Source organism: Procambarus clarkii, chromosome 21 (assembly GCF_040958095.1).
Source record: "Procambarus clarkii isolate CNS0578487 chromosome 21, FALCON_Pclarkii_2.0, whole genome shotgun sequence".
In the NCBI taxonomy this organism is placed as follows: Eukaryota; Metazoa; Arthropoda; class Malacostraca; order Decapoda; family Cambaridae; genus Procambarus; species Procambarus clarkii.
In genome coordinates, this window is record NC_091170.1 from 13033599 (window position 1) to 13170294 (window position 136696).

The following is a 136696-nucleotide window of genomic DNA, read 5'->3' on the forward strand; positions in this document are numbered from 1 at the left end:
TTGATATCGTAAATCATATCCCTTTTTCTTAAAAAAAATATGATGTGAAAAAGAGTTCAGATCTGAGTATATATGTTTAAGGATATTTTAACTGTTCTAGAGACAAAATGCCCATTAGTATCACATTTTTCCATTAACCCCCATAGGTAATGGAGGTTAAAGTAGGATGGGGTTGGTTGTATTGACAAAAAAAAATAAAAAAACATGGCTTAGAATAAGAAGCAACACTGGACAAAGATCCTAGTATTAGAGGTTAGGTCCAGGGTGGTTTGGTTAATGCATAAACAACAAATTTCCTTCCATAAATGCAATACATTTGATGTTAGGTAAAGGGAGGTTAGGTGCAGGGTGGCTGAGTTGATGTGTATAAAAAAACACAAACCCAACAATATTGCTACAATATTGAACATAAATTTAAGATTGATCGGTGAGAGGCAGTTAGGTTCATATCCAAAAAACATCATTTTTCTACGAATATGAATATAATATTCAACAAAGATCCTAGCAGGTTAAGCACTTAGGTTCATATCCAAAAACATCACTTTTCTAAGAAAATAGATACAATATTCAACAAAGCTTCAAGGGCCCCGGCAGACTAGATATGGGCTTTTAGGTTTATAAACGAAATCAAGACTTCTCTGAGTATATGTCGTATCAGAGGTTAGGTCCAAGTTGGATGAGTTGTGTTAATATGAGGAAAACACCTAGTAACAACACACTTCTAATAATAATAATACTATATTAGCAAAATCAATTGTAATACATGGTGGAATGGAAGTTGGGAGTATACATTAACAGCTCTAACAGGTAACTCATGCTTTGGATGTGATGTGCTTAGTTACATTTAATATATATATATTTTTTGGTTTGATATAATTAGGATAAATTTTGTGGAATTGACACAAATTGGGATAATTTGGATAAATTGAGCTAATATTGTGTTAGGATAGGTTAGGTTAAGTCAAGTTTGGTAGAATTGATGATAGAAAACACATTTGGAAATTGTAAATAGCTAGATGACACAGCATTAACTCTATGAAATGGTCTTGGGAACTGGGTATGTTAAGCCAAGACTGGATGTTGGATATTGGAAATATACATTAAATTTAGGTGGAATAGGTGAAAACTTGGGTAAAAATGAGCTTTGGCTGTGCTATGATACAAAACATTTTGGGTACATTTGGTGTAAATTGTCTTAATTTAGGTTGAATTTTCGTAGGACAGCATAGATTTTGCCGACTTTAATCAAATCTAGCTTTGGATGGGCTAGGTCAGGTCAGTTAAGGTTGTGTAGGGTAGGATATATAATATCTCAGTGGTAATGAACTAGCTTGTTCAGAAAATAGAGTAGCAGTAATAGGCATTCGTCAGTCTCGGGAGACTATGGAGTTGCGCTCTTATTGTCAATCCTGGTGCAGCGTCTGGTGTGTCTGATGAGGCCAATCCGAGAATGGCAGTCCAACCCACACTTAGCACAAACGAAGTCCAATTCTGGACTGTCTTCCTGGCTACCGGCTATCCTTCTGTCTCTGCCTCCGATTTCTTGGCAAGTGACTCCTCGAACTTGGAGAGACCTCTTTGAACAGACTGCCACCAGGCTGAACGGTCTGCAGCCAGTGTTTCCCACATAGCAAGATCAACGTCCATGACTTTCAGGACCCTCCCTCAGGTACCGTAGCTGGGGTTTGCCTGTTGGACGCTTTCCCTGCGTCACCTCTCCATACAGGAAATCCTTGGGCATCCTGCCGTCGTCATTCGCACCACGTGTCCAAGCAAGCGCATTCGTCTCTGCTTCATCATTGTGTACATGCTGGTGATTTTAGCTCTCCCCAGGACGCTGTTGTTTGTCACCTTGTCCTGCCAGGTGATGTCCAAGATGTGTTGGAGGCAGCATATGAGGTAGGTGGTCAGCTGTCTTTCCTGACGAACGTGGATTGTCCAATATTCACTGCCATATAGGAGAGTGCTCGGACACAGGCTCTGTAAACCTGGATCTTTGTACACTCAGTCAGCTTATTGTTGGCCCCACACTCTCTTTGTCAGTCTGGACATGATAGTAGATGCGTTTGTTTAACTCCGTATCAAGAGAGAGCGAGTCAGAGATTGTGGAGCCCAGGTACAACGAAGTCGTGAACGACTTCCAGTTTGGAATCGGAGATGCCGATGTCAGGTGGGGAGTCCACTTCTTGTCCCATGACCTGTATTATCTTTAGACTGATGGTGAATCCGAAAGCCTGACAGGCCCCGCTGAAGCGGGTCATGAACCGTTGGAGCTCTTCGGCTTAGTGGGCGGTGACTGCTGCATCGTCAGCAAAAAGGAAGTTGCGCAGACACCTTAGCCGAACCTTTGTCTTGGCTCTCAGCCTGGCGAGGTTAAAGAGCTTTCTGTCCGACCTGGTCCAGAGGTAGATGCCTTCCGTCGCAGATCCGAAGGCGTGCTGCAACATAACTGCAAAAAAATCCCGAATAGGGTTGGAGCCAGAACGCATCCCTGCTTTACTCCACTTCGGATGCCAAAGGCATCTGATATTAGGCCATCAAAGACTACGGTGCCCTTCATGTTCTCGTGGAAGGATCTGATGATGCTAAGGAGCCTGGGTGGGCATCCGATCTTGGGGAGGATCTTGAACAGGACCTCCCTTTTGACGAGATTGAAGGCCTTCGTCAGATCTATGAAGACTACGAAGAGTGGCTACTTCTGTTCCTGCATTTCTCCTGCAGTTGTCTTAGGGAAAAGACCATGTCGATGGTGGACCTGTTAGCTCGGAATCAGCATTGCGATTCTGGATTGACTCTCTTTGCAAGAACTTGGAGCCTCTTCAATGTGACTCGAGCAAACTGTTTTCCTACAATACTGAAGAGGGAGATGCCACGGTAATTGTTGTAGTCGCCCCTGTCACTTTTATTCTTATACAGAGTGATGATGTTGGCGTCCCTCATGTCCTGTGGCACCTCTTCTTCTTCCCAGCAGAGGCAGAGAATTTCATGCAGTTCCATGAACAGATTACCTCTGCAGCTCTTCAAGGTCTCAGCAGGAATACCGTCTTTTCCAGGAGCTTTGCCAAGAGCAAGGGAGTCTAGGGCCTCGCTGAGTTCTTCGAGGGTCGGTTCGCTGTTGAGCTCCATTAACACAGGCATGCTGCTCATGGCCTCTTCGGTGACCACATTCTTCCCTGTCGTATTGCTCAGAGTAGTGCTCGACTCAGCGCTTCAGCTGCAGTGTCTGGTCCTGAATCACCTCGCCTGTGGCAGATTTCAGGTGAGCCGTCTTCTGGATTGGGCCGAAATCCTGCTTGATGCCGTCATACATTCCTTTTTACATTTCCTGTATCTGCTGCAGTCTGTATCTGGGAACAGAGCTGGAGCCAATAGTTGTTGGCACATTGCCTGGCGCTCTGCTGCACTTTACAGCGGACGGCCCGAAGGATCTGTAAGTTGCGCTGACTTGAGCAGGCTTTGTAGGCTGCCAAGGCGTTTCTCTTCTCTTCGATGACAGGTGTCATTTCTTCCGAATGAGCCTCGAACCAGTCTGCCGACCTGCTGGTCTTCTTGCCAAAGGTGGACATGGCAGCGTTGAACACAGCGTCTCTGAAATGCACCCATCTTTTACTGGCCGTGACCCCAGCAGGGCCAGGGAGAGCTTCTTCGAGCGCATGTGCAAAATCTTCCACCTTATCCTGATTGCGGGTCTTGGTGGTATCGATGCAAGGTCTGCCCTCCTTTTTTGAGTGGTGAATCCTCTTTGTTTGCATCTTGACTCTGCTTCATACCAGGGAGTGGTCAGTGTCACAGACAGCACTCTGGTAGTTACGTGTAATCTTGACGCTGGGTAGACTTGCACGCCTGGTGAGAATCAGGTCAAGCTGGTGCCAGTGCTTGGATCTGGGGTGTCTCTAAGAGACTTGGTGTTGAGGCTTTGTGCCGAAGAACGTGTTGGTGACACAGAGACCATGAAGGCAGCAGAGTTCTAGCAGACGTTGCCCGTTCTCATTCATCCTCCCTATGCCGAATTAACCCAGACAAGTGGGCCAAAAGTTGTGATCAGCACCCACTCTGGCGTTGAAGTCGCCAAGGATAAACAGTGGCTCCTTTACAGGGATTTTTGCTATGACTCTGTTGAGGTCATCGTAGAATGTTTTCCTTTGCCTCTGCTGGAGTAGTCAGGGTAGGTGCATATGCACTAATTATATTGACTGGTCCTGTTTGGGAGTGCAATTGCAGAGACATAATTCGTTCGGTTTCCCCGTCAGTGGCATAATGTGTCCCAATAGTGCATTCCTGACAGCAAATCCCACACCATGTTCTCTGGTCTCATCTGTAGATTTTCCTTGTCAGTAGCCTGATTATATACATATATATTTAAATATATATATATATATATATATATATATATATATATATATATATATATATATATATATATATATATATATATATATATATATATATATATTGTGACGATAATCTCCTTCAAGAGAGATTGAGCCTGCTCTTCCCTCTTAAGTACGTCCCTATACAACTAATATAGAAGATATATCCAACAAGTACAACACCAAGGTTTGCCAGAGAGCAAACGTATTCAGCACCAGGAACACCTGCTCCACCTCCACCACTCAAACCAGCAAACTACCTGTCCGTCGCCTGCACATCGCTGATTGGCTGGTGCCGTCACACCTGCTCCCTCCACCCGCCACACTACCTGATGTCTAGGCCACCACGACCTACAGCCCTCAGAATATCCCATGCTTTCCACAAGTTAACACGTCTCATTGGTAGACTAAGCCCTGGCTTACGTGTACTAAGAGAGGTGGCAGCTTAAAGCCAATATTCCTGCACTCATATATCTCCTTGTATATTATTCACTTTGATATTATTCACTTGTATTAACGTAACTTTTCATTTTGCCAGTGATTATTCTTATTATTTTGATTGATTGATTTTATGTTACAATTTTTATGTCCATTTTATTCATGTTTTGCTTTTCTAACGTAATTAAAATCTCATTCTTAAATTTACTTGTGTTTTCTGTCTTCCCATTACCTTACCACAGACGAAAGTTCCATATTTTCTCTTTTTGTTTCTTTATGTGACGAGGCCATACCCCTAGCTTTTGAAACAGCCGAACACCAACGCGTTACCATCACAATATATATATATATATATATATATATATATATATATATATATATATATATATATATATATATATATATATATATATATATATATATATATATATATATATATATATATATATATATATATATATATATGCGAACAAGCCTGAATGGTCCCCAGGACTATATGCGAATGAAAACTCACACCCCAGAAGTGACTCGAACCCATACTCCCAGAAGCAACGCAACTGGTAACTACAGGGCGCCTTAATCCGCTTGACCATCACGGCCGTCAAAAGGAAGTGATAGCCGAGGCTATTTGAGCCACTTCCCCGACGGCAACTCGGATGGTAATCTTGGGCATAGCATTTCACCAAATCACCTCATTCTTTGGGGCACACGTGAGGAACACAAATGCGAACAAGCCTGAATGGTCCCCAGGACTATATGCGAATGAAAACTCACACCCCAGAAGTGACTCGAACCCATACTCCCAGAAGCAACGCAACTGGTAACTACAGGGCGCCTTAATCCGCTTGACCATCACGGCCGTCAAAAGGAAGTGATAGCCGAGGCTATTTGAGCCACTTCCCCGACGGCAACTCGGGGAATATATATATATATATATATATATATATATATATATATATATATATATATATATATATATATATATATATATATATATATATATATATATATATATATATATATATATATATATATATATATATAATGCTACATGCCCAAGATTACCATCCGAGTTGCCGTCGGGGAAGTGGCTCAAATAGCCTCGGCTATCACTTCCTTTTGACGGCCGTGATGGTCAAGTGGATTAAGGCGCCCTGTAGTTACCAGTTGCGTTGCTCCTGGTAGTATGGGTTCGAGTCACTTCTGGGGTGTGAGTTTTCATTCGCATATAGTCCTGGAGACCATTCAGGCGTGTTCGCATTTGTGTTCCTCACGTGTGCCCCAAAGAATGAGGTGATTTGGTGAAATGCTATGGCCCAAGATTACCATCCGAGTTGCCGTCGGGGAAGTGGCTCAAATAGCCTCGGCTATCACTTCCTTTTGACGGCCGTGATGGTCAAGTGGATTAAGGCGCCCTGTAGTTACCAGTTGCGTTGCTCCTGGGAGTATGGGTTCGAGTCACTTCTGGGGTGTGAGTTTTCATTCGCATATAGTCCTGGGGACCATTCAGGCTTGTTCGCATATATATATATATATATATATATATATATATATATATATATATATATATATATATATATATATATATATATATATATATATATATATATATATATATATATATATATATATATATATATATATATATATATATATATATATATATATATATATCGTACCTAGTAGCCAGAACGCACTTCTCTGCCTACTATGCAGGGCCCAATTTGCCTAATAAGCCAAGTTTTCATGAATTAATTGTTTTTCGACTAACTTACCTACCTAACCTAACCTAACCTAACTTTTTCGGCTACCTAACCTAACCTAACCTATAAAGATAGGTTAGGTTAGGTTAGGTAGGGTTAGGTAACTTTTTCGGCTACCTAACCTAACCTAACCTAACTTTTTCGGCTACCTAACCTAACCTAACCTATAAAGATAGGTTAGGTTAGGTTAGGTAACTTTTTCGGCTACCTAACCTAACCTAACCTATAAAGATAGGTTAGGTTAGGTTAGGTAGGGTTGGTTAGGTTCGGTCATATATCTACGTTAATTTTAACTCAAATAAAACAAAATTGACCTGAAACATAATGAAATGGGTAGCTTTATCATTTCATAAGAAAAAAATTAGAGAAAATATATTAATTCATGAAAACTTGGCTTATTAGGCAAATCGGGCCTTGCATAGTAGGCTGAGAAGTGCGTTCTGGCTTAGGCAAATCGGGCCTTGCATAGTAGGCTGAGAAGTGCGTTCTGGCTTCTAGGTACGACATATATATATATATATATATATATATATATATATATATATATATATATATATATATATATATATATATATATATATATATATATATATATATATATATATATATATATATATATATATATATATATATATGTCGTACCTAGTAGCCAGAACGCACTTCTCGGCCTACTATGCAAGGCTTGATTTGCCTAATAAGTCAAGTTTTCCTGAATTAATATATTTTCTCTAATTTTTTTCTTATCAAATGATAAAGCTACCCATTTCATTATGTATGAGGTCATTTTTTTTTTATTGGAGTTAAAATAACCGTAGATATATGACCGAACCTAACCAACCCTACCTAACCTAACCTAACCTATCTTTATAGGTTAGGTTAGGATAGGTAGCAGAAAAAGTTAGGTTAGGTTAGGTTAGGTAGGTTAGGTAGTCGAAAAACAATTAATTCATGAAAACTTGGCTTATTAGGCAAATCAGGCCCTGCATAGTAGGCTGAGAAGTGCGTTCTGGCTACTAGGTACGACATATATATATATATATATATATAATATTATTAAATATGACCGAAAAAAGTAATATTAATAATTCTAACACGAATTTTCTCAATATTTCTTATGGTTCTTTTCACTGTCGATGGTAATTGAAAAATCAGTTTTCCAAAATTAATTTTTATTTCTACTCTTACGCGACACTTGAACGCATTTCGTAATAACTTATTTCATTTTCAAAGACTTTAGTTTACATACACAACACTATAACCTGCAAACACTAAAACAGATTTCTTACTATGCTATAATTCAAATTGTTGTTGTTTAAGATTCGCTACTCAGAACGATAAGTTCCAGTAGCACGGGCTATGGTGAGCCCGTAAGTGGAGGCTCTTTGGAGCCATTATCTGTATCAGTGGCTGATACTAGAGATGTGGCAATGGGCGTCTCCATGATGATTTTCATTATGAAGAAATACCTATACCACTTATGGAGCTGGTGGGATTAGTGTAGACCTCTAGGTTTTCCGTTTTTTCTTTGCCTGCGACTTTGGCTGAGCAGTGCTGTCGTTAGAGTTTGGTGACGTGGCCTCCATGAGGAAGTCTTGAACCGTGTAGGTGTCGTATTTGTGATGCGACGATGGAGCTCCTACTATGATTTCTTCGTCTGAGGAGTCCGTAACCTCCGTAGTGGGCGTTTTTGTCTTTCGCCTCGCAGCCTTAGGTAGGTTTAGGTGTCGTTGATTGGTGGTTGTAGCTATTTCAGGAGCGCTGGTGGTGCTGTTATCGTTTGTAGACAGCACGTCTGCTAGCCCGGCTTCTGTGATAGTGATGGTACGAGTGTTGGGAGCTGGAGAAGGAATTACGTTCAATGCATGATGCAAAAGGATCAATGCATGAATGTTCGTAATAAAACAAATAGGACACTCGGATTTATTAATCGAAGCGTTAGTAACAAGACACCTGGTGTGGTTCTTAAGGTATATCTTGCTCTGATTAGGCCCCATTTAGATTATGCAGTTCAGTTTTGGTCGCCGTACTATAGAATGGATATAAATTCACTTGAACGTGTCCAGCGTAGGACGACTAAGTTAATTCCCCATATTAGAAATCTTCCATATGAAGAAATATTAACAAAGCTTAAGATGCATTCACTGGAAAGGCGAAGAGTAAGGGGTGACATGATAGAGGTTTACAAGTGGATGAATGGACATAACAAAGGGGATATTATTAGGACATTAAAAGTATCAAGACAAGACAGAACACGAAACAATGGGTATATATTGGATAAGTTTAGATTTAAGAAAGACTTGGGTAAATACTGGTTCAGTAAAAGGGTTGTCGATTTGTGGAACCAATTGCCGCATAACGTGGTAGAGGTGGGGTCCCTCGATTGTTTCAAGCATGGGTTGGACATGTATATGAGTGGGATTGGGTGGTTATAGACAGCAGCTGCCTCATATGGGCCAATAGGTCTTCTGCAGTTGCCTTTGTTTTTATGTTCTTATGTGCTTATGTTCATTTCAAAACCCTATTTAGATCAACTTGAAGTGATAGTGAGTCTTCTTCCGCGTTAATTTCCCTACCGATTTTTGTATCATCTTCAAATTTTCAGATGTTGCTACTCAAAGCTGAATCTAAATCATTTATATGTTGTGACGATAATCTCTTTCAAGCGAGATTGAGCCTGCTCTTCTCTACATGAAGTTACGTATTTTGAACAAGATTAAGATTCTACTTTCAAGATACGTCTACCAGTAGCACAAAACGTTTTGACCAGGAGACAAAACGTACCCAAAACTCACCCCCTACTCCACTCCCTCCACGCCGGCTCGTCATCAACCAGCCAACTACCCTTCCCAGCCTACGTGCTCCTGATTGGTGACTCGCCGACTGCACACCTGCACACAGCACCTCTGCGCCCTCTACCTGAGTCGATGTCTGGGCTTGATTCAGCCATTGATGTCAGAATATCCTTGTGCTCTCAAGCAGTAAACAACTAACTGATATACGCTGTGTATCAGCTGGATGTTTCTCAGCTAGCGCTAATATTCTCAGCACCTAATTATTTTTCACCTTTAAACGTTATATTATTGTAGAGTAACTTCATTCCTATTATTCATTTATGTTATATTGTTTTTGACTTGTTCTTTTGCACTGTATATTGCCAAGGGATTGTCTTTGTTTATAATTTGTTTATTAATTAAAGTTTCATTGTTCATACTTTGTGTTTGCGTGTCTTCCCTTACTTTGCCACAGACAGACAGAAAACAGGCAAGCAGTCTATCTTTTTTTTGTAAGTGTGACTAGGCATTGACACCTGCCATTGGAGGACTGCCGAACATCTACACTCCAACACTTTCCCGTCACATTTAATGGGGGCCTGTCCGGGAGCTTCACTCAGGTACTAGTACCAGAACGTCAATTTGTGGTAAGCGTACTTGGCTTTGATACAGTTGCTTTTCAATATTTTCATTACTTTTAATATTTATATGGTGTTGTGTGTATTGTGCATTCCGAGAGTAGCATATGGTGAGTGTTGGATAACTTTGGATTACGTGATGACTGGAGGTCTCAGTCATTCTCTTAATTGGTCATCCCTCCCTCCGTGTTATTACTCGTGTTTTCCACCATTTGTCCCTAGGATATTTCTCAATCTCAGACAGATCATCATTTTGGGTACCCTGGTACTTTGGTTTGTCTTCGGGTCAGAGCACCCTATCTTCTGCAAATCGACCGAAGGAGGATAAAGAGGGGCCATAGATCCTCTAGCACGGACTACGTTGCTGAGTTGGGACCTCAACAGCACTTCTCGTCACCAGTTGACACTAGCACCCCTAGTTGACCCCTACACGTCGGTCAGAGATGATGATATTTACTTAGGTAGGGAATTAGCTTTCTTTTTTCAGAGTACAAAGTTCGCTAATTCTGTAAGTATCATATTTCATTTAGTGGGAAAACCCTTGCTTCTGTCCTATAGAGACTCGGCAAGGTATGCCTACATTCTTGGACTACCTTATTCACTTTTGGAACAATTAAATGTTTCATTTGTTTTAGAAACTCAGTTTCATTTATTTAGTAGGATTTTCTTGCCCTTATTCTCTTACATTGAGTACCGGGTACAAGATTTCCTGCGCTTTTGATTGACTAATCATTTACCATTCTAAATTAACATTAATTGTTAAATATTAAATTCCACAGGATAGTTATCAGTTGCCACGTTATCCTGTTACTGACACTTACCATATCACAAGTATTCGTTGTACATTTATTTGCTATTTTTCACCATGTTTCGTCTCCCAGCTTTTCGTAACGATCCAGCAGGTGAAATAGGAACCTTAAGTCGTGCCAATTGGACCGAATTACAAACTCTTCCACACGAGTATCAACTAGATGTTCCCCATGGAGCCAACAAAAATGAATTGCAGAATTTAATAATGGATCACTTCTTAGATGAAAGGAAAATTGACTCTGAAACCCACGAAACTTATTCTATTGCAGATAAACATGATCTGATAAACTTAGCTGGCCTGCAGATCAATGGTCTACCCTTCTCAGAGTGCATCTTACAGGTAGAGCTGCAGTTACTCTCAGTACCTTAGCGTCTGAGATTGACTACCAGACCCTGAAGTAAGCAGTTCTGGACGCCTACCTTCTCTCCACCGAAAGCTACAGACGAAAATTCCGTGACTATCTAAAGGCAAGTAACACCACCTTTCTAGAATTTGCCAATACCAAGAAAAGATATTTCATGAAATGGCTGGAAGCAGCACATGTGTCTACATTTCCAGAGCTCGTCAACCTCATGCTAGTTGAGGAATTCTTGAGACATGTTCCCCCTTCCGTCCGTTTATATTTAGCAGATAAAGAAGAAACCGACTATATCAAATGTGCGAAGTCAGCTGACACCTACAGCCTCATCCATCGGCCTACATCAGAACCACTTTTTTTTTTAGATATATACAAGAGTTGTTACATTCTTGTACAGCCACTAGTACGCGAAGCGTTTCGGGCAGGTCCCTGGAATACGATCCCCTGCCGCGAAGAATCGTTTTTTCATCCAAGTACACATTTTACTGTTGCGTTAAACAGAGGCTACAGTTAAGGAATTGTGCCCAGTAAATCCTTCTCGGCCAGGATACGAACCCATGATATTGCGCTCGCGGAACGCCAGGCGAGTGTCTTACCACTACACCACGGAGACTGTGGACCTTCTATTAAGAAGTCTTGGTATAGTTATGATAAAGTAGGTACGGATCAAGCAAGCTCTCAATTGTATTGTAAGTATTGCAAACTCTATGGACATACCATAGATAGATGTGGGAAAGCTCAATACAAAGGCAATGAAACAACTAAACCCAAACCGACTCCTCCTAAGTCCGGTAAGCCTGTGATGAATGTTGGTGTTCCTATTAATGATCTTTCTCTCTTCAGCAAACACCTGTAAGAACAAAGGCAACTGCAGAAGGCCTATTGGCCCATACGAGGCAGCTCCTATTTATAACCACCCAATCCCACTCATATACTTGTCCAACCCGTGCTTGAAACAATCAAGGGACCCCACCTCCAGCACGTTACGCGGTAATTGGTTCCACAAATCAACAATCCTGTTACTGAACCAGTATTTACCCAAGTCTTTCCTAAATCTAAACTTATCCAATTTATACCCATTGTTTCGTGTTCTGTCTTGTGTTGATACTTTTAATACCCTATTAATATCCCCTTTGTTATGTCCATTCACCCACTTGTAAACCTCTATCATGTCATCCCTAACTCTTCGCCTTTCCAGTGAATGCAACTTAAGCTTTGTTAATCTTTCTTCATATGAAAGATTTCTAATTTGGGGAATTAACTTAGTCATCCTACGCTGGACACGTTCAAGAGAATTTACATCCATTCCATAATATGGCGACCAAAACTGAACTGCATAATCTAAATGGGGCCTAACTAGAGCAAGATATAGTTTGAGAACCACACCAGGTGTCTTGTTACTAACGCTGCGATAAATAAATCCAAGTGTCCGATTTGCCTTATTACAAACATTTATGCATTGATCCTTTTGTTTTAAATTCTTACTAATCATAACTCCCAGATCCTTTTCGCAATCCGACTTTGCAATCTCAACACCATCTAGCTCGTATCTTGTAACTCTATCATCATTACCTAACCTCAGAACTTTACATTTATCAGCATTAAACTGCATCTGCCAATCCTTTGACTATTTCAAAGCCTATCTAGATCAACTTGAAGTGATAGTGAGTCCTCCTCCGAATTAATTTCCCTACCGATTTTCGTATCATCGGCAAATTTGCAAATGTTGCTACTCAAACCTGAATCTAAATCATTTATATATATATATATATTATAAACAACAGAGGTCCCAGGACAGAGTCTTGAGGCACTCCACTTACAACATTTTCCCACTCTGACTTGATTCCATTTATACTAACTTTCTGTTTCCTTTGGTATAGCCATGCCCTAATCCAGCTTAATATAGCACCCCCAATACCATGAGACTCTATCTTCTTAATGTCTTTCATGTGGCACTGTATCAAAAGCTTTGCTAAAGTCAAGGTACACAACATCACAATCCTTACCACTATCAACTGCCTCAACTATGCTAGAATAAAAGGATAACAAATTTGTTAAACATGAACGGCCATTTATAAAACCATGTTGCGACTCAATTATTAATTTATGTTTTTCAAGATGAAGATGAATTTTATTTGCTTTTATAGATTCGAGTAACTTTCCCACAATAGACGTTAGGCTAATTGGTCGATAGTTAGACGCAAGTGATCTATCTCCTTTCTTAAAAACTGGTATCACATTAGCAACTTTCCAAAACTCTGGCACTCTGCCTGACTCTATTGATTTATTAAATATGGTTGACAGTGGGTCACAAAGCTCCTCTTTGCATTCTTTAAGCACCCTGGCAAACACTTCATCCGGCCCTGGGGATTTGTTTGGTTTGAGTTTTACTATTTGTTTAAGAACATCCTCCCTGGTAACTGCTAAACTCGTCAACCTGTCCTCGTCCTCACCCACATAGACTTGTTCGGCTGAAGGCATATTGTTAAGTTCCTCTTTAGTAAATACAGATACAAAATATTTATTAAAAATACTACTCATCTCTTCATCACTATCTGTTATTTGACCTGTCTCAGTTTTTAATGGACCTATCCTTTCCCTAGTCTTAGTACGATATAACTGAAAAAACCTTTAGGATTTGTCTTTGCTTGCCCTTGCTATGCGAACTTCATAGTTTCTTTTTGCTTTCCTTATCTCTTTTTTAACATTTCTAACCAGTTGTACGAATTCCTGTTCTAAAGTGACCTCCCCATTTTTAATCCTTTTGTACCAAGCTCTCTTTTTACCTATAAGGTTCTTCAAATTCTTTGTTATCCACTTTGGGTCATTAGTATTCGATCTATTCAATTTGTATGGTTTACTACGTTCCTGTGCTTTGTTTAGAATATTCTTAAATAAGTTATATATTGAATCCACATCGAAATCCCCATTTAAGTCACCTATCGCTGGGTTCATGTCTCGCTCCAAGACCGGCCCACACCCCATACCCAAGACTTTCCAATCAATTTGACCCAAAAAATTTCTTAGGCTATTAAAATCAGCTTTTCGAATATCTGGCACTTTAACAGAATTTTCTCCTACTGGTCTATTCCATTCTATGCTAAATCTGATTTCTTTGTGATCACTGTTACCTAGCTCACTCCCTATTTCGATGTCATTAATTTGTGTTTCCCTGTTAGTTAACACTAAATCTAAAATATTATTTTCCCGTGTTGGTTCCTTAATGTGTTGCGTAAGAAAGCAATCGTCAATTAATTCTAGAAAATCTTCTGCTTCACTATTCCCTGTTTTGTTCAACCAGTTTATTCCGCTAAAATTAAAGTCACCCATGACATAAATACTGTTAGATCTAGATGCTCTAGATATTTCATCCCATAGGTGCTTTGCTTCCATTCTGTCTAAATTTGGTGGCCTATATATAACTCCTATTATAATATTATTAGCTTTTTCGTTTAATTCTATCCAAATAGTTTCTGTGCGTGGCTCAGTTTTGATTCCCTCTTTGAGACTACATTTCAAATTGTCCCTAACATATATGGCTACTCCACCTCCTCTTCTAATATATCTATCTGTGTGAAATAGTTTAAATCCATTTATTTGATATTCAGCTAATAGTTCTCTATTTTCTACATTCATCCACGTTTCGGTAAGTGTGTAACAAACTAGGCTGTTGTAAGAATTATTCCAGAAGGTTCCAGAAGTTCGAGTAGGGACCTGACCTCTCAACAACGCCCAGTCCCCTGGGAATTAGCAGGTCTGAGTCACAAATGGCGGGCATCTTTGTTCATAGCTGCGTATAATGAACCATCCTATAGTATTCAGTAATTTAGAGAAAATTAGCCTTTATTCATTTTGCATTAAAATTGTATTGTATAATAGTACTGGATACAATATCAAGAGTATTCTAATTATTGAGTTTAAGTCACCATCAGTGACGTCACGAATCAGATCTAACTTTTAAGGCGGAGTGAGGAGTGACCGGCGGTCATAGGTCAGCAGGGGTGACAGGTCTACTTTTTCTCAAAGTTTTAATAACCATTTTTGTGATCGGGAACAGCTCTGCCGTTAGAGGCTTGTGTAATTTATTTCAGTAAAATAATTCAACCAGTCTGGATCAATTAAGTACAACAGAGTTTAATTGTTATAACTTAAACCTTGCTAGTAACTTGGAAACTTTGACTAGGCGGAAGGTTACAATGTTCTTGTCTGGGGTAGACCAGACGAGGAAAAGATCAGTGTGGTCACGGAAGCAGCTGGGAGAGGTCAAACATCTTACCTCTCCCCGAGACCAGCCCAACATCTTAGCTGGAAAACATAGAGGTATAGTTGCTATGGTTATGTATAGAAATAGTCTCATTTGCCATTCAGGTCAAGTAGGGAGTGTTAAAGTGATAGGGAGTGAACATATTTAGATTTTGTTTTAGTTTTCTTTTAATAAATTAAGTTAATAATTTGCATTTTTATTGTCTCCATTTGGTTATGTGTATACTTGTCCTGGTCACGTGGTCCACACGAGGCAGAGTTGTATTGGGCGCCGATTCTAACATCGAATCGGAATTATCATTACCGTGTAATTTATTCCACACTCAAGGTCATCATATATAGTGGGGATCAAGCCCCTAGGTTGATTAATTAGCGTGATCGATCCAGACCTCGATCATTGCTCTTGTATTACTGGTCTGGTGGTGGCAGCGTAGAGGCGACTCTAGGGTTTTGCTCAGAGCTTAGGTCACGTCATACTGGGTGTAGAATCCTAAGTCGGTCAATCGTCTTAGGACCACGTGGCGTGGAGTTGGCTTTGGTAAAAGTTTTGGAGTCCCTTGGTAGAGAATAAAAAGTAAGAATACGGGTAGAGGGCAAAGAAAGAAGGAAGTAGAGAGAGGGAATCCCGACCCGTGTTACAATGGTGCACAGCGGTGGTTTCAACAATTTTGTTTGAAATTGTTGAAAGGCTCACGCGTCTAGCCGTTCGAACACGTGCGCGGATGCTAAGGAGACAGCCGCGGGCCAGGATTAGCAGTGCGCCCCACAACAGTGCGTTTGAGTGGGGATTGGCGAATCTTGGGTCATGCGGGCTGATATGATTAAGGTTTAGTTAGTAAGATTAGGCTGTTAAAATAGATTTATTGAAAAGGAGACCGCTCCGAGTTGATTGGACTGGGTACTATACTCGACCCAGTGCAATTAATTCAGAGGTGTTGGGAGCCACCATACTCTCAACAGCAGTTCCTTGAGGGCTGTCGGGGGCGGATATATCTGTGGGACGCCAGTAGATAGTCCGAGGGCGTTATTAGACGACCCAAAACGCTAGGAAAAACGTAATCCGTGAAGGGCGTTGCGGCCTCCGAGGGACGGACTAGTAACCTACCTAGCAGCGATTCAACAACTAAGTGATCGCACACTTAGTGGAGGTTGAGTCGTCCCTAGTCATAATTGTTGCTGAAAGCTGCGTGTCGCTCTGTTGGAACCTAGATGGTGTGGCCTCTAGGCTAGGTGTGGTACGGCGAGCCGGTAGGAACAATTATAAGATTAAGTCGAGTGCAGTTTTGAATTAAGTATACTTAAATTTATAAAGTAATTTCCGTTTATTTGCGTTGTTCTAGATTAATTTTTTCCCCTAAATTCAATCCCCGGTTAAAAATTTTCCAAAGTGTTTAGCGTTTTCTTGCATATTAGGCTAAGTGCGTACGTTAAGTTTTGTTATTCCCTGTTCTATTAGTCTAAGTCAGAGGCGTTGTTAATCCTCTGGACTTAGGGCTATTGGTCGGTCACTATAGTACGTGAAGGAGTTTAAGGGATAGTAAGTTGCGTGTAAATGCTTAATAGAGTCCGTGGAATATTTCTAAGTATTTTGGGATAAGTTTTCGGCTAAGTCAATGTCGGAAACTCGTTAACTGTAATTAATTTGTATTCGTGGGTCACGTGTATGATCTGGGTATCATTAGGATTCCCCAGTCGATGCGCGTGATATTTTCTAGTTTTTACCAGTAAGACGGTAGAATTGTGTTTTTAGACTTAGAATTCTGTTTTCAGTAGAAACGTAGGTGGAAAATTTTCTAAGTCCAGCTTGGGCTAGAATCTGACTTTTTGGCGGAAATTCTAATTTTCATGTTTCGTGTATATTCTAGAGTCAGTATTACTCTCTAGTGCGCGCAAGGGACGTAATTCTGTCCGTAAAGCATTAAACAGTGATAATTACATTTTTGCCGAATTTGGTTATTTTTCGAGAAAATCGTGTTGTAATTTTGTCAGAGTCCATTTGAGGTGAGAATCTCGGATTTTGACGAAAATTCGAATTAGTGAGTGTTGAGACCGCCCGAAGTGCCAGTATTGTTCTGCATACAACGTCAGTAGTAAATAATATCGTATTTATATCTGGGAATAAGAAACCCAAATTTTTGTGAATTAAAGGAGTTTTGTGATATTTGGGGTGATAGAATATTTTTCCCTCGGAGTCAGGAAAATTGGCAGAGTCCAGCAATTGAGTAAAAACGCAGTTTTTGATAAAAATTCAATTTTTGATAAGCATATATAGGTCCTGGGTGTCTATATTAATCGCTAGAGCGGTTTATTAACGTAAAACTAGTTATTTTCCTTCAGAACAAAAATTTTGATTTTTCAGCGTTTAAGCGAAAAAGCGCGGGACTTAGTTTTTTTCAGCGCAGCTGGTCCCGCTCCATCAGTCATCAGTAGCCAGGCTGCTCACTTAAGCGCGTTTAGTAGTCGAGTACAGTAAATATTCTTTATTAATCCATCACGAGTGCTGCGCGTTAGTTGCGTTATCATTTAAATTGTTTTATATAAATTAGATTCTTTAATTTTTTTTAACGTAAAGGACTTAGGTTTCAGCAATAGAACTGCGGGATATTTCACGGTCAGACACGAGTGCGGGGCAGACACTCATTCATTGGATTCACTTCAGCGATTCTCTCGATAAATCGGTGTATTTCCTATTTTGGGGATTTAGTAGTTGTTTCTTGGAAAAGAGTTGCGATTTTTTTTTATTATTATTTGTGTAAGATCACGGTTGTAGTGAGTCCGGGTCGAGGGTGTACTATAGGGTAGTTTAGAAGAGACGTGGCACACCAGGAATCACAGAAAATGTTTAACCCAGATAATGACCAGTCAGTAGGGACCAGTGGGAATGGGAGGGTAGAGGATAGCACCTCTTCCGACACCACTGGGGACCGCTCAGGTAGCTCAACTGGCACCACAGGTGGGGTCAGTGGGACTGAAGTGACGAGTTCACGGGTTCTGCATGGGACTGGGCAGTCGAGGGTATCTTTCCATCCCTGGAGAGATACTATTATTGACATGAGTGGGGAGTCTTGCGAGGAGTCGTCCCATGAGTGGGGAGAGCCGTCTTGGGTTCCCCCACAAATAACATCGACGCCATGCCAGCAGGGTAGACAGGGGGCCTCAGTTAGTATGGCAGGACGTCCCACTTCGCTCGGTAGAGAACAGCAACCCGTTCAACGGGAACATGAACAACCACACCAACAGCAGGAACTACCCAACATAACACCAATACCACAGCACCCACAACACCTAGGTACACCTCATCCGTCACTACAACAACCCCAACCCCACCTCCCATACCTACCCCATCCTCAATTCCCATACCAACCCCATCCTCAATTCCCATACCAACCCCATCCTCAGTTCCCATACCAACCCCATCCTCAGTTCCCATACCAACCCTTCCCCCAACCCCAGGCCACTCCATACCCATTCCAACCCCAGGCCACCCCATACCCATACCCATACCCATTCCAACCCCAGGCCACCCCATACCCATTCCAACCCCAGGCCACCCCATACCCATTCCAACCCCAGGCCACCCCATACCCACCCCAACCTCAATCCACACCCCAACCCGAGACCACCCACACCATACCTCAACCCCAACCCCAGGCCGCCACAGCCTTAGACAGGCAGATGCGCACGGAGACGCCGGGCACTCAGTTGTCGCCATACGTAGAGGCGTTAAGTAAAGACGAGGGAGCCAAGCCGAGGAACTGTGGCGCGGGTTCATCAGGCGGGAAGCAGCCCTCAGCTGCAAGTTCGAGCCACCCTGCGCGGGGTACCAACAGAGATCCGCGGAGGTGTTACTCCTGCTGGAAGCGCGGGCATATACAGAGGGATTGCGAAGTCACTCCTACGAAAGCATGAAAGCAGGCTCCGAGTGATGGTAGGCCTACTTTTGAGGTGAAAGTGGAAGGTGTGAGATTGACAGCTTTTGTTGATACAGGAAGCCAGGCGACGGTAATTAAAAAGTCAGCCTTCAGCAATTTTAAGTATGCACGTCTTCAACGTTGCGCAAAGACATTAACAGCAGTCAATGGGGAAAAGATTGAGATCGTAGGTCAAGGTACAGTTAATTTTGAGATTGATGGGGAATTGCAGCCTCACACATGTACGATCGTAGAGAACCTTGATTTTCCTGGTCACATCTTAATGGGAACTGATTTTCTGTCGCGATTTAATTATTCCTTGTCTGCTCAAAAAGGGGCTAGGAACTGCAGGTTGCAGTTGGGACAGACTTCCTACCCTGTGGAGATGATCGACCATCCCCCAGTTGTAGCTTCAATTAAGAGGAAGCTAAAATATATAATGCGCACTATCCAAAATTTATTTTTAAGTCTCTTCCAGACACAGTTAAGAGGTCATGCGCATTGCATGCATTGACCAAACAGAGTTGCCCACCACATTCTGTAAAATTTATTAAAGTAGCCGTGGGACGTCACATACAACCAGGTACCACCCTTCAGGTGGCTGGGAGATGTGATAGTTTATTAATTCCTCATCACTTAGTTGTAGTGCTCGATAAAGGTGCACTCATTCCAGTTGTCAATCTTTCACATAAGACTTTTCGCTTCAGGGCAGGTGATAGGGTATCTCAGGGAACCATGGTGGAGGACACAGAAATCTTTCACCATGAGTCAGCTGAGACGCCAGCCGTCACTGCACAATGTAGTGCATTGAATATGTTGAACACTAAAACACCATCCAAAGTACAATACGAAACGAGAAATGTTGCACAGAATGTAGAGGAAATGGAAAAATTAATTTCAGCACTTGATTTGCAACATGTTGCACAGGCGGATAGGAAGGCACTGAGAGGAGTTTTACGAAAATTCCCGAAATTGTTTGCGACAGAGGATGACCAGATTGGTCTCCTTGATAAGATCGAGCACACCATTCCAACTGGTGACCATTTGCCTGTGTACACAAGACAGTGGAGGTTGCCGGAACAGGCAAAGAACATTATCAGGGAGGAGTGCCAGAAAATGTTGAGACAGGGCGTGATAGAGCCTAGTACATCACCGTGGCTCTCTCCTGTTGTGCTAGTTCGGAAACCGGACGGTAGTTATCGTTTCTGTGTTGACTACCGGAAGGTGAACGAATTAACTAAGGGTGATGTGTATCCGTTGCCCCGAATACAGGAGATAATAGATCAATTTGGTGCTGCTAAGTATTTCTCAACTCTTGACGCAAAATCGGCGTATTGGGCGATTCCGGTGGCAGAACAGGATAGGGAAAAAACAGCATTCTCGGATGGTAGGCACACTTATCAATTCCGTAGGATGCCGTTTGGTTTGAAGACAGCGCCTTCGTCGTTTCAGAGGGCCATCAACTTTATCCTTAGTCCGGTACTGGGTAGGCATTCTTTAGCGTACCTGGATGATGTTGTCATATATTCCAGGACGTTTGAGGAACACCTACAGGACTTGACTGAGACTTTGAAGTTGTTAGATCAGGCAGGTTTCAGGCTGAATGTTCAGAAGTGCACCCTGGCGGCTCAGAAATTCAAATTTCTGGGGTTCCAGGTGTGCCCAGACGGTATCCGACCTGACCCAGATTCTTGCCGCGCCATTGCTGACATGCCTACTCCAAGGACAGCAAAGGACGTGCGTAGGTTTTTGGGGGCGGCCGGATATTTTCGTCGTCATATTGAAGGTTTCGCGGGCATTTCAGCACCCCTGACTGATCTGACAAAGAAAAATGCGAAGTTTGTGTGGAAATCAGAACATGACGAGGCCTATCGCAAACTGAAAGACCAACTAATCACGACACCGGTATTGGCTATTCCTGATTTTGAGAAAGAGTGGGAAGTGCACACTGACGCCAGCGGTATTGCTATTGGCGGGTGCTTAATTCAGCGAGATGCGGATAATTTACCCCATCCAGTAGCCTATTTCAGTAGGAAGGTCAAAGGACCTGAAGTTCGCTATTCAGCTACGGATCGGGAGGCACTGGCAGTAGTAGAATCAGTTAGGTATTTCGAGCCTTACCTATTTCAGCGGCATTTTGTAATCTACACAGACCATCGAGCGTTAACACACATATTTAAGAAGCGAACAAAATGCCCACGAATGTCACGCTGGTCTCACGAACTTTCGGCCCACTCATTCCAGATCTTGTACAAGCCTGGTCCAGCACATGTTGTGCCAGATACGCTAAGTAGAAATATAGCGGCAATGCAGATTAATGAAAATATTGAAACCATTCCATCAGATAAAATGAGAGAATACCAGATGAACGAGCCTAGATGGAAAGAGATTATTGAGTATTTAGAGGGAGGAAAATACCCGAAAAAGAAAAAGAATTTACCTATTCATGATTTTGAAATGAAACAGGGCGTCCTGTATTATGTTAATAGCCAGAATGATAGGGCAGTATTTCAGCTAGTTATTCCGGACGCGTTGCGGTCATCAGCGTTAAAGCTTGCACATGCTTCAAAAATTGCAGGGCATCCGGGGATCTTTAAAACGCACTTAAAAGCAAAGTCTCTATTTTATTTTCCGGGATTACTTTCTGAGGTAATCAATTTCGTGAAGTCGTGCCCTCGTTGCCAGAGGAGAAAAGGTACCCTTAAGGTACAAGCCCCACTTCAGGAATTTCCTGAAATTTGTGAACCGTTAGATCGTGTGGGGGCCGATCTGATTGATTTACACCACAGTCATTCAGGTAACAGATACGTGTTGGTGCTAGTTGACCATCTGTCTAGATACACTACACTAGTTGCATTACCTCAGAAGGATTCTCGTACGGTTGCAGATGCGTTCTTGCGTAGGTTCGTTACTGTATTCGGACCTCCTAAAGTCTTAGTCTCTGACCGGGGTCAAGAATTCAATGGGAATATATTTAGAGAAGTTTGTAAGATTTTAGAGACAACTTCGGCTTTTACAACAGCCTACCACCCACAAGCAAACGGAATGACGGAACGGACTAATCGTTCAGTCAAGGATATGCTTGCAATCCTTGCTGAACATGATGCAAACACCTGGGATGAACACCTACCCTATGTTCAGTTCGCCTTGAATACTGCCATCCACCAATCAATTAACACCCAACCACTTCATTTGTTTACTGGTAATTCATGCAATTTCCCCTCAGGTCTGCTTAACAGACATAATGTTGCATACGGGGAGGACTATCCTTCAGAGGTCCTTGGTAAAATGAGAAATGCATGGAATATTGCAGCTGAAGCGTCCAAGAAGGCACGGACTCGGTATGCTCATTTTTATGACAAGAAAGTGCGCCCTCTTGAGCTGAAGGAAGGAAGCCTCGTATTGAGAGTGAATGAGGCTGCACCCGCCAATCAGAGCAGGAAGCTAGCTCCGAGGTGGCGAAGACCCTATAGAGTAATTAAAAGGGCGGGTCCGGTTAATCTTGTTATAAAAGGAGTGTTCGAGGACCAGGTGGAAAGGACAATTCACGTAAATAAATTGAAACATTATCATGCTAGAGAAGAATTAGAACTGCCTTCAGCGGGTCTAGTTCCTGACTCAGCAGTGCTGACTCATGGCTTCACCGACGAGTCAGAAGATGAGGATGACCCTCTGTCATCGCTCATCAGTAGTCAGGTGCAGTCTCGCCACCCTATGGTGACGAGATCTCGCGCTGTACAGTAAAGTAACTTCCTTGGTTAGTATAATTTAGTATTCATTAGATTTTCCTGTAAAGGCAATGAGATGTACTATGTCTATACTTGACTCAGGTAGCAACTTTTACCGTGCTCTGGGGTTCCACCTCCACCAAACCCAGAGTATATCTATGCTTCCGCTGTGTTGTGTCTGTCTGTTCCCAGGTCTGATTGGTACACCGACCCAGTTGTTCCAGCCACACGTGAACCCTTGTCTGTAAAGACCGAGGGGGGAGGCACGTTACACAAAGCCCTCCCCCCACCAGACCCAGTAACCCATACATCAGTTACTTTGGGGATGAGTGACTGTCCAAGAGTCACCCGGCCGACGCCTCACGTCACTAACGAGGTTGTCAGGGCCAGCGAGCTGTCCACATTATAGCAGTCACCGGAGGTGCCATACAACGCCGGGGTAGCTGTCTCGAGATCACCACTACCCACCTGCTGCGTCATCAAGACTGCAGCCATTCCAGCAGTGTTGGAGGAGAGGTCAAGAAATGGAAAGCGCGTAGCAGTACTAAAGAGTTTCGCCGGAAGATTAATGATTACGTCATCTGAAGTAACAAGAAAGCGGAAGTAAGGCGGTCACAGGTGGAAGGCACGGTTTCCCTACAGAGTACCGGGACTCGCCAATAGAAGGTCGCAAAATTGTCTCCTTTGGCCTAAAGTCGGCGGTACGAGGGTATACACAGTTGGTGTTTACGGCCTAGTAACCTGGTGACATCAAGAAACGCCTGAGATGACGTGAGCAATGATGGAAGACGAGATTCACCTGTTCTGCAAACAAGCAACCCGCCTCTACGACCTTCTGACACCACTCCTGCTAAGAGACACAGTTGGTACATCCAGTCCTGCTCTGCTGTGGTCATCTGCGCCGTCAAGTTTAACATCAAGACTGCCGTGTAAACTGTGATTGATATGAAGGCGTGTGGACTGTCGAGAGCAAGATTAATGGCCGAAGTAACAGTATTCTACAGCTGTCACTTGGCACTCCGCTCTACTACACTCTGTCGTCATTCAGGAGTACCGGATGGGAGTACAAGAGGACCAGGTATTGATGTCTACACATGAGGAGAAGCAAGATCGACACCGTCATCGTCAGCGACTACATTCAGCATCCAGCAGCATCGATTTTTTTTTTCGATTACTCAATATGAACAATTGATACAAACAACAAAGTTGGCTCTGAACATCTGTGTAAAGAACATCTGGACACTTTTGTTTAAATGTTGAAAAACAGATTTAGAATCAATACTTTATAAATGTTGAAAAACAGCTTTAAAATAATAATTCTGGTATAATATATGAATTTTACTCTATGAATTGGTCAGTAATCAAAATCGAAGCCCCTGTGTAATTGTCTCAGCCCAGAACAAACGGTTATGGAAAAGTATGTTGTGCTATTTTTTTGCAGAATGTTTGAACACAGGAGAGGCGGACCAATATAAACATTGACACTTCTAGTGAGTGAGAACACTTGGCTGTGCAGTCAGCTGAAACCTGTGATATAGTATAGGAATTTTTTTTTTATATTTTTAGATACATGAAATAAACGTTAGGTGTGTTCCTTAACATGTCAAGGTTGACATTGATGGGGAGTGGGTAGTACACGGATGTGAACTTGATAGTTCCGTAGTACGCTCCCGGATGACTGAAAGTTCAGTCTGATGATATAACTTTAATGTTTGTTTGAGCACGGTGTGGCCGGCTCTAGAGGACACATGGACTTGGCTAGTGAAGAGCCAAGAGAGTTTAATAGCTAGTTTTTGATGGTAGAGTAGGGACATGTTATTTAGCTGGTTGATACCTGGTTGATACCTGGTTGATGGGGTTCTGGGAGTTCTTCTACTCCCCAAGCCCGGCCCGAGGCCAGGCTCGACTTGTGAGAGTTTGGTCCACCAGGCTGTTGCTTGGAGCGGCCCGCAGGCCCACATACCCACCACAGCCCGGTTGGTCCGGCACTCCTTGGAGGAATAAATCTAGTTTCCTCTTGAAAATGTCCACTGTTGTTCCGGCAATATTTCTTATGCTTGCTGGGAGGACGTTGAACAACCGCGGACCTCTGATGTTTATACAGTGTTCTCTGATTGTGCCTATGGCACCTCTGCTCTTCATTGGTTCTATTCTACATTTTCTTCCATGTCGTTCACTCCAGTACGTTGTTATTTTACTGTGTAGATTTGGTACTTGACCCTCCAGTATCTTCCAGGTGTATATTATTTGATATCTCTCTCGTCTTCTTTCTAGTGAGTACATTTGGAGGGCTTTGAGACGATCCCAATAATTTAGGTGCTTTATTGCGTCTATGCGTGCCGTATATGTTCTCTGTATTCCCTCTATTTCAGCAATCTCTCCTGCTTTGAAGGGGGAAGTGAGTACTGAGCAGTACTCAAGACGGGACAACACAAGTGCCTTGAAGAGTACAACCATTGTGATGGGATCCCTGGATTTGAAAGTTCTCGTAATCCATCCTATCATTTTTCTGGCTGTCGCAATATTTGCTTGGTTATGCTCCTTAAACGTTAGGTCGTCCGACATTATTATTCCCAAATCCTTTACATGCTGTTTTCCTACTATGGGTACATTTGATTGTGTTTTGTACTCTGTATTATGTTTAAGGTCTTAAATTAGCTATGTCAGTAAGGATAGGATGTATGTTTCCTGATGTTAGAGGATTGCTGTCAGTTGACAGCTGAGAAATTTATGAAATATGAACATGTTCATTATGATGTTGGACTATTATTTGTCAAATTTTATTAGTTAGGTTAGCTTTTGTTTGTGGCATGAGTTGAATTGTGGGTTTGGATACTAAACCTCGTGAATTTTAACAAATTAACAAGGTTTACTAAGTGCTTGTGCGGGGGGGTTGTAACAAACTAGGCTGTTGTAAGAATTATTCCAGAAGGTTCCAGAAGTTCGAGTAGGGACCTGACCTCTCAACAACGCCCAGTCCCCTGGGAATTAGCAGGTCTGAGTCACAAATGGCGGGCATCTTTGTTCATAGCTGCGTATAATGAACCATCCTATAGTATTCAGTAATTTAGAGAAAATTAGCCTTTATTCATTTTGCATTAAAATTGTATTGTATAATAGTACTGGATACAATATCAAGAGTATTCTAATTATTGAGTTTAAGTCACCATCAGTGACGTCACGAATCAGATCTAACTTTTAAGGCGGAGTGAGGAGTGACCGGCGGTCATAGGTCAGCAGGGGTGACAGGTCTACTATTTCTCAAAGTTTTAATAACCATTTTTGTGATCGGGAACAGCTCTGCCGTTAGAGGCTTGTGTAATTTATTTCAGTAAAATAATTCAACCAGTCTGGATCAATTAAGTACAACAGAGTTTAATTGTTATAACTTAAACCTTGCTAGTAACTTGGAAACTTTGACTAGGCGGAAGGTTACAATGTTCTTGTCTGGGGTAGACCAGACGAGGAAAAGATCAGTGTGGTCACGGAAGCAGCTGGGAGAGGTCAAACATCTTACCTCTCCCCGAGACCAGCCCAACATCTTAGCTGGAAAACATAGAGGTATAGTTGCTATGGTTATGTATAGAAATAGTCTCATTTGCCATTCAGGTCAAGTAGGGAGTGTTAAAGTGATAGGGAGTGAACATATTTAGATTTTGTTTTAGTTTTCTTTTAATAAATTAAGTTAATAATTTGCATTTTTATTGTCTCCATTTGGTTATGTGTATACTTGTCCTGGTCACGTGGTCCACACGAGGCAGAGTTGTATTGGGCGCCGATTCTAACATCGAATCGGAATTATCATTACCGTGTAATTTATTCCACACTCAAGGTCATCATATATAGTGGGGATCAAGCCCCTAGGTTGATTAATTAGCGTGATCGATCCAGACCTCGATCATTGCTCTTGTATTACTGGTCTGGTGGTGGCAGCGTAGAGGCGACTCTAGGGTTTTGCTCAGAGCTTAGGTCACGTCATACTGGGTGTAGAATCCTAAGTCGGTCAATCGTCTTAGGACCACGTGGCGTGGAGTTGGCTTTGGTAAAAGTTTTGGAGTCCCTTGGTAGAGAATAAAAAGTAAGAATACGGGTAGAGGGCAAAGAAAGAAGGAAGTAGAGAGAGGGAACCCCGACCCGTGTTACAAGTGCAATAATATCTATTTTTCTGTGCAGACAAGAGCATTCAATTCGTTAATTTTATTTCTTAGACTTCTACTGTTTGTGTAATATACCCTAAGTGAATTGTTGTTTTGAGGCCCTTCTCTTTCCCTGATCATTTTGCCAATTCCTTTCTTCCACAAACACATACTTTTATTACCTCCTTCCTCCAAATCAATTCCCATACCTCTATCTACTAACAGTTTAAACCCAAACAAGCACCTCTAACCACTTCATCCAACGAGTTCGCAACAGCAACAACCCCAGCTCTCGATAGATGCACCCCATCACGAGCATACATTTCATTTCTTCCATAGAAGTGTTCCCAGTTGTCTATGAAAGATATTGCATTTGATTTGCAATATCTTTCCAGCCGATAATTGACACCAAGTGCCCTTGACATCCTTCATGTCCCACTCCCTTTCTTGGAAGAATGCCACATATGATCGGGATTCCTCCCTTGCTCCTAACTAATTCTATGGCTGTTTTATACCTCTGAATCAGTTACTCACTCCTAACTCGACCAACATCATTACCCCCTGCACTAGTACAAATAATGGGTTTGTTCCCATTTCCTGTCATAATATCATTCATGTTTCCAACAATATCACCAATTCCAGTTCCCGGATAGCAAACCCTTAATCTGCTTCCCCTATCTCTGGCACAAAACGTTCTGTCTAAATACCTCACCTGGGAATCTCTCACAACCAAAATTCGCTTCGATTCTCCCGTTTCCTTTCGAGCAGTTTGAGAGACCTGCGCTTCAATGCTCCTCGTTACTTTGTCTTTGCCACCTCGTTGAACAACAGGTTCAACACAGCACTCGTCCTCTAATACGTCAAATGCGTTAAAAGTCCTTAGGTGTAGGCTATTAGTTGTCGGTTTTGCCAAGGTCTTCTTAAGACCCCTGTCTTTCACAACTTGCCAAGACGAGGACTTCTTAATACTGGTCACGTCAGTCCTTCTTAATGAGGTCCCGTCAACACTGGCCTCCTCCTTCCTTTCCTCCCGAAGTCTCAGCCGTCATACCTCCTCCCGCAGGGAATCCATCTCTGCTCTCAGAGCTCCAACCAGACTCAACAAATCTTTCACTAATCCTTCCATTATTGCAATATTAATGTTATTAGAATCAGAGCTCCAGCTAACACAACCTCTCACTGTGACTGCACCTGACTGACTGATTTGTGAAGAATTTTTTGTACGGTGGCGACACCTTTGATCACTTTAACCAGCCCAAAGCAACGGTATAATTGGACCATTCTGCAGACCATTGCTTTTGAACAACTTAAATTCCTGCTCTGTTCTAATCCTATTCTCGCCTCGCCAGATATCACGAATCCTTTCATCCTCCACGTCGACGCCAGTGGTGCCGGCATTGGGGGTGTCCTGATGCAACAACGAGGTGAGGATGTTTTACCTGTTAGCTACTACAGCTACAAGTTAAAAACACACCAGAAGAATTACAGCACGATCGAAAAGGAGCTACTCTCCATCGTCCTGAACTTGCAGCACTCTGAATTATACCTGCAAGGTACTCGGTCTACGACCATCTACTCGGACCACAATCCCCTACGCTTCCTGCAGCAAGCCCAATTCAACAATCAACGGCTTCTACGATAGGCTTTATATCTGCAGAATTTCAACCTGGAGATCTTCTACATCAAAGGTTCTGACAACATCATAGCAGACGCCCTCACCAGAATTTATGAAGTAGAGACAACTCAACCAACTACTCTACCACCTGAAGACGTAACTTGAACCGTAAGTGCAGGCTTCAGGGGAGAGTTGTGACGATAATCTCTTTCAAGAGAGATTGAGCCTACTCTTCTCTACATGAAGTTACGTATTTTACACAAGATTAAAATGCTACCTTCAAGATACGTCTACCAGTAGCACAAAATGTTTTGACCAGGAGGCAAAACGTACCCAAAACTCACCCCCCTACTCCACTCCCTCCACGCTGGCTCGTCATCAACCAGCCAACTACCCTTCCGAGCCTGCCTGCTTCTGATTGGTGACTCGCCGACTACACACTGCACCTCCGCGCCCTCTACCTGAGTCGATTTTTGGGCTTGATCCAGCCATTGAAGTCAGAATATCCTTGTGCTCTCAAGCAGTGAACAACTAACTGATATACGCTGTGTATCAGCTCGATGTTTCTCAGCTAGCGCTAATATTCTCAGCACCTAATTATTTTTCGCCTTTAAACGTTATATTATTGTAGAGTAACTTCATCCCTATTATTCATTTATGTTATATTGTTTTTAACTTGTTCTTTTGCACTGTACATTGCCAAGGGATTGTCTTTGTTTATAATTTGTTTATTAATTAAAGTTTCATTGTTAATACTTTGTGTTTTGCGTGTCTTCCCTTATTTTACCAAAGACAGACAGAAAACAGGCAAGCAGTCTATCTTTTTTTTGTAAATGTGACTTGGCATTGACACCTGCCATTGGAGGACTTCCGAACATCTACACTCCAACACTTTCCCATCACAATATATATATATATATATATATATATATATATATATATATATATATATATATATATATATATATATATATATATATATATATATATATATATTATAAACAACAGAGGGCCCAGGAAAGAATCTTGAGGCACTCCACTAACAACATTATCCCACTCTGACTTAACCCCCTTTAAACTAACTCTCTGTTTCCTTTGGAATAGCAATGCCCTAATCCAACTTAATATAGCACACCCAGTACCATGAGCCTCTATTTTTCTAATCAGTTTTTCAAGTGGGACTATATCAATAGCTTTGCTAAAGTCAAGGTACACAACATCACAATCCTTACCACTATCAACTGCCTCAACTATGCTGGAATAAAAAGATAGCAAATTTGTTAAACATGAACGGCCATTTGTAAAACCATGTTGCGACTCATTTATAAATTTATGTTTTTCAAGATGAAGACGAATTGTATTTGCAATTATCGATTCAAGTAACTTTCCCACAATAGACGTTAAGCTAATAGGCCGATAGTTTGACACAAGTGATCTATCTCCTTTCATAAAAATTGGTACCACATTAGCTACCTTCCATGACTCTGGCGCTCTACCTAACCTCATTCATTTATTAAATATAGTAGACTGTGGCTCACAAAGCTCCTCTTTGCATTCTTTAAGCACCCTGGCAAACACTTCATCCGGCCCTGGGGATTTGTTTGATTTTAGTTTTACTATTTGTTTAATTACATCCTCCCTGGTAACTGCTTAACTAGTCAACCTGTCTTCGACCCCACCCACATAGACTTGTTCGGCTGAAGGCATATTGTTAAGTTCCTCTTTACTAAATACAGATATAAAATATTTATTAAAAATACTACTCATCTCCTCGTCATTATCCGTTATTTGACCTGTCTCAGTTTTTAATGGACCTATCCTTTTCCTTCTTAGTTCGATATAACTGAAAAAACCTTTAGGATTTGTCTTTGCTTGCCCTGCTATGCGAACTTCATAGTTTCTTTTTGCTTTCCTTATCTCTTTTTTAACATTTCTAACCAGTTGTACGAATTCCTGTTCTAAAGTGACCTCCCCATTTTTAATCCTTTTGTACCAAGCTCTCTTTTTACCTATAAGGTTCTTCAAATTCTTTGTTATCCACTTTGGGTCATTAGTATTCGATCTATTCAATTTGTATGGTATACTACTTTCCTGTGCTTTGTTTAGAATATTCTTAAATAAGTTATATATTGAATCCACATCGAAATCCCCATTTACGTCACCTATCGCTGGGTTCATGTCTCGCTCCAAGACCGGCCTCCACCCTATACCCAAGACTTTCCAATCAATTTGACCCATAAAATTTCTTAGGCTATTAAAATCAGCTTTTCGAAAATCTGGCACTTTAACAGAATTTTCTCCTACAGGTCTATTCCATTCTATGCTAAATCTGATTTCTTTGTGATCACTGTTCCCTAGCTCACTCCCTATTTCGATGTCATTAATTTGTGTTTCCCTGTTAGTTAACACTAAATCTAAAATATTATTTTCCCGTGTTGGTTCCTTAATATGTTGCGTAAGAAAGCAATCGTCAATTAATTCTAGAAAATCTTCTGCTTCACTATTCCCTGTTTTGTTCAACCAGTTTATTCCACTAAAATTAAAGTCACCCATGACGTAAATACTGTTAGATCTAGATGCCCTAGATAATTCAACCCATAGATGCTTTGCTTCCATTCTGTCTAAATTTGGTGGCCTATATATAACTCCTATTATAATATTATTGTCTTTTTCGTTTAATTCTATCCAAATAGTTTCTGTGTGTGGCTCAGTTTTGATTCCCTCGTTGAGACTACATTTCAAATTGTCCTTAACATATATGCCTACTCCCCCTCCTCGTTTAATATATCTATCTGTGTGAAATAGTTTAAAATCATTTATTTGATATTCAGCTAATAGTTCTCTATTTTCTACATTCATCCACGTTTCGGTAGGTGCAATAATATCTATTTTTTCTGTACAGACAAGAGCATTTAATTCGTTTATTTTGTTTCTTAGACTTCTTCTGTTAGTGTGAATTGTTATTTTGAGGCCCTTCTCTTGCCCTGATCATTTTGCCAATTTGTTTCTCCAACGAACACATATTTTTATTACCTCCTTCCTCCCTATCAATTCCCATACCACTGTCTACTAACAGTTTAAACCCCAAAAAATGCCTCTAACCACTGATTCCAACGAGTTCGCAACAGCAACAACCCCAGCCCTCGATAGATGCTCCCCATCACGAGCATACATTTCATTTCTTCCATAGAAGTGTTCCCAGTTGTCTATGAAAGATATTGCATTTGATTTGCAATATCTTTCCAGCCGACTATAGACACCAAGTGCCCATTCATTCCCAATGCTCTTTCTCGGAAGAATAGTGAAGTGAGAAGGTTGTGTTAGCTGGAGCTCCGATTCTAATAACATTATTATTGCAATAATGGAGGGATTGGTGAAGGATTTGGTGAGTATGGGTGGAGCTCTGAGAGCAGAGACGGATTTCCTGCGGGAGGAGGTGCGACGGCTGGGACTACGGGAAGAAACGAAGGAGGAGGCCAGTGTTGACGGGACCTCATTAAGAAGGACTGACGGGACCAGTATTAAGAAGTCCTCGTCTTGGCAAGTTGTGAAAGACAGGGGTCTTAAGAAGACCTTGGCAAAACCGACAACTAATAGCCTACACCTAAGGACTTTTAATGCATTTGACGTATTAGAGGACGAGTGCTGTGTTGAACCTGTTGTTCAACGAGGTGGCAAAGACAAAGTAACGAGGAGCATTAAAGCGCAGGTCCCTCAAACTGCTCGAAAGGAAAAAGGAGAATCGAAGCGAATTTTGGTTGTGGGAGATTCCCAGGTGAGGTATTTAGACAGAACGTTTTGTGCCAGAGATAGGGGGAACAGATTAAGGGTTTGCTACCCGGGAGCTGGAATTGGTGATATTGTTGGAAACATGAATGATATTATGACAGGAAATGGGAACAAACCCATTATTTGTATTAGTGCAGGGGGTAATGATGTTGGACGAGATAGGAGTGAGGAACTAATACAGAGATTCACGACAGCCATTGAATTAGTTAGGAGCAAGGGAGGAATCCCGATCATATGTGGCATTCTTCCAAGAAAGGGAGTGGGAAATGAATGGATGTCAAGGGCACTTGGTGTCAATTGCCGGCTGGAAAGATATTGCAAATCAAATGCAATATCTTTCACAGACAACTGGGAACACTTCTATGGAAGAAATGAAATGTATGCTCGTGATGGGGTGCATCTATCGAGAGCTGGGGTTGTTGCTGTTGCGAACTCTTTGGAAGAAGTGGTTACAGGTGTTTGTTTGGATTTAAACTGTTAGTAGATAGAGGTATGGGAATTAATTTGGATGAAGGAGATAATAAAAGTATTTGTTTGTGGGAGAAAGGAATTGGCAAAATGATCAGGGAAAGAGAAGGGCCTCAAAATAACAATTCACTTAGGGTATATTACACTAACAGTAGAAGTCTAAGAAAAACAATTAACGAATTAAATGCTCTTGTCTGCACAGAAAAAATAGATATTATTGCACTTACCGAAACGTGGATGAATGTAGAAAATAGAGAACTATTAGCTGAATATCAAATAAATGGATTTAAACTATTTCACACAGATAGATATATTAGACGAGGAGGGGGAGTAGCCATATATGTTAGGGACAATTTGAAATGTAGTCTCAAAGAGGGAATCAAAACTGAGCCACACTCAGAAACTATTTGGATAGAATTATACGAAAAAGCAAATAATATTATAATAGGAGTTATATATAGGCCACCAAATTTAGACAGAATGGAAGCAATTCATCTATGGGATGAAATATCTAGGGCATCTAGATCTAACAGTATTTACGTCATGGGTGACTTTAATTTTAGTGGAATAAACTGGTTGAACAAAACAGGGAATAGTGAAGCAGAAGATTTTCTAGAATTAATTGACGATTGCTTTCTTACGCAACACATTAAGGAACCAACACGGGAAAATAATATTTTAGATTTAGTGTTAACTAACAGGGAAACACAAATTAATGACATCGAAATAGGGAGTGAGCTAGGGAACAGTGATCACAAAGAAATCAGATTTAGCATAGAATGGAATAGACCTGTAGGAGAAAATTCTGTTAAAGTGCCAGATTTTCGAAAAGCTGATTTTAATAGCCTAAGAAATTCTATGGGTCAAATTGATTGGAAAGTCTTGGGTATAGGGTGGAGGCCGGTCTTGGAGCGAGACATGAACCCAGCGATAGGTGACGTAAATGGGGATTTCGATGTGGATTCAATATATAACTTATTTAAGAATATTCTAAACAAAACACAGGAAAGTAGTATACCATACAAATTGAATAGATCGAATACTAATGACCCAAAGTGGATAACAAAGAATTTGAAGAACCTTATAGGTAAAAAGAGAGCTTGGTACAAAAGGATTAAAAATGGGGAGGTCACTTTAGAACAGGAATTCGTACAACTGGTTAGAAATGTTAAAAAAGAGATAAGGAAAGCAAAAAGAAACTATGAAGCTCGCATAGCAGGGCAAGCAAAGACAAATCCTAAAGGGTTTTTTCAGTTATATCCTACTAAGACTAGGGAAAGGGTCCATTAAAAACTGAGACAGGTCAAATAACAGATAGTGATGAAGAGATGAGTAGTATTTTTAATAAATATTTTGTATCTGTATTTACTAAAGAGGAACTTAACAATATGCCTTCAGCCGAACAAGTCAATGTGGTTGGGGACGAGGACAGGTTGACGAGTTTAGCAGTTACCAGGGAGGATGTTCTTAAACAAATAGTAAAACTCAAACCAAACAAATCCCCAGGGCCGGATGAAGTGTTTGCCAGGGTGCTTAAAGAATGCAAAGAGGAGCTTTGTGACCCACTGTCAATCATATTTAATAAATCAATAGAGTCAGGCAGAGTGCCAGAGTTTTGGAAAGTTGCTAATGTGATACCAGTTTTTAAGAAAGGAGATAGATCACTTGCGTCTAACTATCGACCAATTAGCCTAACGTCTATTGTGGGAAAGTTACTCGAATCTATAATAGAAAATAAAATTCGTCTTCATCTTGAAAAACATAAATTAATAATTGAGTCGCAACATGGTTTTATAAATGGCCGTTCATGTTTAACAAATTTGTTATCTTTTTATTCTAGCATAGTTGAGGCAGTTGATAGTGGTAAGGATTGTGATGTTGTGTACCTTGACTTTAGCAAAGCTTTTGATTCAGTGCCACATGAAAGACTGATTAAAAAGATAGAGGCTCATGGTGTTAGGGGGTGCTATATTAAGTCTGGATTAGGGCATGGCTATACCAAAGGAAACAGAGTTAGTATAAATGGAGTCAAACATCGGGAAGAAACGAAGGAGACCAATATTAACAAAACCTCGTCGTGGAAAGTCGTTAAGGACAGGGGTCTTGTTTTCTCACGATATGTGATTTGGCCTTCAAATCTCAGAATTTGTCAAATTTTGCATTTTTAAGCAAGTTTTCTTTAATAAGACCTTGACAAGGCCGCCTACAGACGCCCTAAGGACGACAAATTCATTTGTCGTGTTGGAAGACGAGTGCTGTGGTGAGCCTGCAGTTCACTCAAAACGGAAATCAACGAAGAGCAATGAAGCACAGGCCCCTCAAAGTGCTCAGAACGTTAGGGAGGTACCTAAACTAATTTTGGTTGTGGGAGATTCCCAGGTAAGGTATTTCGACTGGACGTTTTGTGCCAGAGATAGGGGGAACAGGTTAAGGGTCTGCTATCCGGGAGCTGCAATTGGAGATATTGTTGACAACATGAAAAGATATTATGACGGGAAATGGGAACAAACCCATTATTTGTATTAGTGCGGGAGGTAATGATGTTGGACGACTTAGGAGTGAGGAACTGATAGAGAAATTTAACAAAGCCAAAGAATTAGTTAGGAGCAAGGGAGCAATCCCGATCATATGTGGTATTAACATAAGAACAAAGGCAACTGCAGAAGGCCTATTGGCCCATACGAGGCAGCTCCTATTTATAACCACCCAATCCCACTCATATACATGTCCAACCCATGCTTGAAACAATCGAGGGACCCCACCTCCATAAGAACATAAGAACAAAGGCAACTGCAGAAGGCCTGTTGGCCAATATGAGGCAGCTCCTATTTATAACCACCCAATCCCACTCATATACATGTCCAACCCATGCTTGAAACAATCGAGGGACCCCACCTCCACAATGTTACGCGGCAATTGGTTCCACAAATCAACAACCGTGTTACTGAACCAGTATTTACCCAAGTCTTTCCTAAATCTAAACTTATCCAATTTATACCCATTGTTTCGTATTCTGTCTTGTGTTGATACTTATAATACCCTATTAATATCCCCTTTCTTATGTCCATTCACCCACTTGTAAACCACTATCATGTCACCTCTAACTCTTCGCCTTTCCAGTGAATGCAACTTAAGCTTTGTTAATCTTTCTTCATATGAAAGATTTATAATTTGGGGAATTAACTTAGTCATCCTACGCTGGACACGTTCAAGTGAATTTATATCCATTCTATAATATGGCGACCAAAACTGAACTGCAAAATCTAAATGGGGCCTAACTAGAGCAAGATATAGCTTGAGAACCACACCAGGTGTCTTGTTACTAACGCTGCGATTAATAAATCCAAGTGTCCGATTTGCCTTATTACGAACATTTATGCATTGATCCTTTTGTTTTAAATTCTTACTAATCATAACTCCCAGATCCTATTCGCAATCCGACTTCGCAATCTCAACACCATCTAGTTCGTATCTTGTAACTCTATCATCATTACCTAACCTCAGAACTTTACATTTATCAGCATTAAAGTGCATCTGCCAATCCTTTGACCATTTCAAAACCCTATCTAGATCAACTTGAAGTGATAGTGAGTCCTCCTCCGAATTAATTTCCCTACCGATTTTCGTATCATCGGCAAATTTGCAAATGTTGCTGCTCAAACGTGAATCTAAATCATTTATATATATTATAAACAACAGAGGTCCCAGGACAGAGCCTTGAGGCACTCCACTTACAACATTTTCCCACTCTGACTTGACTCCATTTATACTAACTCTCTGTTTCCTTTGGTATAGCCATGCTCTAATCCAGTTTAATATAGCACCCCCAATACCATGAGCCTCTATCTTTTTAATCAGTCTTTCATGTGGCACTGTATCAAAAGCTTTGCTAAAGTCAAGGTACACAACATCACAATCCTTACCACTATCAACTGCCTCAACTATGCTAGAATAAAAAGATAACAAATTTGTTAAACATGAACGGCCATTTATAAAACCATGTTGCGACTCAATTATTAATTTACGTTTTTCAAGATGAAGACGAATTTTATTTGCTTTTATAGATTCGAGTAACTTTCCCACAATAGACGTTAGGCTAATTGGTCGATAGTTAGACACAAGTGATCTATCTCCTTTCTTAAAAACTGGTATCACATTAGCAACTTTCCAAAATTCTGGCACTCTGCCTGACTTTATTGATTTATTAAATATGGTTGACAGTGGGTCACAAAGCTCTTCTTTGCATTCTTTAAGCACCCTGGCAAACACTTCATCCGGCCCTGGGGATTTGTTTGGTTTGAGTTTTACTATTTGTTTAAGAACATCCTCCCTGGTAACTGCTAAACTCGTCAACCTGTCCTCGTCCCCACCTACATAGACTTGTTTGGCTGAAGGCATATTGTTAAGTTCCTCTTTAGTAAATACAGATACAAAATATTTATTAAAAATACTACTCATCTCTTCATCACTATCTGTTATTTGACCTGTCTCAGTTTTTAATGGACCTATCCTTACCCTAGTCTTAGTATGATATGACTGAAAAAACCCTTAAGGATTTGTCTTTGCTTGCCCTGTTATGCGAACTTCATATTTTCTTTTTGCTTTCCTTATCTCCTTTTTTAACATTTCTAACCAGTTGTACGAATTTCTGTTCTAAAGTGACCTCCCCATTTTTAACCCTTTTGTACCAAGCTCTCTTTTTACCTATAAGGTTCTTCAAATTCTTTGTTATCCACTTTGGGTCATTAGTATTCGATCTATTCAATTTGTATGGTATACTACTTTCCTGTGCAGGCGATGAGTCACAATAACGTGGCTGAAGTATGATGACCAGACCACACACTATAAATTGAAGAGACGACGACGTTTCGGTCCGTCCTGGACCATTCTCAAGTCGATTGTGATGAGGACAGATTGATGAAGATTAAGCCACCCAAGAGGTGGCACGGGCATGAATAGCCCGTAAGTAATAGCCCGCAACTGCACCCTGCGTGACGGGAGATGTCTCCCGGACCAAGTGGTGACCAAATGGTGGAATTGATGATTGATTGATGAAGATTAAGCCACCCAAAAGGTGGCACGGGCATGAATAGCCCGTAAGTGGTGGCCCTTTTGAGCCATTCCCAGTATCAAAAGCTGATACTGGAGATCTGTGGAGGTGCGAATGCACCCTCCATGACGGGAGATGTCTCCTTTGTGAATGTGTTAAGATGAAGATGAAGCCACCCAAAAGGTGGCACAGGCTTGAATAGCTCGTAAGTGGTGGCCCTTTTGAGCCATCACCAGTATCAATAGAAGATACTGGAGATCTGTGGAGGCGCGATTGATTGATTGATTGATGAAGATTAAGCAACCCAAAAGGTGGCACGGGCATGAATAGCCCGTAAGTGGAGGCCTTTTTAAGCCATTACCAGTATCAAGAGCTGATACTGAAGATCTGTGGAGGTGCGAATGCACCCTGCATGACGGGAGATGTCTCCCTTGTGAATGTGTTAAGATGAAGATGAAGCTACCCAAAAGGTGGCACGGGCATGAATAGCTTGTAAGTGGTGGCCCTTTTGAGCCATCACCAGTATCAATAGATGATACTGGAGGTGCGACTGCACCCAGCGTGACGGGAGATGTCTCCCGGACCAGGGAGACATGTCTCCCATCTTCGGGATGTCTCCCGAAGATGGTGGCCGATGAGGACAGGTAGGGACAGGAATTAAATAGGCAAGAGAGAGCTGAGGAGGAAAGTCAGGTGTAGGGGATAGTAAGATAGTACTTAGTACTTAGTACTTAGTACTTTAGATAGATAGTACTTTCCTGTGCTTTGTTTAGAATATTCTTAAATAAGTTATATATTGAATCCACATCGAAATCCCCATTTAAGTCACCTATCGCTGGGTTCATGTCTCGCTCCAAGACCGTCCCACACCCCATACCTAAGACTTTCCAATCAATTTGACCCAAAAAATTTCTTAGGGTATTAAAATCAGCTTTTCGAAAATCTGGCACCTTAACAGAATTTTCTCCTCCTGGTCTATTCCATTCTATGCTAAATCTGATTTCTTTGTGATCACTGTTCCCTAGCTCACTCCCTATTTCGATGTCATTAATTTGTGTTTCCCTGTTAGTTAACACTAAATCTAAAATATTATTTTCCCGTGTTGGTTCCTTAATGTGTTGCAAAAAAAAGCTATCAAAAGCTTTGCTAAAGTCAAGGTACACAACATCACAATCCTTACCACTATCAACTGCCTCAACTATGCTAGAATAAAAAGATAACAAATTTATATAACCATGTTGCGACTCAATTATTAATTTACGGTTTTCAAGATGAAGACGAATTTTATTTGCGATTATAGATTCGAGTAACTTTCCCACAATAGACGTTAGGCTAATTGGTCGATAGTTAGACACAAGTGATCTATCTCCTTTCTTAAAAACTGGTATCACATTAGCAACTTTCCAAAACTCTGGCACTCTGCCTGACTTTATTGATTTATTAAATATGGTTGACAGTGGGTCACAAAGCTCTTCTTTGCATTCTTTAAGCACCCTGGCAAACACTTCATCCGGCCCTGGGGATTTGTTTGGTTTGAGTTTTACTATTTGTTTAAGAACATCCTCCCTGGTAACTGCTAAACTCGTCAACCTGTCCTCGTCCCCACCTACATAGACTTGTTTGGCTGAAGGCATATTGTTAAGTTCCTCTTTAGTAAATACAGATACAAAATATCTATTAAAAATACTTCTCATCTCTTCATCACTATCTGTTATTTGACCTGTCTCAGTTTTTAATGGACCTATCCTTACCCTAGTCTTAGTATGATATAACTGAAAAAACCCTTAAGGATTTGTCTTTGCTTGCCCTGTTATGCGAACTTCATAGTTTCTTTTTGCTTTCCTTATCTCCTTTTTTAACATTTCTAACCAGTTGTACGAATTTCTGTTCTAAAGTGACCTCCCCATTTTTAATCCTTTTGTACCAAGCTCTCTTTTTACCTATAAGGTTCTTCAAATTCTTTGTTATCCACTTTGGGTCATTAGTATTCGATCTATTCAATTTGTATGGTATACTACGTTCCTGTGCTTTGTTTAGAATATTCTTAAATAAGTTATATATTGAATCCACATCGAAATCTTCATTTAAGTCACCTATCGCTGGGTTCATGTCTCGCTCCAAGACCGTCCCACACCCCATACCAAAGACTTTCCAATCAATTTGACCCAAAAAATTTCTTAGGCTATTAAAATCAGCTTTTCGAAAATCTGGCACCTTAACAGAATTTTCTCCTGGTCTATTCCATTCTATGCTAAATCTGATTTCTTTGTGATCACTGTTCCCTAGCTCACTCCCTATTTCGATGTCATTAATTTGTGTTTCCCTGTTAGTTAACACTAAATCTAAAATATGATTTTCCCGTGTTGGTTCCTTAATATGTTGCTTAATGTGTTAATTAAGGGAGGAGGTTCAACGGCTGAGACTTAACATAAGAACATAGGCAACTGCAGAAGGCCTATTGGCCCATACGAGGCAGCTCTTATTTATAACAGTAGTGAAATATGCGACTACAACCGCGCACCAGCTGCTAGGTGGCACTCTGGTGAGTGCCACCCGACAGGTGGTGCGCAGGTGTGTAGTCGCAAGGGTTTTGGGGGAATTTCCCGGAAGTTTTGGCGTGTTTCGGACGCGTGTGAGCGTGTTGTGTTTGGGTAAGTGGTCATGAAAGAGAATAAGTTATGTTGATGAGTGCCAGGTGGTGCGCGCGGTCGTCGTCGCAGCGCGGGTGTCTAGTCACAGGGGTATGGGATGGGAATTTCCCGGAAGTTTGGCGCGTGGCGGTCTTGAGTGGCGGGTGAGCAGGTGCAGCCCCTCGCTCTAGACACAAAGGGAATTTCTGGGAAGACGTATGAAAATACAAGGATAAGAGTGGAATATGAGGAAGGAGATTGTCATAGACTTAATGATAATAGTTTGATGATCGTGAGTAGAGGATGAGAGGGGAACCAGCATAGTGGATATGTTGTTTGGGGAGGGGTGAGGGGGGGGAGGGAGAGGAGAACCCCCATACCTGAGAGGAAGGCCTGGACATCCATTAGCTCCCTTACAGGAAGTCGTAAGTGTTGAGGGGTAAGAGAGTGAGAGCTCACTCCCCTGCGGAACTGGGGGCCATTTGTCTAAAGGGTTTTCGTTGTCTTCAGAGTGGAGATGTTCTCCCCACGGCGACTCCCCATACACTGTGGATTTCCGGTAAGGAGGGGCGAGGTACTTACTCCTGCCGACAGACAGACCCACACCTGTCACCCATCAATCACTTCTCATTTGACCCGGGCATTTCACTCCCCTCACACACAAACGCCCCGCCAGTTCCCTGCGAGACTTCATCCGCTACACACGCGTCATACAGCTCCATGTCATGGAAAGGCGAAGCTTTACAGCCTGCATGAAATGCGGAGTGTTTTATATTCCATCACCGAATCAAGTGTGTCAGCTGCAATGCGCAAGCTGTGAAAAACCACCCCTAGGACATTACGACATCAAATGCAAGCGATGTCAGCAGATTTTCTGTGATAACCGTGAGTGTTATTCATATTTAATATTCCACAGTTCATTTTATGACATCCACAGGTGAAATATCGCGTGTAAACTACTATAGTGTGAGAATATTTTCTCATTCGGGCTATTACATTCCATGCAGTTAAATATGTTCTTTCCAATTTCAGTTTACAAAACCGTGAAGTGTCCTTATTGCTCACCTGCCCCGCGAGGAGGTCATTGTCGGAATGAAACTTCACATAAACGTAGGTAGCATATAAAAATATACTTCTCGTATCTGCATTTCATCGACTTGCAAGCGAACACACATGCATAATAATAAACATATTTTTCCCCATTCACCCGTGCTGAATATCATTTGTTCCATTTCAGGTTATAATCCCTACCTCAATCGACGGAGTGAACAGAACAACGTCATCGAGCCTATACCCCATTCCTCACACACTGAGCTAAGGAGAGCACATCTCACTCGCCAGGAGTCACAGCCCCTTCATCAAGGTCAGCCACCCCGACAGATGGGGGGCTACGAGACCGTATCGCCCCCTGTTAACACGATGTTACGAATTCGTACACACTCACCTGCTCAACCCCTTCACCAGGACATAAGTAAGTTATTACCTACTTATTTCAGTCTATTTCCTAAACATATTAATTCCCACTAGTCTGTTCCCTAGCCTCATAATATATATATATATATATATATATATATATATATATATATATATATATATATATATATATATATATATATATATATATATATATATATATATATATATATATATATATGCTTTCATTCTTTCTAGAGATATATATGCTTTCATTCATTCTAGAGATAATATGTTTTTTTTTTTTTTTTTTTACAGACGACACTCCGCTGTGCATAGATTTGGCATCCAGCGACAGCTGCAGCAGCAGTGGTTGTGAGAGTGACACAGCAGGGCAGACATTGCCCACATCCGGCTCTCACAGGGAGGGGAGGACTCGTTCACGCCCTCACTCAACACCCAGTTCCTCCCCCAGCCCCATACCCCAATCAATCAGCGACAGCTACAGCAGCAGCAGCAGCAGCAGCAGCAGCAGTGGTGAGAATCGTCCCATTTTCATCTCAGACAGTGACTCAGACGACAGCTCAGCAGACCGTGACCTTGACCCGCAAGCGTCTGTCAATTCTGACTTGTTAGCACCGTCTGGCGTAATAGCTGACCCAGCGGTCTCACCCATTCATCTCGGAGGGGGTGGGTTATCACCACCCCCCACCCCTCCCAGCCCCATCCCTTCACCCCCTCTCTCGCCCTCTCCTCCACCTGCCCTAGAAATTCAACCTCAGCTGCTGGATCGAATTGATAACTATAACGGCAGTTATGTCCGGCTTTCATTCTCCATACCAGAACATGTTAACACCTCCCCAGGACTCTATCTGCGAACATATAGGGATTTTTTCATTAATGAGATACGCGCCCTCTTCTCTCCACAACACCCATTCCTCCTAATTTACCCAGACGTCACTCTAATTGTGCGGAATTTAAATGTACAACAAGACGGTGAGGATAATCTATTGGATCCTATAAATAATGATGGCTTTCCCATACTAGGTGAGGGGCAAAGAATTACTCTAGAGGAAGTAGAAACTCTTATTGATTTTTGGGCTGATGAATTGACAGAGAAAATATCCCAGTATCTGGAAGCGAAGGAAGGGTCCAATGTCTTCGTTGAGCGGCTCTCCGGGTTTTACATTAACTGTGGTCAGATAGAACATCCGATAAGATTAGGCTCGCATGTAGACTATCCTGAAGGCTTGCGTGGAAAGCAGTTGGTTTTCAATCCAGAGGGAGAGGCAGATATTTGCCTTATGCAGTGTGTTGCAGCTTATAAATGTTTAGCTAAGGGAATGCACCTAGATAATATTCGCGCTAGATCTGTGAATGCTAGTTGGTGTCTCAGACACATGAAATGGCCAGCAGATGTCAATTCTGCAGTGACGTTTGAGGATATTCTCAAGGTAGAGAAAATGAATAAAGTCAGTATATTCATCTATTCACTAGAAAGAGATGAAAATGCCAGACGACAACGACACTACATTACACTAGCTAGGAAGGGAAGAGGGGGCTATACAGATGTCATACCATTGCTGATGTTGGAAGCTCAACACTTAGTATTAATTAAGGATTTTAACCAATATGTACGTAATATACGAGATCATGGTGATCGCATCCCGAGTCATCACAGCTTCTGTCATTGTTGTTTGATATCACTCCCAGCAGATAGCATGCAGAGTCATGAAAGTACATGCAAAGTACATCAGACTCTCAAATTCTACCCACCAGAGAGGAAGATTACTTTCCGTAACTATGGACGGGGATATGGTCCTAGTCACATGTGCTTTTATGACTTTGAGTGCATGTTAGACCGCTCGAACCCTAAGGGAATGATAGAAACACGTCACAATGCAGTGGCGTATGCGTACATCATCATTGACAGACAGAAGAATATTGTTGAGAAAGATACTTATTTGGGTAAAGATGCGGCCAATCACTTTGTAACCACGCTAGAAGCGTCATGGGCACGAATCAAGAAGGGGTTAGTATCCTATGAACTTCACATGTCTCAGCAACAGCAGGCGATATTTGAGACAAAAACAGCCTGTGAACTCTGTGATGAACCTTTTAACGGAGAAGATGTAATCAAAGTCCGTCATCACGACCACACAGTAAGATTCCATAATTATCAAGCAGCTTACTGTGATAGATGTAATTTGCAATGTATAAATTCATACAAGTTCCTATACACATTTTCACACAACGCTTCCTATGATTTAGGAGTAATCCTAAACGAGATGAGAGATAGACCAGGAAGTGAAATAGATATATTAGCCAAGGATGGATTTAAATTTATGAAAGTTGATGTGAACAACTTAAGATTTTTGGATAGTTTAGCCCTTCTCAACGGCTCGCTAGGAAGAATAGCCAAGGATCATATTGATAGTGGGAAACCTACCACATTCACTTTGACTATGTTAAAAGGGGTAAATAAAGCGGCCATCCCAAAACTGCTCACGGGTAAACAATCATTCTGCTATGATTATTTATCCTCTATGTCTGTGTTAGATGAACCACAACTCCCTTCTCGTGATAAGTTTTACAATACACTAAAAGACGAAGAGTTGTCAGAAACAGATTATAAACAAGCCTTAGAAATTTTTGATTTGGCTAAATGTCGTAACATAGGGGAGTATCTACTCCTTTACCTCAAAGTGGACACAGGATTGCTAGCCGATGTGTTCACAGTCTGGCGAGACACCATGCTTGCTCTCTACAAATTAGACATTTCACACTACATTTCTTTACCCTCATTTGCTTGGGATGCGTTCTTGCTTAAATCGAAAGTTCAACTTGATGTTGTGTCAGACCCAATGTTATATGATTTACTTCGTCGGAATCTCCGAGGTGGGTTCACCAGTGTAACGAGACAGTACACGAATGTGGAGAACAGGCACACAGGCTTAGATCTAGGGGAAGATAGTAGCTACATCATTTACTTAGATTTTAATAGTCTTTACGGGGCGTGTATGACTGAACTGCTCCCTCGTGGTGGGATTCGGAAACTGACACATGATGAGCGTGACGTACTGCTGGAGCAAGGTTTGGAGAATATCCCATGTGATGGGTCCAAGGGATATTGGGTGTTGTGTGATACACTGCAGGTCCGACCTGAGGTGGCTAGGTATACAGATGAACTGCCCCTAGTTCTTTCACATACATGCATTACTGAGGAACACATTTCACACTACAGTAAGAATATTCTTACAGAAGAAAGTCGTGGACTGCCTAAAAACAACACTAAATTAATCGCTTCTCATCTTCCTCAGAAAGACTACCTCGTTAGTCTGGACTTGTTACAGTTGTTCATGCGCATTGGATTAGAAGTAGCTAAAGTTCATGACATCTACGAATTCGAGCAGGAGAGTTACCTTAAAGACTTCATTGAAACCAATGTTCGTGAACGAGCCAGTACCAAATGCGCGATAAAAAAAAGGCTTTCAAACTCGTATCAAACTCTATATATGGAAAGAGTCTCACAGATGTATCTAAATATGGGAACAAACACTATTTGGTCACAGATCGTAGTCATTTCCTGAAACATGCTCGAAACCCATTCTTCAAGCGGAGTCTTTTGTTAAGTAAGGATCGTGTGATATGTACTATCAAACAGAAGTCTCTCCTAGTCAACACTCTTTCGTACCTGGGTTATCATATACTTCAAATTGCTAAGAGGCGACTCTATGAGTTCTGGTATGACGTTGTCAAACCTGCGTATGGGGATAAAGCGAGTCTGTTATATACAGACACAGACTCTTTCATAATTAAACTGGACTGTCGGGATGTGTTTGAAGAGTTGAATAAGTCTCCTCTCTTCGACTGTATGGATTTTAGCAATTTTAATGTCACACATCCATCCTACTCTAAAGCGCGAGAAGGTGAACTAGGATTGCTCAAGTCTGAAATAGGCTCTAAGATTATTAACCAGTTAATTGCTCTCAGACCTAAAACATATTCGTTCACCACACATGATGGGGAGCACACTTGTAAGTGTAAGGGCGTACCATACCATCTACAAGAGAAACTCTCACATGACTCATTTCAACACACTCTTGAAACAAACACTTCAATCAGGTATGTGTCGAGATCTATACGCAACGTGCAAGGAAAGATTTGTACATGTCACAGTACCTGTAGAGGATTGTCAGCATTTGACGATAAACGCTACATTTTAAGCCCCACACAGTCCCTAGCGTATGGTCATCCTGATATTCCCAATAACAATGATGATAAGATGGATGTAGAAGTGGGAGAGGAGGAGGAGCTGGAAGAAGTGATTATGGAGGAGGAGGAAGTAGAGCAAGCACAGAGACTCTACCCAATATTCCATCCCTGGAGCAAACGCGATGCTACAGCTCAGAAACTATTCAACCCTCGCTAGATTTTATGTTGTACAATTGTTAGCTAGTATTAAGATGGATGCCCCATATGACTAGAACTTTGTATACTAAATGAATAGGATGTTTAATATTATTGTTTGTGAACTGTAAGAACTATGATTAGTTTTAAAAATATGCTGTTTCATATTATTGTTTGTGAACTGTAAGAACTATGCTGTTTAATATCATTGTTTGTGAACTGTAAGAACTATGTTTAGTTTAAAAAATGTTGTTGCTGTACATAAAATATGTGAATAAACACCTGTAAATGACTATGTTTGTATAAATACCACCTCAGTTCCTTAGTTTTTAGCAGTCTTAACGAAGCATTAATCATGGACAGTTCCTATGATATAATCCATGCGGAACATCTAGATATTTTCAGAGAACCATCTCGTGTTATTATTGCTGGTTATTCAAACAGCGGAAAATCGTACTTGTGCAGTAAACTTGTAAGGAAGTATCAACACAAGTTCTCCTCAATAATCATATGCGGAGGAGGTTACTCTGAATTACGATCAAATCCACAAATTAAAGGGAAGCTGATCGAGCATTCAACCATTATTGATCCTGTGGAAGAGCTAGTAGATAATGACTCGCATATCTTAGTAATCTACGATGACCTTTTTACAGAGTCTGTGAATTAAAAAATCGTATCAGACATGTTTACTAGGGCAGACATTTCACGGTTTCCGTCATATTGATTACACAAAATATATTTTTTCCTGGTAAATATTCTAGGAATATTAGTTTAAATGCTTCTCATTTCATATTGGTTAAATCACGAGATCTGTCACAAATTGAAACACTCGGATGACAAATATTTGGGAAAGTGGATTCAAAGAAATTTGTAGAGTTATATAAGCAAGTTATTAGCCAGCCCTATGGCTATTTGCTAGTAGATCTGGGCTCGAACACTCCATCTACGATAACATTACGCGGTAATATTGTTCACGAACCGCCCTATGAGATAGTTTACCAATGGTGAGCAAGAAAGATGTACTGGAACGAGTATATAACGATCCCTCATCTAGCGGAGGGCTTGGAGGGGTACAGAGATTGTATAAGGCCGCCAAATTAATTAACTCTAGTATAACTCTAGCCGATGTAAAGGACTATCTGAAAAGCTCTGACTCCTATACGTTGCATTATTTACAACCACATAAATTCCCTCGGCGTCGGGTGTTAAGCCCTAAACCACGACTATTTCAAGCTATAGACTTGGCCGAGATGAGTTTATTGGACAAACATAATGATGGAGTGAAATATTTACTCGTATGCGTAGATATTTTCTCCAGGTACGCCCAAGTAGTACCCTTACGCGCTAAGGATGGGAAAGCACCACTAATGCTCTAGCTTTAATTCTAGATTCACCTCATTCTCAGGGAGTGCGCAAAATTAATTCTGATCGAGGTGGAGAATTTTATAACGCCGCTATGAAAAAAATGCTGGCAGCAAGGAAAGTACGGTTATATAGCGCATTTTCTCAGGAGACTAAAGCTTCAATCGCTGAGCGGTTCATACGTACTTTAAAAGGTAAACTTTACAAGTTTATGACGGCGCGCAACACTTTAAAATACACGCAGGCTCTACCAGATATTGTGAAAACATATAATTTAACCCCGCACAGAGGATTGAAGGGGAAGACACCTGCGGAGGTGCACGCTCTATCCTCGCCCAGCGAACACGCCAAACAATTTGATTTAATGTATAAAAGCCCGAGCAAATCAAAGAGAGCTGTCATTCCTCGATTGAGTGTTGGTGATACAGTACGCATCACGCTATCTGATCGCATTTCCAAGTTAAAGAAAGGGTTTAAGCAGCAGAACACCCGCGAGATATTTACAGTTACACGTATTGATCGGAGACAACCCATCCCTTTATACTTTCTAAAAGATCTGAATGGGGAAGAAATTGATGGTAGCTTCTATAAACAAGAATTAACACCAACACATTTGCCTCAAACCTTTAATATTGAGAAGGTATTGGGGCAACGCAGAGTCTCTGGCAAGCTTCAGTATAAAGTTAGGTATGCAGGTTATGATCGATTATTCGATCAATGGATTGATGCTGCTGAGATATTACATTTATAATGAAGAAGCCCTTAGTTTATAAATACAAGGAATTGATCCAACTATTATCAAAACTTCAGTATTCCTCGAGAAAGCAGTTGATTGAAAAATTGAAGAAACCACATATAAATTGTTTATCAGAAATTTTTAATAACTTTTAAAAAAAAAAATTGCCCGTGCCTGACAAGGTCGTTAAAAAGTTGAAAAAATATAAATTGCTTATTCGGTCACTAGCCTGTAAGAAACCTTCCGTGACAACTAAGAAACAGATATTAACCAGCAAACGAGGAGGCAGTATTTTATCCATTATTTTACCGATTGCGGCTAGTTTAATTACACGGTTGTTCAGTAAGTAAAATGAAAGCCTTTTATCTCGTACTGTGTAAAATAGGGGACAACAGGAAAGCTGCACACAGCCCTGCTTACCCCACTGTGAAAGCTGTTGCTCGTCATCTTACTGTCAAACCACCTCCTCCTCCTCCTCCTCAGCTGCATACCAACCCTTCCATAAAACATTTAATAGATTTGAAGTTGAAAGTGAGAGATCACGAATATGCGAGATCCTTGCTAAACCATTATGATGCTACCGGAATCGTTCGTTGGGATCTGAATGGAAATGTATTGGCTCCAGTATCTGGCATACATATAATTAATGACATTATACATAAAATGACTGTGCTTAAATCTGTTTTTTTACCGGATAAACTCCCCATTGCTCAACTGTTTTTCACACTAACATCTACATCGCGAGATTTATTCCGTAATACTACGGCAAGCAGTCAAGTGTATGAACCTCCATCTGTTAAGAGAAAGGCAACTGTCAAGATTGATCCTCACAGTAAAAGGAAAGCTTCCTGGATCGTATATTAACAGGTGAGTGTATATAAATGAGTGTGTAATGTGTAGATGGCTTTACTAGACAAAAAGCAGTCTAAGGAGATAGAGCGATGGACACTCACGTGATATACGCCACCAGCGTATCAGATACGCATTTATTCCCCAATAACATCCCCGCATCTTTCCAAAATCGATTGTTTAACCAGCTAGAATTAGATTCCAGGAGGAGTTATGAAATGTGTCTACAAAAATTACTCCTCCCCACTTCACATTACGTTATTAAGCGTGATAATCCTGAGGCATATATACATGTAGGCGTTACGTATGAGAAAGTGAACGAGGGGAAATACATGCATTCAAAGCATTTATTATCATCTGATGTTTTAGCCGGAACTATAAAAGAAATTAATACCACGATTAATACAGAAATAGAGGCCATATTTTCAAGTAATGCTAAACTGAGTTTTTTAGGAAAGTCATTAAAACAATTTTCAGCTATATATGGAACGCATTTTATTAAATATGATTCTTCCTCCAATCGAAACAAGTTCACTACTGTGATTAGTGATGAGAATATTAGCTCTGCAACGGGGCATAAAAACATCAGTAGAGTTACATTATCATTTGGAACCGCTTTTGGGAAAGTGTTGGGCGTAGTTCCAGAAATAGAATATGACATATTCGCAAAACGTCAGTACGCCTCGAGTGTAGTTAACACATGTCTATTCCCGCCAATGCCTAGAGGAGGAGTTGATATTCTGTGTGTTTATTGCGATAGAATCTCTTCTACTAGATATGGAAACCAGTCTGTAAATATTTTGGATGTAATCTCCCTAAATGGAAGTGATAACAGCAACAATAAAAAACTATATGTGCGTCTTAACACTAACATGATAGATAGCGTCAGTATCACTATTAGGGATCAAGATGGTAACCCAATACATTTTGATGAACGTGGGTGCACCATAGCAGTCTTGCATGTATGCCCCGTTGCAGGAGGTATATAACACCAATGCTTTCCCGACACTCCTCATTCGTCTGTAACAAGCGGAGAAATGCGTGTCCACTTTATTCCTCCCTCTGTTGAGGAATTATACATTTTGTTAACCCATCCTAGAGGTGGAGGGACTGATGATATACGGATTTTCAACAGTAGTAGACGTTATACGCGAGGAGGAGGAATATTTTCCTTTTTAAGCGGGATAGCGCGTCGAGCAGTGCCCTTTATCATGAGGACTCTGGCCCCGGCTGCGCTTAGCTTGGGGGCAGAACGTACTAGACGACATTAATAATGACAAACAAACTTTCAAATAATCTCTTAAGAAACGCGGAATTGAAACATTGAAAGGAGTAGGGAAGCAAATGATAGGTGGAAGAGTGCATAAAAAGAATAAAAAAAAAAAAATTAGTAAACATCAAACGTTTTACTAAAGCGAAATATAATGATGTGTTGTCATAACTTCTTCTCACTCGGTTGGTGTTGTCTAAAGCGCGAACATGGCCGGATATAACGCTCTGGGCCTCCAGGTGCCATTAGAACATTATACAGCCGCTGTTAGTGAAGCCTTTCCTAAAGTATTTTCCCCTCGATTGGTAGAATCAACAATCGCCAGCAGACAAACGGTGGATGTATTACCTGTGAATTCTGGGGTCAATAATAAGTTTACAGACACTTATCTGGAATTCATCATCAAGGGAGTGAATAGTCAACTGGTGGATTTATCATCTATAGCTTTGGAGTTGACTATTGATCTAACCGAAGAAGATGGAATAACGCCTTTAAGAGATGCTCTAAAACGCATCGTTGGTGAATGGATTATCGCAAACTCTATTCAAATCCGCTATTGTGTATTTAAACGAAACAGTAGTTGAAACCAGCTCATTATTCTCATTCTGGTCATACGTAAAGTTATTATCTACGATTTCTGGGTGTAAGGCTAACCGCTATGATGAACTGTCACAGTTTTTTAACCGAGTTGATCCTGGTAAAATTGAAGCTGGTTATTTCACTAACGCCTCGGCTGGTGAGAAGCAGCGGATGACTGATATGAAAACGAGTGGCGTGAATACTTGTTTTAAACTAATGCTGGATGTCACATCCGTTAGTGAATACGTTTTGGATAATGTAGACATCAGGGTGCGGCTCGAACATCAACCTGATAAGTGGCTTATACTCAGCGATAATGAACACGCTAATTTTAAATATAATATCAAGTCTACACGACTATGGGTGGATCGGGTATTGCCTTACCCTGAAGGATTAGTAGCCATTAATAAAGCCATGGTGCAGAACAACTCTCCTATTACGTATACTTTTAATAAAACTTTATACAAAACGTATATATTGGGCACAGGTCAGCGCTCTATAACAATGGACCAGCCGTGGGGGACTATTATACCAGAACATTTATATATGATCATCCTTGATATGGAGGCTGTGTCTGGTGCATATAATCGCAACCCGCTTTATTTGGAAAACTGCGAGCTTAGTAAAGTATTAATATCCCAGAATAGCACTAATATTGTCAATATTGGGTGTGACTTCCCTCATAACTGCGCCAAGTTGTATTACACAGCATTACAAGCCTTAGGCTTCGATAAAGACAATATATTATCTTATGACACATATGTGAATGGTGGAACCATACTGGCCTTTAATTTACAACCCGAGGATATCGATGACACCATCCCGATTGAAAAAAGTGGTAATCTGAGGATCGCTTTGGAATTTAAACGTGGAGTAGCTAGAAATAAAGTCATTCTAGTTTATGGGTCTACAACAGGTGTGATCAGCATTAACACGGATCGTCGCGTTATTTGCGATACGCGAGGATAAAATACTAATATGAATTGTTTGGAAATAAATGAGGCTATCAGAAGTAATTTAGGTGCTAAGGTAGACTATCTAGGATGTTTCCTAGCTGATGACGTCCGGAAAATATGGATAAAAATACATAAAAAAAGACCTGTGGTGTTCATAATGAACACTCTGGAGTCGGGTTCTCGTAATAAAATGGGTCATTGGATAACATTCTATGTAAATAAGGATGAAGGTAGAAGCGAGATAGTTATACTAGACAGCTATGCCAATCCTGCAATAGGATCTTATTCAAGATATTTCGAAGAGTTTATGTCTTACTTCCAAGACTATACCCTATATATTATGAAGAAAAGGATTCAATCCTTGAATAGTTACTTCTGTGGGAATTACGCCGTTTATTTTGCATATCATTTTTGCAGACTAGGCTTAGAGGCCGCCCTGCTTCACTTTGATGAAGCGTTTAAATATGGTCATTTTCGCAAGAATGATGAAAAAGTGTTGAAATTCAATTACGCTCAGATGAAAATGCCTGTGTGTAAGCAAACATTCTGCTTAAACGGTAGTGATGCTGAGTGTGAAACGCTGTGTGACGAAGTTGGTTAGGATGATACCACGGTGAGTAATACTTTATGTAGGATTGAATGATGAACATAATAATGTCTGTATTTATGTTTACATCATTGTCAACAACGAAACTTATAACCTTTTCCCCTTTCTACAGAGTGACTGATTGACTAGCGTGACGGGAAGGATCGTTGGAGTGGATGAATGACTCACAATTGGTCTGTCTACTACCTGATCCCGTTCTACAGATTGGTTGGTTGACTAGCGTGACGGGAAGGTTCGGTGGACTGAATGAAAGCCTTTCTCCATCTGTCTGCTAGCTAAACCACCAAGAAGAAGTCTTATTATTATTATTAATATTATTATTATTATTATCATTGTAAATCGCTTAAGTGTTTAATAAAGAAATAAATTTATATAATGTGTTTACTTTTCCCTCGTTATTGCTCTCACCATGTTGATCACGTTGCGATATAGCTTACACATACTAAAGAGAATGCACGGAACAATGGTTGATGGTATGGGAGCGGGTGGGGATGAGGGGTGGGAGTGATTGATTGATGGCTGACAGGTGTGGGTCTGTCTGTCGTATGTACCTCGCCCCTCCTTACCGGAATCTACAGTGTATGGGGAGTAGCCGTGGGGCGAACATCAACACTCTGAAGACAACGAAAACCCTTTAGACAAATGGCCCCCACTTCTGCAGGAGAGTGTGCTCTCGCTCTCGACACTTGCGACTTCCTGTAGGAGGAAGCTAATTGACCTCCTGGCGTTCCTCTCAGATACAGGGGTTCTCCTCTCCCTCCCCCCTCCGCAAACATCCTCTACTCATGATCATCAAACTATTATCATTAAGTCTATGACAATCTCCTTCCTCATATTCCACTCTTATCCTTGTATTTTCATACGTCTTCCCAGAAATTCCCTTTGTGTCTAGAGCGAGGGGCCGCACCTGTTCACCCGCCACTCAAGACCGCCACGCGCCAAACTTCCGGGAAATTCCCATCCCATACCCCTGTGACTAGACACCCGCGCTGCAACGACGACCGCGCGCACCACCTGGCACTCATCAACATAACTTACTCTCTTTCATGACCACTTACCCAAACACAACACGCTCACACGCGTCCGAAACACGCCAAAACTTCCGGGAAATTCCCCCAATACCCTTGCGACTACACACCTGCGCACCACCTGTCGGGTGGCACTCACCAGAGTGCCACCTGGCAGCTGGTGCGTGCGGTTGTAGTCGCACTTTACACTACTTATAACCACCCAATCCCACTCATATACATGTCCAACCCATGCTTGAAACAATCGAGGGACCCCACCTCCACAATGTTACGCGGCAATTGGTTCCACAAATCAACAACCGTGTTACTGAACCAGTATTTACCCAAGTCTTTCCTAAATCTAAACTTATCCAATTTATACCCATTGTTTTGTGTTCTGTCTTGAGTTGATACTTTTAATACCCTATTAATATCCCCTTTGTTATATCCATTCACCCACTTGTAAACCTGTATCATGTCACCCCTAACTTTTCGCCTTTCCAGTGAATGCAACTTAAGCTTTGTTAATCTTTCTTCATATGAAAGATTTCTAATTTGGGGAATTAACTTAGTCATCCTACGCTGGACACGTTCAAGTGAATTTATATCCATTCTATAATATGGCGACCAAAACTGAACTGCAAAATATAAATGGGGCCTAACTAGAGCAAGATATAGCTTGAGAACCACACCAGGTGTTTTGTTACTAACGCAGCGATTAATAAATCCAAGTGTCCGATTTGCCTTATTACGAACATTTATGCATTGATCCTTTTGTTTTAAATTCTTACTAATCATAACTCCCAGATCCTTTTCGCAATCCGACTTCACAATCACAACACCATCTAGCTCGTATCTTGTAACTCTATCATCATTACCTAACCTCAGAACTTTACATTTATCAGCATTAAACTGCATCTGCCAATCCTTTGACCATTTCAAAACCCTATTTAGATCTACTTGAAGTGATAGTGAGTCCTCCTCCGAATTAATTTCCCTACCGATTTTCGTATCATCGGCAAATTTGCAAATGTTGCTACTCAAACCTGAATCTAAATCATTTATATATATTATAAACAACAGAGGTCCCAGGACAGAGCCTTGAGGCACTCCACTTACAACATTTTCCCACTCTGACTTGACTCCATTTATACTAACTCTCTGTTTCCTTTGGTATAGCCATGCCCTAATCCAGTTTAATATAGCACCCCCAATACCATGAGCCTCTATCTTTTTAATCAGTCTTTCATGTGGCACTGTATCAAAAGCTTTGCTAAAGTCAAGGTACACAACATCACAATCCTTACCACTACCAACTGCCTCAACTATGCTAGAATAAAAAGATAACAAATTTGTTAAACATGAACGGCCATTTATAAAACCATGTTGCGACTCAATTATTAATTTACGTTTTTCAAGATGAAGACGAATTTTATTTGCTATTATAGATTCGAGTAACTTTCCCACAATAGACGTTAAGCTAATTGGTCGATAGTTAGACACAAGTGATCTATCTCCTTTCTTAAAAACTGGTATCACATTAGCAACTTTCCAAAACTCTGGCACTCTGCCTGACACTATTGATTTATTAAATATGGTTGACAGTGGGTCACAAAGCTCTTCTTTGCATTCTTTAAGCACCATGGCAAACACTTCATCCGGCCCTGGGGATTTGTTTGGTTTGAGTTTTACTATTTGTTTAAGAACATCCTCCCTGGTAACTGCTAAACTCAACCTGTCCTCGTCCCCACCTACATAGACTTGTTTTGCTGAAGGCATATTGTTAAGTTCCTCTTTAGTAAATACAGATACAAAATATTTATTAAAAATACTACTCATCTCTTCATCACTATCTGTTATTTGACCTGTCTCAGTTTTTAATGGACCAATCCTTTCCATAGTCTTAGTACGATATAACTGAAAAAAACCTTTAGGATTTGTCTTTGCTTGCTCTGCTATGCGAACTTCATAGTTTCTTTTTGCTTTCCTTATCTCTTTTTTAACATTTCTAACCAGTTGTACGAATTCCTGTTCTAAAGTGACCTCCCCATTTTTAATCCTTTTGTACCAAGTTCTCTTTTTACCTATAAGGTTCTTCAAATTCTTTGTTATCCACTTTGGGTCATTAGTATTCGATCTATTCAATTTGTATGGTATACTACTTTCATGTGCTTTGTTTAGAATATTCTTAAATAAGTTATATATTGAATCCACATCGAAATCCCCATTTACGTCACCTATCGCTGGGTTCATGTCTCGCTCCAAGACCGGCCCCCACCCCATACCCAAGACTTTCCAATCAATTTGACCCATAGAATTTCTTAGGCTATTAAAATCAGCTTTTCGAAAATCTGGCACTTTAACAGAATTTTCTCCTACAGGTCTATTCCATTCTATGCTAAATCTGATTTCTTTGTGATCACTGTTCCCTAGCTCACTCCCTATTTCGATGTCATTAATTTGTGTTTCCCTGTTAGTTAACACTAAATCTAAAATATTATTTTCCCGTGTTGGTTCCTTAATATGTTGCGTAAGAAAGCAATCGTCAATTAATTCTAGAAAATCTTCTGCTTCACTATTCCCTGTTTTGTTCAACCAGTTTATTCCACTAAAATTAAAGTCACCCATGACGTAAATACTGTTAGATCTAGATGCCCTAGATAATTCAACCCATAGATGCTTTGCTTCCATTCTGTCTAAATTTGGTGGCCTATATATAACTCCTATTAAAATATTATTTGCTTTTTCGTATAATTCTATCCAAATAGTTTCTGAGTGTGGCTCAGTTTTGATTCCCTCTTTGAGACTACATTTCAAATTGTCCCTAACATATATGGCTACTCCCCCTCCTCGTCTAATATATCTATCTGTGTGAAATAGTTTAAATCCATTTATTTGATATTCAGCTAATAGTTCTCTATTTTCTACATTCATCCACGTTTCGGTAAGTGCAATAATATCTATTTATTCTGTGCAGACAAGTGCATTTAATTCGTTAATTTTATTTCTTAAACTTCTACTGTTAGTGTAATATACCCTAAGTGAATTGTTATTTTGAGGCCCTTCTCTTTCCCTGATCATTTTGCCAATTCCTTTCTCCCACAAACAAATACTTTTATTATCTCCTTCCTCCAAATTAATTCCCATACCTCTATCTACTAACAGTTTAAATCCAAACAAACACCTGTAACCACTTCTTCCAACGAGTTCGCAACAGCAACAACCCCAGCTCTCGATAAATGCACCCCATCACGAGCATACATTTCATTTCTTCCATAGAAGTGTTCCCAGTTGTCTATGAAAGATATTGCATTTGATTTGCAATATCTTTCTAGCCGGCAATTGACACCAAGTGCCCTTGACATCCATTCATTTCCCACTCCCTTTCTTGGAAGAATGCCACATATGATCGGGATTCCTCCCTTGCTCCTAACTAATTCAATGGCTGTCCTGAATCTCTGTATTAGTTCCTCACTCCTAACTCGTCCAACATCATCACCCCCTGCACTAATACAAATAATGGGTTTGTTCCCATTTCCTGTCATAATATCATTCATGTTTCCAACAATATCACCAATTCCAGCTCCCGGGTAGCAAACCCTTAATCTGTTCCCCCTATCTCTGGCACAAAACGTTCTGTCTAAATACCTCACCTAGGAATCTCCCACAACCAAAATTCGCTTCGATTCTCCCTTTTCCTTTCGAGCAGTTTGAGGGACCTGCGCTGTAATGCTCTACATAGACTTGTTTGGCTGAAGGCATATTGTTAAGTTCCTCTTTAGTAAATACAGATACAAAATATTTATTAAAAATACTACTCATCTCTTCATCACTATCTGTTATTTGACCTGTCTCAGTTTTTAATGGACCTATCCTTCCCCTAGTCTTAGTATGATATAGCTGAAAAACCCTTTAGGATTTGTCTTTGCTTGCCCTGTTATGCGAACTTCATAGTTTCTTTTTGCTTTCCTTATCTCCTTTTTTAACATTTCTAACCAGTTGTACGAATTCCTGTTCTAAAGTGACCTCCCCATTTTTAATCCTTTTGTACCAAGCTCTCTTTTTACCTATAAGGTTCTTCAAATTCTTTGTTATCCACTTTGGGTCATTAGTATTCGATCTATTCAATTTGTATGGTATACTACGTTCCTGTGCTTTATTTAGAATATTCTTAAATAAGTTATATATTGAATCCACATCGAAATCCCCATTTACGTCACCTATCGCTGGGTTCATGTCTCGCTCCAAGACCGGCCCCCACCCCATACCCAAGACTTTCCAATCAATTTGACCCAAAGAATTTCTTAGGCTATTAAAATCAGCTTTTCGAAAATCTGGCACTTTAACAGAATTTTCTCCTACAGGTCTATTCCATTCTATGCTAAATCTGATTTCTTTGTGATCACTGTTCCCTAGCTCACTCCCTATTTCCATGTCATTAATTGATGTCTCGATGACTTCGAGAGGAAACGAAGGAGGAGACCAGTGTTGACGAGACCTCAAAATGGAGAGTAGTGAAAGAGAGGGGTCTTAAGAAGACCTTGACAAGGCCTCTTACAGACGCCCTAAGGACAGCAATTTCATTTGCCGTATTGGAGGACGAGTGCTGTAGTGCGCCTGCAGCGAGGAAATCAGCTAGGAACGGTGGAGCGCAGGCCCCTCAGGCTGCTCAGAAAGTTAGGGCGGTACCGAAGCGAATTTTGCTTGTGGGAGATTCCCAGGTGAGGTATTTAGACAGAACGTTTTGTGCCAGAGATAGGGGGGAACAGATTAAGGGTTTGCTATCCGGGAGCTGGAATTGGAGATGTTGTTGAAAACATGAATGATATTATGACGGGAAATGGGAACAAACCCATTATTTGTATTAGTGCAGGGGGGTAATGATGTTGGGCGAGTTAGGAGTGAGGAACTAATACAGAGATTTAGGACAGCAATTGAATTAGTTAGGAGCAAGGGAGGAATCCCGATCATATGTGGCATTCTTCCAAGAAAGGGAATGGGAAATGAATGGATGTCGAGGGCACTTGGTGTCAATTGCCGACTGGAAAGATATTGCAAATCAAATGCAATATCTCTCATAGACAACTGGGAACGCTTCTATGGAAGAAATGAAATGTATGCTCGTGATGGGGTGCATCTATCGAGGACTGGGGTTGTTGCTGTTGCGAACTCGTTGGAACCAGTGGTTAGAGGTGTTTGTTTGGGTTTAAACTGTTAGTAGATAGTGGTATGGGAATTGATTTGGAGAAAGGAGGTAATAAAAGTATGTGTTCGTGGGAGAAAAGAATTGGCAAAATGATCAGGGAAAGAAAAGGGCCTCAAAATAACAATTCACTTAGGATATATTACACTAACAGTAGAAGTCTAAGAAATAAAATTAATGAATTAAATGCTCTTGTCTGCACAGAAAAAATAGATATTATTGCACTTACCGAAACGTGGATGAATGTAGAAAATAGAGAACTATTAGCTGAATATCAGATAAATGGATTTAAACTATTTCACACAGATAGATATATTAGACGACGAGGGGGAGTAGCCATATATGTTAGGTACAATTTGAAATGTAGTCTCAAAGAGGCAATCAAAACTGAGCCACACACAGAAACTATTTGGATAGGATTAAACGAAAAAGCAAATAATATTATAATAGGAGCTATATATAGGCCACCAAATTTAGACAGAATTGAAGCAAAGCATCTATGGGATGAAATATCAGAGCATCTAGATCTAACAGTATTTATGTCATGAGTGACTTTAATTTTAGTGGAATAAACTGGGTGAACAAAACAGGGAATAATGAAGCAGAAGATTTTCTAGAATTAATTGACGATTGCTTTCTTACGCAACACATTAAGGAACCAACGCGGGAAAATAATATTTTAGATTTAGTGTTAACTAACAGGGAAACACAAATTAATGACATCGAAATAGGGAGTGAGCTAGGGAACAGTGATCACAAAGTAATCAGATATAGCATAGAATGGAATAGACCTGTAGGAGAAAATTCTGTTAAAGTGCCAGATTTTCGATAAGCTGATTTTAATAGCCTAAGTAATTTTGGGGGTCAAATAGATTGGAAACTCTTAGGTATGGGGTGTGGGCCGGTCTTAGAGCGAGACATGAACCCAGCGATAGGTGACGTAAAAGGGGATTTCGATGTGGATTTAATATACAACTTATTTAAGAATATTCTAAACAAAGCACAGGAACGTACTATACCATACAAATTGAATAGGTCGAATACTAATGACCCAAAGTGGATAACAAAGAATTTGAAGAACCTTATAGGTAAAAAGAGAGCTTGGTACAAAAGAATTAAGAATGGGGAAGTCAGGTTAGAACAGGAATTCATACAACTGGTTAGAAATGTTAAAAAAGAGATTAGAAAAGCAAAAAGAAACTATGAAGTTCGCAGAGCAAGCAAAGTCAAATCCTAAAGGGTTTTTTCAGTTATATCGAACTAAGACTAGGGAAAGGATAGGTCCATTAAAATCTGAGACAGGTCAAATAACGGATAATGACAAGGAGATGAGTAGTATTTTTAACAAATATTTTATATCTGTATTTACTAAAGAAGAACTTAACAATATGCCTTCAGCCGAACAAGTCTATGTGGGTTGGGATGAGGACAGGTTGACTAGTTTAGCAGTTACCAGGGAGGATGTAATTAAACAATTAGAAAAACTCAAACCAAACAAATCCCCAGGGCCGGATGAAGTGTTTGCTGAGTGCTTAAATAATGCAAAGAGGAGCTTTCCGAGCCACTGTCTACCATATTTAATAAATCAATAGTCAGGCAGAGTGCCAGAGTCATGGAAGGTAGCTAATGTGGTACCAATTTTTAAGAAAGGAGATAGATCACTTGCGTCAAACTATCGGCCAATTAGCCTAACGTCTATTGTGGGAAAGTTACTTGAATCTATAATTGCAAATACAATTCGTCTCCATCTTGAAAAACATAAATTAATAAATGAGTCGCTACATGGTTTTTCAAATGGCCCTTCATGTTTAACAAATTTGCTAACTTTTTATTCCAGCATAGTTGAGGCAGTTGATAGTGGTAAGGATTGTGATGTTGTGTACCTTGACTTTGGCAAAGCTTTTGATACAGTGCCACATGAAAGACTATTTAAAAAAATAGAAGCTCATGGTATTGGGGGTGCTATATTAACTTGGATTAGGGCATGGCTATACCAAAGGAAACAGAGAGTTAGTATAAATGGGGTTAAGTCAGAGTGGGATAATGTTGTTAGTGGAGTACCTCATGGCTCTGTCCTGGGACCTCTGTTGTTTATAATTTATATAAATGATTTAGATTCAGGTTTGAGTAGCAACATTTGCAAATTTGCCGATGATACGAAAATCGTTAGGGAAATTAATTCGGAGGAGGACTCACTATCACTTCAAGTTGATCTAGATAGGGTTTTGAAATGGTCAAAGGATTGGCAAATGCAGTTTAATGCTGATAAATGCAAAGTTCTGAGGCTAGTTAATGATGATAGAGTTACAAGATAGGAGCTAGATGGTGTTGAGATTGCGAAGTCGGATTGCGAAATGGATCTGGGAGTTATGATTAGTAAGAATTTAAAACAAAAGGATCAATGCATGAATATTCGTAGTAAGGCGAATAGGACACTGGTATTTATTAATCGAAGCCTTAGTAACAAGACACCTGGTGTGGTTCTTAAGCTATATCTTGCTCTGGTTAGGCCCCATTTAGATTATGCAGTTCAGTTTTGGTCGCCGTATTATAGAATGGATATAAATTCACTTGAACGTGTCCAACGTAGGATGACTAAGTTAATTCCCCAAATTAGAAATCTTTCATATGAAGAAAGATTAACAAAGCTTAAGTTGCATTCACTGGAAAGGCGAAGCGTTAGGGGTGACATGATAGAGGTTTACAAGTGGATGAAAGGACATAACAGGGGGGGATATTAATAGGTTATTAAAAATATCAACACAAGACAGAACACGAAACAATGGGTATAAATTGGATAAGTTTAGATTTAGGAAAGACTTGGGAAAATACTGGTTCAGTAACAGGGTTGTTGATTTGCGGAACCAATTGCCGCATAACGTGGTGGAGGTGGTGTCACTCGATTGTTTCAAGCGCGGGTTGGACAAGTATATGAGTGGGATTGGGTGGTTATAGAATAGGAGCTGCCTCGTATGGGCCAATAGGCCTTCTGCAGTTACCTTTGTTCTTATGTTCTTATGTTTAAGAACATCATCCCTGGTAACTGCTAAACTCGTCAACCTGTCCTCGTCCCCACCCACATAGACTTGTTCGGCTGAAGGCATATTGTTAAGTTAACATAAGAACATAAGAACAAAGGTAACTGCAGAAGGCCTATTGGCCCATACGAGGCAGCTCCTATTCTATAACCACCCAATCCCACTCATATACTTGTCCAACCCGTGCTTGAAACAATCGAGGGACCCCACCTCCACAATGTTACGCGGCAATTGGTTCCACAAATCAACAACCCTGTTACTGAACCAGTATTTACCCAAGTCTTTCCTAAATCTAAACTTATCCAATTTATATCCATTGTTTCGTGTTCTGTCCTGTGTTGATACTTTTAATACCCTATTAATATCCCCCCGGAAGTTCCTCTTTAGTAAATACAGATACAAAATATTTATTAAAAATACTACTCATCTCTTCATCACTATATTTGACCTGTCTCAGTTTTTAATGGACCTATCCTTTCCCTAGTCTTAGTACGATATAACTGAAAAAAAACTTTAGGATTTAAGAATATAAGAACAAAGGCAACTGCAGAAGGCCTATTGGCCCATACGAGGCAGCTCCTATTTATTACCACCCAATCCCACTCATATACTTGTCCAACCCGCGCTTGAAACAATCGAGGGACCCCACCTCCAGCACGTTACGCGGTAATTGGTTCAACAAATCAACAACCCTGTTACTGAACCAGTATTTACCCAAGTCTTTCCTAAATCTAAACTTATCCAATTTATACCCATTGTTTCGTGTTCTGTCTTGTGTTGATACTTTTAATACCCTACTAACATCCCCTTTGTTATGTCCATTCACCCACTTGTAAACCTCTATCATGTCACCCCTAACTCTTCGCTTGTCTTTGCTTGCCCTGCTCTGCGAACTTTGTAGTTACTTTTTGCTTTCCTTATCTCTTTTTTAACATTTCTAACCAGTTGTACGAATTCCTGTTCTAAAGTGACCTCCCCATTTTTAATCCTTTTGTACCAAGCTCTCTTTTTACCTATAAGGTTCTTCAAATTCTTTGTTATCCACTTTGGGTCATTAGTATTCGATCTATTCAATTTGTATGGTATACTACGTTCCTGTGCTTTGTTTAGAATATTCTTAAATAAGTTATATATTGAATCCACATCGAAATCCCCATTTACGTCAATTATTGCTGGGTTCATGTCTGGCTCCAAGACCGGCCCCCACACCATACCCAAGACTTTCCAATCAATTTGACCCAAAAAAATTTTTAGGCTATTAAAATCAGCTTTTCGAAAACCTGGCACTTTTACAGAATTTTCTCCTACAGGTCTATTCCATTCTATGCTAAATCTGATTTCTTTGTGATCACTGTTCCCTAGCTCACTCCCTATTTCGATGTCATTAATTTGTGTTTCCCTGTTAGTTAACACTAAATCTTAAATATTATTTTCCCGTGTTGGTTCCTTAATGTGTTGCGTAAGAAACCAATCGTCAATTAATTCTAGAAAATCTTCTGCTTCACTATTCCCTGTTTTGTTCAACCAGTTTATTCCACTAAAATTAAAGTCACCCATGACGTAAATACTGTTAGATCTAGGTGCCCTAGATATTTCATCCCATAGATGCTTTGCTTCCATTGTCTAAATTTGGGGGCCTATATTTAACTCCTATTATAATATTATTTGCTTTTTCGCATAATTCTATCCAAATAGTTTCTGTGTGTGGCTCAGTTTTGATTCCCTCTTTGAGACTACATTTCAAATTGTCCCTAACATATATGGCTACTCCCCCTCCTCGTCTAATATATCTATCTGTGTGAAATAGTTTAAATCCATTTATTTGATATTCAACTAATAGTTCTCTATTTTCTACATTCATCCACGTTTCGGTAAGTGCAATAATATCTATTTTTTCTGTGCAGACAAGAGCATTTAATTCGTTAATTGTTTTTCTTAGACTTCTACTGTTAGTGTAATATACCCTAAGTGAATTGTTATTTTGAGGCCCTTCTCTTTCCCTGATCATTTTGCCAATTCTTTTCTCCCACGAACACATACTTTTATTACCTCCTTCCTCCAAATCAATTCCCATACCTCTATCTACTAACAGTTTAAACCCAAACAAACACCTCTAACCACTTCTTCCAACGAGTTCGCAACAGCAACAACCCCAGCTCTCGATAGATGCACCCCATCACAAGCATACATTCATAGAAGTGTTCCCAGTTGTCTATGAAAGATATTGCATTTGATTTGCAATATCTTTCCAGCCGGCAATTGACACCAATTGCTCTCGACATCCATTCATTTCCCACTCCCTTTCTTGGGAGAATGCCACATATGATCGGGATTCCTCCCTTGCTCCTAACTAATTCAATGGCTGTCCTGAATCTCTGTATTAGTTCTTCACTCCTAACTCGTCCAACATCATTACCCCCTGCACTAATACAAATAACGGGTTTGTTCCCATTTCCTGTCATAATATCATTCATGTTTCCAACAATATCACCAATTCCAGCTCCCAGATAGCAAACCCTTAATCTGTTCCCCCTATCTCTGGCACAAAACGATCTGTCTAAATACCTCACCTGGGAATCTCCCACAACCAAAATTCGCTTCGATTCTCCCTTTTCCTTTCGCAATGCTCCTCGTTACTTTGTCTTTGCCACCTCGTTGAACAACAGGTTCAACACAGCACTCGTCCTCTAATACGTCAAATGCGTGAGAAGTCCTTAGGTGTAGGATATTAGTTGTCGGTTTTGCCAAGGTCTTCGTAAGACCCCTGTCTTTCACAACTTGCCAAGACGAGGACTTCTTAATACTGGCCCGTCAGTCCTTCTTAATGAGGTCCCGTCAACACTGGCCTCCTCCTTCGTTTCCTCCCGAAGTCCCAGCCGTCGTACCTCCTCCCGCAGGGAATCCATCTCTGCTCTCAGAGCCCCAACTCCAGAGATTTAACATAAGAACAAAGGCAACTGCAGAAGGCCTATTGGTCTTAGTATTCACTGGATAGGCGAAGAGTTAGGGGTGACATGATAGAGGTTTACAAGTGGATGAATGAACATAACAAAGGGGATATTAATAGGGTTTTAAAAGTATTAATACAAGGCAGAACACGAAACAATTGGTATAAATTGGATAAGTTTAAAATTAGGAAAGACTTGGGTAAATACTGGTTCGGTAACAGGGTTGGTAAAACCAATTACTAATCATGTTATGATTAGTCAGAATTTAAAACAAAAAGGATCAATGCATGAATGTTCGTAATAAGGCGAATAGGACACTGGGATTTATTAATCGAAGCGTTAGTAACAAGACACCTGGTGTGGTTCTTAAGCTGTATTTTGCTCTGGTTAAGCCCCATATAGATTGTCCGGTTCAGTTTTGGTCGCTGTATTGTAGAATGGATATAAATTCACTTCAACGTGTCCAACGTAGGATGACTAAGTTAATTCCCCAAATTAGAAATCTTTCATATGAAGAAAGATTAACAAAGCTTAAGTTGCATTCACTGGAAAGGCGAAGAGTTAGGGGTGTCATGATAGAGGTTTACAAGTGGATGAATGGACATAACAGGGGGGATATTAATAGGGTATTAAAAATATCAACACAAGACAGAACACGAAACAATTGGTATAAATTGGATAAGTTTAGATTTAGAAAAGACTTGGGTAAATACTGGTTCAGTAACAGGGTTGTTGATTTGTGGAACCAATTGCCGCGTAACGTGGTGGAGGTGGTGTCCCTCGATTGTTTCAAGCGCGGGTTGGACAAGTATATGAGTGGGAATGGGTGGTTATAAATAGGAGCTGCCTCGTATGGGCCATAAGAACATAAGAACAAAGGTAACTGCAGAAGGCCTATTGGCCCATACGAGGCAGCTCCTATCTATAACCACCCAATCCCACTCATTTACTTGTCCAACCCGCACTTGAAACAATCAAGGGACCCCACATCCACCACGTTACGCGGCAATTGGTTCCACAAATTAACAGCCCTGTTACTGAACCAGTATTTACCCAAGTCTTTTCTAAATCTAAACTTATCCAATTTATACCAATTGTTTCGTGTTCTGTCTTGTGTTGATATTTTTAATACCCTATTAATATCCCCCCTGTTATGTCCATTCATCCACTTGTAAACCTCTATCATGACACCCCTAACTCTTCGCCTTTCCAGTGAATGCAACTTAAGCTTTGTTAATCTTTCTTCATATGAAAGATTTCTAATTTGGGGAATTAACTTAGTCATCCTACGTTGGACACGTTCAAGTCCAACGCGGGAAAATAATATTTTAGATTTAGTGTTAACTAACAGGGAAACACAAATTAATGACATCGTAATAGGGAGTGAGCTAGGGAACAGTGATCACAAAGTAATCAGATTTAGCATAGAATGGAATAGACCTGTAGGAGAAAATTCTGTTGAAGTGCCAGATTTTCGAAAAGCTGATTTTAATAGCCTATGAAATTTTTTTGGTCAAATACATTGGAAAGTTTTGAGTATGGTGTGTTGGCTGGTCTTAGAGCGAGACATGAACCCAGCGATAGGTGACATAAGAACATAAGAACAAAGGTAACTGCAGAAGGCCTATTGGCCCATACGAGGCAGCTCCTATTCTATAACCACCCAATCCCACTCATATACTTGTCCAACCCGTGCTTGAAACAATCGAGGGACCCCACCTCCACAATGTTACGCGGCAATTGGTTCCACAAATCAACAACCCTGTTACTGAACCAGTATTTACCCAAGTCTTTCCTAAATCTAAACTTATCCAATTTATATCCATTGTTTCGTGTTCTGTCCTGTGTTGATACTTTTAATACCCTATTAATATCCCCCCGGTTATGTCCATTCATCCACTTGTAAACCTCTATCATGTCACCCCTAACTCTTCGCCTTTCCAGTGAATGCAACTTAAGCTTTGTTAATCTTTCTTCATATGAAAGATTTCTAATTTGGGGAATTAACTTAGTCATCCTACGCTGGACACGTTCAAGTGAATTTATATCCATTCTATAATATGGCGACCAAAACTGAACTGCATAATCTAAATGGGGCCTAACTAGAGCAAGATATAGCTTGAGAACCACACCAGGTGTCTTGTTACTAACGCTGCGATTAATAAATCCAAGTGTCCGATTTGCCTTATTACGAACATTTATGCATTGATCCTTTTGTTTTAAATTCTTACTAATCATAACTCCCAGATCCCTTTCGCAATCCGACTTCGCAATCACAACACCATCTAGCTCGTATCTTGTAACTCTATCATCATTACCTAACCTCAGAACTTTACATTTATCAGCATTAAACTGCATCTGCCAATCCTTTGACCATTTCAAAACCCTATCTAGATCAACTTGAAGTGATAGTGAGTCCTCCTCCGAATTAATTTCCCTACCGATTTTCGTATCATCGGCAAATTTGCAAATGTTGCTACTCAAACCTGAATCTAAATCATTTATATATATTATAAACAACAGAGGTCCCAGGACAGAGCCTTGAGGCACTCCACTTACAACATTTTCCCACTCTGACTTGATTCCATTTATACTAACTCTCTGTTTCCTTTGGTATAGCCATGCCCTAATCCAGCTTAATATAGCACCCCCAATACCATGAGACTCTATTTTTTTTAATCGACGTAATAGGGGATTTCGATGTGGATTTAATATATAACTTATATAAGAATATTATAAACAAAACACAGGAACGTAGTATACAATACAAATTGAATAGATCGAATACTAATGACCCAAAGTGGATAACAAATAATTTAAAGAACCATATAGGTAAAAAGAGAGCTTGGTACAAAAGGATTAAGAATTGGGAAGTTAACAAATTTGTTATCCTTTTATTCTAGCATTGTTGAGGCAGTTGATAGTGGTAAGGATTGCGATGTTGTATACCTTGACTTTAGCAAAGCTTTTGATACAGTGCCACATGAAAGACTGATTAAAAAGATAGAGTCTCATGGTATTGGGGGTGCTATATTAAGCTGGATTAGGGCATGGCTATACCAAAGGAAACAGAGAGTTAGTATAAATGGAATCAAGTCAGAGTGGGAAAATGTTGTAAGTGGAGTGCCTCAAGGCTCTGTCCTGGGACCTCTGTTGTTTATAATATATATAAATGATTTAGATTCAGGTTTGAGTAGCAACATTTGCAAATTTGCCGATGATACGAAAATCGGTAGGGAAATTAATTCGGAGGAGGACTCACTATCACTTCAAGTTGATCTAGATAGGGTTTTGAAATGGTCAAAGGATTGGCAGATGCAGTTTAATGCTGATAAATGTAAAGTTCTGAGGTTAGGTAATGATGATAGAGTTACAAGATACAAGCTAGATGGTGTTGTGATTGCGAAGTCGGATTGCGAAAGGGATCTGGGAGTTATGATTAGTAAGAATTTAAAACATAAGGATCAATGCATAAATGTTCGTAATAAGGCAAATCGGACACTTGGATTTATTAATCGCAGCGTTAGTAACAAGACACCTGGTGTGGTTCTCAAGCTATATCTTGCTCTAGTTAGGCCCCATTTAGATTATGCAGTTCAGTTTTGGTCGCCATATTATAGAATGGATATAAATTCACTTGAACGTGTCCAGCGTAGGATGACTAAGTTAATTCCCCAAATTAGAAATCTTTCATATGAAGAAAGATTAACAAAGCTTAAGTTGCATTCACTGGAAAGGCGAAGAGTTAGGGGCGACATGATAGAGGTTTACAAGTGGGTGAATGGACATAACAAGGGGGATATTAATAGGGTATTAAAAGTATCAACACAGGACAGAACACGAAACAATGGGTATAAATTGGATAAGTTTAGATTTAGGAAAGACTTGGGTAAATACTGGTTCAGTAACAGGGTTGTAGATTTGTGGAACCAATTGCCGCGTAACGTGGTGGAGGTGGGGTCCCTCGATTGTTTCAAGCGCGGGTTGGACAAGTATATGAGTGGGATTGGGTGGTTATAGAATAGGAGCTGCCTCGTATGGGCCAATAGGCCTTCTGCAGTTACCTTTGTTCTTATGTTATGTTCTTATAAATGGGGTTAATTCAGAATGGGATAATGTTGTTAGTGGAGTACCTCAGGGCTCTGTCCCGGGACCTCTGTTGTTTATAATATATATAAATGATTTAGATTCAGGTTTGAGTAGCAACATTTCCAAATTTGCCGATGATACGAAAATCGGTAGGGAAATTAATTCGGAGGAGGACTCACTATCACTTCAAGTTGATCTAGATAGGGTTTTGAAATGGTCAAAGGATTGGCAAATGAAGTTTAATGCTGATAAATGTAAAGTTCTGAGGCTAGGTAATGATGATAGAGTTACAAGATACAAGCTAGATGGTGTTGAGATTGCGAAGTCGGATTGCGAAAGAGATCTGGGAGTTATGATTAGTAAGAATTTAAAACAAAAGGATCAATGCATGAATGTTCGTAATAAGGCGAATAGGACACTGGGATTTATTAATCGAAGCATTAGTAACAAGACACCTGGTGTGGTTCTTAAGCTATATCTTGCTCTGGTTAGACCCCATTTAGATTATGCAGTTTAGTTTTGGTCGCCGTATTATAGAACGGATATAAATTCACTTGAACGTGTCCAATGTAGGATGACTAAGTTAATTCCCCAAATTAGAAATCTCTCATATGAAGAAAGATTAACAAAGCTTAAGTTGCATTCACTGGAAAGGCGAAGAGTTAGGGGTGACATGATAGAGGTTTACAAGTGAATGAATGGTCATAACAGGGGGGATATTAATAGGGTATTAAAAATATCAACAGAACACGAAACAATGGGTATAAATTGGATAAGTTTAGATTTAGGAAAGAAAATAAATACTGATATACTGGTAAATAAATATAAATAAATACTGGTTCAGTAACAGGGTTGTTGATTTGTGGAACCAATTGCCGCGTAACGTGGTGGAGGTGGGGTCCCTCGATTGTTTCAAGCGCGGGTTGGACAAGTATATGGGTGGGATTGGGTGGTTATAGATAGGAGCTGCCTCGTATGGGCCAATAGGCCTTCTGCAGTTACCTTTGTTCTTATTACTGCGTAACGTGTTGGAGGTGGGGTCCCTCGATTGTTTCAAGCGTGGGTTGGACATTTTTATGAATGGGTTTGGGTCGTTATAGAAAGGAGCGGCTTCGTATTTGACAATAAGCCTTCTGCAGTTAACTTGTTCTTATGTTCTTAAGTAGTTCCTTCACTACACCTTCCATTATTGCTATAATAATATTACAACAATCGGAGCTCCAGCTAACACCCTCTCATTACGAATGACGTGAGTATTTGTGATCAAGTGAGATAAAGAAATTTGATGATTTGCCAAAACAATTTCCAGTTGATTATGCTGACCTGAAAAGCTATTATCAAGCAGTTGCAGGTAAATTTGAACAAGTTAAACACCAAACAGCAACATATGTGGCTGAACTTGACTACATCAGTTTATCAGAAACAGAAATAGACACATTTATGGTTGATCTGGTGATTTACGAAGATCAAACTCAGGCCACGCTACAGCCTTTCGTCTTAATTATTGCTATGAACAAGGACTTGATTTCCTTCATTTAATTTACGCACTTTCTCAGGAAAAGATGAGGAAGATTGGGACGAAGGTTGGAACATATTCGTGAACCTTGTGTACTCAAAACCATCTTTATCTAAGAGTAGTAAATTCTTTTATCTACCAGGTCAATTATCAGGTGAAGCTAAATTAGAAGTATCCCATCTGACCAATCATTTAACCATGTCATTACTAAATCTAAATTTGTCTAATTTATATCCATTGTTTCGTGTTCTGTCTTGTGTTGATACTTTAATACCCTATTAATATCCCATCTGTTATGACCATTCATCGACTTATACATCTCTATCATGTCACCCGTAATTCTCGAATTAATAGGGTATTAAAAGTATCAACACAAGACAGAACACAAAACAATTGGGATAAATAGGATACGTTGTTATTTAGAAAGATCTGGAGTAAATACTAGTTCTTTAACAGGGTTGTGGAACTAATTACTGCTTAACTTAATAGAAGAAGAATCCCTTGATTGTTTCAAGCGTAGGTTAGACATATATATGAATGAGTTTGGGGGGTATATAAATAGGAGCTGCCTCAAATGAGCCAATACACCTTCTGCTGTTATCTGCATTTAGGTCTTATGTAATTTATATCCATTCTTTCATCAATACATCTGTTGATGTATTTAATACCTTAAAAAATACCCATTAATAATACTACCTTGCTATAGGCATTCATCCAACTGTACTCTTTAATAATATCACCCCAAACTCCTCATCGTTCTAGTGAACGTAAATTAAGCTTTTTCAACCTCACTTCACATGTAAGGTTTCTAACTGATGTGTGACTTTGTCATTCTATGCTCAATACTTTGAAATATATATATATGGGCATACTATTAAAGTTTTATATTATTTGAAGATAATAATTGAAACTACTATGAAAAGAGCATGCGGTAAACGAGACAACTTCCATATATATCTATTGGGTAAATAATATATAATTTATGAAATAAATGTCCAGGAAACATAATATATGTTGTGTCACACAAATCTTTAAAGCTTAGATAAGACATTGAATATGTTTTGGGGGTTCAAATTGGATCTATCTCTTAATGGTCAATAGACATTGTTATTGATTGATAGATGAAGATTAAGCCACTCAAGAGGTGGCACGAACATGAATAGCCTGTAAACATTTTGCAGTTTTGCTTTAGTCTTACATTCTTTTCAGTTTATAGAACATAAAGTAAAGTGAACCGCATTTCCTTACAATTTGAAAACATTGGTCATCATTAAATGCACCTCATCCAGTTTGCCCAACATACCTGTGATTAAGCATAGTCAGGTACCACGTCACCTACAATCTTACGACTACCATAAATACGAGAACAAACTCACCTAGGATCACGTAGTTTTGAGCGAGAAATAAGAGAACAGTTGTAATTTCTTTTCTGATATATTTTTCAGCTTTTACCTCCGGAAGGATTTCTTCCCCACGACAGAATTTGCCAACACTTCATTCTCTCTATTTAATATGAGTGATAAACTCCATGAGTGTCAAGAGTGTGGGAAAACATTTAGGCGTCTTGGAAATATGGAGAACCACAAAATGGTGCATACTGGTCTTAAACCTCACGTGTGTCCCGAATGTGGTGAAAGTTTCAGCCAACCTGGAACTCTGAATAGACACAGGATGGCACATTCTGGTGTTAAAACTCACGAATGTTTTGAGTGCGGAAAAACGTTCACCCGAATGGAATATTTAAATAAACACAAGATGATGCACACGGGTGAAAAGCCTCTCAGCTGTGATGTGTGTGGGAAGAGTTTCAATGACCGTAGTAATATGATTAAGCACATGTTAGTACACTCTGGTGAGAAACCCCACGAGTGTCCAGAGTGTGGGAAAAGATTCTCTCGATATGACCATTTGAAGAACCACAGGTTGGTGCATACTGGAGATAAACCTTACGAGTGCCCAGAGTGTGGGAAAAAATTCAGTACGCTTGGAACTATGAAGAAACACAGGATGGTGCACACAGGTCAAAAACCTCTTAGGTGTGATGTGTGTGGAAAATGTTTCAGCAGTCGTAGCAGTCTAATTAATCACATGTTACTGCATACTGGAGAATATCCTTTCAGGTGTGATGTGTGTGGGAAAAGTTTCAGGGATCGTAGCAACATAGGTAAACACTTGTTAGTGCATTCAGGTGAGAAACCTTACGAGTGTCCAGAGTGTTGCAAAAGATTCTTTCGAAATGAGCATTTGAAGAACCACAGAATGGTGCATACTGGAGAAAAACCTCACGAGTGTCCAGAGTGTGGGAAAAGATTCATTCAACTTGGAGCTATGAAAACACATAGGATTATACATACAAGTTTGGTCAGTTTATGATAAGATTTATATAGTTCAATTGATGTAGATAACATTTTAGTGCACAATATGTTTACAATTATGTATTTTATATTTATATGTATTTTATATATTATTTTGGTAGTAATAAAAATATAATTTTATTCAAATATCATAGGTTCTTTTTCTTCCTACTCTAGGTGATATTGTTTCCATAAAAACATAATAATTAAGACCTATTTCTTGAACAAATCAACAAGGGCTGTGACGAGGATTTCAACCTACGTCCGAGAGCATCCCACACGCTGCCTTAATCGACTGAAATATGACATCGCTAATCTCCGAAAGTTCTTCACCGATTGCTTTGAAATTTTGACACAACGTTGCATTCGAATGCGCGCATCTTTTTTATATCTACTATATACATGTTACACCTGTGACAGGAAAAAAACATACTTTTGTTTTGAAAAACAGCGCCATCTTTTGGACGTAAGAGCAACACACGCTGTAATCTCTGAAAGTTCTTCACCGATTGCTTTGAAATTTTGACACAAAGTTGCATTCAAATAGGCCCGTCTTTTTATATACCTACTATCGATGTCACCCCTTGTAACAGGTAAAAACATGCTTTTTTGAAAAAAACATCATTACCATACCAATGGTATGGTTTACCATACCAATGGTATGGTAAACACACCATACCATACCAATGGTATGGTAAACACACCATACCATTGGTATGGTTTACCATACCAATGGTATGGTAAACACACCATACCATTAAAAATGTGTATGGTAAACACATTGGTATGGTTTACCATACCAATGGTATGGTAAACCATACTGTGTTGTTTACCATATTGGTATAGTAAACAACACAGAAAGTAGCCATACATGTTAGGGAAATTTTGAAATTTCAAAGAGGGAATCACAACTGAGCCACACACAGAAACTATTTAGTTAGAATTAAACGAAAAACTAGAAATCCTATAATAGGAGTTTTATACAAGCCACCAAACTTAGATAGAATGGAAGCAAAACATCTATGGGATGAAATATCTAGAGCAGCTAGGTCAAATAGTATTTGGGTTAACTTTAATTTTAATGGAATAAACTGGATTATCAAAATATGGGATAATGAAGCAGGAAATTTTCTAGAATTAATTGAAGATTGCTTTCACATTTACATTGATTGCAACACATTAAGGAGCCAATGCGAGAAAATAATATTTTTGCCTTAGTGTTAACTAACAGGGAAACACAGTTACATGACATCGAAATAGGGAGTGAACTAGAGAACAGTGATTACAAAGAAATCAGATTTAGCAAAGAATGGAATAGATTTGTAGGAAAAATTTATGTTAAAGTACCAGATTTTCGAAAAACTTATTTTAAGGCCTAAGAAATTTCTTGTTTGAAATAGATTAGAAAGTCCTTGCATGGGTGGGGGGGGGGGGTGGCGGTTTTGTTGCGAGACGTGAACCCAACAATGGGTGATGTACAAAGGTATTTTGATGTTGACTCAAAATATAACATTTTTTGTTTATAACAAACTCAAAATATAACATTTTAAAATATTCTACACAAAACACAGGAACGTAGTATACAATAGAAATTGATAAATATAACCGAAAAGGTATGATTAAAAATTCCAACTGGGATTTTCTCAATATTTCTTATGTTTCTTTTCACTGAAAATAAAATAAAAAATACAATTGACGATTTACTATAAAGTATAAAACCAAAAACACAACCAACCTACTCATGAAAAACTCTTCAGACACAAAGAAGAATGACTTAAAGGAAACCTACGTCGTCTATGCCACCAAATGCCCACTTGGGGACTGTAAGCTTTAAAGGCAAGACAACAACGTCTCTTTCTAGGCGATTAACAAGGCTCCATCAAGGAACATATAATCTCTTCTCAAAACCAGACCATCACCAGAGAAATCTTAACGAACAACACAGAAATCATCGATATATACAGCGATAACAGGAGGCTCGGCATCTACGAGGCACTACACATCAAAAATCGCAAAATCGTAGAATCGCTGTTTACCAACGTACCTGGGGATGAGACAATCGGGATGATAGCCGACAGAGTGTGGAAAAGAGCGGAGGTTTCCACACTACAGTCTACACTAAGGAAACGAACATAGGAATGTGCCTAAATGCCAATAGCGACTGCCCAGACAGGTACAAGAGGAGTGTTGTTAACGCATATGTCGACCGTGCTCTAAGCCACAGCTCAGAATGAAAGCAAGTCGACGAAGAACTCTGTAGGGTAAGGCAGGTCCTAGTCAACAACGGCTTCTCCAATGGTTTCGTCGAAGACATCATAAGAAGGAAAGTGAAACGCCATGCAACCTCTGAAGAGACAACTAACACAACACCTATATCCCCTATTAAACTATTTTACGGGAACTTCTTTTCCACAGCTCATAAAACGGAGGAAAGGGTCCTGAAAGATATTGTTAATAGAAACGTTATCAGACAAAAATCAGAGGATACAACTGACGATTTACTATAAAACCAGAAAAACGGCCAGCCTACTCATGAGAAACTCTCCAGACACAAAGCAGAACGCTTTAAAAGAGACCAACGTCGTCTATGCCTTCAAATGCCCACTTGGGGACTGTAAGCTCCAAAAAAACCAGTATATAGGCAAGACAACAACATCTCTTTCTAGGCGTTTAACGATGCATAAACAACAGGGCTCCATTAAGGAACATATAATCTCTTCCCACAACCAAACCATCGTCAGAGAAATCCTAGTAAACAACACAGAAATCATCGATAGATACAGCGATAGCAGGCGGCTTGACGTTTGCGAGGCACTACACATTAAGACAACAACACATTAAGAAGTCAACACCAGCAATCAACAGCCAATTAATGCACAACTATATTCTACCCACCTCAAGACTCCGCTCCAATATAGAAGCATCAAGAAATATGGACCAATAGGCTTTCTACAATCACTTCCATTTCAATACCCATTGTTCCGTGTTCTGTCTTGTGTTGATGAAATTAATACCCTATTAATGCCACCTCTTGTTCTGTCTTGTGTTGATGAAATTAATACCCTATTAATGCCACCTCACTCAAATGTAGATATAAACAAAATCGGAGATGCGTAAGTTCAATTCAGTTGTGTATTTGTAAACTAAAGTCTTTGAAAATGTAATTTTCAATGTAATTTTTTCGAAATTTGAAAATTTCGTTTTACGTTTAGAAAAGTTTTACGAAACGCGCTCGCGTCAGACTAGAAATAAAAATTAATATTGGAGAATTGATTTTTGAATTGTACGAAATGTACGAAAGATTGAGAAAATTCGTGTTAGAATTATTAATATTACTTTTTCGGTCATATATATATATATATATATATATATATATATATATATATATATATATATATATATATATATATATATATATATATATATACATATATATATATATATATATATATATATATATATATATATATATATATATATATATATATATATATATATATATATGTCGTACCTAGTAGCCAGAACTCACTTTTTGGCCTACTATTCAAGGCCCGATTTGCCTAATAAGCCAAGTTTTCCTGAATTAATATATTTTTTCTAATTTTTTTCTTATGAAATGATAAAGCTACCCATTTCATTATGTATGAGGTCAATTTTTTTTTATTGTAGTTAAAATTAACGTAGATATATGACCGAACCTAACCAACCCTACCTAACCTAACCTAACCTATCTTCATAGGTTAGGTTGGGTTAGGTTGCCGAAAAAGGTAGGTTAGGTTAGGTTAGGTAGGTTAGGTAGTCGAAAAAACATTAATTCATGAAAACTTGGCTTATTAGGCAAATCGGGCCTTGCATAGTAGGCTGAGAAGTGCGTTCTGGCTATTAGGTACGACATATATATATATATATATATATATATATATATATATATATATATATATATATATATATATATATATATATATATATATATATATATATATATATATATATATATATATTCCAGCTACCCGGGAGCTGGAATTGGTGATATTGTTGGAAACATGAATGATATTATGACAGGAAATGGGAACAAACCCATTATTTGTATTAGTGCAGGGGGTGATGATGTTGGACGAGTTAGGAGTGAGGAACTAATACAGAGATTCAGGACAGCCATTGAATTAGTTAGGAGCAAGGGAGGAACATAAGAACATAAGAACATAAGAACAAAGGTAACTGCAGAAGGCCTATTGGCCCATACGAGGCAGCTCCTATTCTATAACCACCCAATCCCACTCATATACTTGTCCAACCCGTGCTTGAAACAATCGAGGGACCCCACCTCCACAATGTTACGCGGCAATTGGTTCCACAAATCAACAACCCTGATACTGAACCAGTATTTACCCAAGTCTTTCCTAAATCTAAACTTATCCAATTTATATCCATTGTTTCGTGTTCTGTCCTGTGTTGATACTTTTAATACCCTATTAATATCCCCCCGGTTATGTCCATTCATCCACTTGTAAACCTCTATCATGTCACCCCTAACTCTTCGCCTTTCCAGTGAATGCAACTTAAGCTTTGTTAATCTTTCTTCATATGAAAGATTTCTAATTTGGGGAATTAACTTAGTCATCCTACGCTGGACACGTTCAAGTGAATTTATATCCATTCTATAATATGGCGACCAAAACTGAACTGCATAATCTAAATGGGGCCTAACTAGAGCAAGATATAGCTTGAGAACCACACCAGGTGTCTTGTTACTAACGCTGCGATTAATAAATCCAAGTGTCCGATTTGCCTTATTACGAACATTTATGCATTGATCCTTTTGTTTTAAATTCTTACTAATCATAACTCCCAGATCCCTTTCGCAATCCGACTTCGCAATCACAACACCATCTAGCTCGTATCTTGTAACTCTATCATCATTACCTAACCTCAGAACTTTACATTTATCAGCATTAAACTGCATCTGCCAATCCTTTGACCATTTCAAAACCCTATCTAGATCAACTTGAAGTGATAGTGAGTCCTCCTCCGAATTAATTTCCCTACCGATTTTCGTATCATCGGCAAATTTGCAAATGTTGCTACTCAAACCTGAATCTAAATCATTTATATATATTATAAACAACAGAGGTCCCAGGACAGAGCCTTGAGGCACTCCACTTACAACATTTTCCCACTCTGACTTGATTCCATTTATACTAACTCTCTGTTTCCTTTGGTATAGCCATGCCCTAATCCAGCTTAATATAGCACCCCCAATACCATGAGACTCTATTTTTTTAATCAGTCTTTCATGTGGCACTGTATCAAAAGCTTTGCTAAAGTCAAGGTATACAACATCGCAATCCTTACCACTATCAACTGCCTCAACAATGCTAGAATAAAAAGATAACAAATTTGTTAAACATGAACGGCCATTTATAAAACCATGTTGCGACTCAATTATTAATTTATGTTTTTCAAGATGAAGACGAATTTTATTTGCTATTATAGATTCGAGTAACTTTCCCACAATAGACGTTAGGCTAATTGGTCGATAGTTTGACGCAAGTGATCTATCTCCTTTCTTAAAAACTGGTATCACATTAGCAACTTTCCAAAACTCTGGCACTCTGCCTGACTCTATTGATTTATTAAATATGGTTGACAGTGGGTCACAAAGCTCCTCTTTGCATTCTTTAAGCACCTTAGCAAACACTTCATCCGGCCCTGGGGATTTGTTTGGTTTGAGTTTTACTATTTGTTTAAGAACATCCTCCCTGGTAACTGCTAAACTCGTCAACCTGTCCTCGTCCCCACCCACATAGACTTGTTCGGCTGAAGGCATATTGTTAAGTTCCTCTTTAGTAAATACAGATACAAAATATTTATTAAAAATACTACTCATCTCTTCATCACTATCTGTTATTTGACCTGTCTCAGTTTTTAATGGACCTATCCTTTCCCTAGTCTTAGTACGATATAACTGAAAAAACCCTTTAGGATTTGTCTTTGCTTGCCCTGCTATGCGAACTTCATAGTTTCTTTTTGCTTTCCTTATCTCTTTTTTAACATTTCTAACCAGTTGTACGAATTCCTGTTCTAAAGTGACCTCCCCATTTTTAATCCTTTTGTACCAAGCTCTCTTTTTACCTATAAGGTTCTTCAAATTCTTTGTTATCCACTTTGGGTCATTAGTATACGATCTATTCAATTTGTATGGTATACTACGTTCCTGTGCTTTGTTTAGAATATTCTTAAATAAGTTATATATTGAATCCACATCGAAATCCCCATTTAAGTCACCTATCGCTGGGTTCATGTCTCGCTCCAAGACCGGCCCACACCCCATACCCAAGCCATTCCAATCAATTTGACCCAAAAAATTTCTTAGGCTATTAAAATCAGCTTTTCGAAAATCTGGCACTTTAACAGAATTTTCTCCTACTGGTCTATTCCATTCTATGCTAAATCTGATTTCTTTGTGATCACTGCTCCCTAGCTCACTCCCTATTTCGATGTCATTAATTTGCGTTTCCCTGTTAGTTAACACTAAATCTAAAATATTATTTTCCCGTGTTGGTTCCTTAATGTGTTGCGTAAGAAAGCAATCGTCAATTAATTCTAGAAAATCTTCTGCTTCACTATTCCCTGTTTTGTTCAACCAGTTTATTCCGCTAAAATTAAAGTCACCCATGACATAAATACTGTTAGATCTAGATGCTCTAGATATTTCATCCCATAGATGCTTTGCTTCCATTCTGTCTAAATTTGGTGGCCTATATATTACTCCTATTATAATATTATTAGCTTTTTCGTTTAATTCAATCCAAATAGTTTCTGTGTGTGGCTCTGTTTTGATTCCCTCTTTGAGACTACATTTCAAATTGTCCCTAACATATATGGCTACTCCACCTCCTCGTCTAATATATCTATCTGTGTGAAATAGTTTAAATCCATATATTTGATATTCAGCTAATAGTTCTCTATTTTCTACATTCATCCACGTTTCGGTAAGTGCAATAATATCTATTTTTTCTGTGCAGACAAGAGCATTTAATTCGTTAATTTTATTTCTTAGACTTCTACTGTTAGTGTAATATACCCTAAGTGAATTGTTATTTTGCGGACCTTCTCTTTCCCTGATCGTTTTGCCAATTCCTTTCTCCCACAAACACATACTTTTATTACCTCCTTCCTCCAAATCAATTCCCATACCTCTATCTACTAACAGTTTAAACCCAAACAAACACCTCTAACCACTTCTTCTAGCGAGTTCGCAACAGCAACAACCCCAGCTCTCGATAGATGCACCCCATCACGAGCATACATTTCATTTCTTCCATAGAAGTGTTCCCAGTTGTCTATGAAAGATATTGCATTTGATTTGCAATATCTTTCCAGCCGGCAATTGACACCAAGTGCCCTCGATATCCAGTCATTTCCCACTCCCTTTCTTGGAAGAATGCCACATATGATCGGGATTCCTCCCTTGCTCCTAACTAACTCTATGGCTGTTTTATACCTCTGAATCAGTTCCTCACTCCTGACTCGACCAACATCATTTCCTCCCACGCTAATGCAAATAATGGGATTGTTCCCATTACCAGCCATAATATCATTCATGTTGTTTATAATATCACCAATGCCAGCTCCGGGATAGCAAACCCTTAACCTGTTCCCCCTATCTCTAGCACAAAACGTTCTATCCAAATACCTTATCTGGGAATCTCCCACAACTAATGTTTGCTTAGGTACTTCCTTTACTTTCTGCTGAAATCCCGATCATATGTGGCATTCTTCCAAGAAAGGGAGTGGGAAATGAATGGATGTCAAGGGCACTTGGTGTCAATTGCCGGCTAGAAAGATATTGCAAATCAAATGCAATATCTTTCATAGACAACTGGGAACACTTCTATGGAAGAAATGAAATGTATGCTCGTGATGGGGTGCATTTATCGAGAGCTGGGGTTGTTGCTGTTGCGAACTCGTTGGAAGAAGTGGTTACAGGTGTTTGTTTGGATTTAAACTGTTAGTAGATAGAGGTATGGGAATTAATTTGGAGGAAGGAGATAATAAAAGTATTTGTTTGTGGGAGAAAGGAATTGGCAAAATGATCAGGGAAAGAGAAGGGCCTCAAAATAACAATTCACTTAGGGTATATTACACTAACAGTAGAAGTTTAAGAAATAAAATTAACGAATTAAATGCACTTGTCTGCACAGAATAAATAGATATTATTGCACTTACCGAAACGTGGATGAATGTAGAAAATAGAGAACTATTAGCTGAATATCAAATAAATGGATTTAAACTATTTCACACAGATAGATATATTAGACGAGGAGGGGGAGTAGCCATATATGTTAGGGACAATTTGAAATGTAGTCTCAAAGAGGGAATCAAAACTGAGCCACACTCAGAAACTATTTGGATAGAATTATACGAAAAAGCAAATAATATTATAATAGGAGTTATATATAGGCCACCAAATTTAGACAGAATGGAAGCAAAGCATCTATGGGTTGAATTATCTAGGGCATCTAGATCTAACAGTATTTACGTCATGGGTGACTTTAATTTTAGTGGAATAAACTGGTTGAACAAAACAGGGAATAGTGAAGCAGAAGATTTTCTAGAATTAATTGACGATTGCTTTCTTACGCAACATATTAAGGAACCAACACGGGAAAATAATATTTTAGATTTAGTGTTAACTAACAGGGAAACACAAATTAATGACATCGAAATAGGGAGTGAGCTAGGGAACAGTGATCACAAAGAAATCAGATTTAGCATAGAATGGAATAGACCTGTAGGAGAAAATTCTGTTGAAGTGCCAGATTTTCGAAAAGCTGATTTTAATAGCCTATGAAATTTTTTGGGTCAAATACATTGGAAAGTTTTGAGTATGGGGTGTTGGCCGGTCTTAGAGCGAGACATGAACCCAGCGATAGGTGACATAAGAACATAAGAACAAAGGTAACTGCAGAAGGCCTATTGGCCATACGAGGCAGCTCCTATTCTATAACCACCCAATCCCACTCATATACTTGTCCAACCCGTGCTTGAAACAATCGAGGGACCCCACCTCCACAATGTTACGCGGCAATTGGTTCCACAAATCAACAACCCTGTTACTGAACCAGTATTTACCCAAGTCTTTCCTAAATCTAAACTTATCCAATTTATATCCATTGTTTCGTGTTCTGTCCTGTGTTGATACTTTTAATACCCTATTAATATCCCCCCGGTTATGTCCATTCATCCACTTGTAAACCTCTATCATGTCACCCCTAACTCTTCGCCTTTCCAGTGAATGCAACTTAAGCTTTGTTAATCTTTCTTCATATGAAAGATTTCTAATTTGGGGAATTAACTTAGTCATCCTACGCTGGACACGTTCAAGTGAATTTATATCCATTCTATAATATGGCGACCAAAACTGAACTGCATAATCTAAATGGGGCCTAACTAGAGCAAGATATAGCTTGAGAACCACACCAGGTGTCTTGTTACTAACGCTGCGATTAATAAATCCAAGTGTCCGATTTGCCTTATTACGAACATTTATGCATTGATCCTTTTGTTTTAAATTCTTACTAATCATAACTCCCAGATCCCTTTCGCAATCCGACTTCGCAATCACAACACCATCTAGCTCGTATCTTGTAACTCTATCATCATTACCTAACCTCAGAACTTTACATTTATCAGCATTAAACTGCATCTGCCAATCCTTTGACCATTTCAAAACCCTATCTAGATCAACTTGAAGTGATAGTGAGTCCTCCTCCGAATTAATTTCCCTACCGATTTTCGTATCATCGGCAAATTTGCAAATGTTGCTACTCAAACCTGAATCTAAATCATTTATATATATTATAAACAACAGAGGTCCCAGGACAGAGCCTTGAGGCACTCCACTTACAACATTTTCCCACTCTGACTTGATTCCATTTATACTAACTCTCTGTTTCCTTTGGTATAGCCATGCCCTAATCCAGCTTAATATAGCACCCCCAATACCATGAGACTCTAATTTTTTTAATCGACGTAATAGGGGATTTCGATGTGGATTTAATATATAACTTATATAAGAATATTATAAACAAAACACAGGAACGTAGTATACAATACAAATTGAATAGATCGAATACTAATGACCCAAAGTGGATAACAAATAATTTAAAGAACCATATAGGTAAAAAGAGAGCTTGGTACAAAAGGATTAAGAATTGGGAAGTCAGTTTAGAACAGGAATTCATACAACTGGTTAGAAATGTTAAAAAAGAGATTAGAAGAGCAAAAAGAAACTATGAAGTTCGCATAGCAGAGCAAGCAAAGTCAAATCCTAAAGGGTTTTTTCAGTTATATCGAACTAAGACGAGGGAAAGGATAGGTCCATCAAAATCTGAGACAGGTCAAATAACGGATAATGACAAGGAGATGAGTAGCATTTTTAGCAAATATTTATATCTGTATTTACTAAAGAGGAACTTAACAATATGCCTTCAGCCGAACAAGTCTATGTGGGTGGGGATGAGGACAGGTTGACTAGTTTAGCAGTTACCAGGGAGGATGTAATTAAACAATTAGAAAAACTCAAACCAAACAAATCCCCAGGGCCGCATGAAGTGTTTGCCAGGGTGCTTAAAGAATGCAAAGAGGAGCTTTGTGACCCCACTGTCAACCATATTTAATAAATCAATAGAGTCAGGCAGAGTGCCAGAGTTTTGGAAAGTTGCTAATGTGATACCAGTTTTTAAGAAAGGAGATAGATCACTTGCGTCTAACTATCGACCAATTAGCCTAACGTCTATTGTGGGAAAGTTACTCGAATCCATAATAGCAAATCAAATTCGTCTTCATCTTGAAAAACATAAATTAATAATTGAGTCGCAACATGGTTTTATAAATGGCCGCTCATGTTTAACAAATTTGTTATCCGTTTATTCTAGCATTGTTGAGGCAGTTGATAGTGGTAAGGATTGCGATGTTGTATACCTTGACTTTAGCAAAGCTTTTGATACAGTGCCACATGAAAGACTGATTAAAAAGATAGTCTCATGGTATTGGGGGTGCTATATTAAGCTGGATTAGGGCATGGCTATACCAAAGGAAACAGAGAGTTAGTATAAATGGAATCAAGTCAGAGTGGGAAAATGTTGTAAGTGGAGTGCCTCAAGGCTCTGTCCTGGGACCTCTGTTGTTTATAATATATATAAATGATTTAGATTCAGGTTTGAGTAGCAACATTTGCAAATTTGCCGATGATACGAAAATCGGTAGGAAATTAATTCGGAGGAGGACTCACTATCACTTCAAGTTGATCTAGATAGGGTTTTGAAATGGTCAAAGGATTGGCAGATGCAGTTTAATGCTGATAAATGTAAAGTTCTGAGGTTAGGTAATGATGATAGAGTTACAAGATACGAGCTAGATGGTGTTGTGATTGCGAAGTCGGATTGCGAAAGGGATCTGGGAGTTATGATTAGTAAGAATTTAAAACATAAGGATCAATGCATAAATGTTCGTAATAAGGCAAATCGGACACTTGGATTTATTAATCGCAGCGTTAGTAACAAGACACCTGGTGTGGTTCTCAAGCTATATCTTGCTCTAGTTAGGCCCCATTTAGATTATGCAGTTCAGTTTTGGTCGCATATTATAGAATGGATATAAATTCACTTGAACGTGTCCAGCGTAGGATGACTAAGTTAATTCCCCAAATTAGAAATCTTTCATATGAAGAAAGATTAACAAAGCTTAAGTTGCATTCACTGGAAAGGCGAAGAGTTAGGGGCGACATGATAGAGGTTTACAAGTGGGTGAATGGACATAACAAGGGGGATATTAATAGGGTATTAAAAGTATCAACACAGGACAGAACACGAAACAATGGGTATAAATTGGGATAAGTTTAGATTTAGGAAAGACTTGGGTAAATACTGGTTCAGTAACAGGGTTGTAGATTTGTGGAACCAATTGCCGCGTAACGTTGTGGAGGTGGGGTCCCTCGATTGTTTCAAGCGCGGGTTGGACAAGTATATGAGTGGGATTGGGTGGTTATAGAATAGGAGCTGCCTCGTATGGGCCAATAGGCCTTCTGCAGTTACCTTTGTTCTTATGTTATGTTCTTATAAATGGGGTTAATTCAGAATGGGATAATGTTGTTAGTGGAGTACCTCAGGGCTCTGTCCCGGGACCTCTGTTGTTTATAATATATATAAATGATTTAGATTCAGGTTTGAGTAGCAACATTTCCAAATTTGCCGATGATACGAAAATCGGTAGGGAAATTAATTCGGAGGAGGACTCACTATCACTTCAAGTTGATCTAGATAGGGTTTTGAAATGGTCAAAGGATTGGCAAATGAAGTTTAATGCTGATAAATGTAAAGTTCTGAGGCTAGGTAATGATGATAGAGTTACAAGATACAAGCTAGATGGTGTTGAGATTGCGAAGTCGGATTGCGAAAGAGATCTGGGAGTTATGATTAGTAAGAATTTAAAACAAAAGGATCAATGCATGAATGTTCGTAATAAGGCGAATAGGACACTGGGATTTATTAATCGAAGCATTAGTAACAAGACACCTGGTGTGGTTCTTAAGCTATATCTTGCTCTGGTTAGACCCCATTTAGATTATGCAGTTTAGTTTTGGTCGCCGTATTATAGAACGGATATAAATTCACTTGAACGTGTCCAATGTAGGATGACTAAGTTAATTCCCCAAATTAGAAATCTCTCATATGAAGAAAGATTAACAAAGCTTAAGTTGCATTCACTGGAAAGGCGAAGAGTTAGGGGTGACATGATAGAGGTTTACAAGTGAATGAATGGTCATAACAGGGGGGATATTAATAGGGTATTAAAAATATCAACAGAACACGAAACAATGGGTATAAATTGGATAAGTTTAGATTTAGGAAAGAAAATAAATACTGATATACTGGTAAATAAATATAAATAAATACTGGTTCAGTAACAGGGTTGTTGATTTGTGGAACCAATTGCCGCGTAACGTGGTGGAGGTGGGGTCCCTCGATTGTTTCAAGCGCGGGTTGGACAAGTATATGGGTGGGATTGGGTGGTTATAGATAGGAGCTGCCTCGTATGGGCCAATAGGCCTTCTGCAGTTACCTTTGTTCTTATTACTGCGTAACGTGTTGGAGGTGGGGTCCCTCGATTGTTTCAAGCGTGGGTTGGACATTTTTATGAATGGGTTTGGGTCGTTATAGAAAGGAGCGGCTTCGTATTTGACAATAAGCCTTCTGCAGTTAACTTGTTCTTATGTTCTTAAGTAGTTCCTTCACTACACCTTCCATTATTGCTATAATAATATTACAACAATCGGAGCTCCAGCTAACACCCTCTCATTACGAATGACGTGAGTATTTGTGATCAAGTGAGATAAAGAAATTTGATGATTTGCCAAAACAATTTCCAGTTGATTATGCTGACCTGAAAAGCTATTATCAAGCAGTTGCAGGTAAATTTGAACAAGTTAAACACCAAACAGCAACATATGTGGCTGAACTTGACTACATCAGTTTATCAGAAACAGAAATAGACACATTTATGGTTGATCTGGTGATTTACGAAGATCAAACTCAGGCCACGCTACAGCCTTTCGTCTTAATTATTGCTATGAACAAGGACTTGATTTCCTTCATTTAATTTACGCACTTTCTCAGGAAAAGATGAGGAAGATTGGGACGAAGGTTGGAACATATTCGTGAACCTTGTGTACTCAAAACCATCTTTATCTAAGAGTAGTAAATTCTTTTATCTACCAGGTCAATTATCAGGTGAAGCTAAATTAGAAGTATCCCATCTGACCAATCATTTAACCATGTCATTACTAAATCTAAATTTGTCTAATTTATATCCATTGTTTCGTGTTCTGTCTTGTGTTGATACTTTAATACCCTATTAATATCCCATCTGTTATGACCATTCATCGACTTATACATCTCTATCATGTCACCCGTAATTCTCGAATTAATAGGGTATTAAAAGTATCAACACAAGACAGAACACAAAACAATTGGGATAAATAGGATACGTTGTTATTTAGAAAGATCTGGAGTAAATACTAGTTCTTTAACAGGGTTGTGGAACTAATTACTGCTTAACTTAATAGAAGAAGAATCCCTTGATTGTTTCAAGCGTAGGTTAGACATATATATGAATGAGTTTGGGGGGTATATAAATAGGAGCTGCCTCAAATGAGCCAATACACCTTCTGCTGTTATCTGCATTTAGGTCTTATGTAATTTATATCCATTCTTTCATCAATACATCTGTTGATGTATTTAATACCTTAAAAAATACCCATTAATAATACTACCTTGCTATAGGCATTCATCCAACTGTACTCTTTAATAATATCACCCCAAACTCCTCATCGTTCTAGTGAACGTAAATTAAGCTTTTTCAACCTCACTTCACATGTAAGGTTTCTAACTGATGTGTGACTTTGTCATTCTATGCTCAATACTTTGAAATATATATATATGGGCATACTATTAAAGTTTTATATTATTTGAAGATAATAATTGAAACTACTATGAAAAGAGCATGCGGTAAACGAGACAACTTCCATATATATCTATTGGGTAAATAATATATAATTTATGAAATAAATGTCCAGGAAACATAATATATGTTGTGTCACACAAATCTTTAAAGCTTAGATAAGACATTGAATATGTTTTGGGGGTTCAAATTGGATCTATCTCTTAATGGTCAATAGACATTGTTATTGATTGATAGATGAAGATTAAGCCACTCAAGAGGTGGCACGAACATGAATAGCCTGTAAACATTTTGCAGTTTTGCTTTAGTCTTACATTCTTTTCAGTTTATAGAACATAAAGTAAAGTGAACCGCATTTCCTTACAATTTGAAAACATTGGTCATCATTAAATGCACCTCATCCAGTTTGCCCAACATACCTGTGATTAAGCATAGTCAGGTACCACGTCACCTACAATCTTACGACTACCATAAATACGAGAACAAACTCACCTAGGATCACGTAGTTTTGAGCGAGAAATAAGAGAACAGTTGTAATTTCTTTTCTGATATATTTTTCAGCTTTTACCTCCGGAAGGATTTCTTCCCCACGACAGAATTTGCCAACACTTCATTCTCTCTATTTAATATGAGTGATAAACTCCATGAGTGTCAAGAGTGTGGGAAAACATTTAGGCGTCTTGGAAATATGGAGAACCACAAAATGGTGCATACTGGTCTTAAACCTCACGTGTGTCCCGAATGTGGTGAAAGTTTCAGCCAACCTGGAACTCTGAATAGACACAGGATGGCACATTCTGGTGTTAAAACTCACGAATGTTTTGAGTGCGGAAAAACGTTCACCCGAATGGAATATTTAAATAAACACAAGATGATGCACACGGGTGAAAAGCCTCTCAGCTGTGATGTGTGTGGGAAGAGTTTCAATGACCGTAGTAATATGATTAAGCACATGTTAGTACACTCTGGTGAGAAACCCCACGAGTGTCCAGAGTGTGGGAAAAGATTCTCTCGATATGACCATTTGAAGAACCACAGGTTGGTGCATACTGGAGATAAACCTTACGAGTGCCCAGAGTGTGGGAAAAAATTCAGTACGCTTGGAACTATGAAGAAACACAGGATGGTGCACACAGGTCAAAAACCTCTTAGGTGTGATGTGTGTGGAAAATGTTTCAGCAGTCGTAGCAGTCTAATTAATCACATGTTACTGCATACTGGAGAATATCCTTTCAGGTGTGATGTGTGTGGGAAAAGTTTCAGGGATCGTAGCAACATAGGTAAACACTTGTTAGTGCATTCAGGTGAGAAACCTTACGAGTGTCCAGAGTGTTGCAAAAGATTCTTTCGAAATGAGCATTTGAAGAACCACAGAATGGTGCATACTGGAGAAAAACCTCACGAGTGTCCAGAGTGTGGGAAAAGATTCATTCAACTTGGAGCTATGAAAACACATAGGATTATACATACAAGTTTGGTCAGTTTATGATAAGATTTATATAGTTCAATTGATGTAGATAACATTTTAGTGCACAATATGTTTACAATTATGTATTTTATATTTATATGTATTTTATATATTATTTTGGTAGTAATAAAAATATAATTTTATTCAAATATCATAGGTTCTTTTTCTTCCTACTCTAGGTGATATTGTTTCCATAAAAACATAATAATTAAGACCTATTTCTTGAACAAATCAACAAGGGCTGTGACGAGGATTTCAACCTACGTCCGAGAGCATCCCACACGCTGCCTTAATCGACTGAAATATGACATCGCTAATCTCCGAAAGTTCTTCACCGATTGCTTTGAAATTTTGACACAACGTTGCATTCGAATGCGCGCATCTTTTTTATATCTACTATATACATGTTACACCTGTGACAGGAAAAAAACATACTTTTGTTTTGAAAAACAGCGCCATCTTTTGGACGTAAGAGCAACACACGCTGTAATCTCTGAAAGTTCTTCACCGATTGCTTTGAAATTTTGACACAAAGTTGCATTCAAATAGGCCCGTCTTTTTATATACCTACTATCGATGTCACCCCTTGTAACAGGTAAAAACATGCTTTTTTGAAAAAAACATCATTACCATACCAATGGTATGGTTTACCATACCAATGGTATGGTAAACACACCATACCATACCAATGGTATGGTAAACACACCATACCATTGGTATGGTTTACCATACCAATGGTATGGTAAACACACCATACCATTAAAAATGTGTATGGTAAACACATTGGTATGGTTTACCATACCAATGGTATGGTAAACCATACTGTGTTGTTTACCATATTGGTATAGTAAACAACACAGAAAGTAGCCATACATGTTAGGGAAATTTTGAAATTTCAAAGAGGGAATCACAACTGAGCCACACACAGAAACTATTTAGTTAGAATTAAACGAAAAACTAGAAATCCTATAATAGGAGTTTTATACAAGCCACCAAACTTAGATAGAATGGAAGCAAAACATCTATGGGATGAAATATCTAGAGCAGCTAGGTCAAATAGTATTTGGGTTAACTTTAATTTTAATGGAATAAACTGGATTATCAAAATATGGGATAATGAAGCAGGAAATTTTCTAGAATTAATTGAAGATTGCTTTCACATTTACATTGATTGCAACACATTAAGGAGCCAATGCGAGAAAATAATATTTTTGCCTTAGTGTTAACTAACAGGGAAACACAGTTACATGACATCGAAATAGGGAGTGAACTAGAGAACAGTGATTACAAAGAAATCAGATTTAGCAAAGAATGGAATAGATTTGTAGGAAAAATTTATGTTAAAGTACCAGATTTTCGAAAAACTTATTTTAAGGCCTAAGAAATTTCTTGTTTGAAATAGATTAGAAAGTCCTTGCATGGGTGGGGGGGGGGGGTGGCGGTTTTGTTGCGAGACGTGAACCCAACAATGGGTGATGTACAAAGGTATTTTGATGTTGACTCAAAATATAACATTTTTTGTTTATAACAAACTCAAAATATAACATTTTAAAATATTCTACACAAAACACAGGAACGTAGTATACAATAGAAATTGATAAATATAACCGAAAAGGTATGATTAAAAATTCCAACTGGGATTTTCTCAATATTTCTTATGTTTCTTTTCACTGAAAATAAAATAAAAAATACAATTGACGATTTACTATAAAGTATAAAACCAAAAACACAACCAACCTACTCATGAAAAACTCTTCAGACACAAAGAAGAATGACTTAAAGGAAACCTACGTCGTCTATGCCACCAAATGCCCACTTGGGGACTGTAAGCTTTAAAGGCAAGACAACAACGTCTCTTTCTAGGCGATTAACAAGGCTCCATCAAGGAACATATAATCTCTTCTCAAAACCAGACCATCACCAGAGAAATCTTAACGAACAACACAGAAATCATCGATATATACAGCGATAACAGGAGGCTCGGCATCTACGAGGCACTACACATCAAAAATCGCAAAATCGTAGAATCGCTGTTTACCAACGTACCTGGGGATGAGACAATCGGGATGATAGCCGACAGAGTGTGGAAAAGAGCGGAGGTTTCCACACTACAGTCTACACTAAGGAAACGAACATAGGAATGTGCCTAAATGCCAATAGCGACTGCCCAGACAGGTACAAGAGGAGTGTTGTTAACGCATATGTCGACCGTGCTCTAAGCCACAGCTCAGAATGAAAGCAAGTCGACGAAGAACTCTGTAGGGTAAGGCAGGTCCTAGTCAACAACGGCTTCTCCAATGGTTTCGTCGAAGACATCATAAGAAGGAAAGTGAAACGCCATGCAACCTCTGAAGAGACAACTAACACAACACCTATATCCCCTATTAAACTATTTTACGGGAACTTCTTTTCCACAGCTCATAAAACGGAGGAAAGGGTCCTGAAAGATATTGTTAATAGAAACGTTATCAGACAAAAATCAGAGGATACAACTGACGATTTACTATAAAACCAGAAAAACGGCCAGCCTACTCATGAGAAACTCTCCAGACACAAAGCAGAACGCTTTAAAAGAGACCAACGTCGTCTATGCCTTCAAATGCCCACTTGGGGACTGTAAGCTCCAAAAAAACCAGTATATAGGCAAGACAACAACATCTCTTTCTAGGCGTTTAACGATGCATAAACAACAGGGCTCCATTAAGGAACATATAATCTCTTCCCACAACCAAACCATCGTCAGAGAAATCCTAGTAAACAACACAGAAATCATCGATAGATACAGCGATAGCAGGCGGCTTGACGTTTGCGAGGCACTACACATTAAGACAACAACACATTAAGAAGTCAACACCAGCAATCAACAGCCAATTAATGCACAACTATATTCTACCCACCTCAAGACTCCGCTCCAATATAGAAGCATCAAGAAATATGGACCAATAGGCTTTCTACAATCACTTCCATTTCAATACCCATTGTTCCGTGTTCTGTCTTGTGTTGATGAAATTAATACCCTATTAATGCCACCTCTTGTTCTGTCTTGTGTTGATGAAATTAATACCCTATTAATGCCACCTCACTCAAATGTAGATATAAACAAAATCGGAGATGCGTAAGTTCAATTCAGTTGTGTATTTGTAAACTAAAGTCTTTGAAAATGTAATTTTCAATGTAATTTTTTCGAAATTTGAAAATTTCGTTTTACGTTTAGAAAAGTTTTACGAAACGCGCTCGCGTCAGACTAGAAATAAAAATTAATATTGGAGAATTGATTTTTGAATTGTACGAAATGTACGAAAGATTGAGAAAATTCGTGTTAGAATTATTAATATTACTTTTTCGGTCATATATATATATATATATTATATATATATATATATATATATATATATATATATATATATATATATATATATATACATATATATATATATATATATATATATATATATATATATATATATATATATATTATATATATATATATGTCGTACCTAGTAGCCAGAACTCACTTTTTGGCCTACTATTCAAGGCCCGATTTGCCTAATAAGCCAAGTTTTCCTGAATTAATATATTTTTTCTAATTTTTTTCTTATGAAATGATAAAGCTACCCATTTCATTATGTATGAGGTCAATTTTTTTTTATTGTAGTTAAAATTAACGTAGATATATGACCGAACCTAACCAACCCTACCTAACCTAACCTAACCTATCTTCATAGGTTAGGTTGGGTTAGGTTGCCGAAAAAGGTAGGTTAGGTTAGGTTAGGTAGGTTAGGTAGTCGAAAAAACATTAATTCATGAAAACTTGGCTTATTAGGCAAATCGGGCCTTGCATAGTAGGCTGAGAAGTGCGTTCTGGCTATTAGGTACGACATATATATATATATATATATATATATATATATATATATATATATATATATATATATATATATATATATATATATATATATATATATATATATTCCAGCTACCCGGGAGCTGGAATTGGTGATATTGTTGGAAACATGAATGATATTATGACAGGAAATGGGAACAAACCCATTATTTGTATTAGTGCAGGGGGTGATGATGTTGGACGAGTTAGGAGTGAGGAACTAATACAGAGATTCAGGACAGCCATTGAATTAGTTAGGAGCAAGGGAGGAACATAAGAACATAAGAACATAAGAACAAAGGTAACTGCAGAAGGCCTATTGGCCCATACGAGGCAGCTCCTATTCTATAACCACCCAATCCCACTCATATACTTGTCCAACCCGTGCTTGAAACAATCGAGGGACCCCACCTCCACAATGTTACGCGGCAATTGGTTCCACAAATCAACAACCCTGATACTGAACCAGTATTTACCCAAGTCTTTCCTAAATCTAAACTTATCCAATTTATATCCATTGTTTCGTGTTCTGTCCTGTGTTGATACTTTTAATACCCTATTAATATCCCCCCGGTTATGTCCATTCATCCACTTGTAAACCTCTATCATGTCACCCCTAACTCTTCGCCTTTCCAGTGAATGCAACTTAAGCTTTGTTAATCTTTCTTCATATGAAAGATTTCTAATTTGGGGAATTAACTTAGTCATCCTACGCTGGACACGTTCAAGTGAATTTATATCCATTCTATAATATGGCGACCAAAACTGAACTGCATAATCTAAATGGGGCCTAACTAGAGCAAGATATAGCTTGAGAACCACACCAGGTGTCTTGTTACTAACGCTGCGATTAATAAATCCAAGTGTCCGATTTGCCTTATTACGAACATTTATGCATTGATCCTTTTGTTTTAAATTCTTACTAATCATAACTCCCAGATCCCTTTCGCAATCCGACTTCGCAATCACAACACCATCTAGCTCGTATCTTGTAACTCTATCATCATTACCTAACCTCAGAACTTTACATTTATCAGCATTAAACTGCATCTGCCAATCCTTTGACCATTTCAAAACCCTATCTAGATCAACTTGAAGTGATAGTGAGTCCTCCTCCGAATTAATTTCCCTACCGATTTTCGTATCATCGGCAAATTTGCAAATGTTGCTACTCAAACCTGAATCTAAATCATTTATATATATTATAAACAACAGAGGTCCCAGGACAGAGCCTTGAGGCACTCCACTTACAACATTTTCCCACTCTGACTTGATTCCATTTATACTAACTCTCTGTTTCCTTTGGTATAGCCATGCCCTAATCCAGCTTAATATAGCACCCCCAATACCATGAGACTCTATTTTTTTAATCAGTCTTTCATGTGGCACTGTATCAAAAGCTTTGCTAAAGTCAAGGTATACAACATCGCAATCCTTACCACTATCAACTGCCTCAACAATGCTAGAATAAAAAGATAACAAATTTGTTAAACATGAACGGCCATTTATAAAACCATGTTGCGACTCAATTATTAATTTATGTTTTTCAAGATGAAGACGAATTTTATTTGCTATTATAGATTCGAGTAACTTTCCCACAATAGACGTTAGGCTAATTGGTCGATAGTTTGACGCAAGTGATCTATCTCCTTTCTTAAAAACTGGTATCACATTAGCAACTTTCCAAAACTCTGGCACTCTGCCTGACTCTATTGATTTATTAAATATGGTTGACAGTGGGTCACAAAGCTCCTCTTTGCATTCTTTAAGCACCTTAGCAAACACTTCATCCGGCCCTGGGGATTTGTTTGGTTTGAGTTTTACTATTTGTTTAAGAACATCCTCCCTGGTAACTGCTAAACTCGTCAACCTGTCCTCGTCCCCACCCACATAGACTTGTTCGGCTGAAGGCATATTGTTAAGTTCCTCTTTAGTAAATACAGATACAAAATATTTATTAAAAATACTACTCATCTCTTCATCACTATCTGTTATTTGACCTGTCTCAGTTTTTAATGGACCTATCCTTTCCCTAGTCTTAGTACGATATAACTGAAAAAACCCTTTAGGATTTGTCTTTGCTTGCCCTGCTATGCGAACTTCATAGTTTCTTTTTGCTTTCCTTATCTCTTTTTTAACATTTCTAACCAGTTGTACGAATTCCTGTTCTAAAGTGACCTCCCCATTTTTAATCCTTTTGTACCAAGCTCTCTTTTTACCTATAAGGTTCTTCAAATTCTTTGTTATCCACTTTGGGTCATTAGTATACGATCTATTCAATTTGTATGGTATACTACGTTCCTGTGCTTTGTTTAGAATATTCTTAAATAAGTTATATATTGAATCCACATCGAAATCCCCATTTAAGTCACCTATCGCTGGGTTCATGTCTCGCTCCAAGACCGGCCCACACCCCATACCCAAGCCATTCCAATCAATTTGACCCAAAAAATTTCTTAGGCTATTAAAATCAGCTTTTCGAAAATCTGGCACTTTAACAGAATTTTCTCCTACTGGTCTATTCCATTCTATGCTAAATCTGATTTCTTTGTGATCACTGCTCCCTAGCTCACTCCCTATTTCGATGTCATTAATTTGCGTTTCCCTGTTAGTTAACACTAAATCTAAAATATTATTTTCCCGTGTTGGTTCCTTAATGTGTTGCGTAAGAAAGCAATCGTCAATTAATTCTAGAAAATCTTCTGCTTCACTATTCCCTGTTTTGTTCAACCAGTTTATTCCGCTAAAATTAAAGTCACCCATGACATAAATACTGTTAGATCTAGATGCTCTAGATATTTCATCCCATAGATGCTTTGCTTCCATTCTGTCTAAATTTGGTGGCCTATATATTACTCCTATTATAATATTATTAGCTTTTTCGTTTAATTCAATCCAAATAGTTTCTGTGTGTGGCTCTGTTTTGATTCCCTCTTTGAGACTACATTTCAAATTGTCCCTAACATATATGGCTACTCCACCTCCTCGTCTAATATATCTATCTGTGTGAAATAGTTTAAATCCATATATTTGATATTCAGCTAATAGTTCTCTATTTTCTACATTCATCCACGTTTCGGTAAGTGCAATAATATCTATTTTTTCTGTGCAGACAAGAGCATTTAATTCGTTAATTTTATTTCTTAGACTTCTACTGTTAGTGTAATATACCCTAAGTGAATTGTTATTTTGCGGACCTTCTCTTTCCCTGATCGTTTTGCCAATTCCTTTCTCCCACAAACACATACTTTTATTACCTCCTTCCTCCAAATCAATTCCCATACCTCTATCTACTAACAGTTTAAACCCAAACAAACACCTCTAACCACTTCTTCTAGCGAGTTCGCAACAGCAACAACCCCAGCTCTCGATAGATGCACCCCATCACGAGCATACATTTCATTTCTTCCATAGAAGTGTTCCCAGTTGTCTATGAAAGATATTGCATTTGATTTGCAATATCTTTCCAGCCGGCAATTGACACCAAGTGCCCTCGATATCCAGTCATTTCCCACTCCCTTTCTTGGAAGAATGCCACATATGATCGGGATTCCTCCCTTGCTCCTAACTAACTCTATGGCTGTTTTATACCTCTGAATCAGTTCCTCACTCCTGACTCGACCAACATCATTTCCTCCCACGCTAATGCAAATAATGGGATTGTTCCCATTACCAGCCATAATATCATTCATGTTGTTTATAATATCACCAATGCCAGCTCCGGGATAGCAAACCCTTAACCTGTTCCCCCTATCTCTAGCACAAAACGTTCTATCCAAATACCTTATCTGGGAATCTCCCACAACTAATGTTTGCTTAGGTACTTCCTTTACTTTCTGCTGAAATCCCGATCATATGTGGCATTCTTCCAAGAAAGGGAGTGGGAAATGAATGGATGTCAAGGGCACTTGGTGTCAATTGCCGGCTAGAAAGATATTGCAAATCAAATGCAATATCTTTCATAGACAACTGGGAACACTTCTATGGAAGAAATGAAATGTATGCTCGTGATGGGGTGCATTTATCGAGAGCTGGGGTTGTTGCTGTTGCGAACTCGTTGGAAGAAGTGGTTACAGGTGTTTGTTTGGATTTAAACTGTTAGTAGATAGAGGTATGGGAATTAATTTGGAGGAAGGAGATAATAAAAGTATTTGTTTGTGGGAGAAAGGAATTGGCAAAATGATCAGGGAAAGAGAAGGGCCTCAAAATAACAATTCACTTAGGGTATATTACACTAACAGTAGAAGTTTAAGAAATAAAATTAACGAATTAAATGCACTTGTCTGCACAGAATAAATAGATATTATTGCACTTACCGAAACGTGGATGAATGTAGAAAATAGAGAACTATTAGCTGAATATCAAATAAATGGATTTAAACTATTTCACACAGATAGATATATTAGACGAGGAGGGGGAGTAGCCATATATGTTAGGGACAATTTGAAATGTAGTCTCAAAGAGGGAATCAAAACTGAGCCACACTCAGAAACTATTTGGATAGAATTATACGAAAAAGCAAATAATATTATAATAGGAGTTATATATAGGCCACCAAATTTAGACAGAATGGAAGCAAAGCATCTATGGGTTGAATTATCTAGGGCATCTAGATCTAACAGTATTTACGTCATGGGTGACTTTAATTTTAGTGGAATAAACTGGTTGAACAAAACAGGGAATAGTGAAGCAGAAGATTTTCTAGAATTAATTGACGATTGCTTTCTTACGCAACATATTAAGGAACCAACACGGGAAAATAATATTTTAGATTTAGTGTTAACTAACAGGGAAACACAAATTAATGACATCGAAATAGGGAGTGAGCTAGGGAACAGTGATCACAAAGAAATCAGATTTAGCATAGAATGGAATAGACCTGTAGGAGAAAATTCTGTTGAAGTGCCAGATTTTCGAAAAGCTGATTTTAATAGCCTATGAAATTTTTTGGGTCAAATACATTGGAAAGTTTTGAGTATGGGGTGTTGGCCGGTCTTAGAGCGAGACATGAACCCAGCGATAGGTGACATAAGAACATAAGAACAAAGGTAACTGCAGAAGGCCTATTGGCCCATACGAGGCAGCTCCTATTCTATAACCACCCAATCCCACTCATATACTTGTCCAACCCGTGCTTGAAACAATCGAGGGACCCCACCTCCACAATGTTACGCGGCAATTGGTTCCACAAATCAACAACCCTGTTACTGAACCAGTATTTACCCAAGTCTTTCCTAAATCTAAACTTATCCAATTTATATCCATTGTTTCGTGTTCTGTCCTGTGTTGATACTTTTAATACCCTATTAATATCCCCCCGGTTATGTCCATTCATCCACTTGTAAACCTCTATCATGTCACCCCTAACTCTTCGCCTTTCCAGTGAATGCAACTTAAGCTTTGTTAATCTTTCTTCATATGAAAGATTTCTAATTTGGGGAATTAACTTAGTCATCCTACGCTGGACACGTTCAAGTGAATTTATATCCATTCTATAATATGGCGACCAAAACTGAACTGCATAATCTAAATGGGGCCTAACTAGAGCAAGATATAGCTTGAGAACCACACCAGGTGTCTTGTTACTAACGCTGCGATTAATAAATCCAAGTGTCCGATTTGCCTTATTACGAACATTTATGCATTGATCCTTTTGTTTTAAATTCTTACTAATCATAACTCCCAGATCCCTTTCGCAATCCGACTTCGCAATCACAACACCATCTAGCTCGTATCTTGTAACTCTATCATCATTACCTAACCTCAGAACTTTACATTTATCAGCATTAAACTGCATCTGCCAATCCTTTGACCATTTCAAAACCCTATCTAGATCAACTTGAAGTGATAGTGAGTCCTCCTCCGAATTAATTTCCCTACCGATTTTCGTATCATCGGCAAATTTGCAAATGTTGCTACTCAAACCTGAATCTAAATCATTTATATATTATAAACAACAGAGGTCCCAGGACAGAGCCTTGAGGCACTCCACTTACAACATTTTCCCACTCTGACTTGATTCCATTTATACTAACTCTCTGTTTCCTTTGGTATAGCCATGCCCTAATCCAGCTTAATATAGCACCCCCAATACCATGAGACTCTAATTTTTTTAATCGACGTAATAGGGGATTTCGATGTGGATTTAATATATAACTTATATAAGAATATTATAAACAAAACACAGGAACGTAGTATACAATACAAATTGAATAGATCGAATACTAATGACCCAAAGTGGATAACAAATAATTTAAAGAACCATATAGGTAAAAAGAGAGCTTGGTACAAAAGGATTAAGAATTGGGAAGTCAGTTTAGAACAGGAATTCATACAACTGGTTAGAAATGTTAAAAAAGAGATTAGAAGAGCAAAAAGAAACTATGAAGTTCGCATAGCAGAGCAAGCAAAGTCAAATCCTAAAGGGTTTTTTCAGTTATATCGAACTAAGACGAGGGAAAGGATAGGTCCATCAAAATCTGAGACAGGTCAAATAACGGATAATGACAAGGAGATGAGTAGCATTTTTAGCAAATATTTTATATCTGTATTTACTAAAGAGGAACTTAACAATATGCCTTCAGCCGAACAAGTCTATGTGGGTGGGGATGAGGACAGGTTGACTAGTTTAGCAGTTACCAGGGAGGATGTAATTAAACAATTAGAAAAACTCAAACCAAACAAATCCCCAGGGCCGCATGAAGTGTTTGCCAGGGTGCTTAAAGAATGCAAAGAGGAGCTTTGTGACCCACTGTCAACCATATTTAATAAATCAATAGAGTCAGGCAGAGTGCCAGAGTTTTGGAAAGTTGCTAATGTGATACCAGTTTTTAAGAAAGGAGATAGATCACTTGCGTCTAACTATCGACCAATTAGCCTAACGTCTATTGTGGGAAAGTTACTCGAATCCATAATAGCAAATCAAATTCGTCTTCATCTTGAAAAACATAAATTAATAATTGAGTCGCAACATGGTTTTATAAATGGCCGCTCATGTTTAACAAATTTGTTATCCTTTTATTCTAGCATTGTTGAGGCAGTTGATAGTGGTAAGGATTGCGATGTTGTATACCTTGACTTTAGCAAAGCTTTTGATACAGTGCCACATGAAAGACTGATTAAAAAGATAGTCTCATGGTATTGGGGGTGCTATATTAAGCTGGATTAGGGCATGGCTATACCAAAGGAAACAGAGAGTTAGTATAAATGGAATCAAGTCAGAGTGGGAAAATGTTGTAAGTGGAGTGCCTCAAGGCTCTGTCCTGGGACCTCTGTTGTTTATAATATATATAAATGATTTAGATTCAGGTTTGAGTAGCAACATTTGCAAATTTGCCGATGATACGAAAATCGGTAGGGAAATTAATTCGGAGGAGGACTCACTATCACTTCAAGTTGATCTAGATAGGGTTTTGAAATGGTCAAAGGATTGGCAGATGCAGTTTAATGCTGATAAATGTAAAGTTCTGAGGTTAGGTAATGATGATAGAGTTACAAGATACGAGCTAGATGGTGTTGTGATTGCGAAGTCGGATTGCGAAAGGGATCTGGGAGTTATGATTAGTAAGAATTTAAAACATAAGGATCAATGCATAAATGTTCGTAATAAGGCAAATCGGACACTTGGATTTATTAATCGCAGCGTTAGTAACAAGACACCTGGTGTGGTTCTCAAGCTATATCTTGCTCTAGTTAGGCCCCATTTAGATTATGCAGTTCAGTTTTGGTCGCCATATTATAGAATGGATATAAATTCACTTGAACGTGTCCAGCGTAGGATGACTAAGTTAATTCCCCAAATTAGAAATCTTTCATATGAAGAAAGATTAACAAAGCTTAAGTTGCATTCACTGGAAAGGCGAAGAGTTAGGGGCGACATGATAGAGGTTTACAAGTGGGTGAATGGACATAACAAGGGGGATATTAATAGGGTATTAAAAGTATCAACACAGGACAGAACACGAAACAATGGGTATAAATTGGATAAGTTTAGATTTAGGAAAGACTTGGGTAAATACTGGTTCAGTAACAGGGTTGTAGATTTGTGGAACCAATTGCCGCGTAACGTTGTGGAGGTGGGGTCCCTCGATTGTTTCAAGCGCGGGTTGGACAAGTATATGAGTGGGATTGGGTGGTTATAGAATAGGAGCTGCCTCGTATGGGCCAATAGGCCTTCTGCAGTTACCTTTGTTCTTATGTTATGTTCTTATAAATGGGGTTAATTCAGAATGGGATAATGTTGTTAGTGGAGTACCTCAGGGCTCTGTCCCGGGACCTCTGTTGTTTATAATATATATAAATGATTTAGATTCAGGTTTGAGTAGCAACATTTCCAAATTTGCCGATGATACGAAAATCGGTAGGGAAATTAATTCGGAGGAGGACTCACTATCACTTCAAGTTGATCTAGATAGGGTTTTGAAATGGTCAAAGGATTGGCAAATGAAGTTTAATGCTGATAAATGTAAAGTTCTGAGGCTAGGTAATGATGATAGAGTTACAAGATACAAGCTAGATGGTGTTGAGATTGCGAAGTCGGATTGCGAAAGAGATCTGGGAGTTATGATTAGTAAGAATTTAAAACAAAAGGATCAATGCATGAATGTTCGTAATAAGGCGAATAGGACACTGGGATTTATTAATCGAAGCATTAGTAACAAGACACCTGGGGTTCTTAAGCTATATCTTGCTCTGGTTAGACCCCATTTAGATTATGCAGTTTAGTTTTGGTCGCCGTATTATAGAACGGATATAAATTCACTTGAACGTGTCCAATGTAGGATGACTAAGTTAATTCCCCAAATTAGAAATCTCTCATATGAAGAAAGATTAACAAAGCTTAAGTTGCATTCACTGGAAAGGCGAAGAGTTAGGGGTGACATGATAGAGGTTTACAAGTGAATGAATGGTCATAACAGGGGGATATTAATAGGGTATTAAAAATATCAACAGAACACGAAACAATGGGTATAAATTGGATAAGTTTAGATTTAGGAAAGAAAATAAATACTGATATACTGGTAAATAAATATAAATAAATACTGGTTCAGTAACAGGGTTGTTGATTTGTGGAACCAATTGCCGCGTAACGTGGTGGAGGTGGGGTCCCTCGATTGTTTCAAGCGCGGGTTGGACAAGTATATGGGTGGGATTGGGTGGTTATAGATAGGAGCTGCCTCGTATGGGCCAATAGGCCTTCTGCAGTTACCTTTGTTCTTATTACTGCGTAACGTGTTGGAGGTGGGGTCCCTCGATTGTTTCAAGCGTGGGTTGGACATTTTTATGAATGGGTTTGGGTCGTTATAGAAAGGAGCGGCTTCGTATTTGACAATAAGCCTTCTGCAGTTAACTTGTTCTTATGTTCTTAAGTAGTTCCTTCACTGCACCTTCCATTATTGCTATAATAATATTACAACAATCGGAGCTCCAGCTAACACCCTCTCATTACGAATGACGTGAGTATTTGTGATCAAGTGAGATAAAGAAATTTGATGATTTGCCAAAACAATTTCCAGTTGATTATGCTGACCTGAAAAGCTATTATCAAGCAGTTGCAGGTAAATTTGAACAAGTTAAACACCAAACAGCAACATATGTGGCTGAACTTGACTACATCAGTTTATCAGAAACAGAAATAGACACATTTATGGTTGATCTGGTGATTTACGAAGATCAAACTCAGGCCACGCTACAGCCTTTCGTCTTAATTATTGCTATGAACAAGGACTTGATTTCCTTCATTTAATTTACGCACTTTCTCAGGAAAAGATGAGGAAGATTGGGACGAAGGTTGGAACATATTCGTGAACCTTGTGTACTCAAAACCATCTTTATCTAAGAGTAGTAAATTCTTTTATCTACCAGGTCAATTATCAGGTGAAGCTAAATTAGAAGTATCCCATCTGACCAATCATTTAACCATGTCATTACTAAATCTAAATTTGTCTAATTTATATCCATTGTTTCGTGTTCTGTCTTGTGTTGATACTTTAATACCCTATTAATATCCCATCTGTTATGACCATTCATCGACTTATACATCTCTATCATGTCACCCGTAATTCTCGAATTAATAGGGTATTAAAAGTATCAACACAAGACAGAACACAAAACAATTGGGATAAATAGGATACGTTGTTATTTAGAAAGATCTGGAGTAAATACTAGTTCTTTAACAGGGTTGTGGAACTAATTACTGCTTAACTTAATAGAAGAAGAATCCCTTGATTGTTTCAAGCGTAGGTTAGACATATATATGAATGAGTTTGGGGGGTATATAAATAGGAGCTGCCTCAAATGAGCCAATACACCTTCTGCTGTTATCTGCATTTAGGTCTTATGTAATTTATATCCATTCTTTCATCAATACATCTGTTGATGTATTTAATACCTTAAAAAATACCCATTAATAATACTACCTTGCTATAGGCATTCATCCAACTGTACTCTTTAATAATATCACCCCAAACTCCTCATCGTTCTAGTGAACGTAAATTAAGCTTTTTCAACCTCACTTCACATGTAAGGTTTCTAACTGATGTGTGACTTTGTCATTCTATGCTCAATACTTTGAAATATATATATATGGGCATACTATTAAAGTTTTATATTATTTGAAGATAATAATTGAAACTACTATGAAAAGAGCATGCGGTAAACGAGACAACTTCCATATATATCTATTGGGTAAATAATATATAATTTATGAAATAAATGTCCAGGAAACATAATATATGTTGTGTCACACAAATCTTTAAAGCTTAGATAAGACATTGAATATGTTTTGGGGGTTCAAATTGGATCTATCTCTTAATGGTCAATAGACATTGTTATTGATTGATAGATGAAGATTAAGCCACTCAAGAGGTGGCACGAACATGAATAGCCTGTAAACATTTTGCAGTTTTGCTTTAGTCTTACATTCTTTTCAGTTTATAGAACATAAAGTAAAGTGAACCGCATTTCCTTACAATTTGAAAACATTGGTCATCATTAAATGCACCTCATCCAGTTTGCCCAACATACCTGTGATTAAGCATAGTCAGGTACCACGTCACCTACAATCTTACGACTACCATAAATACGAGAACAAACTCACCTAGGATCACGTAGTTTTGAGCGAGAAATAAGAGAACAGTTGTAATTTCTTTTCTGATATATTTTTCAGCTTTTACCTCCGGAAGGATTTCTTCCCCACGACAGAATTTGCCAACACTTCATTCTCTCTATTTAATATGAGTGATAAACTCCATGAGTGTCAAGAGTGTGGGAAAACATTTAGGCGTCTTGGAAATATGGAGAACCACAAAATGGTGCATACTGGTCTTAAACCTCACGTGTGTCCCGAATGTGGTGAAAGTTTCAGCCAACCTGGAACTCTGAATAGACACAGGATGGCACATTCTGGTGTTAAAACTCACGAATGTTTTGAGTGCGGAAAAACGTTCACCCGAATGGAATATTTAAATAAACACAAGATGATGCACACGGGTGAAAAGCCTCTCAGCTGTGATGTGTGTGGGAAGAGTTTCAATGACCGTAGTAATATGATTAAGCACATGTTAGTACACTCTGGTGAGAAACCCCACGAGTGTCCAGAGTGTGGGAAAAGATTCTCTCGATATGACCATTTGAAGAACCACAGGTTGGTGCATACTGGAGATAAACCTTACGAGTGCCCAGAGTGTGGGAAAAAATTCAGTACGCTTGGAACTATGAAGAAACACAGGATGGTGCACACAGGTCAAAAACCTCTTAGGTGTGATGTGTGTGGAAAATGTTTCAGCAGTCGTAGCAGTCTAATTAATCACATGTTACTGCATACTGGAGAATATCCTTTCAGGTGTGATGTGTGTGGGAAAAGTTTCAGGGATCGTAGCAACATAGGTAAACACTTGTTAGTGCATTCAGGTGAGAAACCTTACGAGTGTCCAGAGTGTTGCAAAAGATTCTTTCGAAATGAGCATTTGAAGAACCACAGAATGGTGCATACTGGAGAAAAACCTCACGAGTGTCCAGAGTGTGGGAAAAGATTCATTCAACTTGGAGCTATGAAAACACATAGGATTATACATACAAGTTTGGTCAGTTTATGATAAGATTTATATAGTTCAATTGATGTAGATAACATTTTAGTGCACAATATGTTTACAATTATGTATTTTATATTTATATGTATTTTATATATTATTTTGGTAGTAATAAAAATATAATTTTATTCAAATATCATAGGTTCTTTTTCTTCCTACTCTAGGTGATATTGTTTCCATAAAAACATAATAATTAAGACCTATTTCTTGAACAAATCAACAAGGGCTGTGACGAGGATTTCAACCTACGTCCGAGAGCATCCCACACGCTGCCTTAATCGACTGAAATATGACATCGCTAATCTCCGAAAGTTCTTCACCGATTGCTTTGAAATTTTGACACAACGTTGCATTCGAATGCGCGCATCTTTTTTATATCTACTATATACATGTTACACCTGTGACAGGAAAAAAACATACTTTTGTTTTGAAAAACAGCGCCATCTTTTGGACGTAAGAGCAACACACGCTGTAATCTCTGAAAGTTCTTCACCGATTGCTTTGAAATTTTGACACAAAGTTGCATTCAAATAGGCCCGTCTTTTTATATACCTACTATCGATGTCACCCCTTGTAACAGGTAAAAACATGCTTTTTTGAAAAAAACATCATTACCATACCAATGGTATGGTTTACCATACCAATGGTATGGTAAACACACCATACCATACCAATGGTATGGTAAACACACCATACCATTGGTATGGTTTACCATACCAATGGTATGGTAAACACACCATACCATTAAAAATGTGTATGGTAAACACATTGGTATGGTTTACCATACCAATGGTATGGTAAACCATACTGTGTTGTTTACCATATTGGTATAGTAAACAACACAGAAAGTAGCCATACATGTTAGGGAAATTTTGAAATTTCAAAGAGGGAATCACAACTGAGCCACACACAGAAACTATTTAGTTAGAATTAAACGAAAAACTAGAAATCCTATAATAGGAGTTTTATACAAGCCACCAAACTTAGATAGAATGGAAGCAAAACATCTATGGGATGAAATATCTAGAGCAGCTAGGTCAAATAGTATTTGGGTTAACTTTAATTTTAATGGAATAAACTGGATTATCAAAATATGGGATAATGAAGCAGGAAATTTTCTAGAATTAATTGAAGATTGCTTTCACATTTACATTGATTGCAACACATTAAGGAGCCAATGCGAGAAAATAATATTTTTGCCTTAGTGTTAACTAACAGGGAAACACAGTTACATGACATCGAAATAGGGAGTGAACTAGAGAACAGTGATTACAAAGAAATCAGATTTAGCAAAGAATGGAATAGATTTGTAGGAAAAATTTATGTTAAAGTACCAGATTTTCGAAAAACTTATTTTAAGGCCTAAGAAATTTCTTGTTTGAAATAGATTAGAAAGTCCTTGCATGGGTGGGGGGGGGGGGTGGCGGTTTTGTTGCGAGACGTGAACCCAACAATGGGTGATGTACAAAGGTATTTTGATGTTGACTCAAAATATAACATTTTTTGTTTATAACAAACTCAAAATATAACATTTTAAAATATTCTACACAAAACACAGGAACGTAGTATACAATAGAAATTGATAAATATAACCGAAAAGGTATGATTAAAAATTCCAACTGGGATTTTCTCAATATTTCTTATGTTTCTTTTCACTGAAAATAAAATAAAAAATACAATTGACGATTTACTATAAAGTATAAAACCAAAAACACAACCAACCTACTCATGAAAAACTCTTCAGACACAAAGAAGAATGACTTAAAGGAAACCTACGTCGTCTATGCCACCAAATGCCCACTTGGGGACTGTAAGCTTTAAAGGCAAGACAACAACGTCTCTTTCTAGGCGATTAACAAGGCTCCATCAAGGAACATATAATCTCTTCTCAAAACCAGACCATCACCAGAGAAATCTTAACGAACAACACAGAAATCATCGATATATACAGCGATAACAGGAGGCTCGGCATCTACGAGGCACTACACATCAAAAATCGCAAAATCGTAGAATCGCTGTTTACCAACGTACCTGGGGATGAGACAATCGGGATGATAGCCGACAGAGTGTGGAAAAGAGCGGAGGTTTCCACACTACAGTCTACACTAAGGAAACGAACATAGGAATGTGCCTAAATGCCAATAGCGACTGCCCAGACAGGTACAAGAGGAGTGTTGTTAACGCATATGTCGACCGTGCTCTAAGCCACAGCTCAGAATGAAAGCAAGTCGACGAAGAACTCTGTAGGGTAAGGCAGGTCCTAGTCAAACAACGGCTTCTCCAATGGTTTCGTCGAAGACATCATAAGAAGGAAAGTGAAACGCCATGCAACCTCTGAAGAGACAACTAACACAAACACCTATATCCCCTATTAAACTATTTTACGGGAACTTCTTTTCCACAGCTCATAAAACGGAGGAAAGGGTCCTGAAAGATATTGTTAATAGAAACGTTATCAGACAAAAATCAGAGGATACAACTGACGATTTACTATAAAACCAGAAAAACGGCCAGCCTACTCATGAGAAACTCTCCAGACACAAAGCAGAACGCTTTAAAAGAGACCAACGTCGTCTATGCCTTCAAATGCCCACTGGGGACTGTAAGCTCCAAAAAAACCAGTATATAGGCAAGACAACAACATCTCTTTCTAGGCGTTTAACGATGCATAAACAACAGGGCTCCATTAAGGAACATATAATCTCTTCCCACAACCAAACCATCGTCAGAGAAATCCTAGTAAACAACACAGAAATCATCGATAGATACAGCGATAGCAGGCGGCTTGACGTTTGCGAGGCACTACACATTAAGACAACAACACATTAAGAAGTCAACACCAGCAATCAACAGCCAATTAATGCACAACTATATTCTACCCACCTCAAGACTCCGCTCCAATATAGAAGCATCAAGAAATATGGACCAATAGGCTTTCTACAATCACTTCCATTTCAATACCCATTGTTCCGTGTTCTGTCTTGTGTTGATGAAATTAATACCCTATTAATGCCACCTCTTGTTCTGTCTTGTGTTGATGAAATTAATACCCTATTAATGCCACCTCACTCAAATGTAGATATAAACAAAATCGGAGATGCGTAAGTTCAATTCAGTTGTGTATTTGTAAACTAAAGTCTTTGAAAATGTAATTTTCAATGTAATTTTTTCGAAATTTGAAAATTTCGTTTTACGTTTAGAAAAGTTTTACGAAACGCGCTCGCGTCAGACTAGAAATAAAAATTAATATTGGAGAATTGATTTTTGAATTGTACGAAATGTACGAAAGATTGAGAAAATTCGTGTTAGAAATTATTAATATTACTTTTTCGGTCATATATATATATATATATATATATATATATATATATATATATATATATATATATATATATATATATATATATATACATATATATATAATATATATATATATATATATATATATATATATATATATATATATATATATATATATATGTCGTACCTAGTAGCCAGAACTCACTTTTTGGCCTACTATTCAAGGCCCGATTTGCCTAATAAGCAAGTTTTCCTGAATTAATATATTTTTTCTAATTTTTTTCTTATGAAATGATAAAGCTACCCATTTCATTATGTATGAGGTCAATTTTTTTTATTGTAGTTAAAATTAACGTAGATATATGACCGAACCTAACCAACCCTACCTAACCTAACCTAACCTATCTTCATAGGTAGGTTGGGTTAGGTTGCCGAAAAAGGTAGGTTAGGTTAGGTTAGGTAGGTTAGGTAGTCGAAAAAAACATTAATTCATGAAAACTTGGCTTATTAGGCAAATCGGGCCTTGCATAGTAGGCTGAGAAGTGCGTTCTGGCTATTAGGTACGACATATATATATATATATATATATATATATATATATATATATATATATATATATATATATATATATATATATATATATATATATATATATATATATATTCCAGCTACCCGGGAGCTGGAATTGGTGATATTGTTGGAAACATGAATGATATTATGACAGGAAATGGGAACAAACCCATTATTTGTATTAGTGCAGGGGGTGATGATGTTGGACGAGTTAGGAGTGAGGAACTAATACAGAGATTCAGGACAGCCATTGAATTAGTTAGGAGCAAGGGAGGAACATAAGAACATAAGAACATAAGAACAAAGGTAACTGCAGAAGGCCTATTGGCCCATACGAGGCAGCTCCTATTCTATAACCACCCAATCCCACTCATATACTTGTCCAACCCGTGCTTGAAACAATCGAGGGACCCCACCTCCACAATGTTACGCGGCAATTGGTTCCACAAATCAACAACCCTGATACTGAACCAGTATTTACCCAAGTCTTTCCTAAATCTAAACTTATCCAATTTATATCCATTGTTTCGTGTTCTGTCCTGTGTTGATACTTTTAATACCCTATTAATATCCCCCCGGTTATGTCCATTCATCCACTTGTAAACCTCTATCATGTCACCCCTAACTCTTCGCCTTTCCAGTGAATGCAACTTAAGCTTTGTTAATCTTTCTTCATATGAAAGATTTCTAATTTGGGGAATTAACTTAGTCATCCTACGCTGGACACGTTCAAGTGAATTTATATCCATTCTATAATATGGCGACCAAAACTGAACTGCATAATCTAAATGGGGCCTAACTAGAGCAAGATATAGCTTGAGAACCACACCAGGTGTCTTGTTACTAACGCTGCGATTAATAAATCCAAGTGTCCGATTTGCCTTATTACGAACATTTATGCATTGATCCTTTTGTTTTAAATTCTTACTAATCATAACTCCCAGATCCCTTTCGCAATCCGACTTCGCAATCACAACACCATCTAGCTCGTATCTTGTAACTCTATCATCATTACCTAACCTCAGAACTTTACATTTATCAGCATTAAACTGCATCTGCCAATCCTTTGACCATTTCAAAACCCTATCTAGATCAACTTGAAGTGATAGTGAGTCCTCCTCCGAATTAATTTCCCTACCGATTTTCGTATCATCGGCAAATTTGCAAATGTTGCTACTCAAACCTGAATCTAAATCATTTATATATATTATAAACAACAGAGGTCCCAGGACAGAGCCTTGAGGCACTCCACTTACAACATTTTCCCACTCTGACTTGATTCCATTTATACTAACTCTCTGTTTCCTTTGGTATAGCCATGCCCTAATCCAGCTTAATATAGCACCCCCAATACCATGAGACTCTATTTTTTTAATCAGTCTTTCATGTGGCACTGTATCAAAAGCTTTGCTAAAGTCAAGGTATACAACATCGCAATCCTTACCACTATCAACTGCCTCAACAATGCTAGAATAAAAAGATAACAAATTTGTTAAACATGAACGGCCATTTATAAAACCATGTTGCGACTCAATTATTAATTTATGTTTTTCAAGATGAAGACGAATTTTATTTGCTATTATAGATTCGAGTAACTTTCCCACAATAGACGTTAGGCTAATTGGTCGATAGTTTGACGCAAGTGATCTATCTCCTTTCTTAAAAACTGGTATCACATTAGCAACTTTCCAAAACTCTGGCACTCTGCCTGACTCTATTGATTTATTAAATATGGTTGACAGTGGGTCACAAAGCTCCTCTTTGCATTCTTTAAGCACCTTAGCAAACACTTCATCCGGCCCTGGGGATTTGTTTGGTTTGAGTTTTACTATTTGTTTAAGAACATCCTCCCTGGTAACTGCTAAACTCGTCAACCTGTCCTCGTCCCCACCCACATAGACTTGTTCGGCTGAAGGCATATTGTTAAGTTCCTCTTTAGTAAATACAGATACAAAATATTTATTAAAAATACTACTCATCTCTTCATCACTATCTGTTATTTGACCTGTCTCAGTTTTTAATGGACCTATCCTTTCCCTAGTCTTAGTACGATATAACTGAAAAAACCCTTTAGGATTTGTCTTTGCTTGCCCTGCTATGCGAACTTCATAGTTTCTTTTTGCTTTCCTTATCTCTTTTTTAACATTTCTAACCAGTTGTACGAATTCCTGTTCTAAAGTGACCTCCCCATTTTTAATCCTTTTGTACCAAGCTCTCTTTTTACCTATAAGGTTCTTCAAATTCTTTGTTATCCACTTTGGGTCATTAGTATACGATCTATTCAATTTGTATGGTATACTACGTTCCTGTGCTTTGTTTAGAATATTCTTAAATAAGTTATATATTGAATCCACATCGAAATCCCCATTTAAGTCACCTATCGCTGGGTTCATGTCTCGCTCCAAGACCGGCCCACACCCCATACCCAAGCCATTCCAATCAATTTGACCCAAAAAATTTCTTAGGCTATTAAAATCAGCTTTTCGAAAATCTGGCACTTTAACAGAATTTTCTCCTACTGGTCTATTCCATTCTATGCTAAATCTGATTTCTTTGTGATCACTGCTCCCTAGCTCACTCCCTATTTCGATGTCATTAATTTGCGTTTCCCTGTTAGTTAACACTAAATCTAAAATATTATTTTCCCGTGTTGGTTCCTTAATGTGTTGCGTAAGAAAGCAATCGTCAATTAATTCTAGAAAATCTTCTGCTTCACTATTCCCTGTTTTGTTCAACCAGTTTATTCCGCTAAAATTAAAGTCACCCATGACATAAATACTGTTAGATCTAGATGCTCTAGATATTTCATCCCATAGATGCTTTGCTTCCATTCTGTCTAAATTTGGTGGCCTATATATTACTCCTATTATAATATTATTAGCTTTTTCGTTTAATTCAATCCAAATAGTTTCTGTGTGTGGCTCTGTTTTGATTCCCTCTTTGAGACTACATTTCAAATTGTCCCTAACATATATGGCTACTCCACCTCCTCGTCTAATATATCTATCTGTGTGAAATAGTTTAAATCCATATATTTGATATTCAGCTAATAGTTCTCTATTTTCTACATTCATCCACGTTTCGGTAAGTGCAATAATATCTATTTTTTCTGTGCAGACAAGAGCATTTAATTCGTTAATTTTATTTCTTAGACTTCTACTGTTAGTGTAATATACCCTAAGTGAATTGTTATTTTGCGGACCTTCTCTTTCCCTGATCGTTTTGCCAATTCCTTTCTCCCACAAACACATACTTTTATTACCTCCTTCCTCCAAATCAATTCCCATACCTCTATCTACTAACAGTTTAAACCCAAACAAACACCTCTAACCACTTCTTCTAGCGAGTTCGCAACAGCAACAACCCCAGCTCTCGATAGATGCACCCCATCACGAGCATACATTTCATTTCTTCCATAGAAGTGTTCCCAGTTGTCTATGAAAGATATTGCATTTGATTTGCAATATCTTTCCAGCCGGCAATTGACACCAAGTGCCCTCGATATCCAGTCATTTCCACTCCCTTTCTTGGAAGAATGCCACATATGATCGGGATTCCTCCCTTGCTCCTAACTAACTCTATGGCTGTTTTATACCTCTGAATCAGTTCCTCACTCCTGACTCGACCAACATCATTTCCTCCCACGCTAATGCAAATAATGGGATTGTTCCCATTACCAGCCATAATATCATTCATGTTGTTTATAATATCACCAATGCCAGCTCCGGGATAGCAAACCCTTAACCTGTTCCCCCTATCTCTAGCACAAAACGTTCTATCCAAATACCTTATCTGGGAATCTCCCACAACTAATGTTTGCTTAGGTACTTCCTTTACTTTCTGCTGAAATCCCGATCATATGTGGCATTCTTCCAAGAAAGGGAGTGGGAAATGAATGGATGTCAAGGGCACTTGGTGTCAATTGCCGGCTAGAAAGATATTGCAAATCAAATGCAATATCTTTCATAGACAACTGGGAACACTTCTATGGAAGAAATGAAATGTATGCTCGTGATGGGGTGCATTTATCGAGAGCTGGGGTTGTTGCTGTTGCGAACTCGTTGGAAGAAGTGGTTACAGGTGTTTGTTTGGATTTAAACTGTTAGTAGATAGAGGTATGGGAATTAATTTGGAGGAAGGAGATAATAAAAGTATTTGTTTGTGGGAGAAAGGAATTGGCAAAATGATCAGGGAAAGAGAAGGGCCTCAAAATAACAATTCACTTAGGGTATATTACACTAACAGTAGAAGTTTAAGAAATAAAATTAACGAATTAAATGCACTTGTCTGCACAGAATAAATAGATATTATTGCACTTACCGAAACGTGGATGAATGTAGAAAATAGAGAACTATTAGCTGAATATCAAATAAATGGATTTAAACTATTTCACACAGATAGATATATTAGACGAGGAGGGGGAGTAGCCATATATGTTAGGGACAATTTGAAATGTAGTCTCAAAGAGGGAATCAAAACTGAGCCACACTCAGAAACTATTTGGATAGAATTATACGAAAAAGCAAATAATATTATAATAGGAGTTATATATAGGCCACCAAATTTAGACAGAATGGAAGCAAAGCATCTATGGGTTGAATTATCTAGGGCATCTAGATCTAACAGTATTTACGTCATGGGTGACTTTAATTTTAGTGGAATAAACTGGTTGAACAAAACAGGGAATAGTGAAGCAGAAGATTTTCTAGAATTAATTGACGATTGCTTTCTTACGCAACATATTAAGGAACCAACACGGGAAAATAATATTTTAGATTTAGTGTTAACTAACAGGGAAACACAAATTAATGACATCGAAATAGGGAGTGAGCTAGGGAACAGTGATCACAAAGAAATCAGATTTAGCATAGAATGGAATAGACCTGTAGGAGAAAATTCTGTTGAAGTGCCAGATTTTCGAAAAGCTGATTTTAATAGCCTATGAAATTTTTTGGGTCAAATACATTGGAAAGTTTTGAGTATGGGGTGTTGGCCGGTCTTAGAGCGAGACATGAACCCAGCGATAGGTGACATAAGAACATAAGAACAAAGGTAACTGCAGAAGGCCTATTGGCCCATACGAGGCAGCTCCTATTCTATAACCACCCAATCCCACTCATATACTTGTCCAACCCGTGCTTGAAACAATCGAGGGACCCCACCTCCACAATGTTACGCGGCAATTGGTTCCACAAATCAACAACCCTGTTACTGAACCAGTATTTACCCAAGTCTTTCCTAAATCTAAACTTATCCAATTTATATCCATTGTTTCGTGTTCTGTCCTGTGTTGATACTTTTAATACCCTATTAATATCCCCCCGGTTATGTCCATTCATCCACTTGTAAACCTCTATCATGTCACCCCTAACTCTTCGCCTTTCCAGTGAATGCAACTTAAGCTTTGTTAATCTTTCTTCATATGAAAGATTTCTAATTTGGGGAATTAACTTAGTCATCCTACGCTGGACACGTTCAAGTGAATTTATATCCATTCTATAATATGGCGACCAAAACTGAACTGCATAATCTAAATGGGGCCTAACTAGAGCAAGATATAGCTTGAGAACCACACCAGGTGTCTTGTTACTAACGCTGCGATTAATAAATCCAAGTGTCCGATTTGCCTTATTACGAACATTTATGCATTGATCCTTTTGTTTTAAATTCTTACTAATCATAACTCCCAGATCCCTTTCGCAATCCGACTTCGCAATCACAACACCATCTAGCTCGTATCTTGTAACTCTATCATCATTACCTAACCTCAGAACTTTACATTTATCAGCATTAAACTGCATCTGCCAATCCTTTGACCATTTCAAAACCCTATCTAGATCAACTTGAAGTGATAGTGAGTCCTCCTCCGAATTAATTTCCCTACCGATTTTCGTATCATCGGCAAATTTGCAAATGTTGCTACTCAAACCTGAATCTAAATCATTTATATATATTATAAACAACAGAGGTCCCAGGACAGAGCCTTGAGGCACTCCACTTACAACATTTTCCCACTCTGACTTGATTCCATTTATACTAACTCTCTGTTTCCTTTGGTATAGCCATGCCCTAATCCAGCTTAATATAGCACCCCCAATACCATGAGACTCTAATTTTTTAATCGACGTAATAGGGGATTTCGATGTGGATTTAATATATAACTTATATAAGAATATTATAAACAAAACACAGGAACGTAGTATACAATACAAATTGAATAGATCGAATACTAATGACCCAAAGTGGATAACAAATAATTTAAAGAACCATATAGGTAAAAAGAGAGCTTGGTACAAAAGGATTAAGAATTGGGAAGTCAGTTTAGAACAGGAATTCATACAACTGGTTAGAAATGTTAAAAAAGAGATTAGAAGAGCAAAAAGAAACTATGAAGTTCGCATAGCAGAGCAAGCAAAGTCAAATCCTAAAGGGTTTTTTCAGTTATATCGAACTAAGACGAGGGAAAGGATAGGTCCATCAAAATCTGAGACAGGTCAAATAACGGATAATGACAAGGAGATGAGTAGCATTTTTAGCAAATATTTTATATCTGTATTTACTAAAGAGGAACTTAACAATATGCCTTCAGCCGAACAAGTCTATGTGGGTGGGGATGAGGACAGGTTGACTAGTTTAGCAGTTACCAGGGAGGATGTAATTAAACAATTAGAAAAACTCAAACCAAACAAATCCCCAGGGCCGCATGAAGTGTTTGCCAGGGTGCTTAAAGAATGCAAAGAGGAGCTTTGTGACCCACTGTCAACCATATTTAATAAATCAATAGAGTCAGGCAGAGTGCCAGAGTTTTGGAAAGTTGCTAATGTGATACCAGTTTTTAAGAAAGGAGATAGATCACTTGCGTCTAACTATCGACCAATTAGCCTAACGTCTATTGTGGGAAAGTTACTCGAATCCATAATAGCAAATCAAATTCGTCTTCATCTTGAAAAACATAAATTAATAATTGAGTCGCAACATGGTTTTATAAATGGCCGCTCATGTTTAACAAATTTGTTATCCTTTTATTCTAGCATTGTTGAGGCAGTTGATAGTGGTAAGGATTGCGATGTTGTATACCTTGACTTTAGCAAAGCTTTTGATACAGTGCCACATGAAAGACTGATTAAAAAGATAGTCTCATGGTATTGGGGGTGCTATATTAAGCTGGATTAGGGCATGGCTATACCAAAGGAAACAGAGAGTTAGTATAAATGGAATCAAGTCAGAGTGGGAAAATGTTGTAAGTGGAGTGCCTCAAGGCTCTGTCCTGGGACCTCTGTTGTTTATAATATATATAAATGATTTAGATTCAGGTTTGAGTAGCAACATTTGCAAATTTGCCGATGATACGAAAATCGGTAGGGAAATTAATTCGGAGGAGGACTCACTATCACTTCAAGTTGATCTAGATAGGGTTTTGAAATGGTCAAAGGATTGGCAGATGCAGTTTAATGCTGATAAATGTAAAGTTCTGAGGTTAGGTAATGATGATAGAGTTACAAGATACGAGCTAGATGGTGTTGTGATTGCGAAGTCGGATTGCGAAAGGGATCTGGGAGTTATGATTAGTAAGAATTTAAAACATAAGGATCAATGCATAAATGTTCGTAATAAGGCAAATCGGACACTTGGATTTATTAATCGCAGCGTTAGTAACAAGACACCTGGTGTGGTTCTCAAGCTATATCTTGCTCTAGTTAGGCCCCATTTAGATTATGCAGTTCAGTTTTGGTCGCCATATTATAGAATGGATATAAATTCACTTGAACGTGTCCAGCGTAGGATGACTAAGTTAATTCCCCAAATTAGAAATCTTTCATATGAAGAAAGATTAACAAAGCTTAAGTTGCATTCACTGGAAAGGCGAAGAGTTAGGGGCGACATGATAGAGGTTTACAAGTGGGTGAATGGACATAACAAGGGGGATATTAATAGGGTATTAAAAGTATCAACACAGGACAGAACACGAAACAATGGGTATAAATTGGATAAGTTTAGATTTAGGAAAGACTTGGGTAAATACTGGTTCAGTAACAGGGTTGTAGATTTGTGGAACCAATTGCCGCGTAACGTTGTGGAGGTGGGGTCCCTCGATTGTTTCAAGCGCGGGTTGGACAAGTATATGAGTGGGATTGGGTGGTTATAGAATAGGAGCTGCCTCGTATGGGCCAATAGGCCTTCTGCAGTTACCTTTGTTCTTATGTTATGTTCTTATAAATGGGGTTAATTCAGAATGGGATAATGTTGTTAGTGGAGTACCTCAGGGCTCTGTCCCGGGACCTCTGTTGTTTATAATATATATAAATGATTTAGATTCAGGTTTGAGTAGCAACATTTCCAAATTTGCCGATGATACGAAAATCGGTAGGGAAATTAATTCGGAGGAGGACTCACTATCACTTCAAGTTGATCTAGATAGGGTTTTGAAATGGTCAAAGGATTGGCAAATGAAGTTTAATGCTGATAAATGTAAAGTTCTGAGGCTAGGTAATGATGATAGAGTTACAAGATACAAGCTAGATGGTGTTGAGATTGCGAAGTCGGATTGCGAAAGAGATCTGGGAGTTATGATTAGTAAGAATTTAAAACAAAAGGATCAATGCATGAATGTTCGTAATAAGGCGAATAGGACACTGGGATTTATTAATCGAAGCATTAGTAACAAGACACCTGGTGTGGTTCTTAAGCTATATCTTGCTCTGGTTAGACCCCATTTAGATTATGCAGTTTAGTTTTGGTCGCCGTATTATAGAACGGATATAAATTCACTTGAACGTGTCCAATGTAGGATGACTAAGTTAATTCCCCAAATTAGAAATCTCTCATATGAAGAAAGATTAACAAAGCTTAAGTTGCATTCACTGGAAAGGCGAAGAGTTAGGGGTGACATGATAGAGGTTTACAAGTGAATGAATGGTCATAACAGGGGGGATATTAATAGGGTATTAAAAATATCAACAGAACACGAAACAATGGGTATAAATTGGATAAGTTTAGATTTAGGAAAGAAAATAAATACTGATATACTGGTAAATAAATATAAATAAATACTGGTTCAGTAACAGGGTTGTTGATTTGTGGAACCAATTGCCGCGTAACGTGGTGGAGGTGGGGTCCCTCGATTGTTTCAAGCGCGGGTTGGACAAGTATATGGGTGGGATTGGGTGGTTATAGATAGGAGCTGCCTCGTATGGGCCAATAGGCCTTCTGCAGTTACCTTTGTTCTTATTACTGCGTAACGTGTTGGAGGTGGGGTCCCTCGATTGTTTCAAGCGTGGGTTGGACATTTTTATGAATGGGTTTGGGTCGTTATAGAAAGGAGCGGCTTCGTATTTGACAATAAGCCTTCTGCAGTTAACTTGTTCTTATGTTCTTAAGTAGTTCCTTCACTGCACCTTCCATTATTGCTATAATAATATTACAACAATCGGAGCTCCAGCTAACACCCTCTCATTACGAATGACGTGAGTATTTGTGATCAAGTGAGATAAAGAAATTTGATGATTTGCCAAAACAATTTCCAGTTGATTATGCTGACCTGAAAAGCTATTATCAAGCAGTTGCAGGTAAATTTGAACAAGTTAAACACCAAACAGCAACATATGTGGCTGAACTTGACTACATCAGTTTATCAGAAACAGAAATAGACACATTTATGGTTGATCTGGTGATTTACGAAGATCAAACTCAGGCCACGCTACAGCCTTTCGTCTTAATTATTGCTATGAACAAGGACTTGATTTCCTTCATTTAATTTACGCACTTTCTCAGGAAAAGATGAGGAAGATTGGGACGAAGGTTGGAACATATTCGTGAACCTTGTGTACTCAAAACCATCTTTATCTAAGAGTAGTAAATTCTTTTATCTACCAGGTCAATTATCAGGTGAAGCTAAATTAGAAGTATCCCATCTGACCAATCATTTAACCATGTCATTACTAAATCTAAATTTGTCTAATTTATATCCATTGTTTCGTGTTCTGTCTTGTGTTGATACTTTAATACCCTATTAATATCCCATCTGTTATGACCATTCATCGACTTATACATCTCTATCATGTCACCCGTAATTCTCGAATTAATAGGGTATTAAAAGTATCAACACAAGACAGAACACAAAACAATTGGGATAAATAGGATACGTTGTTATTTAGAAAGATCTGGAGTAAATACTAGTTCTTTAACAGGGTTGTGGAACTAATTACTGCTTAACTTAATAGAAGAAGAATCCCTTGATTGTTTCAAGCGTAGGTTAGACATATATATGAATGAGTTTGGGGGGTATATAAATAGGAGCTGCCTCAAATGAGCCAATACACCTTCTGCTGTTATCTGCATTTAGGTCTTATGTAATTTATATCCATTCTTTCATCAATACATCTGTTGATGTATTTAATACCTTAAAAAATACCCATTAATAATACTACCTTGCTATAGGCATTCATCCAACTGTACTCTTTAATAATATCACCCCAAACTCCTCATCGTTCTAGTGAACGTAAATTAAGCTTTTTCAACCTCACTTCACATGTAAGGTTTCTAACTGATGTGTGACTTTGTCATTCTATGCTCAATACTTTGAAATATATATATATGGGCATACTATTAAAGTTTTATATTATTTGAAGATAATAATTGAAACTACTATGAAAAGAGCATGCGGTAAACGAGACAACTTCCATATATATCTATTGGGTAAATAATATATAATTTATGAAATAAATGTCCAGGAAACATAATATATGTTGTGTCACACAAATCTTTAAAGCTTAGATAAGACATTGAATATGTTTTGGGGGTTCAAATTGGATCTATCTCTTAATGGTCAATAGACATTGTTATTGATTGATAGATGAAGATTAAGCCACTCAAGAGGTGGCACGAACATGAATAGCCTGTAAACATTTTGCAGTTTTGCTTTAGTCTTACATTCTTTTCAGTTTATAGAACATAAAGTAAAGTGAACCGCATTTCCTTACAATTTGAAAACATTGGTCATCATTAAATGCACCTCATCCAGTTTGCCCAACATACCTGTGATTAAGCATAGTCAGGTACCACGTCACCTACAATCTTACGACTACCATAAATACGAGAACAAACTCACCTAGGATCACGTAGTTTTGAGCGAGAAATAAGAGAACAGTTGTAATTTCTTTTCTGATATATTTTTCGGCTTTTACCTCCGGAAGGATTTCTTCCCCACGACAGAATTTGCCAACACTTCATTCTCTCTATTTAATATGAGTGATAAACTCCATGAGTGTCAAGAGTGTGGGAAAACATTTAGGCGTCTTGGAAATATGGAGAACCACAAAATGGTGCATACTGGTCTTAAACCTCACGTGTGTCCCGAATGTGGTGAAAGTTTCAGCCAACCTGGAACTCTGAATAGACACAGGATGGCACATTCTGGTGTTAAAACTCACGAATGTTTTGAGTGCGGAAAAACGTTCACCCGAATGGAATATTTAAATAAACACAAGATGATGCACACGGGTGAAAAGCCTCTCAGCTGTGATGTGTGTGGGAAGAGTTTCAATGACCGTAGTAATATGATTAAGCACATGTTAGTACACTCTGGTGAGAAACCCCACGAGTGTCCAGAGTGTGGGAAAAGATTCTCTCGATATGACCATTTGAAGAACCACAGGTTGGTGCATACTGGAGATAAACCTTACGAGTGCCCAGAGTGTGGGAAAAAATTCAGTACGCTTGGAACTATGAAGAAACACAGGATGGTGCACACAGGTCAAAAACCTCTTAGGTGTGATGTGTGTGGAAAATGTTTCAGCAGTCGTAGCAGTCTAATTAATCACATGTTACTGCATACTGGAGAATATCCTTTCAGGTGTGATGTGTGTGGGAAAAGTTTCAGGGATCGTAGCAACATAGGTAAACACTTGTTAGTGCATTCAGGTGAGAAACCTTACGAGTGTCCAGAGTGTTGCAAAAGATTCTTTCGAAATGAGCATTTGAAGAACCACAGAATGGTGCATACTGGAGAAAAACCTCACGAGTGTCCAGAGTGTGGGAAAAGATTCATTCAACTTGGAGCTATGAAAACACAGGATTATACATACAAGTTTGGTCAGTTTATGATAAGATTTATATAGTTCAATTGATGTAGATAACATTTTAGTGCACAATATGTTTACAATTATGTATTTTATATTTATATGTATTTTATATATTATTTTGGTAGTAATAAAAATATAATTTTATTCAAATATCATAGGTTCTTTTTCTTCCTACTCTAGGTGATATTGTTTCCATAAAAACATAATAATTAAGACCTATTTCTTGAACAAATCAACAAGGGCTGTGACGAGGATTTCAACCTACGTCCGAGAGCATCCCACACGCTGCCTTAATCGACTGAACTATGACATCGCTAATCTCCGAAAGTTCTTCACCGATTGCTTTGAAATTTTGACACAACGTTGCATTCGAATGCGCGCATCTTTTTTATATCTACTATATACATGTTACACCTGTGACAGGAAAAAAACATACTTTTGTTTTGAAAAACAGCGCCATCTTTTGGACGTAAGAGCAACACACGCTGTAATCTCTGAAAGTTCTTCACCGATTGCTTTGAAATTTTGACACAAAGTTGCATTCAAATAGGCCCGTCTTTTTATATACCTACTATCGATGTCACCCCTTGTAACAGGTAAAAACATGCTTTTTTGAAAAAAACATCATTACCATACCAATGGTATGGTTTACCATACCAATGGTATGGTTTACCATACCAATGGTATGGTAAACACATTGGTATGGTTTACCATACCAATGGTATGGTAAACCATACTGTGTTGTTTACCATATTGGTATAGTAAACAACACAGAAAGTAGCCATACATGTTAGGGAAATTTTGAAATTTCAAAGAGGGAATCACAACTGAGCCACACACAGAAACTATTTAGTTAGAATTAAACGAAAAACTAGAAATCCTATAATAGGAGTTTTGTACAAGCCACCAAACTTAGATAGAATGGAAGCAAAACATCTATGGGATGAAATATCTAGAGCAGCTAGGTCAAATAGTATTTGGGTTAACTTTAATTTTAATGGAATAAACTGGATTATCAAAATATGGGATAATGAAGCAGGAAATTTTCTAGAATTAATTGAAGATTGCTTTCACATTTACATTGATTGCAACACATTAAGGAGCCAATGCGAGAAAATAATATTTTTGCCTTAGTGTTAACTAACAGGGAAACACAGTTACATGACATCGAAATAGGGAGTGAACTAGAGAACAGTGATTACAAAGAAATCAGATTTAGCAAAGAATGGAATAGATTTGTAGGAAAAATTTATGTTAAAGTACCAGATTTTCGAAAAACTTATTTTAAGGCCTAAGAAATTTCTTGTTTGAAATAGATTAGAAAGTCCTTGCATGGGTGGGGGGGGGGGGTGGCGGTTTTGTTGCGAGACGTGAACCCAACAATGGGTGATGTACAAAGGTATTTTGATGTTGACTCAAAATATAACATTTTTTGTTTATAACAAACTCAAAATATAACATTTTAAAATATTCTACACAAAACACAGGAACGTAGTATACAATAGAAATTGATAAATATAACCGAAAAGGTATGATTAAAAATTCCAACTGGGATTTTCTCAATATTTCTTATGTTTCTTTTCACTGAAAATAAAATAAAAAAATACAATTGACGATTTACTATAAAGTATAAAACCAAAAACACAACCAACCTACTCATGAAAAACTCTTCAGACACAAAGAAGAATGACTTAAAGGAAACCTACGTCGTCTATGCCACCAAATGCCCACTTGGGGACTGTAAGCTTTAAAGGCAAGACAACAACGTCTCTTTCTAGGCGATTAACAAGGCTCCATCAAGGAACATATAATCTCTTCTCAAAACCAGACCATCACCAGAGAAATCTTAACGAACAACACAGAAATCATCGATATATACAGCGATAACAGGAGGCTCGGCATCTACGAGGCACTACACATCAAAAATCGCAAAATCGTAGAATCGCTGTTTACCAACGTACCTGGGGATGAGACAATCGGGATGATAGCCGACAGAGTGTGGAAAAGAGCGGAGGTTTCCACACTACAGTCTACACTAAGGAAACGAACATAGGAATGTGCCTAAATGCCAACAGCGACTGCCCAGACAGGTACAAGAGGAGTGTTGTTAACGCATATGTCGACCGTGCTCTAAGCCACAGCTCAGAATGAAAGCAAGTCGACGAAGAACTCTGTAGGGTAAGGCAGGTCCTAGTCAACAACGGCTTCTCCAATGGTTTCGTCGAAGACATCATAAGAAGGAAAGTGAAACGCCATGCAACCTCTGAAGAGACAACTAACACAACACCTATATCCCCTATTAAACTATTTTACGGGAACTTCTTTTCCACAGCTCATAAAACGGAGGAAAGGGTCCTGAAAGATATTGTTAATAGAAACGTTATCAGACAAAAATCAGAGGATACAACTGACGATTTACTATAAAACCAGAAAAACGGCCAGCCTACTCATGAGAAACTCTCCAGACACAAAGCAGAACGCTTTAAAAGAGACCAACGTCGTCTATGCCTTCAAATGCCCACTTGGGGACTGTAAGCTCCAAAAAACCCAGTATATAGGCAAGACAACAACATCTCTTTCTAGGCGTTTAACGATGCATAAACAACAGGGCTCCATTAAGGAACATATAATCTCTTCCCACAACCAAACCATCGTCAGAGAAATCCTAGTAAACAACACAGAAATCATCGATAGATACAGCGATAGCAGGCGGCTTGACGTTTGCGAGGCACTACACATTAAGACAACAACACATTAAGAAGTCAACACCAGCAATCAACAGCCAATTAATGCACAACTATATTCTACCCACCTCAAGACTCCGCTCCAATATAGAAGCATCAAGAAATATGGACCAATAGGCTTTCTACAATCACTTCCATTTCAATACCCATTGTTCCGTGTTCTGTCTTGTGTTGATGAAATTAATACCCTATTAATGCCACCTCTTGTTCTGTCTTGTGTTGATGAAATTAATACCCTATTAATGCCACCTCACTCAAATGTAGATATAAACAAAATCGGAGATGCGTAAGTTCAATTCAGTTGTGTATTTGTAAACTAAAGTCTTTGAAAATGTAATTTTCAATGTAATTTTTTCGAAATTTGAAAATTTCGTTTTACGTTTAGAAAAGTTTTACGAAACGCGCTCGCGTCAGACTAGAAATAAAAATTAATATTGGAGAATTGATTTTTGAATTGTACGAAATGTACGAAAGATTGAGAAAATTCGTGTTAGAATTATTAATATTACTTTTTCGGTCATATATATATATATATATATATATATATATATATATATATATATATATATATATATATATATATATATATATATATATATATATATATATATATATATATATATATATATATATATATATATATATATATATATATATATATATATATATATATATATATATATATATATATATATATATATATATATATATATATATATATATATATATATATATATATATATATATATATATATATATATATATATATATATATATATATATATATGACAGTATAAGTACTTAATCCTGGCAAGGTCACCAATGTTGGGGTTTCTCGGTGAGCGACAGTATAAGTAGATAAGTAGATAATAAGTAGATATATATATATATATATATATCTACTTATTATCTACTTATACTGTCGCTCACCGAGAAACCCCAACATTGGTGACCTTGCCAGGATTAAGTACTTATACTGTCACTCACCGAGAAACACCAACATTGGCGACCTTGCCAGGATTCGAACCTGCTGAGGCGAGCTGAGCTAGGGCTAGCTCCCCCTGCTCCGCCACAGCAGGAAGACCGCCGACTGAGGGAGCGAGATTTGCCGGTCTTTGTACCAAACGAAACTGAAGGTTTCTTCGACCACTTCGAAAGGGTTGCTACTTTGAAGAGGTGGCCGAGGGTGGAGTGGGCGGAGCTGGTTCATAGTAGGCTCACCGGTGAAGCTCGTGAAGCCTACAATATGCTCGACCTCCAAGAGTCCACCAACTACGATGCTGTAAAGAGAGCTGTGCTCCATTCTTTCAAGCTCACGTCGGAATGTTACAGGAAGAGATTCAGGGAATGTACCCTTTCGCCAGGAAAATCTTATGCGGAGACGGCGAGGGACATGGAGAGGAAATTCCTTAAGTGGCTGGAGTCTGAAGGAGCGAAGTCGGCTGAGGAGGTCAAGAGGCTTATGGACATGGAGAAGATTATGTCCATGCTCTCTCCTGAGATCATGGTGAGAGTAAAGGAGGCGGACATAAAGGACCTGAGGGCCACAGCTGACAGAGCCGACATGCTGGAAGAAGCGTTACTCCCACGCAGAGAGGGACAGCACCGACCGCCCGTATACTCCGGAAATGGTAGAAATTATAGAAGGACGGATGGATGGAGGACAGGAGCGAGTTCTCCCAAGTCCCACCTCTCGAGTGGGGACAACAGAGGATCGTAGAGTGCTGTGGAGCCGGTAAAGAAGTACCAAGCTGAGAGCTCAGGAGCTGTTGCTGCGACAAAGGAGTCGACGGATGGTGCGAGGAAGACACACGGAGCGATGGCCTCTGGAGGCGGTGCAAGGGCGAGCAGTGGTGGATGGTCTCCGACGAGGAAGATCCGCTGCTATAACTGCGGAGGATTCGGACATTCCCGTCGTGCGGGAATGCAAACGCCCTAAACAGCGGGGGAACGTTGCTTTCGTGAGGGTCGAGAACCAGATGGCCAAGAGGGTGCGGGATGAACCCGTACTGAGTGGGGAGAAAAGAGTTCACCCTTTCGTGTGTGAGGGAACCGTAAGGATGGGGGACGTAGACCCCATCCCGGTGAAGATATTAAGAGACACTCGGGCAGATTTTACCCTGGTGAGCAAAACCCTGTTCCCCGAGGGTTACGAGAGTACCAGTGTGGGGGTGGCAAGTGTGACCACTGTGGGAGGCCCAGTGCGGATGCCCCTACACCAGGTGACTCTGAATTCTGATTATGGCTGCCAGACCATAGGGTCTGTGCATCAATGCCCAAGATAGAGGCACAAGTCATCTTGGGAAATGACGCATGTGGAGGATATGTCCTCCCGAATCTCGTGAAGGGCGAGGAGTGCCTAGAGCACTATAAGGAGACGGGCGGAGTGTTAGACGCCTGTAGGGACGAGAAAGGAATCGCCACGGTGGTGTTCCCGGTTTGTGCTGTGATGCCGGGGCAGCGCGAAGGACACGGAGGGTGTGGATCTGATGGGGCTGAGGAGACGTCCGACAGCCTGGGAATCGATCACCTCTTCATGGGACCCGGAGAACGAGCGGAGGGCGAAGGCAGTCCGAATGGTGAGTTACAGGTGACCCTCACCAGTTCTCTAGGGGTAGACCGCACTCGTCTTGGGGAGTTGCAGCAGATAGAGTTAGATAGAGGCCAAAGGAGGACGTGTAGGTCCTGAGAGGGCCACTCATTTTTTACATATGGAACGGCATGCTGATGAGACAGTGGAGGCCAGTGAAAATGGAGGCCGGAGAAGAGTCTCTAGGTACGAGGCACCAGGTAGTGTTGCCGGCCCAGTGCAGAGCGGCAGTGTTGGACCTTTCGCACTCCGTGGACTCTGCAGGTCACCTGGGGGTGACCAAGACGCTGCGGAGGATCAGGGATCATTTCTACTGGCCAGGTATGGACGCCGATGTGAGGCGTGAGGCGATGTGTAAGACGTGCTTACCGTGCCAGAGGGCAGGGAAGAGCCAATCCGCGATACCGAAGGCCCCGTTGGTCCCTGTTCCGGCGTTTGGGCCTGCATTCGAGCGTCTGTTGGTCGACGGGGTGGGTCCGTTGCCAAGGACGAAACGAGGGAATACCTACCTGATGACGATCATGTGTGCGTCCACCAGATTTCCAGAAGCTGTCCCGATGCGACGTTTGACGTCGAGAGGAGTAGCCGGGCAACTACAACGATTTTTCTCTTGGGTGGGGATGCCCAGAGAAATTCAGACAGACTGTGGAAGTATATTCCAGTCTAAGTGGTTCCGACAGACGGTTACAAGTTGGGGAGTGACTCAGATTCGGTCGTCGCCCTACCGACCGCAGTCGCAAGGGGCGATCGAAAGGTTTCACTCCACCTTGAAGACCGTTCTGAGAGTGTTCTGCGCAGAACAGGGGGCTGAGTGGGACGAGGCAGTTTACCCCACGTTGTTTGCCATACGTAACGCGGTGGTAGAATTGTTAGGTTTCGAACCTTTCCAGCTGGTGTATGGACACGAGGTGCGAAGTCCTCTGTCCATGCTGAAGGAACAATGGACACCGGGAGTGACCATGGAAACGGTAAATGAATATGTTCAAAAGTTCAAGGAGCGTCTTACTCTAGCAAAGGAACTAGCTAGGAAACATCTGAAGGAGGCGCAGCGTAAGATGTCGGAGTGGTACGACAAGAGAGCTACGCCGAGGGAGTTCCAGGTTGGGTCGCAGGTGATGGTACTGCTGCCGGGTAAGAGTAGAGTGACCGAGTTGCGGTTCGAGGGACCATACCAGGTGCTACGGCGGTTGGGTCCTGTATCGTATGAAATCGGGAAGCCGGATAGACCCCGCAAGAAACAGGTGTCATGTAGACCGCCTAAAGCCTTTCTTCCCTGAGGAAGGAGGAGCCGCCGTGCAGGACGGGACGGTGACCCGAGTCCCCCAGCAGAAGACGATTTTGTGCATGCAGGTGGACCAGGAACTCCCAGAGGAGGAAGGAAAGTGGTCCAGGGCGGACGGCACCCATCTCACCAATACGGAGAGTCTGGCGAAGATCGAGGACAAGCTACTACACCTGGAAGGGCAACAGAGCGCGGACCTGACGAACCTACTGAGGGAGAATGCCTCTCTCTTTACCGACGTGCCCCGACGACACAAGAGTGTGACGCACGAGGTGGAGGTGAGGGACGCCAGGCCCGTCAAGCAGAGCGCGTATAGGGTGAGCCCAGAGAAGCGAGAGCTGATGAGTAAGGAGGTGGAGTATCTCCTTGAGAACGACCTTGCGGAACCCAGTAGAAGTGAGTGGAGTTCCCCATGCTTGTTGGTGAAGAAAAGCGATGATAACTTCCGCTTTTGTACAGGTTTTGTACCTCACTACAGGAGGGTGAACTCCATCACAGTGGCAGATTCTCACCCCATGCCAAGAGTGAGCGATTGCATCGACCAGGTGGGCAGTGCCAGGTACGTATCCAAGGTCGATCTGCTCAAGGGGTACTACCAGATCTCTTTGACTCCTGAGGCCAGGAAAATATCAGCTTTCGCAACTCCTGACGGTTGCGAAAGCCAAAAAACATTCCAAAAAACGCTGTCTTTTGGAATGAAAAACAGCGGAAGCTGTTTCCAGCGCACGATGAATGAGTTGCTAAGGGGTGCCGAAGGCTGCACAGTATACATCGATGACATCGTCGTGTACGCCGACGATTGGAAGACGCACCTGGAGAGACTCAAGGAATTGTTTAGAAAGCTAGAGGAGGCTAACTTGACTGTAAATTTAGCCAAGAGCGAGTTTGGGAAGGCCCACTTAGAGTACCTTGGCTTCGTCATCGGCCAAGGTGAAGTAACCCCTGTAGATCACAAAGTATCAGCCATTAAGGAATACCCCGTGCCCAGAACGCGTAAAGAGTTGTTAAGGTATCTCGGAATGATAGGGTACTATCGTGGGTTCTGCAATTTTTTCACGGTAGCGCATCCCCTGACCGAGCTACTCTCCAAGAATGTGCGATGGAGATGGGGAGAGGCCTGCCAAGAGTCTTTTGAGAAGAAACTGTTGACGGAGGCCCCGGTATTAATATCCCCAGATTTCTCAGCCGGATTCATCCTGTACGTAGACGCCAGCGACGTTGGGATAGGGGCCATGTTGGCTCAAGAGAGGAGTGAGATACATAAGCCAGTGGCTTTCTACTCTAAGAAGTTTGTGAAATACCAGCGGGCCTATAGTACCGTTGAGAAAGAGGCATTGGCGCTAGTTATGGCCCTGAAGCACTTCAATGTGTACGTGGGAGGAGGGGCGAGACCTGTTCTGGTGTTCACAGATCACAACCCTCTCACCTTTTTGTACAAAATGAGGAACTCCATCCAACGTCTGACGAGGTGGGCATTGCTACTGCAAGAGTACCGGCTGGACATCAAGCACATCAGGGGGAAGGACAACGTGGTTGTCATGTCTGTCCCGTATACACTAACCAGACATGACTCTCATTTTAAGGGGAGGGGTATGATCCCCCCCTTATATTTCTCCCACGCCTGCAGTAAGAGTCATGTCCACTTTACCCGAGCGTTCTCTACGTCGCAGGCATCAGTTTGGTATATGTGGGGGAATGTAGTGTTCTCGGAGTGCCGAGAAATTTATCAAAGAAGAGTATTTTGGCCTGTGGTTTAGGCCCTTTAGGAAGCCAATATGGTGCTGGCTCTTCTGTTTTGCCGCAAAAACTGTGTGACGTCAGTGACACCAGATGGGTCACCGACAGCGATGTGGCACAGGGAGCCAATGAAAACCTCCCATGGCGAATGTGACGTCACGAAGGAAGGGGGGGGGACACTTATATAATAAGTGTCCGGTCAGAGCGCCATGGCGGCGCCATCAGTCTGACACGACACGTCAAGGTGGTTGGACGTGCGAAGATTAGTCCTGTCAGTTTGACAGTTGTTTCCCGTTCCCATGAATTTTACGCGTCACCCTAAGTCTGCAAGTACTCTGTGAGGTCTTCCTTTGTTGATGTGTTGGATCAGAGAGGGAATCGACGGGATATTGAGCAACAAGTGCTCCAGGACAGGTACTGTGCAAGAAGAAGTGAAGTCTGTGCAGTGACGTATGCGACGTCTGAGGCAGTTCACCCGTTTGTGACGGCGTAGTGGCTGGACCGAGCCACCGGGAAGCAGTGGAAGGAGAAAACTATTCGGGAATCCGAACGACTGCAGCCGAGATGTAGGCAGGCAGCCGTAGCTGGGAGGAGAAGTTGACAGCCGGGAGACCGACTCCAACCCTACGAGAAGTCGAGGAGGAGCGCGGACCTGCAGTGAAATGGCACGGAGACGACGCGCTTATGGTGGGACGTTGACTGAGTTCCTGGAGGACACGACAGTGTGTGTCCCTACACGAGGGGCTTTCCCTACACGAGGCAGGAGCTACAACTCAACTCTCACCGGAGGATTGGTGGAAGTAGGTGATTCTAGTTTCCCTCCCAATTCCCCTTTAGTCAGCTACATTATTTAGCCTGAGTATTTTGAATGTCGTGAGCAAGGCTCACCTATGTCACAGTAAGGCACAAGTGTGCAGTGGGGCTACATAGAGTCCTCACGATATTTATGATTATTATTGGTGTGTGCAGGCACACACCAATAATAATAAGTAATTGAGTAATTGGCGGAGTAATTGATGAATTTACTGTGTTGATAACGTCTTTCATGAGACTTTAATATGATCATTTAGTGAGAGAATATATATATAAATATGCCAGTATTTGGAGTTAGGCTATGTGCCCAGTAACTATGTTATTACCATTATTGATGTCTATGACTCATCCATATATATATATATGTCTATGCTCGTGTATTGAATAATCATTCATGTGTGCAGTGATTAATTGTGTTATCGCCCACGAAAGGAATTACTGAGAACACCAGTGATATATACTTGCATACGTTATCATTAAATGAAGGGCAGTGTGTAATACCATGACAGTGAATTATTGTCACCTTTAATATAGAAATGTTTGATTGAGCTCAAAATCAGTGCAGCGAAGTGTTTACGTGCTATTGTCGCAAATATTGTGTGTTCGACCTTGTAGTGATCTTTGAGAACTTAAAGAAACTGGCGCGTCACGCCACAAGCAAACAGATAAAATAACATTCGCGTGGGGATAGTCGCCCGGCTGATTTTGACATTGACGTGAGGGGGAGCATTGCCAGCTTGGCGAGTTCATATTATATGTGGGAATGAGCGAATCCCGCCTGAAACAGCTGTTTGCTTATTGATATAATCTTGTGATGTCTTGAATGAGTTTTAAGTAAAATACAAAGTACATTGGTGTTTATATCATCACCTCCATATTTCTTGTGGCTATATAATACCTGACAGCAGATCGTGATAGAAGTAAATACCTGCCTGATATCAGATCTATTGAGTGTGTCCTTGCCACTGTTACCACAATTCAACAAAACCACTGACGTGTTACTGGACACCGGAAACACCAGTTGGCGACCTTGTGGTTAGTAGTAGAGCCCATGACGGGGCGGGCACACAATAGTTAAGTGAACAAGTTGTGTTCCCACTCATTCTCGATCAGAGACCGGTTGGGATTGACTGGGATACCCTCCTGTTACAGGAGAGTATCCCGTATATATATATATATACGGGATATATATATATATATATATATATATATATATATATATATATATACGGGATATATATATATATATATCCCGTATATATATATATATATATATATATATATATATATATATATATATATATATATATATATATATATATATATTGTGACGATAATCTCCTTCAAGAGATTGAGCCTGCTCTTCCCTCCACAATTACGTCGTTGTGGTTATATAAAACGACTATGGAAGACATGTCCAACAACGACAACAACACCAGCAAGGCTTGCCAGGGTGAGCAAAAACGTATGCAGCCAGCCACCTGTTCGAACCCAAACCACCAAACTACATGTTGATCGCTGCCAGCTCCGCTGATTGGTCGCCGGTCTGGCTGCACCTGCACTCGCCCCCCCCCATACTACTTGATGTCTGGGGTCGCCCCAACCTCGGACTTCAGAATGTTCAGTGCTCTCGTTGTCACCACTCCTCCCGGCTAGACGCTAGCGTGTACTGAGAGAAGTGGTGGCTTAAAGCCAATATTCCAGCTCCTCCCATTTACTTTTGTATTGCACTTCTTGTTATTTTGCCTTAACGTAACTTTTCATTGTGTCATCTAATTATTCTTATTATTTTGATTGATTTTATTATAAGAATTTGTTTGTGCATTTTATTCATGTTTTGATTTAATTAACGTAATTAAAATTTCATTGTTAAAGTTTACTTGTGTTTTGTGTGTCTTCTCCTTACCTTACCACAGACGAAGTTCCAGTTTTTTCTATTTTTTTTATAACTATGTGACGAGGCCATACCCCTAGCCTTAAACAGCCGAACACCAACGCGTTACCGTCACAAGTTATATGGGGGCCTGTCCGGGAGCTTCACTCAGGTACTGGTGCCAAGTGGTAATTTATGGTAAGCGTATTTAACTTTGTTAACGTAGCTTTACTATTTTTCATTCAATTTCATTTTTTATAAGGTGCGGTGTATTGTGCATTACGAGAGTAACATATAGTGAAGGTGAGACAACTTTGGATTACGTGGTGACTGTAGGCCGCAGTCATACTCTTAATTGGTCATCTCTCCCTCCTTGTTATTACTCGTGTTTACCATCTATGTCCCTTGAATATTTCTCATTCTGACAGATCATCATATTGGTACCCTGGTACTGTGGTCTGCCCCGGGTCAAGAGTACCCAATCTTCTGCAATCTGACTGTAGGAGGATAAAGAGGGCCATAGTTCCTCTAGCTCGAACTTTAGTTGCTGAATTGGGACCTCAGCAGCAGTTCTCGTCACCAGTTGACACCTCGCACCCCTACACGTCAGTCAGAGATGATGATACATACAACGGTAGGGAATTAGCTTATTTTTTCAGAGCACAAAAGTTCGCTAATTCTGTAAGTATCATATTAAATTCAGTAGGAAAAACTTGCTTTATGTCCTATAGAGACTTGGCAAGGTATGCCTACATCTTTGGACTACCAATTTTACTTTTGAAGCATTTAACTGTTTCATTTGTTTTCGAAACTCTGTTTCATTTGTTAGTAGGATTTTCTTGCCCTTATCCTCTTACATGAGTACCGGGTACAAGATTTCCTGCGCCCTTGATTTAATTTAATCATTTAACTTCTTTTACTTAACTTTAATTGTTAAAGATCACACAGGATAGGTACCAGTTGCCACGTTGTCCTGTTTCTGACATTCACTATTGAATATTCGTGTACCTTTATTTGCTAATTTCACCATGTTTCGTCTCCAAGCTTTCCGTACAAATCCAGCAGGTGAAATAGGGACTTTAAGTCGTGCCAAGAGGACTGAACTACAAACTCTTGCACATGAGTATCAACTAGAAGTTCCCTACCAAGCCAACAAAAATGACCTACACAACCTGTTGCTGGATTACTATTTAGAGCAAGGTAAGATAGACTCTGAAACTCATGAAACTTACTATATTGCAGATAAAACTGATTTGGCAACGCTGAAACTCAAACTAGAGCTGGCCAAGATTGAACGTGAGCAGCAAAGGGAAGCCCTCGAACAACAAGAACGAGCTGCTGCCATACGGAGGGAAGAACAAGAACGCGAAGCTGCCTTGAGGAGAGAAGAACATGAACGTGGACTCGCCCTCCAGGAACGTGAGGTTGCACTACTCCAGGAGCGGGAACGAGTACAGCTTGAAACCAAACGACGTGAGTTGGAGATGCAACGCGAACATGACAAACAACAAGCGACTCTGGCTCTAGAGTGTCGTCAACGTGAAATCGCCTTGGAAACTTCACACTTCACTCAACGCCAACAAGCTACTGCCAATCTTCCCGTCAGTTTTAATATATCACATGCAAGTAAGTTAATGCCATCCTTTGTAGAAGCAGAAGTTGATGTGTTTTTCACCACCTTTGAAACCCTTGCTAATCAACTCAGTTGGCCTGTCGACCAATGGGCCACACTTCTCAGAGTCCATCTTACAGGTAGAGCTGCAGTCACACTCAGTACTTTGGCGTCTGAGAATGACTACCACACTCTGAAACAAGCAGTGTTGGACGCCTACCTCCTCTCTACTGAAAGTTATAGAAGGAAATTCCGTGACCACCTGAAGGCAAGTACCACTACCTTCCTTGAGTTTGCTAACACGAAACGGAGGTATTTCATGAAATGGCTGGAAGCAGCACATGTCTCTACTTTTGCAGAACTCGTCAACCTGATGCTTGTTGAAGAATTCTTGAGACGTGTGCCACCTCCTGTCCGCCTCTACTTAGCAGATAAAGAAGAAACCGACTACCTGAAGTGTGCTAAGTCGGCTGACACTTACAGCCTCATCCACTGGCTGACACCTGAACCATCCTCCAGTAAGAAGTCGTGGTACAGTTACGAGAAGGTGAGCCCCGATCAAGCTGGTTCACAACTGTACTGCAAGTATTGTAGACTCTATGGACATACCATAGACAAGTGTGGTAAGTCTCAATACAAGGGAACCACTGACCAACAAAGACCCAAACCAACTCCTCCTAAGTCCGGTAAGCCTGTGATGAATGTTGGTGTTAATGTTAATGATCTTTCTCTTTTCAGTAACCACCTGTATACTGGAACTGTCTCTGCCAACGGTTCAAATCCGGAGGGACGTTTCAAATTGAAGATCTTGAGGGACACAGCGGCTCTACAATCGATCATCTTGAAGTCGGCTGTGCCCAACATAGTCTACACCGGGGAAACAGTCTTCATCACTGACCTCACTGCTACCACTCCATACCCTCTCGCCAGAGTCCACCTGGATTGTCCCTACGTGAACAGAGAAGTCCAAGTCGCCGTCAGGGAAAAGCCTTTTCCCATGCCTGGAGTGCAACTTCTCCTAGGCAACGACTTGGCAGAAGACCTGCAACCGACCAACCTGATCGTCATGGACAAACCCCAGGTGTGTAACTCTGTGCCAATGAACCCTATTCTTGAGTATGTTCCAGCAGAGGTTCAAGAGAGTGATGAAGTTTCTCCTCCGGTTCTCGTGACCACCCGTGCACAAGCCGCACGTCCACAGCCAGCTGACTCTACTGCTACCGCTGTCCCTCAAGACCCTCAGAAACTCCCCCCGCATCTGACCAAGTTGGAGTTCCGTAAGTTGCAGAGGGAAGATCTTACTTTAACACCATTGTTTTTCCAGGCTGAGACTCAACCCGACAGTATTCCTGGGTTCTTCCTAGAGAACGACTTGCTCTACCGCAGATATAGACCCAGTAAACTGAAGGAGGAGGACGATTGGGCCAACATCGAACAACTAGTGATTCCCACCAGCCTGCGGCCCACTATTCTACACCTGGCCCACGGAGCATTCTCCCACTACGGCTTCAACAAGACTTACCATGGGATTCGTCAAGACTACTACTGGCCAGGTATGGTAAACAACGTCAAACAGTACGTAAAACAGTGTCATACATGTCAGATGGCAGGCAAACCGAACGTCTCCATTCCCAGAGCCCCACTGATTCCCATACAGGTGCCTGCGGAACCTTTCCACAGACTCATAATAGACTGTGTTGGTCCTTTACCTCGGACCAGTTCAGGTAACGCCTACATCCTAACCATCCTGTGTCCTACCACCAGATTTCCCATAGCAGTTCCAGTGAAGAACATCACGGCTGCTACGGTTATCAAACATCTATTGAAGATCTTCACTCAATACGGATTTCCCAGGGAGATTCAAAGTGACTGTGGCACCAACTTCACCAGTGATCTCTTCAAAAGGACACTGGAGGAGTTCAACATCAAACAGGTATTGTCCAGCCCCTATCATCCTGCTTCACAGGGTTCTCTTGAACGTAGTCATCAGACCATCAAAGCACTCTTGAAAAAGTTTTGTAGTGAAACCTCGAAGGATTGGGATAAGCAGATTGACCTTATAATGTGTATTTTCAGAAGTCTCCCCAATGAGTCCCTAGGAGTATCTCCTTATGAGATGCTCTACGGCCGTAAGTGCCGTACTCCCCTTTAGGCTTTCAAAGACTCTCTCAGAGATGCCACCTTCAGTGAGCATCAGAATGTGCCCCAGTTTCTTCAAAACCTTCAGCACATTCTAGAGAGAGTCCACCGCTTTGCCCATGATAATCTATTGAAAGCCCAGGTGAGAATGAAGACTCATTACGACCAGACCAGCAAAGTAAGAAAATTCAAGCCGGGAGACTTCGTCCTTGCCTATTTCCCTATCCCAGGTTCACCTTTACAAAACAGATTTTCAGGACCCTACTGCGTCAAAGAGTGCAGAAACAACAACACTTACGTCATAGAGACTCCAGATAGGCGGCGGAAGACCCAGCTGTGCCACGTCAACCTCTTGAAGCAATATAATGGTACTCCTCCCACTGTCTTGACTAACTATTCCACATTCACAGAACCCTACATCCACAGTGAGACCTTCCCAGCTTCTCCTCCCGAAAGCACTGACAAGGAGTCAGCGCTTTCTAATTCCGAAATCCTTAATGATCTTCCCAAATGCTTTCAGGATAATAATCGTGCTCCTATGCCCTCTTCTAATTCCACTCTCACCTCGTCAGATAAGCCCTTCATCCTCCATGTCGACGCCAATGGTACCGACGATGGTGGTGTCGTGATGCAGCAACGAGGCGAGAAGAATACACCTGTCAGCGACTACTGCTACAAGGAACGACGGAACAATTGGCAAGGAGCTACTCTTCCTCCTCCTGAAGCTTCAGCACTTCACTCCACCCCTGAAAAGTGCTCGGTCCACCATCAACACGGACCACACCACCCTACACCTCCTGCAGCACGCCCCCTTCTCATCTCAACGTCTTCTACTATGGGCTTGCTAACTGCAGAAATTCAACCTGGAGACACGCTATACCAAGAGTCTGACAACATCTTAGCCCCTGATCTCTCCA

At 39.5% G+C, this 136696-nt stretch overlaps 2 protein-coding genes across 2 annotated transcripts; both read left to right on the plus strand.

Annotated features, from left to right (window-relative positions):
- Window positions 1-70450: 70450 nt before the first annotated feature.
- LOC123760803 (zinc finger protein 729-like) lies at window positions 70451-105045 on the plus strand. Its single transcript, XM_069328474.1, has 6 exons — window positions 70451-70455; window positions 72168-72758; window positions 72843-73019; window positions 88161-88751; window positions 88836-89012; window positions 104118-105045. The coding sequence occupies exons 1-6, from the start codon at window positions 70451-70453 to the stop codon at window positions 105043-105045; spliced, it is 2469 nt and encodes an 822-aa protein (XP_069184575.1).
- Window positions 105046-120152: 15107 nt separating this feature from the next.
- LOC138367077 (zinc finger protein 708-like) lies at window positions 120153-121025 on the plus strand. The gene has a single exon (XM_069328475.1). The coding sequence runs from the start codon at window positions 120153-120155 to the stop codon at window positions 121023-121025; it is 873 nt and encodes a 290-aa protein (XP_069184576.1).
- The last annotated feature ends 15671 nt before the right edge of the window (window positions 121026-136696 follow it).

Coding starts and splice junctions, on each gene's coding strand:
- LOC123760803 (XM_069328474.1), top strand. Junction 72,759..72,842: donor ACAGGTCAAAAACCTCTTAG/GTGTGATGTGTG, acceptor ATATCCTTTCAG/GTGTGATGTGTGTGGGAAAA. Junction 89,013..104,117: donor AAACCTCACGAGTGTCCAGA/GTGTGGGAAAAG, acceptor TATATTTTTCAG/CTTTTACCTCCGGAAGGATT.
- LOC138367077 (XM_069328475.1), top strand. CDS start 120,153: ATGAGTGATAAACTCCATGAGTGTCAAGAGTGTGGGAAAACATTTAGG.